The sequence below is a fragment of the Rattus norvegicus genome, chromosome 20 (assembly GCF_036323735.1).
Source record: "Rattus norvegicus strain BN/NHsdMcwi chromosome 20, GRCr8, whole genome shotgun sequence".
Classification (NCBI taxonomy): Eukaryota; Metazoa; Chordata; class Mammalia; order Rodentia; family Muridae; genus Rattus; species Rattus norvegicus.
In genome coordinates this window covers 12,429,013-12,550,226 of record NC_086038.1, presented here as the reverse complement: position 1 = coordinate 12,550,226, position 121,214 = coordinate 12,429,013, and the positions used below count along the sequence as shown (strand labels likewise).

General features: G+C 42.5%; 1 protein-coding gene across 1 annotated transcript; it reads left to right on the top strand.

Moving 5' to 3' along the window:
- The first annotated feature begins 32,040 nt into the window (after positions 1-32,040).
- Positions 32,041-75,131, top strand: Slc5a4 (solute carrier family 5 member 4). Its single transcript, NM_001106383.1, has 15 exons — positions 32,041-32,266; positions 32,943-33,014; positions 34,994-35,098; positions 37,911-37,970; positions 39,203-39,307; positions 46,267-46,372; positions 47,202-47,282; positions 49,402-49,622; positions 54,533-54,668; positions 66,805-66,912; positions 68,017-68,167; positions 70,316-70,484; positions 71,269-71,484; positions 73,557-73,659; positions 74,912-75,131. Exons 1-15 carry the CDS (start codon positions 32,099-32,101, stop codon positions 75,124-75,126), a joined length of 2,016 nt encoding a protein of 671 aa, NP_001099853.1. The 5' UTR covers positions 32,041-32,098; the 3' UTR covers positions 75,127-75,131.
- Positions 75,132-121,214: the final 46,083 nt, after the last annotated feature.

Below are 121,214 nucleotides of genomic sequence, written 5' to 3'. Positions count from 1 at the left end.
TCAAGTATGGATCCAGAGTCTCCTCCTGGCTGCCTTCAGATCAAGATGTAGACTCTGTTCCACCAGCACCATGTCTTTCTGTACCATGCCATGCTTCCCACCATGATGATAATGGACTGACCCTCTGAACCTGTAAGCCATCTCTAACTAAATATTTTCCTTTCTACGAGTTGCCTTAGTCACGTGGTCTCTTCACAGCCATGAAACCCTAACTAAGACAGTTTCGTTACTCCACAGGTAGTTGATGCAGCTTCCAGAGTTTCTAGGGGAAGGATGTGGAAGTCCAGGGTCTTTGTCAGTGAAAGAACTGTTCTTCACATCCACTTTGAGTCCTCCATGACATCTAATGGGTTGAATCTTTCTTTCCCATCATTTGATACCTAGCCATCTGTGGTGGTTTGAATAGCTTGGCCCAGAAAGTAGCACTACGAGGAGGTGTGGCCTTGTTGGAGGAAGTGTGTCACTGTGGGGGTGGGCTTTGAGACCCTCTTTCTAGCTGCCTGAAAACAGTCTACTCCTGGCTTCCTGTGGATGAAGGTGTAGAACTCAGCTCCTCCTGCACCAGGCCTGCCTGGATGCTGCCATGTTCCTGCCTTGATGATGATGGACTGAGGCTCTGAACCTGTAAGCCTGCCCCAATCAAAAGTCCTTTATAATAGTTCTTAGTTGTGGTGTTTCTCCACAGCCATGGAAACCCTAACTAAGACGCCATCCTTGAAGAAGATCTAATCCACAGAAGATTTATAAGCTCTATTCGGAGTTTTTCATTCTCTGTTTACATCCTCACCATCTGGGACCTGAACCTTGTCTTTCTTTCATGACTGTCTCACAAAACTAGAGGTTAGTCTCTGCTAACCATATGAGAAACATTACATACATGTACATTATATATACACATATATTTGCATGTATTTGTGCATGTGTATATATATAATGTATATGATGTGTGTGGTGTATACATATGTGATGGATATGATGTATGTGTGTATGTTGATGTATATGTATATGTGTATATATATATATATATATTGTGTGTGTATATGTACATGCACATATGATAGTCCAAGAAGAGCCCATACCTCCTGAACCTTCCTCTCCCCCTTTACATCAATTAGCCCATAGCGTCCCATTATGAAGTCAAGCTCCCAAGCTCCAACCATTGGATTAAGATACAGTCACCACCTACCCGAGAGAGGAAGACTATCTTAACTGCGCAGATTACTTGCCTGCTTAGGGTTCTGGGACATGCTATTTGCAAAATGAGGTTGCCTTCCGAGTTACTTTTGCTTTGTTTGTGTCACTGAGACACTCTTTTAGGGTTCATCTCAGATTCCTAATCTATCTAGGAGAGCGTTTTGACTTCCTCCCACTTCCCATTGTAGATGGTCCCCTGGGCCCAGGATAGAAAGTTTCTCGACAGTATGGAGAGGGCCCAAGGAAATACCATAGTGTCCAAGATACCTTTTGCCAGAACACCAAAGCATGAAATGCAAAAAAAAAAAAAAAAAAAAAAATTCTCCCTGGGGACTGTGTTATCCTGGAGGTTGGGTGAGAGAGTGTGAATTAGATGTGTAGCTGTTGTGAAATGTGTGTGTAGTCTATGGATTCGTGGGTGTCCTTGATGAGTTCTGAGTGCTAAGAAGTACCTAACACAGAACACTGGTCCAAGAAACTAGTCAGAGAAAGAGGAAGCATTCGAAACCTCCATTATGGGTGGCTGAGATTCTTGTCAGTTACTGGAGTGCGAGAAACTTCTATTACGTGGGGTTAAACTGGTAGGTTACACTTATGAAGCCAGGATGGGAACCGATTATCTAAAAAGACCAAAGAAACGGATCCCTCAGAGGCCTGCCCACTGCCATTTGATGCAGCGGGGCAAATGACACCCTGAGGCCAGTATCAAGAGCCAGTATGATGTGGAAGTCTGTGGTAGAGAGATGGGAGAGAAAGAGAAGCTGAATGGTTTGGGTACTGTGAAGACAGGCAGAACTGGACACATAAAGGTAGATTTGAATATCCTTCCCTACACCTGAGGCAGTGGTGAAGTCCTGGCCTGTGCTGCCACTGGGGGCCACGTCTGGGTCTGTAGCTATTTAGCTGCAGGATGTCTGTGGCTTATATAGCTACCAAAGGCCATGCAGATGTCCCTGCTCTGGAAACATGTTGATGGGCAAGAACTGAGCAGAGCTGGCCCTGCCCCTCGCCACTGCAGCATTCAGGAGAGCTGGCCCCATCCCTCATCAGCTGTAGCACTCAGGAGAGCCCTGCATCTCACCTAGATAGCACAGTACGGCTGGTCCTGGTGGTGGAAGCATGGTGAGTGAGCCATCCCCAAGGAGTATGGGAGAGCTGGCCCGTAACTCATCTCATGTGGGGTGGGATGGGCCCTAGAGAGGTGCACTCCCTCTTCCCTTGCCTGGATGCACAGTAGAGCTGGCCCTGATGTTGAAGGAGGCGGGGAGATGAGAGCAGGAGCTGGCCTGGCCCCTCACCAGCTGCCGCACTTGGGAGAGCATTTTGACACTTCCATGGAGCAGAGCAGTAGAGCCCCATACAGGTAACCTAGCCCCAAGGGCACGAGAGTGGGAGGAGCCTGTTCCTTGCTGGCTGTGGAGTTGGGTGAGCCAGCTGGTGCAGGGCTGGAGAGCTCCCTCTAGTGGCGCGAGTGCAGGAGAGCTGGGGTGAGGACCAACTCAGCTACCAGCAGGCAGCTGATGTAGACCCAGGGTTTTGAGTTGGCCCAGCCCAATGTCTACCTCCTCTATGAACTGCTGGAGCGCATGAAAGTCCTGCAGATTCAAAGCTGCAGCGTCTCTATGACACACGGTAAACAACAGAATTGTCTGTGAAGAGTCCTGGTGGGGATCCAGTATTGATAGTGTGGCAGATGCCAGAGGCCTCAAACCAGACCAATGACTCATCGCAATGACGATTTGCAAGCAAAACTGTGCAGACAAAAGGGTATCCTGAGCGACATAGTATAGTTTCCATGACAATTTTTTTTATGTTTTGTTTTATTTTTTTTTAACTTTATGTCTTTAGGGGTTGGGGATTTAGCTCAGAGGTAGAGCAAGGTCCTGGGTTCGGTCCCCAGCTCTCTGGAAAAGAAAAAAAAAAAGAAAAAAAAAAGAAAATTTATGTCTTTAAATTTTCTTTTGGGAGGAGGATAGAGGCGTGGGTTTGGAGTGCATGATGTGAAGCTCACAATAAAAAACAATTAAAAGTTTTTTCTTTTAAAAGAAGAGATGTGGAAAGATATTCTGTACTCATCAATGGAGAAATACACATAGAGGGTGTTGTGATTCTAAACATGTATGCACCAGACAAGGGCACCCAGCTTCATAAAAGAAACACCACTGCCGCTAAATTCACATTTTGGACCTCACACCATTCTGACAGGTAACATCAGTCTGTTATGTCCACACACAGGAAGGCCACACAGTCAAAAGCTAAATCACAAGGGCATTTTTTTTTTGGTTCTTTTTTTCGGAGCTGGGGACCGAACCCAGGGCCTTGCGCTTCCTAGGTAAGCGCTCTACCACTGAGCTAAATCCCCAGCCCCTACAAGGGCATTTTTAAAAAGCCCGTATTCGACCAAATTTCAAAATCTGAAAGAAAAGGATAGTTTGCGTCAGTCCAGTTACCACCATTAAATCAAGATCAGATAAACAGTTTAAGCAGACCTCTCACCCCTAGTGAAATAGAAGCAGAGATTAAGTCTCTCAGAATGACAGCAACCAAAAATCCCAGAGCCAGATGATTTTAGTATAGATTTCTACTAGATTTTCAAAGAAGAGCTGATGCCAATACTCCTCAAATTATTGCACCACATAGAAACCAAAGGAACATTGTTTAATTCTTTGTATGAGATCACAATTACTCTGATACACCTCACAAAGACCCAACAAAGAAAAAGAATCACAGACCAATTTCCTTTATGAACTTAGATGCATAAACTGTTAATAAAATATTTGTGAACTGTATTCATCAAGATTAAGTACATTTTGTCCCAGAGATGTAAGAAATATATATGAAATGAGGAGACTGAAAAGACCTCCCAGCAAAACAAAACAAAACACTCAGTACCAGATGGATTCACAGCAGAATTCTACCAGATTACAATTCCAGATCTTAAGATATGGAGGAAAAAACAGTTCATTTATATGTAGGCATAACTTTTTTCCAACCTACTTTAATAAGCGTTCAACCTCCCCTCTAGCCCACTACCTACCAGAGGTGGTTAAAAGAAAAAAGTTATCAGGACATGGGGGAAGTGGACTTGTTTAGAAATAGTTCTTTGGGGGGCGAGTCCAGTCTTTGTTGTCAGGATATCAGCAGTTCAGTCCAGCAGGAAACACCCTCAGGAATCAGCAACTTCAGTCCAGTCCTCTTGGCATTCGCCACACACGAACCAGCAAGGGCAGTTCAATCCAGAAGAAACCACAGGCTTGCTCACTGACCCGAGGTCACGGAAGCAGCAAGAAGCCACGGGAACCTCACAAGAAGCTCTCTGATGAGTTTCTCTCAATGGTGTCACCACAAGCAGCACTCAGCAGCCCAGTGTAAGGCGAACCAATACATTCGCGTCGAAGACGACGGAGGCGGGCAAAGCCAGCCAGTGTGCGAGCTCCGCTGTTTGTGGGGTCATGTTTATATCCCTTCTGAATATCATGCATCTTTTACATATTTGCTATAGAAAAACATCCTTTCACCTGTGTCTTTGTCAGGAAAGCATGCTTTCAGGTGTCGGCTTTAGCCAGACTTCCTCTCACCTGTGTGCCCCAGCAGAACATCATGTGATACAACCGACTTGCCAGAGAAACCAGAAGTTTCCACTTTTTTTTTTTTACATCTTTAGATAGAATAAAATTATGCCATGGGTATTTAGAGTGAAGCCACATCCTTCTGCTGTCTTTAAAAACCAAAGACAAAAATATATTACAGAGCCGGAGCAATGAAAGCACAATAAGACACTGGCAAAAACCAGACAGGGAGGGGGCCTGGAGAGATGGCTCAGCAGTTAAGAGCACTGACTGCTCTTCCAGAGGTCCTGAGTTCAATTCCCCAGCAACTGCACGGTGGCTCACAGCCATCTGTAATGGGATATGAGGCCCTCTTGTTGTCCTCAGTGATGGTGTACTCACATTCATAAAATAAATGAATGAATAAATAAATAAATCTTTAAAAAACCAGACATGCAAACTGATGGAACAAAATCAAAGAGCCCCAAAACGAGTAAACGTAACTTCACCCATTTAATGATGGAAAGAAAGCATCTTCAACAACTGGTGCTGTGAATACTAAATGTCTACATGCGGATGAATGAAATGAGACCTGTATCTAGCACCTTGTACAGAAACGTAACTCCAAATGGACCAGAGACCTAAGCATGATCTCTGAAACCCTGATGCATCTAGAAGACACAGGCGGTGCCTACCTGACATAGGTGTAGGAACAGACTTTCTGAATAGAGCTCCAACAGCCCATTAAGGTCAACCATTGGCCAGCAGGACTTCAGGAAACTAAAAAGCCTCTGCACAGCTAAAGAAACAATTATCTGGGTGAAGAGGAAGCCCATAGGATAGGAGAGAATCTTTGCCAGTTATATATCTGCCAGAGGACTAGCATACAGAATTTTTAAAGAACTGAAAAAGACCAGGAGTCAACACGGCAGATGATCCTTTCAGAAAATGGATCAGGGACCTGAACAGAGAGAGTTTTCCAATGAAGAGAAAAAAAATGGATAAGAAACATCTCAAAGAATGTCCCCTGTCCCTCCTCATTAAAAAGATGTAAATCAAAGAACTTTGAATTTTCATCTTAACTCCAGCCAGAATGGCAAAAAATCAAGACAACAGACAGCAAGTGCTGGAGGAGACACAGGGAAAAAGAATTCTCCGTTACCACTGGTGGGACTGAAAACTGGAGAATCCTTCAGAGGGTAAAACTGAATCTACTGTGTGACCCAGCTATATCGTTCCTCAGCCTATGCCTGAGGGACTCGGTCAGTCTCCTACTCTCCTTGGTCAGCCCTGTTCATTCATGTTTTATTTACAGTGCGTGGGAAATGGAAACAACCTGGATATCCTACATACAGCTCATGACTGGATACTGAAAACATGGTGCATGGGCACTACGGGATACTCTTCAGCTGTAAACAAACGAAAACTTTTCAGGTAAATGGATAGAACTGGAAGATATATAGGATGTATATTGAGTGATGGAACCCAGATCCCGAAGGACAAATGTCACATCTTCTCTCTCACTAGAGGCTCCTAGCTCCAAATCTTCAGATGTGAGGACTTGGCGTGGAATGAATGCAGACACCAGGAAAATAAGATAGGACCATTTCTGGGATGGGGGCTGGGGAGCAATAGAATGGGAGAGTAATAGGGTGAAAGACCCCCTTCCAGAAAGGGAATTATACAACCCCAGCCCTAGGCCCTCAAACATAGAAATGAAAGATAAGTTTTAAATACACAGGCTTGGAACTAAAATAAGCCTTATGAGAAAGTTTAAGAAGTTCAAATATGTCCCAAGGCTTGTGGGACAAGCTGACCCAACATATTAGACAAAATACCCCAGAAAAGAAAACAAAATGCAGAAACCAGACTAAATTATGGGCATTGCTCCATGGGCCACCTGGCAGGGAAAAGGAAAAAGTCCCTGACCCCCCGGGAGACCCGACCACCATGTACTTTTTGCTAACTCACTGTTATGATTATAGCCAAAATAGGTAATGTACACGTATGCCTCATTTACTCCACCAATCACATCCCTGTAACCATGCATCTGCTTCTGTAAGCCTGCTTCTGCTCTCCAATACACTATAAAAACCTGTCCCTGGTTCTGCTAGGCGCGCCAGTCTTCCGAATTGACTGGGACGCCCACAGATACCTGTGCTTCCTGATCAATAAAAATCCTCTTGCAGATTGCAGCCTGTGGACTCGGACTGGTCATTGGGGCTTGAGGATCTCCCTCCTGAGGGAAGATTCTCTCTGAGAGTCTTACAAGGGTACCAGGGAAACTGAAAAGGGTGGGTTTTTAGAGAGGAGGAAGTTGGCAAATAGAGAAGAAGGTGGAAACTGCTTAAAATAACAATAAAGGTGAGGTAAGGAACAATACTATTAACATTTACCTTAAGAAACCTATAACACACATAATTCTGTGTAATATATATATATATATTAAATGAAATTTTCTCCTATTTTCTGATAATGCCACTCTCTCCAAGAGCCAAAGACCACCTATCAAAAGCCTCAACACCAGACAGGAAAGACCAATGAACTTCAATTAGAATTGATTCTGAAGGGGTTGGGGATTTAGCTCAGAGGTAGAGAGCTTGCCTAGCAAGCACAAGGCCCTGGGTTCGGTCCCCAGCTCCGAAAAAAAGAAAAGAAAAAAAAAAGAATTGATTCTGAAATATCTTTTCTAACTCATACTCAAAAGGACCAAACAAATAGAGAGTTAGAAAAAGACCCGGAAAAAAGCTCCAATCACTCTAAGGGAGCCTCGTTTGTTCATTAGTGGATTTCTCAGCAGAAACCACACAGACCAGAATACCACCTGAGGAGACGTTCAAAGACCCAAAGGCAGAAACAGATATAATACTATATACAGTAGAGGTATTCTTTAGAAGCGAGTGAGAAATCAAGACTTTCCAAATAAGCAAAAACCGAGGAACATCATCACCAACAGTCTAGTCTTAAAAGAAATGCTTAAAGAAGCATTGCATCTTTTAGAAGTGAAAAAGTAACAAACACCATCATAAAAACACAAAAAAGTTTAAAAGGTGCCTGTTTATATTGATTTATGTTTACTGTTGGCGGGTATATTTGGTCTATTTTGTTGAGAGAGAAAGAGGAAGAGGGAGAGGGAGAGAGAAAGTGAGGAGAAGGAGAAAGGGAGAAAGAGCAGGAGGGAGAAAGGGGGAGGGAGAAAAGCACAAACCCAAATTAAAACAAAACAAAGAAAAAGGATGCGGCCTATGACTTCAGTTCTTGCCAATGCTTAATCCTCACCTATCTATGTGCATATATATCTACCTCTATCTATCTATCTATCTATCTACCTACCTATCTATCTATCTATCTATCTATCTATCTATCTATCTGTATATATATCTACCTCTATCTATCTATATATATATGTGTCTACATCTATCTATCTATCTATCTATCTATCTATCTATCTATCTATCTATCTATCTATGGGTTATATATTTACCTCTATCTATCTATCTATCTATCTATCTATCTATCTATCTGTATATATATCTACATCTATCTGTCTATCTGTATCTATCTATGGGTATATATATTTACCTCTATCTATCTATCTATCTATCTGTATATATATCTACATCTATCTATCTATCTATCTGTATCTATCTATGGGTATATATATTTACCTCTATCTATCTCTCTATCTGTATATATATCTACATCTATCTATCTATCTATCTATCTATGGATATATATATATATTTACATCTATCTATCTATCTGTATCTATCTATGGGTATATATATTTACCTCTATCTATCTATCTATCTATCTATCTATCTATCTATCTATCTATCTATCTGTATATATATCTACATCTATCTATCTGTATCTATCTATGGGTATATATATTTACCTCTATCTATCTATCTATCTGTATATATCTACATCTATCTATCTATCTATCTGTATCTATCTATGGATATATATTTACATCTATCTATCTATCTATCTATCTATCTATCTATCTATCTACCTCTATCTATCTATGTGCATATATACCTACCTCTATCTATCTATCTATCTATCTATCTATCTATCTATCTATCTATCTATCTATATGTATATATATTTACCTCTATCCATCTATCCCCTGGGCCTCAGACTCTTGTAATCTTTCCTCTGTCTTTTCCACAATCTTCCCTGAGCCTGTAGTGTAGGAGTTGTGTTTTCTATGTTCTATGTGAGGTGGGACATCCCACAGTGGCTTTCTTTACATTGTGACCAGTTATGAACCTCTAATAATCTGTTTACCCCAAAATGGAGCTTCTTTACTGAGGGTTCTGAGCCGTGTTTATCTCTAACATAAAGGGAAGTACTTAAAGGCAGTCTTGGACTGGAGAGATGGCTCAGCGGTTAAAAGCACTGACTGCTCTTCCAGAGGTCCTGAGTTCAATTCCCAGCAACTAAATGGTGGCTCACAACCTTCTGTAGTGAGATCTCGTGCCCTCTTCTGGTGTGTCTGAAGACAGCTACGGTGTACTTAAAATAAATAAATAAAATCTTAAAAAAAAAATAAAGGCAGTTGAAACATCTATTCCTTTAGTAACAACATACCAATAAAGTGTGGACCTGTGGGACATGTGAGCTCTCCAGCTATGGGTTCATGGCTAGGTTTACAGCACAAGGCACGAGTTCTCCACAGCTGAATGGGCATTGGGTCCAATTAAACCACTAATTGATTACACCCAAGATGAAAGTTCCACTAATGTACTCTTGAGGGATATTATGACGATCTGTCGGACCCTCCTGGTCCTGTCAGTGTTTGACCCCTGCTGAACCTTGCTGATGCAGGTAGAAGCCTTTTGTTCCTAACAAAGGAGCGCCCTGAACTTTCTTTTTTCCTTGAGTGGCATGCCTGGGTGGTACACCTGGGCATTAACACTGCTAATTGGTTCCTGTTTTTTGTTCGTCTTTGTTCATTTCTGAGGGCATAAGCCGGTTTTTCCACTGTGCTTCCTGGATTTCTCTACCCAGTGAACTTGGGTTATATATTCGGTGAATCAAATAAAAGATTTGGCACTCTCATAACACGAATGACCCAAGTATGTGTTTTTTCTTAAACCTCACAGGCCTACATCTAGCTCTTGGTACTGTGTCAAGAGCTACATTGTCAGGCGCTGACAAATGGAGGTTCCACTGAGATGGGGAAAGTGAGGTTGACCCAGGAGCCGGCCGGCCAAGTGAAGGGACGTATTGGGTAAAATGGCAGCACGAAGTTGGAGCCCAGTAAGCGGGAGACAGTGAAGGACACCGCGGGAATTAAAAGCACATGCAAAGAAAAATAAAGATTTGGGATAGCGGTGGGTAAAACTTGTAAAAAAAAAAAGGGGGGGGTGACAAGGAAATGGTAAAGTGTTTCTGTGTATGTGTTCTTTTAGACTTATGTTAAAATCTAGAGAGGCAAAGTCAATTCTCATAGATGCTTTTAGCCTTTGGACCCTGACTAGAGATAGTTTACACCCTTGACATGAGAGAGAATGGGTTTGAGAAAAACAGTCCACTTGATTCTCCACGGACGCTTTGGAGAAAGAGAAGGAACATGAGCTTAAGCTTTTTCAGAGTTCTCCTAGGGAGAGAAGGAAGGCGGAAAACGTTCTGTCTCCTTGCTGGCTCCTATTGGACAAATGCTTATTTCTGGTTCTGGGTCCTTTAGGTGTAGGATATCTGGGTTCCTTTGGTGGGACACCATCTAGTTCTTTCCCTCTATGTCTATTGTCTGTCCTTGGTGCACCAAGCTGTCCACGTCTGTCACTATGTTTTTTGTTTTGGTGCTTGAATGTTGTTCTGTGTTTCATGTTAAAAAGAAAAAAATGATTAAAACTTTCTCTGCTGGTCGTTAACCCCTTGATTTAGTTTTAACTCGTTTCAAAAAAGGAATAAATAAAAAGCAGTTTCAATCGGCCTTTGGAGCCCTGCACCTGTGCTCGGAGCCTAGGTCAGCTAGAGAAGCTCCCCGGGGGCCGAGCGTCTACACAAGCCAATCTGAAAGGAGCCCGCAGCTTCTCAGCTTCTATGGTAAGGGAACTGATGGCTGTTTCTCTTAGAAAAATCCCTGGCTGTGATTATTGGATTTAGCAGGTGACAAGGTGCTTCTCTTAAAAATTACAGGTAGAAAAAGTAAAAATGGTGTTTGGTCTAAATATTAAAGATATGTGTAGCCACTTCATTTTTTGTTTCCGATTGGTTTTAAATGTATAAATATGCTTTATAGACTATTGGCTTTTAAGTTATTGGGTATAGTTAAAAGATTGTAACATTGGTAACAAAGTTGGCTTAAAACTGGTAATTCAGATGGAGTCATTCTAGACGACAGGTGGCATGAGCCAACCCAGGGAAACAGGTCTAAATTGGGATAATATCTTTATGTAATTCTTATCCTAGAAACCAGACTTATAAAAGAATTTAGGGCAATATCTCTTTGTTGAGGTGTTGGAGACCGCACCATCATGCATTCGTATGTAGGAATTGGCAGTCAAACTTTATAACATGAGGGGTGGACTTGGTGTTTTGGAGAGACTGGATTGTTTGTTGGAGGTTGAGTTTAATTTTCCAAAGTTGCGGTTGTGCTCTGGTGTTGCAAGAAAAATTTAAAAGATTGTGGTTAAAGATTGCCAGTGTTCCATTGGCTACAGCTTGCAGTTCGATCACAGGCTCAGTGTTCTAACTCACAAATATTTATAATTAAGAAAAAAAAAATCAACCAGGTGGAGACTGTTACAGGATTTACGAAGGTTCGATGAGGCTTTGGAACTTGTAAGAGCATTACAGCCTGTTTGCTTACTCCAACCACCATTTCAAGATATAAATATAAAATTATAGATTTAGAGGATTGCTTTTATGCTGTTTCTTTACATCCTGGTGATTGTGAAAGGTCTACGTTTAGTGAGCTTGCTTGCTTATAATTTTGGAGAGCCCATGAAGTGATATCATTGGAAAGTTTTGCCTCAAGGAATCACTTATGGCCCTACACTATGTAAAAATTTTGACAATGCTTCGATTCAAGAAGGTAGGACTTTGGATCTTTCAGTGTGTATTATTCATTATATAGACATTTTATTAGCTGATCCCCCAAAAAGAGTTTCACTACCAGTCTTTGCTTTTACAGTGAGCTTTAAAATTGTAAAGTAGTTTTTGTTCCAGAAAAGATTCAAAGACAATATCCTTTTCAATATTTGAGACCGGTTATATCCTAAACTCTGTAATATTGCTTGAGTTCAGGGATAGTGATTCCCCTGGAAGTCCTTTTATTGTTGAGGATAGTTTTAGCTATCCTGGGGTTTTGTTATTCTAGATGAATTTGCAAATTGTTCTGTCTAACTCTATGAAGAATTGGGTTGGAATTTTGATGGGGATTGCATTGAATCTGTAGATCACTTTTGGTAAAATGGCCATTTTTACTATATTAATCCTGCCAATCCATGAGCATGTGAGATCTCTCCCTCTTCTGAGATCTTCTTCAATTTCTTTCTTCAGAGTCTTGAAGTTCTTATTGTACAGATCTTTCACTTGCTTGGTTAAAGTCACACCGAGGTATTTTATATTATTTGGGACTATTATAAAGGGTGTCGTTTCCCTAATTTCTTTCTCAGCCTGTTTCTCTTTTGTGTAGAGGAAGGCTACTGATTTATTTGAGTTAATTTTATACCCAGCCACTTTGCTGAAGCTGTTTATCAGCTTTAGTAGTTCTCTGGTGGAACTTTTGGGATCACTTAAATATACTATCATATCATCTGCAAATAGTGATATTTTGAGTTCTTCCCTTCCAATCTGTATCCCTTTGATCTCCCTTTGTTGTCTGATTGCTCTGGCTAGGTCTTTGAGAACTATATTGAATAGGTAGGGAGAGAGTGGGCAGCCTTGTCTAGTCCCTGATTTTAGTGGGATTACTTCAAGTTTCTCTCCATTTAGTTTAATATTAGCTACTGGTTTGCTGTACATGGCTTTTACTATGTTTAGGTATGGGCCTTGAATTCCTGTTCTTTCCAGAACTTTTATCATGAAGAAGGGGTGTTGAATTTTGTCAAATGCTTTCTCAGCATCTAATGAAATGATCATGTCGTTTTTGTCTTTCAGTTTGTTTATATAGTGGATCACGTTGATGGTTTTCCGTATATTAAACCATCTCTGCACACCTGGGATGAAGCCTACTTGATCATGGTGGATGATTGTTTTGATGTGTTCTTGGATTCTGTTTGCAAGAATTTTATTGAGTATTTTTGCGTTGATATTCTGAAGTCCTCTTTCTTTGTGTGGTTTAGGTATAAGAGTAATTCTGGCTTCATAGAAGGAATTTGGTAGCACTCTGCCTGTTTCAATTTTGTGGAATAGTTTGGACAGTATTGGTATGAGGTCTTCCATGAAGGTCCGACAGAATTCTGCACTAAACATGTCTGGACCTGGGCTTTTTTTGGTTGGGAGACCTTTAATGACTGCTTCTATTTCTTTAGGAGTTATGGGGTTGTTTAAATGGTTTATCTGTTCCTGATTTACCTTTGGTACCTGGAATCTGTCTAGGAAATTGTCCATTTCCTGCAGATTTTCAAGTTTTATTGAATATAGGCTTTTGTAGTAGGATCTGATGATTTTTTGAATTTCCTCTGATTCTGTTGTTATGTCTCCCTTTTCATTTCTGATTTTGTTAATTTGGACACACTCTCTGTGTCCTCTCGTTAGTCTGGCTAAGGGTTTATCTATCTTGTTGATTTTCTCAAAGAACCAACTTTTGGTTCTGTTGATTCTTTGTATAGTCCTTTTTGTTTCTACTTGGTTGATTTCAGCTCTGAGTTTGATTATTTCCTGCCTTCTACTCCTCCTGTGTGTATTTGCTTCTTTTTGTTCTAGAGCTTTTAGGTGTGTTGTCAAGCTGGTCAAGCTCTTTCCTGTTTCTTTCTGCAGGCACTCAGCGCTATGAGTTTTCCTCTTAGCACAGCTTTCATTGTGTCCCATAAGTTTGGTTATGTTGTACCTTCATTTTCATTAAATTCTAAGAAGTCTTTAATTTCTTTCTTTATTTCTTCCTTGACCAGGTTATCACTGAGTAGAGCATTGTTCAACTTCCAGGTATATGTGGGTTTTCTTCCCTTATTGTTATTGAAGACCAGCTTTAGCCCCTGGTGGTCTCATAGGACGCATGGGATTATTTCTATCTTTCTGTATTTGTTGAGGCCTGTTTTATGACCGATTATATGGTCAATTTTGGAGAAAGTACCATGAGGTGGTGAGAAGAAGATATATACTTTTGTTTTAGGATAGAATGTTCTATAAATATCTGTTAAATCCATTTGGTTCATGACTTCTCTTGGTCTATGTCTCTGCTTAATTTCTGTTTTTATGATCTGTCCATTGATGGAAATCTCCTACTATTATTGTGTAAGGTGCAATGTGTGCTTTGAGCTTTAGTAAGGTTTCTTTTATGTATGTTGGTGCCTTTATATTTGGAGCATAGAGATTTAGGATTGAGAGTTCATCTTGGTAGATTTTTCCTTTGATGAATATGAAGTATCCTTCCTTATCTTTTTTGATGACTTTTGGTTGAAGATCAATTTTATTTGATATTAGAATGGCTACCAGCTTGCTTCTTTAGACCATTTGCTTGGAAAGTTGTTTTCTAGCCTTTTAATCTCAGGTAGTGTCTGTCTTTGTCTCTGAGGTGTGTTTCCTGTAGGCAGCAAAATGTTGAGTCCTCATTATATATACAGTTTGTTAATCTGTTGTCTTTTTATTGGGGAATTGAGTCCATTGATTTGAGAGATATTAAGGAATAGTGATTGTTGCTTCCTGTTATCTTCATATTTGGAGTTGAGATTATGTTTGTATGCTTGTCTTCTCTTTGTTTTGTTGCAAAACAATTAGTTTCTTTTTCTAGGGGGTACCTTGCCTCCTTGTGTTGGGCTTTACCATTTATTATCCTTCGTAGGGCTGGATTTGTAGAAAGATATTGTGTAAGTTTGGTTTTGTCATGGAATATCTTGGTTTCTCCATCTATGTTAATTGAGAGTTTTGCTGGATATAGTAACCTTGGCTGGCATTTGTGTTCACTTAGGGTCTGTATGACATCTGTCCAGGATCTTCTGGCTTTCATAGTCTCTGGTGGGAAGTCTGGTGTAATTCTGATAGGTCTGCCTTTATATGTTACTTGGCCTTTCCCCTTTACTGCTTTTAATATTCTTTCTTTGTTTTGTGCATTTGGTGTTTTGGCTATTATGTGATAGGAGGAGCTTCTTTTCTGGTCCAATCTATTTGGAGTTCTGTAGGCTTCTTGTATGTTTATGGGCATCTCTTTCTTTAGGTTAGGGAAGTTTTCTTCTATGATTTTGTTGAAGATATTTACTGGTCCTTTGCGTTGGGAATCTTCACTCTCTTCTATGCCTATTATCCTTAGGTTTGATCTTCTCATTGAGTCCTGGATTTCCTGTATGTTTTGGGCCAGTAGCTTTTTCCGTTTTCCATTATCTTTGACAGTTGAGTCAATGATTTCTATGGAATCTTCTGCTCCTGAGATTCTCTCTTCCATCTCTTGTATTCTGTTGGTGAAGCTTTTATCCTTGTCTTTTCCTTTGGTTTTCTATATCCAGGGTTGTCTCCCTTTGTGCTTTCTTTATTGTTTCTATTTCCATTTTCAATTCCTTCACCTGTTTGATTATGTTTTCCTGTAATTCTTTCAGGGATTTCTGTGTTTCCTCTCTAAGGGCTTCTACTTGTTTACTTGTGATTTCCTGCATTTCTCTAAGGGAGTTCTTTATGTCTTTCTTAAAGTCCTCCATCATCATGATCAAATGTGATTTTAAATCTAGATCTTGGTTTTCTAGTGTGTTTGGATATTCAGTATTTGCTTTGGTTGGAGCATTGGGCTCTGATGGTGCCATGTAGTCTTGGTTTCTGTTGCTTGGGTTCCTGTACTTGCCCCTCACCAGGTTGTCTCTGGTGTTACCTTGTTCTGCTATTTCTGACAGTGGCTTGACTGTCCTATAGGCCTGTGTGTCAGGAGTGCTGTAGACCTGTTTTCCTGTTTTCTTTCATCCAGTTATGGGAACAGAGTGTTTGCTTTCAGGCGTGTAGTCTTTCCTGTCTACTGGTCTTCAGCCGTTCCTGTGGGTGTGTGTCCTGAGTCCACCAGGCAGGTCACTTGGAGCAGAAAAGTTGGTCTTACCTCTGGTTCAGGCCTGAAGTTGCTCCTTGGAGCTTGGTTTCAGCTCTCTGTGAGGGCAGCAACCAGAAGGGCCTACCCCTCCTTCTCTGGGGTCCTGTGCACAGGGGACCCAGATGGCACTAGGCGTTTTCCTCTAGAGTCAGAAATGTGGGCAGAGAGTAGTCTCCTCTGGTTTCCCAGGCGTGTCTGCCCCTTTTTAGGTCTAGTTCTCCTTCCCACGTGATTTGGGTACAGGGAGCTGTTTGACCGGGTCCCTTCAGATCCGGGCGCTGTCTCTTAACACCCTATTATAAAGCCATTATTGTGTTAATACAGAATTGTAGGATAGAGTCATAGAAATATTTTGAAAAAGAACCTGATGAAACATTCCTTATTCCAGACAGCAATTAAATTGGTTATTACAGAATACTGTATTTTGCCTATTACATAGACAAACTTTTCAGACAAACTTGATAGTTTTCCTCTATACATGCTTTTGTATTTCCTGCAAATTTGTGCATGCAGCCCATAGAAAATGTACTTACTGTATTTATAGATGGTTCATGTAATGAGAAGGCAGCATATAATTGGATCACATGTTCATTCTCTTGAGTTCCCCCTCACTTCAGCACACATTATTGAATTACATGCTGTAGTCACTGTTTTTGAAATGTTGAAAAATCAAGCTTTCAATTCATATACTGATAGCCAATGTGTGGCTTATGGTTTACAATTGATTAAAATTTTTCCCTTTTCAGATACTGCTAACCCTCAGAACTTATAATTATTTATGCTGTTTGATTTAAGAGAATGTACTGTTTTTTTATAGGTCATTTAAGAACTCAGACTGGATTGCCTGGACCCCGTAGTGAGGGCAATGCCACCATAGATTTATACACCAGGCAGATTATATAGCAGGTGCAGGCTCTGACAACGCTCCAGTCATTGTTCTCAGACTTTACAGCTAAATCGAATGGTTGATAATGTTTCTCCAACACTGAGGGCTGCTAAGGAGGAGGCTTCCAGGTCCTTGATTTCTTCAAGTGCTGAAGCTGACGTGTGTGGCGTCTTCTGCAATCGAGAATTAACTTCATGTTCTGGCAGGCGGCCAAGGGCAACAATAATAGTGTAAATGGCTTTGGTGATCTGTTAGACACAGCAACAACAGCTCAAAGGGAGGGGTCCCCTGCTGGTGCTGGTGTTTGTTTTTTTTTTTAATTTGTTTGTTTTTTGGGTTTTTTTGGGAGGGTTTTTTTTGTTGTTGTTTTGTTCTGTTTTGTTACTCTATGGCTTTTGGGACCAAGTAGCATTATCTCATCAAAGGGAGGAAAATCCATTAATGCTTACACACTCACACATATACACACTCACACACATACACACGTCAAACAGATATCACACACATACATCACACAATATACACCTCAAACACATATCACACATATACATTTACATACATACATACACACATACACATATTATACATACATGCACACATACATACATATCACACACATACATACAGACATACACAGACATCACACACATACACACATATCACACATACTTATTTATACACACATATACACACATACAAACATATCACACATACTTATATATACACACATATATACACATACACATACATCATATACACATCACACACATATCACATACATATACACATAAGCACACATCACCCACACATATACAAATAAGACACATCACACACATATACACACATACACATCACACACTCATACACTCAGATACCACACACACTTGTCTATACACAAACATACATACACAACACATACACACACACACACACACACACACACACACACACACTGTAAATGAGCTTATGAAGTATGGGTATCCCTACGGCTTCTCCAAACATCCTTAATTGCTCACCGGCTCAGTCCTCTTCCCCCATATTAGCCTCCCCAGCTGAGGGCCCTCCCTCCCTTTTCCTCTTTACCCTGTGTTTGTACCTATCCCTTCTCCAGAAATCTTTCCACACACACACACCCTCCCCCAGTGGTCCCTTTCTACTTTCCTGGCTTCTAAGGTTATTCCAAATATTCCTACAGAGTCAGACCTAAATATCCTTGGATGTAGGGTTGGAACGACAGCTCAGCAGATAAGAAAGCTTATCAGAGGACCTGGGCTTGGCTCCCAGCACCCACATAGTGTCTCACAAACGTCACTCCATACAGGTTCTGATGTCTTAGGCTCTGATGTCCCTGCCAGACTCTACAGGCGCTGGCGTGGTGTGGTGCACATAAACTCATGCACACTCACATGCGTACACACACATGAAAACTGTTTAAAAATAAGATTCATATTTAAGACCTACAAAGAAGAGAGTATGTAGAATATAAAACTATGGGTCTGAGGACTTCACTCAGAATGTACTCCATTTCCATCGCTGTACCTACAGATATTGTGATTTCCATTCTCTCTGTAGACGAACAGAATTCCCTTGTGTCTGCCAAGGCATTTTCACAATCGGTTGTTGGACGTCTGGCTGCTTCTATTCCGTAGCTTTTGTGACTAGGGTACAACGAATGTGGTCAATGTCACGCAAGTATCTTGGTGGCAGGAACCTCAGTCTTACACACTCAGCCTATATTAAGTATTTCATTATCCTAATGAAAAAAAACTGCCAAATACACAATATAAATAACCATCAATAGATAAGATGGTCAATGAAATATGACATATGGATTGCTGGGGTCCAGCCTCGACACAGGACCAGGGTTCTCAACTGGAAGCAGGGATATCTGGAAGGCACATAATAAATATACACAGACTACTCTTTGGGTACAAACTGACAGGCAATGTCAAGGCTTAAAGTCTCTCTCTCTCTCTCTCTCTCTCTCTCTCTCTCTCTCTCTCTCTCTCTCACAGCTTGAGGCTGCACACACTCTGCATTCTCTTGTGCACTCTGCTTTTTTTTAATTGTGGTTTTCTTTTCTCAAACTGCCACATTCATGCACACTTCTGTTCATTACCCTTTCTTTCTCACACACAATCTTCATACACACCTCACACATATCTCACACACGCCACATGCACTCTCCTTTCACTCATACACACAATCTTCATACACACCTCACATTCTCTCACTCACTCTTCACATTCTCTCTCTCATTCTCTCCAGCCTTTCTCTTGCCCCAGTCTTTTATTGATAATTCAAAAGCAGTTAGAAAAAAAGACATTGTATAATCATTGCCAAATCAAATTCAAAAAAATAACCACATCCCACAAAGAATTAAGAATTAACAATTAACAATTGTTCCCCAAAGTTTCAAGCTTCCCCTATTCCCAGGCCTGTGACCAAAATAATAATAATTATAAACTTATCATTATGTAAACTTTAACTTTTAACTCATTATACTTCAGAGCTCAGGGCCCTGAGGTCAGCTACTTGCATTTTCCTGGGAAGCTCTAATGATAAATGACATGGGCAAAGCTGCCAGGCAGTGACCAGAAAGAATCAAGTTAACCCTTAACTCAGTGGTTCCGCTAGTTTTCTGTTCCTTGCACACAATGACTCTCATAAGAGTCCCAGTATTTTGACTTAGATTTACTAGTATATAATTTTATATATTCTATGCTTCCTTATCCAGGAACCACTCTCAAATGTTATGTAAAACTTATTTCCTAACTTCAAAAACTTTTCCCTTTCTTAGGGTCCCGATGTTGGCTCTAATTCATTTCCCTTAAAGTTTCTTTGCAAGTCAAGCATTAATCTGGAGTTACCATTGTGCAGTTATTACATTGTTTCCAAGATGAGATCACACAGCATGCACCTGGGCCATTAGGGCTGTGCTGTGCTGTGCCCTTATGGCCCAATTTCCAATTGTTTAAGAATCATAACATCAAGGAACGTCTAGTTTCACAGAATTCACCAGAGCAGAAGGAGAAAGAAATAGGAAAGTCAGATATAATAGAATAATTATGCACACCAAGGCCAACTGAAAGGCAGTCATACACAAATGAAATCTATGCAGCCATTGTCCAGGGCTAAGGTTAGGAGAAATGGGAACAACAAATTTTTACAAAGAGCTGCTGCGGGCTACTGAGATGTCTCCATCCCGGCCTACTGCTGGCAGTCCCTGTCATCATATGTTGTCCCCAGCAATGGATCACTTTTCATTATTCAGCCTTGAAAACAAATACAGTTACTCGGCCCATGCCAAAGTATTTGAAAACATTTTCCTAAGTGATCTAAGGCAGGCCCCACCCTCAGCCCCAGCAAAGGGCAGGTATCATATATTCTCTCTGGGTGACGTTCTTAAAATGAATTCATTTTAGCAGGGTGTAGACTTGACGGTATCAGAGGCTGGAGAGAGTGGGAGGCGGGGTGCTGGAAAGTGATAACATTCTGGTGTATAACTTCATTTGGAAGAAGTAAGACTTCTAGAAACGGGAGGCGGCCATGGCTTTCTAATGTTATGAATGTACTCCGTGTTATTAAATAGTATACTTTGAATGGTTGAAATAGCCAAGTCTTGTGCCTTGAACTTTGTCCCTTTTCTGCCTGAGCTGGGAGTCCCCGGGAGCCCTGCAAATAAAAAGCCCCACACAACAGTAGTGGTTAAGCAACATCCTTGAATATACATAAGCCTGACCACATCTTTTCTTCAACCTCCTCCTTGCTTACTAAGCCTTCCCAGAGACCTTGGAAGGACAAAGTGGCCAGCACGAGGGTCAATCTCCGACAGAATCCTCATGTGAGTCCTTGCTACATCACCAAAGCACACCCTTCCCTTCCGCACAACTGGGTGGTCTTTGGAATGCCACCGTGGGACTTTCAAATAATGAGTGGAATTATAAACTGTCCTGTATGGGAGACAAAGGAACGTGGTATTAGAAAGTCCCGTTTTGCTTTACTAATATTCAGTTCATTCCAGCAGAAGTTTGGACTGATCTAGTGTCATCAAAAGCTGTTTTCCTGGAAGAAGCCTGGGTATCCTGAATCTCCCTTATCAGAATCCCACATTTCTTGTGAGGTCTGCCAGGAGACATGGTGATGGTGATCCCACCTGTGCCATCGTCACAGGGGTGCCAGACTTCGCCACACTCTGGAAGTGCTTACTACTGGCACTAGTTATCCACAGGAGATGAACCCTCCTGGTGCCCCTGATGCCAGGACTCCCAAGAGCACAACAGAACCCAGTAAGGACCAGGGACCTGTTCAGGAATACAGCCCATCAAATTGGGAAGAACTAGATTCATTTTGATTCACTTTAGAAATAGCTCCCGAGAGCAGAAGGGAGCCTCATCAATTCCTGGAACCCCAGAATTTACAAGAGTAATCCCACATAGGGTGGAGAAGAAAACACCATTCTACGGATGCTCAGGGTACTGAGGTATGGGATGGAGATGACATACGAGTGGTTGCTCATGAGATGATGTCGAGCCTTGAACTGTGATTTGGCAGTTACCTTCATGTGGAGTGAGCTGGTCCTATGAGGGTGACACTATTGGATTTCTAGCTCTGAACTACGGAGGCTAAGAGGCACAGGAAAGATTCCCATTAAGGAAGAGACCAGGAGCCAGCAACATGAAAAGCCTTTTCTTAGCCTGTTTCCTCATCCTTCTTAGGTGGCTGTCTTTTTTTTTTTTTTTAGATTTATTTATTTTTTTACTTATATGAGAACACTGAACACTGTAGCTGTCTTCCAACATACCAGACCCCATTACAGATGGTTGTGAGCCACCATGTGGTCGCTGGGAATTGAACTCGGGACCTCTGGAAGAGCAGTCAGTGCTCTTAACTGCTGAGCCATTTCTCCAGTCCAGGTGGCTGTCTTTTAGCGGCAGAAAATGGTAGATGATCAGAATAAGGTTATGCATTTAGAATGCATAGCAGCAGCAACAACAAAAACCTTCAAAAGATATTCAGGAAATTATAGTGTTAAGCTAACTCTAGACTTTCTGTGAAATAGATTGGCCCCCCGTTTGGCATCGGCTGACCCTCTGAGGGGGCATTAGGGGCCTTTAATGCACAACACACACAAAAGGACCTATGCTTCTTGAAAGGTTAAAGACTCAGTGAACAGGGTACTTGGTATTAGACATAAAAGGGCCTTGAGTCAACGGATGCAAGTAGACACTTGGCGACTAACTTTTGACTAGATGCAGTTAAAATGTTACAAAAGACTAAGGGCCTGAAGCACAGAGACTTAGAGGTTATTGGGAATGGCCAGGGACAAAGGAAACAGACGTCAGAAAAGACTGAGACAGCACCAACATTACATTAGACCGAGGCAGGCAAGGGTCCAGGAACACCAAGTCCAAATCATCAAACAGAGAAAGCTTAGGAACCTGTAGGTGAAGGACTCTGGGGGTTAATAGTAGGAACGTAGAAAAGGAGTATGTCAGTGGTGACTGTTCCTTCTTTCCAAAGAAGGCAAGCAGTAGCACTAACAACCCTCCACGATGCTTAAAAAGGCATCAGTAAATTTGTTTCGTCGTCTAAAACTGCAGTTACAGGGTTAATCGTAGAGATTTCTGGCTGGCACAGTACTTTTCTGCCTGCTTTTTCTTGCTTACAAAGATAGTTTCCACGCAGTCGAGGTCATTGGTATCTCCAAGGCTCTTGAAATGTAAACTTTCTCAGGATCCGTGAGACCACAGAGTGGAGAAGATTACAAGATTGCAAATTTCTAAGTGGTGCACGGTTTGCTGAAAGACTTGTAACAGTTTTTTTTTTTTTAAAAATGTGTGTGTGCAAGTAATCTTAATTTGCTACGATGTTAATGCATGGCATTTGAATCCAATTTTCGTTTAGGAAGATAAAAAACAGCAAATGAGGTGACCTCTGAAGGTATCCAGGCAGGGGAGGGAGCCCCACAAAGAGATAAGAATGAAAACCGGGTGCAGATTGACTTGTGGACCTGGAAGAGGCTGGCATAACCATTTTGGGGAATCTGGGTGAGGTCTGCCTCCACCGATAGCAAAAAGGTCACCAGGCATTAGTGACCTCCACCCTCAGCTTTCTGGATGGAACACAGGTATTTGATTTTATCTTCCGCATTGAGGAGAGACCTCTGCATGGTTAACATTCCTGATTCTCCTAGGGCTTCTCTGTGAGTACAGGGACCTCTGTGCCCCCAACAAGTAAATCTGTGTGAGAAGATTGAGAAGGAGAACTTTTTGGAAACAAATGGATTTTGTATAATAAAATAAGATTTTTTTGTGTTAAAAAAAAACAATGAGAATAAAACCAAGCTTTGAAAGCTAAGTCATGGAAGGTAGAAGTCAGCTGTACAAGGCTTGTGGAGAGTGGGACTTAAAGTTTATTAAAAATCCTAAAGCTAGAGTAAAAAAAAAGTCTGTCGGAGCCGCGGGATGGGGTGTGGTGAGCCAATCCACGACTGTAAGGGTAGGTACGTGAGGACCCAAAAAAGGAGGTGTGGACCGGAAGTGTGCAGCTCCAACAGAGTGGGGCAGAGCCCACAACTATGGAGTCATAGCAGAACCGAGATTTACTTAAAACCATTTTGTGTAGCTTTATCTAAATGTCGCACAGAGTTAAAATCATAGGACTGGTAAGGCTTTCTTTTTCAGTGTTCAGCAAAGCCATGTTGGAATCCTACAGCCATGATAAGAGGGACAGAGAATTTTCAATAGTTCAGCTCTTGCCCTTCCTCTGGGAACAGACAGGACCCGGGAGAGAGACCTCTCTGATAAGTCACCTGTCCTTTCGATCAGAGAGGCGATGGAGTCTCCAGGGAGTAGGCTGTAACCATCGTGCACCCTATAAAAAGGGGAGTCACTGCGACCCCCAGGCCACGTGAGAAATAATGCAAAATTTATAGTTGTATAGAGGTCTACACCATTACTAAATAGTTATGTAAAGGACATGTGACTTGTCATGGGAAGAAGAGGAGAGACGAGAATTCAAACAAACAAACAAACAAAGAGGTTGGAGAGATGGCTCAGGAGTTAAGAACACTTGATGATCTTGCAGAAGACCTGGATTTAGTTCCCAGCACCCACACGGTGGCTCAAAACCATCTACAACTTCAGTTCCAGGGGCGATCAAACCCCATGTTCTAAACTCTGTGGTCACCAGGCATGCACCTGGTGCACAGACATACATGCAGGCAAAACACACAATCTAAAATCAAACCACTAAAATACATACTGACAAAAATACACCGCCTCTTCAGGGGATACTGGTGATGATGATTGGGGGGAGGGGCGGTGTCTGTGACCACCACGGATACCAGAGTAATGACATCCGACATCTTCCGTAAAGAAGGGTTCTATAGACTGACCACATGTGACTTCTTCCAAAAAAGACTGATTCCAAAGATTAGCAAAGTCACAGTAAGGGTCCAGAGGAGGATCTGTTGTGGTCTCAGCCACACAGACAGTACAAAGGTCACCAGGCTACTAACCTCATCTGTTCCCAACCTTTTGAGCAGAAAGCAGGTTACATAGACCTCCCCTTGAAGAACTACCTTGTGTGGTTAACATAGCATGATCCCTAAAGCTTGTCTGTGAGCACAGAGGCCTTCAAACATCCCACATCACCCTCTCTCTACCTTTTAAAAAGGAAATGGTGGCTGTCATAGAGGCCAAGGTCGAATGTACTGCCTGCCTGAATGGCTAACAAATATGGGCAAACAAACATAATTCGAAGAACAGCTAGCAAAAGACCAACAAAATGATGGCCGTTCAAAGGTCACCTGAGAGTTTTGATCTCTTTACTCGTGTCATTAACTTGACCATTGGTCGGATGAGAGAAATGTGACACATTAAAATAATTCACGCCAGGAAACTGTTAGCAATCGCGCTTAAGCAGCCAATAACAATGGCTCTGTTTATAAAGCTGTGCTGCTCAATTTGCTCATCCACTGACTGATTTCTGTTGTCATGTGAGTGGTTTTGCTAATCGTGCAAGTCATTTTTGAGACCTCTCTTTGTCATCCAGTAATAATTTTTAAAAGGTATTTATGTATATAAGCACACTGTTGCTGTCTTCAGACGCACCAGAAGAGGGCATCAGATCCCATCACAGATGGTTGTGAGCCACCATGTGGTTGCTGGAAATTGAACTCCTCTGGAAGAGCTGTCAGTGCTCTTAACCACGGAGCCATCTCTCCAGCCCCGGTAATAATTTCTAGGACTGTTAATAAGGCAGCCATTATGGCTGCAGCCATTACAGGATCCAATATATGAAAGGAATCATCACAATTTGAAAGGAGTGTGTGTGTGTGTGTGTGTGTGTGTGTGTGTGTGTGTGTGTGTGTGTGTTTGGTTGTTATTGTTTGATTGTGTTTGTTTTGTTTTGTTTTTTCAAGACAGGTTTTCTTTGTGTAGTCTTGACTGCCCTGGAACTCACTCTGTAGACCAGGCTGGCCTCGAACTCAGAGATCTGCCTGCCTCAATCTCTCAAGGGGTATGGGAGCTCTCTTAATTTCGTTGATTGATTGATTGAAAAGATTTATTGAGCAAAATGGGTGTACTATGGGCTATCCCATATAAACCTTTATAACCTGCAAAAAGGCAGTATAAGTACCATTTTACATGCATGAACACATACACATACACACACACCCCTGCACACGCGCACACACACACACACACACACACACACACACATACACACACGCACATACAAGCACACAGTTTCAGACCGTGAACTGCAGTTGCAGGAATCTGTTTCTAAGAAGTGAGCAAAACAAGGCACAGTTGTGGTTGCCCTGGTGCCCTTTGTATTCTGATGTTAATTCTGCTTCCTCAAGTGGGGTACCCTGACTAGGAGACTAGGAGTGGATCAAGGACTCAGGTGATTCCATGGGAGTCTTCTCCCCATTTTAACTCATCCGATAAAGGCTAGAGCTGTGATTGGGCAGTGGAAGAGACAGGTGATCTGGAGGTCTTAGAGAGTTGGGGGAAAGTAGGGAACAGGGAAGAAGAAAATGGAGAAAGAGGAGGTCGAAGGATGATGGAGCAGAACCATGAGGCCTGGAGAAGCCATAAGTGGCAAGCGATCTCACAGCTGTGGAATAGTGTAGTGTCATGGTAAATCTGTCCAATCTAGGCGTGCAGCTTATAAATCTTGTAACTGAGTTGTGTGTTTTTGCACGGGCTTCTTGGGTTGGAGATTTACTGCAACATGTTATCACCTGTTATCGATAACGCTACTTTGGGTCTTTTAATCCCAATCGCACTCCCTGGAATTTCAGATGGGCGCCTCCGCTCCGCCTATAATGTCAGCAGCAACCACTCTGTGGGCGTGGCCAACTCAGAAGCGGCTTCAGGGATCCTATTGCAGCCATGGAAAGGAAGGTAAGCGGTGTCAAAGGTTTTCCACTTTCACTTCTCCATGGATCGAACGGACTCTAACTTTTCTCTCTCCTTCTGGATCCTGTATTTCTAGAAAGCAGTCATATAACACGCATAGGCAGTGGTCCCCCTTTGAGAAGCTTACATTCTGATAGAAGGAAGCAATGAACTTTGTAGTACAGAATACACCAGGAGAAGATCGTGTGCTGTGGACTGAGGGATCCTTGGGGAGTCATCCCTCATAGATAACGGAGAGGACTTGGCACACGCTACCGGAACATGATCTTATCCCCCTTCCGCAATGTTCTCACGTACTGAGTGCATACAGGTGATAGGAAGACACTAGTGTAGGAGAAAGTCAGACCATCCCTTGGAGGGCTTAGAAATGACTAAGAATCATCACAAATACCTTTGCTCTTCCCTTGTTACATATTTCGTCTCATTTTACAGTAGTAGCACGAGAGCCTCCCGTGTATACCCAGCCTGCAGATGTGCCCTTCAGACTGAGTTTGATTCTGATAGCGCCACAGACTTTGCCTCTAGAGTCACGTTCAGATGGCCCCTTGGGTATGACTTGTGACTCCGTGCTTGCCTAATCTCTGTGAGGTGTGGTTTCCACTTCTATAAGATAAGGACAACTGCCTAAAGTAGCCGCCCCACTTGCTGTTGAAGCAACAGGGCCACACCTGTCAAGAACGTGCAAACACACGTGTTAATGTTTGGTCGTGTCTTTGCTAATGCTTTGTCTGAGGAGTTAGGATTAACCTCCCCATCAAGAATGTTCATAGAGCTTGACATTTCCTTTTGATCGCTTTATCCATTCCAGAATATCGTGCTCACTGCCTGCCCTCCAAGGGCAATGTTTTGTGATAGCTTTTCAGTGGCCCACGTGGGCTCAGTCTGCCATGTTGTCTGACTCTTTTGTCTCACGTCTTGGGTCTCATCCTATGTCTGAGAAAGTGTTGGCCTGTGAGTCACAAGCACAGAGGAAAGGACATGATAGCTGTCTGAAGACCTCAACTGTTTCAGTGGGACAAGATTTAACAAAATGGGTTCTTACTGCTGCTTTTCCACTCCATGGTCCACATCTCTTTCTTTTAGCTGACCTCCAGATAATCCAAGGTCTCTCATGTTGCTTAGCTTCTGTGTGGTTTCAAAAGAACCCAACACGCTCATGTGAGGCACCAAAGCTAAAACCTTTGGGAGGCAAATCAAGTCATTGAATTCTGTCTGTGGTCTCAAAAGTGTGTGCCTTTATCATAGTACAAAAGATGCTCATTCTATGGCAGTATTTCTAAAGTCTGAGGTCATTTTAGAAGTAGCTCAAGGTGAGACTATAAAGTTAGAAAGAGAAGGAAAAAATGTATCCGTTGTCAATATAAAATACTGATTCAGGCGTATAATAAATGTGTGTATTTCAAGATGGAAAAAGAGGACCACCAAAAAATGTTGACACTTTCCATCAATAAAACATCCTGTCAGAACATTAAGTCTTTCTTTTCTAGGTAGATTAATAGACTTTTAGTGTATTTCATTTATTTCATTGTATATTTCTTTAATTTTTTATTTAAAAATCTTTTCATACAATATATTATTCTTTCCCCTCTTCCAACGACTACCAGATTCTCTATCAGTACACATCCTTCATGATTTTTATCTTTTTAAGAAGAAAAAGGAAGGAAAAAATACAAAAGTAAACCAAAACAACAACAAAACTCAAACAAACAAAAATGATGGAATTAATATTGTATTTACCAGCTACCTCTGAGCTTGAAGCCTGCCCTGAAGTGTGGTTGACAATACCCAGTGATACTCAGTTAGAAAAAAAAATGATTTTCTTTTTCTTAGCAGTTATCTGTCACCAATAACTTCTTGGTTAGGGGAGGGACTCTGTGCCCTCTTTGATTCTCTATTCTGGGATGGTGTTGTGGATTGAATGTATACAAGTCATCCACATATTTTCACAATCTCTGTGAATTCACATGTAACTCAGCCATTTCTGGATGGATAATGCCGTTTCTTTAGACTGGTTCACCACTTCTGGCACTTTCTATATTTCTGTGTAGATCTGTATAGACAACTGTCTTAGCTGGTATGCCATTGCTCTGAAGAGACACCATGACCAAGGTAATTCTTATAAAAGAAAGCCGGTTTCAGAGGTTTAATCTATTACCATAATGGCAGGGAGTATGGCGACAGAAGCACGGGGGAAGACCAAGGTGGTGCTGGAGAAGTAGCTAAGAGAACACTCTGATCTATAGTCTGGAAGAGATTCTGGATGTGGTATAAGCTTTAGGACCTTAAAGCCCACCCACAGTGACACACTTCCTCCCACAAGGCCACACCACCTAATCCTTTCAAATTACATCACTCCCTCGTGACTGATCATTCGAATTTATGACTGTGTGGCGGCCATTTTTATTCCAATCACTACAATCCCCGACCTTTGAAGGGAGGGATAAGATAAAGACATCCCACTTAGTGCTAAGTGTTCCAAGTCCGATTCTCTGAATGCGAATCAACTGTGGATCTATGTGCCAATTACCATCTATTGCAAAAAGAAGATTATCTGAGGAGGACTGAGTGGTTCAGTCAGCTATGGTTATAGCATATGTTACTAGGAGACATTTTATTGCTTTGTTCATTCAGTAGACTTATAGTAAAGGTTTACCAGCATGGCTCCTGAGCTATCTTGTTTCAGGTTCTTGGTGTCATTGACCATGTCAGGTATGGGTCCCATCTCTTGGAGCAGCTCTTAAAGCCAGTCCAACATCCGCAGGTTACTCTCAGGACATTCGCTCCACTATGTCAGTGGGTATATCTTGCAGGAAGGTCACTATTGTAGATCATGGGATTGTAGGTGAGCGAAATTGGAGAGTGATTTTCTTCTCTACTCTTTTTTTTTTAGATTTATTTTTATTTATATGAGTACACTGAAGCTGTCTTCAGACACACCAGAAGAGGGCATCGGATCCCATTACAGATGGTTGTGAGCCACCATGTGGTTGTTGGGAATTGAACTCAGGACCTCTGGAAAAGCATTCAGTGCTCTAAACCACTGAACCACCTCTCTATCCCCCCCCTTTTTTAAAGCACAATAATTACTTCCCAGTAGGGGTGAAGCTTCTTGTTGAACACCAACTCTATTTCTTTTCGTTAATGACATAAGTATAAGGTAACGTCTAAAATAAGATCTTACCATTAGGTTGTGGAAGGTAACTAGTAGCCTTGAAAATAACCTGTAATGTTTGGAGTTGGGTTTGGGACCCTATTGGCCAAAAACTAAAAAAAGAAACTACCCAGGCCTGATACTATAGGTTTTTGTTGGTGGGATATCATGTCTAGTTAGGACTTTGGTACATAAGGAAGGCAGTTCTAAGAGAAACGCTCATAGGTTTAAAGCTTCTGTCTTATGAGTTGGTGATGTAAGGGTATATTAATAGGTCATTAGGAGTCATTTTATTACCATGTTCTTTTAGCTGGATAATAGTATTATTTTATCCCCTATGCCTGTTTAGTAGATAGTCAGGTCCTTAGTCCCTTTATCACTGTCAGGTACAGATTCCATTTCATGGAGTTGGCCTTAAATTCCATCACAAAGAATGGAATGGGCTGGTTGGTTACGCCCATCACCTTTGTGCCACTATTGCATAGCTATATCTTGCAAGCGGGTCACCGTTGTAGGCCACACGGTTTGTAGCTAGGTGATTGTGGTAATCATCTTTCTTCTCCACTAGCACGCAGAGCATTCTGCAGCATCAGGAAGGCTAGTCAGTAGGGGCGAAGCTTCTCGCTAGGCACCGGCTTGACGTCTCCACGTTCAAGGACATAAATAAATGTTGTCTTCAGCAACAGAGCATACCATCAGGTTATGGAGGATAACCGATAGCCTTGGCAATGCCCTGTGGTATTGGGGGTTTACATGGGGTTCCTTGCCAGTGATTCAGCAAGATGTAGCCCAATCCTGGCACTGGGGGATTTTACTTGGTGGCATAAGATATCTCATTAGACCTTGTCTCCTCATTAGGCGTTGAGTCCACTTTGATTACATTCACATATGTGCATATTCTAGAAGCTTCTACAGTAGGCTTCCATGTCTTCAAATGGCCTTTCTGTGTTATTTTTTTCTCCTCACATTCCCTCCTTTCCCTTCATTTCCATATCTCTTCCTAGTTAACCCCCAATTCTAGCTTCCCCTTTGAATCTCCATAACAGTGTATTCTATTTTCCCCTTCTTTAAGAAATTCTCCTTCCTCAGGCAAAGTTTAGAACAGAGGCAGAAGGAACACCCATTCAGAGCCTGCCCCACATGTGGCCCATAGATATACAGCCACCCAATTAGATAAGATGGATGAAGCAAAGACGTGCAGGCTGACAGGAACCGGATGTAGATCTCTCCTGAGAGAGACAGCCAGAATACAGCAAACACAGAGGCGTATGCCATCATTAAACCACTGAACCGAGAACGGGATCCTCGTTGAAGGAATCAGAGAAAGGACTGAAAGAGCTTGAAGGGGCTCGAGACCCCATATGAACAACAATGCCAAGCAACCAGAGCTTCCAGGGACTAAGCCACTACCCAAAGACTATACATGGACTGACCCTGGGCTCCAACCTCATAGGTAGCAATGAATATTCTAGTAAGAGCACCAGTGGAAGGGGAAGCCCTTGGTCCTGCCAAGACTGAACCCCCAGTGAACATGACTGTTGGGGGGGGGGACAGTAATGGGGGGGAGGATGGGTAGGGGACCACCCATATATAGAAGGGGAGGGTGAGGGGTTAGGGGGATGTTGGCCTGGAAAGGGAATAACAGTTGAAATGTAAATAAGAAATACCAAGTTAATAAAGATGGAGAAAAAAAAAAAAGAAATTCTCCCTCCTCAAATCCTTTACTAGGATCCTTAACCTCCGCAATCATTTGGATTCGTGATGCACATTTCAAACGCTTAACAAGCTAGCATCCATATATAAGAAAAACATACTCGTCCTCTTTGGCCTAGGTTCCCTTACTCAGAATGACTTTTTCCCCCCAGCTCCATTCATTTATCTCAAAAAAAAAATTAAAGATCATCTGCATGTCAAAAGGAACTGAATTAAAGGGGAAGCCTATAGAACGGGGTGGGGGGAGGAGGCGGGAGCAGTGTTGGTGGGAGCAGCGTTGATGGGGAGGGTCATTGTCAGCTTTTGTGGGAGGTTAGTTTTAAGTCACGTATTTAACTAGAAAGCTGAGGGGAGGACACTCTGGAGGTTTACTTCTAAGGCCAACCAGGTGTCTTCCGAGTAGCCCGGATCCTGAGTCATGAGGTTCACCAGCACGTGCTTGAGGTTTCATTCAGTCTTCGAAGCATCTGACTCAGCCACCTCAAGCCCCGCCCACATCCTTCTGGGTGTGGTACAGCGGAGCCCTTGCCCTTTCTGCACAGCTTACTGAGGTCTTGGTGTAGCCTACGACTTAGACAACGTGCTCTGGGCAACCTCAGTTTCAGTGGACAAGTTTCCCCAGGAATTTCATCTGTCTGATAAGGAACCTCTGTCGTCTATGCCGCCTGACTTTGTCCGGTCCTTGCCTGTCACCTCCCGTATTTTTCTTTATCTCCCCTTTGCGTGTCTTTATACTGGCGGCCAATTGTCGTCTGTCTACTACCTCCAGTGCTTGTCCCCAGCTCTGGCTTCTCTCCTTGATTTTCCAATTCCACTGAAGCTGGCACTCGTCACCTTAGAGAGAGAGAGCGCGCCTGAACACACAGGAGCAAACGGTTTAAAGGTCTCTGGTGCACAGAAGCCGCCTCTGCTCTCTTTCCCCACCTACCGGAGGCTGATCATTAACTTAGGACTTATATATATATATATATATATGAAGAAGTGTCAATGCCTGCCATGGGAACAGCACTGCCTAGAGCCATGGCCAGCACAGCGAGTGTCAGCACCAGCACCGGAAGCTCAGAGCTGTCTTCACTGTCAGACAACATCAATAATCCTGCTGATATCTCTGTCATTGTCATCTACTTTGTGGTGGTGATGGCTGTTGGAGTGTGGGTATGTGGGAGCCCAGTGAGATTTCCGGGTGGGCCCTAAGGTCACAGGGGAGAACATGTCAGAGTAGAGCAGTGGAATGTTGGCCGGAGACAGTGTCTGTCCAAGGATCACTGTCTTTCTGCCTGGAGAATTTGCCCGTGTGTGGCATGAATGATATTTGCACTGAAGGAATTTGTTCTCCAAGCAAGACCATACTCTGAGCACAGCCAGGGCTGGCTGCACTCACTGTGCTTGGCACGCCTAGCACCCGGTATCAAAACCACAAAGGCCGTTTCTCTTATCTCAATTGCTTCTCTTCATTACTTATTCATTCATGTTCTTGCTAACCGAGTGGGAGGTTTAAACTGTGTATATTGTTTATTCCTTCTAGTATTGACTTTGAGGCTCAAACTTTTCTCTCAAAGACAGCTCTCCACATGTGAAATTCTGCTTTCGTGAGCTAAATTAAATCTTGGGTTTTCGAGCATAATTTCTTGAGGTGCTTCTTCTGAGTCATGATAAAACCGTGACTCGTACGTCCATTAAAAACTGATGGCTGCATCATTCGACCTGCAAAGTCACGTCTCTCAATGGCGGTGCGGGGAGGTGAAGCTGTGTGGAGCAGCTGCAAGGGGTTCCCTTGATCTTGGGCATACTTGGAGTTGATAACCTTCCCATTGTTTCCTTTTTCGCTCAGGCAATGGTGAAGACAAACCGAAGCACTGTTGGAGGATTCTTTCTGGCTGGTCGATCTATGACTTGGTGGCCAGTAAGTGGGTCAGGGGTTTCTGAGGATACACATTGATTGATAAGTCATCGTGGTAGCAGGAGTACCTGACAGCTTTCTTCTTTCTTTCCTTCTCTCTTTCTTTCTTTCTTTCTTTCTTTCTTTCTTTCTTTCGTTCTTTCATTCATTCATCCGTCCGTCTGTCCTTCCTTCCTTCCTTCCCTCCCTCCTTCTCTCTTGCCCTCCACTCCCCCCACCCCTCCTATTCTGCCTCCTTCCCCCTCTCCCTCCCTTCCCCATCCCTTTACCTCCCCTCCTCCTTCCCCTCTCTCTCCCCTTCTTTCTCTTCCTCCCCTGCTCCCCAACCTTACATCCTCCACTTTAAGACTGCTATCTGGGATTCCAGAATGATCATACCATATAATCAATTAAAAACACCTTTAGCCTGGCTTCTGCAGACCTATCGATTCAGTTCCATTTTGTGTGCCTCTCCTCGGTTCTTATGAGAACCCTTCTTAACATTGATTACATCCCCGAATCCCTTTTCTACTCCCTCTCCTGAGCTAATCCGGCTCCTGCCTGGGAGATTATCTCCTCTCTGATCACAGTCACCCACTTCAGAGTCAGCTTAACTTCCTGATCACTCCAGTGCCGCCTTGCACATCCTGTTCTGTTCTGCACACTAACAGATTGCAGGCTCAGTTCACTGAGGTAACGTTCACAGGGATTCTCTTGGATGGTTGCCCGCCAGATTTTTTTGTTCTTCTGAGTTTTGGTATATATCTTCCTCAGCCCATGTTTCATTGTGGTAGAGTCAGCTTATGCCTACATGAACCTAGAAAGTATCTGGGTTAGATTCGGTATACAGGGGGTGCTCAGAAAATGCTCCCTTCAACAGATGCTTTGCCCTGTCTAGATACCATAAAGGGAGATGGAATTAACAATCTGGTGACGGTGATAGAAGCAGATATAAGCATTGGCTTCCTGCTATTCTTTTTTGGGGGAAACAAGGGATCCTCAACTAATCCTAGAGTGGCAAACCAGCTCCCTCCTTGACCCACTCTCACATCTTCACACAAAGAATGATGTAAAGAGGGGTGTAAAACAGATAAAGACAGCACTGCAGGGTCTCATGGTCTAGTTCTGCCATCATGACCAGAGCTAGTCTCTGCCCACTGAGGAGCACTCTCCTTGCCTTAAGGACAGAAAGCCAGGGCTGTGGCTGTGAGAAGGAAGAGAAATCCCTCTGATGAACCTTTGAGTCTGTCCCCATCCAGTGCTGGTAGGAGATCTGGAATCTGAGGCTCCACGCAGAACCCATGGAGATACACTGATGTTCTCTTAAAGTAGGCTCTTCAGGTTTTTCAGTAAAAAGCCCTAAATGCAAGCCTCTTGGGCCTCAGAGGTCCGAGTCTATCATGGACACGCAATGATACCACTGCTACCCGAGGCACCTGTAATCAGTGTGCTGTGGCCTAGGAAACCAGGCACTGTGTTCCAGTGCAAGACCGATGGATGCTGAATTTTAACGTCCACCTTGTTGCAAATTTGTACATGTCACTTTTCAGATAAAACGAACCAATAGACAGAAAGGCTTTTAACTATACTCGGTGTGAATCCTGTTCTTGGCTCATGAGCCACAGAATAACCGGTAACAGACTAGATTTTGGAATGCTCAGATGTTCATTGCTTTTGCTGCAGGAAGCAGGACCTATACTTTTCAACGCCTACCTGAATCCAAGGACTCTTATTTCAGTGTTTTAAAGCTAACCTTTTGTCTAATGGTTCTCAACCTGTGGGTCCCAACCCCTTCGCTGGTGGTGGGGCGTATATTAGATACATTGCATTTCCGATATTCACATTACAACTCGTAACAGTAGCAAAAAAAAAAAAATCACAGTTCCAGATGCAGCTATGAAATAATTTTATGGGGCTCATCACAGCCTGAGGAAGTGTATTGCAGGGTGGTAGCCTTAGGAAGGTTGAGAACCATGTCCTTAGTCTGATGGCTTTCCTTGCAGATGGGCGCCTCTCTGTTCGCCAGCAACATTGGCAGTGGTCACTTCGTGGGCCTGGCTGGGACAGGTGCAGCTACAGGAATCGCAGTCACAGCGTTTGAGTCACACGTGAGTGACAGAAACTCTCTTTGTTCTTTTCAGTCAAATCCACCTCTGGGTATTTTCAACAAAATGTATCCACGTTTTCAACAAAATGTATCCAGGAGTCCTTATCCGATATCCTCCGTTTTTGTTCTGGTTTTTATTTTCCCCTCCCCCAGTGTGCTCTTTGTTTGTCCTTGAGTGCTTCTGTGGCCTCCTTTTCCTGGGTAGTCATTCCCACCAGGATGTCACTTTTGTATAGTTCAAGCCCCACTTTCACTTGGTCCCTGTGATTGTTTGAGCTCACAGGTCTCCTTTCTGAGATGTCACCATGTGTGTCCATTCTTGAACCAGAAGGGAGGATTCAAAGCAAACAGAAGCATGCCAAGGAGAAGGCTCCAAGGTGGCTACACGTTTGCCAGAGCAGCACGGGGACTGGAGTTCAGATCCACAGAGGCCATGTGAACACTGAGGAGACAAGGGATCTGGCAAATTGGCTAGTCAGACTAGCCTGTGCCTGTGAGATTTCAGGTTGAATGAGAGCCCCTGCCTCAAAGAATAAGGTGTGATTAAATGAGGAAGATTCTCGTCATTAGCCTGGGACCTCCACACGTGTTGGTGCACACCATAGACTCAAGGAAAGAGAAATATGTATGTCAGGCATTTGGGACTTTCACCCCAGCACTGGAAGGGTAGGGGCAGGGGTGAGTTGGGGGTGGGGCAAGGGCAAGGGCAAGGACAAGGACAAGGGGAGAAATGCAGGATTGAAGAGGCAGGGATGCAGACAAACGGAAAGGCAGAGAGAAAGGCCAAGAGGAAAGGGACAGAGGGGGCGAGGCAGACGCAGACAAATTTCTGTGAGTTCAGGATAATCTGGTTTACTTAGTAACTTCCAGTCCAGCCCGGCTACTTAATGACACCCTGCCTCAAAATGAATAGATATTTAAATGACAGGAACAACGTTATCTCCTATTTTCACGGCTTATGATCAAGTGGGAAAAACAAATGCACACCAACTGTGGTATGGAGAGGACAGAGACAGAAGCATTTGACACATTGAAGGATCACTCTGTGTAAATTATGTTTCCCTGTGGCTTTTTTTTTTCTTGGTAGGTTAAACAATACCAGGTGGTCAGCCTTAAACACATAGACATTTGAGCAGCATTAAATGGACTGGGCCAGTAGTGCATGTCCGAGCGCGCGCACACACACACACACACACACACACACACACACACACAAACATACACACAAGCATACACACACATACACACATACACACACACAAACACACACTACATACACAAACATACACATGCACCCACACATACATAAACACACATACACACACATACACACATAAGCACACACACACACACACACAAACATACACACAAGCATACACACACATACACACACATACACGCACACACAAAAACACACACATACATACACAAACATACACACGCGCGCACACACATACACACATACATACACACACATATACACACACATACACACATGCATACACATACACACACATACATACACATACACACACAAACATACACACACACAGGCACACACAGGCACACACATATACACACACATACACACACGCACACACACACACACACACACACACACACACACACACCAGTAAGATAACTGAATATACGACAAACTGAAATAGATCATGAGACAGTGAGAGACACAGGAGGACTTGGGGATTAGGACTTCATTATGCTTGCAGCAATTCTCAAAAAAATCATTTTTAAAAGAGAGATCACACCGGAAGCATACCCACCATAGGTAACAGTAGGGGTTGTTGGCACACACCATGAGGGCTTGTCGATGCTTGTGTTACATTTCAGGAGTCTGTTCTTTTATTATTTTTTTCCACTGTATGCTCTGGGGTTTAAACTCTGGCTTGTATGGACAGTGCTTCTATCAACTAAGCTACCACACAGGCCCCTTTTAGACCCTTTCTAACGTTTGTTTTGTAAATGTGTGGGTACTGGTAGGATAGACAGAGTTGGACTACGGTGTGGCTTTAAACAAATCACCCTAGGTATGGACTCAGGAAGTGACGTCACTTGGGCCCCTTACAAATGCCTCTGACTTTCCAAAGCTGAAAGTTGTTCTGTTGCTTTTGCCTATTTTTTACCTCAAAAATATCAGGGCATACCCAGACTTGGCCACATAAGCCTTGTGGCCTGGGATTTGATTTGATAATGCCATAAACTGTACAGTGAAGACCACCTCCATCAGTGTGGAAAAAACAACCTATAACCCATCGCACATAGCTCATAGGTTGCAGACATCTAGGGTTTTTTTTTTTTTTATAGCTTTTGACCTTGAATTTCTCTAACCTTGAAGCCACATCCTTTATATTTACGATAATAATGACTGCTGGTTATACCCACCTCACTAGTTGTGAAAGAACATGGCGGGCGCTGGGTGCAGAGATGTCCTAGAATCTGCATTTTAATGCCAGACTGTATCGACAGCATGGATATATTTAGCAAGACTTAAAGGGACCTGGGGATGTTCGTCCTCTTCCAGAAGCTGCTTTTCTCAATGCTTTGACACTCACGTATAATTGCCTCTTGCTCTTGACAAAGGTTGTGCGATCTTTTCTTAGTCCAGGGAACTCAAAACTCTATTAACATCTCGCCTGTCAAATATCAGACATTATATTATTATAAATATCGTATTAGACCGGAGCTAAGAAAAGTGGTTAAGTTGTTTGTTGGTTGGTTTGTCTTGAGATTCAGAGCTGAGCGTTCATAAGGCCACAAGCCAAACCCCCTTTAATCGTTGTCCTTGGTTTTTACAGTCATTTGCCTTGCTGCTGGTGTTGGGGTGGTTTTTTGTTCCCATTTACATCAAGGCTGGGGTGAGTATCTGACGTATCTGTCACGTGTTTTTTTCTCTACTCGCTCTTCAGGTTAAATCTTGAAACCTGGGTTCTTGCGATTGTTGGTCCTATTGCTAATAATATACGGAAGAAGAAAAAACATCACATTGCTTGCCCATAGGGTCCCCCAGGATCGAATGTGACTGTCAGTAGGTGAAGTCAGGGGTGGTCCTGCCTGATCGTCACTGTGGTAGACGTAAACCTGACTAGAGAGCATCCTCAAAGCTGTACGAGGCATTTGAGCAATGTTTCCAGAAAGCAGGATGCCCATATTGGTTCTCACATAGCTCTCCCTCCAGGGTAGAGAGCAGAGCTGGAATCAGGGGCATGTCTTAAGAGAAGTGCTTCAGTGGTGATCTGGCTTAACGCCGGATCTTTCTGGCCATGCCTCCTAAATTCTGGTATTACAAGGCATGTGCTACCATTCCTAGCCAAGATTTCATGAACATTGGTGTGTGTATGTGTGTGTGTGCGTGTGTGCACGTACACACACATGCATGCATGCATATATGGAGGTCAGAGGACAACCTGTGTCTGCTTCGGCAGTGCTGGCTTACAAGCCCACACTAGCATGGCCAGCATTTTTACACAGGTGCTGGGTATCAAACTGACAGTCTCGTGTCTGCAGGGCAAGCACTTCACTGCCTATTGTTCCAGCCCCAGAGTTCATGGACTTTTGTTCAAGTCCATTGTCCGCTTGGATGCCCAAGTGCAACTTCATAAAATGGGTATCTGATCGTGACCCTTGAACCCTTGAAAGCCCTGGACCTCCCATTTCCAAAACCATATAGAACACTTTGAATTTTTAAAATCAATTTTATGTGTGTATGCATATATGTCTCTACATAAAGTCTATATAGAGAGAATATAGACATATAGACAATATAGACAATATATAACCTATATCACAGTGCACTATATATTTTTATAAATATTAATTTTGCTGTGCTGCTGCATTACTCAATAAAGTGACTATCATTTGGCAAAATTCGTAATACATAGTGAACATCGGAGCCTGGAGGACATTGTGACTTTGTCTCCGATGCCTGGGCTCAATCCAGAATTGTCGCTCTGCCAAGGAATTATGTCTCTCCCCTTTGTACCCCCAAGATGCCCTGCATAGTGCTTAACTACCCATAGTCATTTAGTAGATGTCAAACTGTCTGCATGCATTAGGCTCCGAGCTGAACTCTGGCTGTCTGTCTTTGCAGGTGATGACCATGCCAGAATACCTCAGGAAGCGCTTTGGTGGCAAGAGACTGCAGATCTACCTCTCCGTCCTCTCCCTCTTCATTTGCGTGATACTGACGATCTCAGTGAGTTCCCTGCCTCCTGGCACTGGAGAGTCCACAGTTTGCTTCTTTGGGCCGTCTCCTAAAATCAGGGTCTGGCGTGTCCAGACTGCAGCCAATAAGCATAGCAGGTTCAAAACTTCCCGATGCCTTAAACTTCCTGGAATGGAAAATGCCCAGGGTAGCCACATGCCTAGGGATTTTCACATCGGAAGACCCACAAGAGTGTGGACCCATCCCTGGAGAACCTTCTACATATAAAAAAGCAAATTGCGGCCAAAGAGCAAATGTCAGTCACACAAGTAGTAATGGTTTCTTGCTACAGATGCCTCTTGCTTGTCCGGCCTTTATTTTCTCTGAACCAGCTTTGATTTACATCTTTCTTTCCAGTTTAACTATCAAATAACTGATCAAGGAGGGAAGTACTTTATATCATTAATTCAATTTGAGTTCGCCTTATCAAAGACTACCCTTGTAAAACCCGTGTCATAAATGGTCCTGCTAAAACAATTGTCTCCTAGAAATTACCTCTGATGAAAGATAACTGAAGTTTGAGCAGCACAGGAGGAAAGAAAGTGCAACATATTTATCCTTATGTAGCAGTGTTTAAGAAAACATCTGGGCTTATAGCTGGACACCCGAGTCAGTATTAGAGAACAGCTGCCTTCCCTGTTCTGCTGGGCTGTTACTGTTACACGTAATCCAGCTGCTGCATCAGGATGCTACAAGCTTTCCTAACACCATGTGAGCACTTTTACCCTTTATGGAGCTCTGATGCCCAAGCAACAGGAGTTGCCCCACACCAAGACCATGAGGATTTCCACATTCATACTTGGCTACTTATGAAGACGTAAGGACAAGAAATCTGCACAACCAGGAACAGTGTTAGTATCTGCCAGGTAGAATGGGAAATAGCTCTTGCATTAAACCTGAGGTGGCAAGGTTAGAAGAAGCAGAAGAGTCCCCCCTGCCCCAACCCCAGGTGCCAGAGACTTTGTTCTCTGTGTTCTCCAAGTGCCTAGGACTTGTTAATCACCCAGGTCCTCTCTGACATCTACAGCTTTATGGTTCCAAAGATCATGAGTGTGTGTCAAAACAGAAGGCAGCGGTTAAAGGAACCCTAGAGGGATAGGGCCTTTCAGAGTGCATGGTTCTGGGTTGGAACTGAGGAAGGGAGACTAGGAAAGCTGGGCGGGGTCCAAGAGTCCGTGCACGTGCTTTCCCTGTGATTAGCTGATGGCATGGCAGCAGGCCCAATGCTTACAAGATTATGCCCTGAGTGATATTAATGATGATTAACCTTAGACTCCTTTGTTTATACACACATATACCCTGATAGCCAATGCTATCCTGGCTACTTATTAAACAAACCTTTACAAGAACCTAAGATAGAGGAGTTTTCAGAGTCTTGCCTGCTACGATTGAGAAAAGATGGACAGAGGTTCTCAACCTTCAGTAACATATATGTGGAGCATCATTAGCGGACAAGATGTCCTGTGGTCCTCAAGTATTTCAGTTCATAATTCCTAGGAAACCTGCCCATCTCCTGGGAAACCACAGAACTGGGAAATTGACATAGCTAAAAGGTACAATTTTACCAAGATTATTAGCAATTGTTACAAAATGGTCTCTTTTAGCAAAAGAAAATCCCGAGTCCTTAAAATTCCTCTTTATTAGAAATGGTTTTCTTTTGTTTGTCCTTTTTCTGATGATTTTTCCTTACTTTATCTTAATGAGTTAATTTTCCCACTTGTAAATTTATTATTTTTATCAAAAATACATTTTTTCCCACACAGTATGTTTTACTATGGTTCCCCTCCCTCCAATTCCTCCTAGATGCTCCCACTTTCCCATCTACCCAAATCCACACCCTTTATTTTCTCTGTCATTAGATTTAAAAAGGCATTAATAATAATGATAATAATAATAATAATAATAATAATAGGACAAAACAAACAGAAAAGAGCAAAAATATACAAGAAACATACAGATGCTGTCACACATATTTGCACACACAGAAAACCTATAAAAAGAAAACCAGGAACTATATTATATAAGGAAAAGGTCTGTACAGTTAAATAAATAAATAAATAAATAAATAAATAAATAAATAAAAAACTCAGATGAAGCATAGTAAGACAGAAAAAAAAAAGTTCTTCCCAAAAAAATTTCCACTGAGTTTGTGTCCGTTTTGGCCGTCTACTGCTGGGCATCGGTGAAGACTAATTTTCCTTTGTGATGGTTACCAATTGGAAGTAGCTTATGGGTTAGGGGTGGGTCATTCGTCCACTTCCCCTGACAGCACTGGGACCATCTCTGGCCAAGGCATGCGCAGGTCTCCTGCATGCATCCAGTGTCTGTGAGTTCATGTGTCAGTCCTGTTGTGTCTAGAAGTCCCTGCTTCCTTAGTGTTCTCCATCCCCTCCGGCTCTTACAATATCTTCTCCTCTTCCTTCTCTTCCTCCTCTTCTTCCTCCTCTTCCTCCTCCTTCTCTTCCTTCTCCTTCTCTTCCAACTCCTCTTCCTCCTCCTCTTCCTTCTCCTTTTCTTCCAACTCCTCTTCTTCCTCCTCGTCCTCCTCCTCCTCTTCCTTCTCCTTCTCTTCCAACTCCTCTTCTTCCTCCTCTTCTTCCTCCTCTTCCTTCTCCTTCTCTCCACCTCTCCCTCCTCCTCTTCCTTCTCCTTTTCTTCCAACTCCTCTTCCTCCTCCTCTTCCTTCTCCTTTTCTTCCAACTCCTCTTCCTTCTCTTCCTCTTCCAATTCCTCCTCTTCCTTCTTATCTTCTTTCTCCTCCACTTCCTCTCTTCTTCCTCCTCTTCTTCCTCTTCCTCCTCCTCTTCCTTCTCTTCCTCTTCCAATTCATCCTCTTCCTTCTCCAATTCCTCCTCTTCCTTCTCTTCCTCTTCCAACTCCTCCTCTTCCTCCTCCTCTTCCTCCTCTCCCTTCTCTTCCTCTTCCAATTCCTCCTCTTCCTTCTCCAATTCCTCCTCTTCCTTCTCTTCCTCTTCCAATTCCTCCTCTTCCTCTTCCAATTCCTCCTCTTCCTTCTCCAATTCCTCCTCTTCCTCCTCCAATTCCTCCTCTTCCTTCTCTTCCTCCTCCACTTCCTCTCCTCTTCCTCCTCTTCTTCTTCCTCTTCTGGTTCAGAGTTCCCTGAGGCCTGAAGGGAGGGATTTGATGGAGACATCCCACTTAGGATGGACGGTTGCAAGCTCTTACGTTCTCTGAAGCTTGTTCAGTTGTGGGTCTCTGTATGTGTTCCCATCTGCTGCGATAGGAAGCCTCTCTGAGGATGGCTGGAGAGACACTGACGTATGAGTACAGCAGAATGTTACTACAAGTCATTTAATTGGTGTGTTCCTTTAGGAGTATATTGGATTTCCCATACGACCATGGACTATCTTGGGTTCTTCAACACCCAAGCACCAAGGGTCAGGCATGGGTTCCACCTCATGGAGTAGCTCGTAATTCCAATCAGACGGTGGTTGGTTACTACCCCACCTTTTGTGCCACCATTGCACCGGCATATCTGACAAGCAGGTTGTAGATCACTGGGTTTGTAGCTGGGTAGGTGTTTACACTTCTTCTCTGGTAGCATACAGAGCATTTCCCAGTAGTGCACACACTAATCAGTGGGAGTCAGGGCTCAGGGTAGGCACCAGCTCAACTTCTCCCCGTTCGGTGAATTGTAGGGAGGTTGTCTTCAGTAGCAGGGCCTTACCATCAGTTTGTGGAGAACAACCAATACCTTGTCAATAGCCTGGGTTGCTTAGGGGTTTCCATGGCTAACAAGACAATGGGATGTAACCCAATCCTGGAACTAGAGGTTTTGTTTGCTAACAAGAGATATCTAAATGGGGATTTTTCTTTCTTCCCCATTACTTGGCAAATCCAATCTAGATTTCTTTCAAAATCTGTATATATTTTACCAAGCTTCTATAGTATTAGGTTTCCATATGACCCACCCCAAAGGGCTCTTACTTTTACCCATCTCCCCTATTTTCCTTCCCTTACTCCCCTCTTTCCTCCACTCGCAATTCGATTTCCCATTCCAGTCTTTTCTAGAAATCTATTCTACTTCCCCTTTCTAGGGATGCTCGCCCTTCCTTCCCTTACCCTGTATCTAACCTCAGTGATTATATAGCACTTAGCCTGCTCATTGAAGACTTAACACGTATAAGTAATACACACCTTATTTGTCTTTTTGGGTCTGGGTTACCCCATCCAGGATGATCTTTTTTTCCTAGTTCCATCCATTTACCTGCAAATTTCATGATTTTTTTTTAAACAGCTGAGGTATACTCCATTGTGTGAATGGACCACAATTCCTTTATCCGTTCGTCGGCTGATGGTCATCTAGCTTGTTTCCAATTTCCAGCCTACTATGAATAGAGTTACAGCAAACGTGGTTGAATAAATGTCTGTGTAGGACGATGCAGGGTCCTTTGAGTATTTGCTCCTTCCCTACCCCACCGCAAAAGGAGAAAGAATTATAACTTAAGAATATATGTTGAGGGGCTGGGGATTTAGCTCAGTGGTAGAGCGCTTACCTAGGAAGCGCAAGGCCCTGGGTTCGGTCCCCAGCTCCGAAAAAAAAAAACCAAAAAAAAAAAAAAAAAAAGAATATATGTTGAGAGTTGGGGAAGTGGCTCCCTTGGTGACAATGCTTCCTATGTCAGCATGAGGACCTGAGTCTCGACATCTCCCACCCAAGCAACAATCCAGTCACGGTCACGTGCTCACTTATAACTCCAGAACTACAGGACAAGGCAGAGGGAACACAGGGGGATCAGTGTGCTTACAGGCCATAGTAGGAATATTTTTGTTGTTGCTGTTGTTTTTTTTTTCTTTCTTTCTTTCTTTTTTTTTTTTATTAACTTGAGTATTTCTTATTTACATTTCGAATGTTATTCCCTTTCCCGGTTTCCGGGCCAACATCCCCCTAACCCCTCCACCTCCCCTTCTCTATATGGGTTTTCCCCTCCCCATCCTCTCCCCATTACCGCCCTCCCCCCAACAATCACGTTCACTGGGGTTCAGTCTTAGCAGGACCAAGGGCTTCCCCTTCCACTGGTGCTCTTACTAGGCTATTCATTGCTACCTATGAGGTTAGAGTCCAGGGTCAGTCCATGTATAGTCTTTGGGTAGTGGCTTAGTCCTGGAAGCTCTGGTTGCTTGGTAGTGTTGTTCATAAGGGGTCTTGAGCCCCTTCAAGCTCTTCCAGTCCTTTCTCTGATTCCTTCAACAGGGGTCCCATTCTCAGTTCAGTGGTTTGCTGCTGGCATTCGCCTCTGTATTTGCTGTATTCTGGCTGTGTCTCTCAGGAGAGATCTACATCCGGCTCCTGTCGGCCTGCACTTCTTTGCTTCATCCATCTTGTCTAATTGGGTGGCTGTATATGTATGGGCCACATGTGGGGCAGGCTCTGAATGGGTGTTCCTTCTGCCTCTGTTTTAATCTTTGCCTCCCTATTCCCTGCCAAGGGTATTTCCCTTTTAAAGAAGGAGTGAAGCATTTGCATTTTGATCATCCGTCTTGAGTTTCATGTGTTCTGTGCATCTAGGGTAATTCAAGCATTTGGGCTAATAGCCACTTATTAGTATGAATATTTTAATAAATCTTGGCGCAGGGTTCCTTCATGCCTCAGACCGTTTATGTTCTCAGATGAAAGATACAAACACAGCCTTTATATGTTAATTCGCCTTAAACAGCACAATAGCTGGGCAGTGGCTGACCTTCCGTGCTGTGACAACCTACCTTCTACTGATAACCCTGAGTTATTACTTACTAATCTCTATGTCCCATCTTAGCTGCTATTAACTCCACTTAGTCAGCCCTCTGGACCACATTCTCTTGGCCCAGAGTCCAGGGAGCTTTCCATGCTTCTCTACCCCACGTCATCTCTTGTCTCTCCCCTGCATCCTCTTCTAAGGCACAGCAGCTCATAATCCCAAGTCCTGACAACCCAAACCCCACCTATGACTCTTCTTCCCAGCTATTGGCTGCTGGCATCTTTATTTACCAATCAGAATTAATTGGGGTCAGGGTCCCTTAGTGTGTCAAGTGCTAACAGTTTTGGAGGACCCAAATGAACATTAGAATACAAGCATCATTAGGCCAAACCATTTACTGAGTGCCATGCCACTGCCTAGCTGTAGTTCTCTCAAAGATCCTCTCATAGGAACAAGATGGAGAATGGTAGAGCAGAATATCTGACCTCCTCCTCTACCCTCTACACACACGCAGGTGCATGCACACACAGAAACTCTCACACACACTCACAGACACACACACAAGTGCACACGTGCATGTGCACACACAGAAGTGCACATATGCACACACAAATGCACACATGCACACACAGAGAAATGCACACATGCATGTGTACACACAGAAGTGCACACATGCACACACACAAATGCACAAATGCATACACACAAATGCACACATGCATGTGCACACACAGGAGTGCACATATGCACATACATAAATGTACACATGCACACACACACAGAAATGCACACATGCATGTGCACACACAAATGCACACATGTGGGTGTACACACACAAATGCACACATACACATGCACACACATAAATGCACACATGTGAGTGTGCACACATGTGAGTGTGCACACACATCGCATCACTCATATGCACTACACTCATTTATCAAAAGAATATATATTTATATCCATCATAATCAGAGATTCTCATAGGAAATTAATGAGCATCCCCAAACCTCATAGCAGAGAGAAGTCTTAGGCCTTGGCACCTTATTTAATAAGTACCTGAATGGCTTTGAAGGTAAGCAGTGAGTGACACTGCTGTGTGAATGTCTTCCTGGGGGATATTTATGTAGTGTCTTCAGGGATGAATAGGAGTTCACCAGAAAGAGGAGGGCGGGGCCTGTGAGCCTTGAAAAAAGAAACCAGAGGACTGGAAATACCTGCTTTTCCCCATCCGTGCTGTTCCCTTTCTAGGCAGACATATTTTCTGGAGCCATCTTCATAAAGCTGGCTTTGGGGCTGGACCTCTACCTGGCGATCTTCATCCTCTTGGCTATCACAGCCGTCTTCACCATCACCGGTGAGTCGTCTGGGTCCTTGTCCTCTGTTGAGTTCTGCCACCCCTGTTGATCTGTGTGTGCACATGTGTTTGTGCCTAGATCGTATCACAGAAAAACAGTCACTCTATAAGGTATTTAATGAAGGGAACGATGATTTATTCCCACGCTAGAGCGAAAATGGTTTTGCTAGACGGCATAGTACAAAGACCTGCGAAATGGGGGAAGTTTTGTGATAGCAAATGTTTGCCCTATGTCCTCCTTGATATTTATAAGTGAATGGAGCAGTAAAACTACACTGTAAGAGAAACTTTCGGCCAGACAGATGAAAGATAAAGCCATGTGTGGTGTCATCTCCCATAATCCCAGAGCCAAGGGAGCTGAGGCCAGGAGGATTGAGAGTTCAAAGCCAACCCGGGCTACAGAGCAAGGCACTGCAAAGAGAGAGGCAAAGGGCAGATGGAGAAGGCTGGGGGGAGGGGAAGGGAGGGAAGGGGAAAGGAAGAGAAAACAGAACAAGATAGAGAACAAGGCAAGAGAAAGGATAAACTGAGCTTGTGACCCAGCCAGGAGATTTCTCAGTTTCTTGCTTTGCTTTTGGTTACAAAACCAACATCACCCTGTCTGTCCCTGAGCTGACTCTGGGCCTAAAATGACCTTGAGGCTCACAATTATCTGCCTCGACCTCCCAGGTAGCTGAAGTAAGAGGCTTGCTCCTAGCAGCCGGGAGCTTGGATGTATCTTCCTACGATTAAGAAAATGCTTCTTGATACATTCAGGCTGGAGGAGAGGGCAGTTATGAGGGCAAATCCACAAGCGTGTGTGGATAAATCACTGGCTTTCTCTCCTCAGGGGGCTTGGCCTCTGTGATTTACACTGACACCCTCCAGGCCATCATCATGTTGGTTGGATCCTTCATTCTCATGATATACGGTAAGCTAGGACTGAGTGCACAGGTCCCTAGATTCCTGCCTCTCTCTCTCTCTGCCTTCTCATGATGCTTCCTTCAGATTCCCCATTTTCCTGTCATTTTATATAATCCCCATCATGGACCTATTTGCCTACCTTGCTTTATTGTATCAGACAGCAGGCGTGTGCCTAGTCTCCTTGTGTCTTGTTGTGCCCCAGGGTATCAGTTGATATCCCTGGGAAGCCTTCTCTCTTCTGAAGGGAAACAGAAGAGCAGCAGATCTGGGGGAGGGGGCTGGGTTGGAATGTCTGTTATGAGAGGGAAAAAACCCACTTTATTCAGTACGCCATTAGGGTGCACAACACACGGCTTGGCGTTTTCTCTGTGATTCCCACTGTTCCGTTCTCCTATCTTGGTGGTAAGGAGCATTAATGAATTCAGTGTGTGAATCTTAATTTCTTTCTACATTCTTCTGCATTGAAGTGGCCAAGGCAAGGGCAGGTAATCTTGACCCCGCCTTCTCCCCACTGGAGCCTCATCTGGCATGTAAATAATTGCTATCTCCTGTCTACAAAAAATAAAAGATAAATGTGTGTGTGTGTGGGGGGGATTCCTTTTTCCATGCTGGGAGAGATTCTGGATGTAGACTAAAGGTTCCTCCCAAGACAGGACCTTGTGTGTTATATGATGTTTTAACAAATTAAAGGGTTTCCCCTCTTTTCCTCCTGAGGAAAGGTACTTTGTAAACAAACACAAAACAAAACCAAAAAAAAAAAAAAAAGCCTTAGCCTGCGTGTGGTGGGAGATGTGCTCATAGCCTTTCCACTTTGAAAGCCCTCCCTGCCCTATTTTAGCTCCCAAGAGCTCTTCTGAGGTCCAAACCGCTCCTTGTCAGCAAGATAAGTAAAGGGTGTGCTATCCTCTTAATTGGCTTAGTAAGCTTTGTATTGTTAACTGTCCTGCATAGATTATCTTAAAATGGTACCCTGCCTAGATAATCTACAAATGTAACCACAAAAAAAAAAAAAAAAAAAAAAAAAAGACCAGGTGAGAGTAAATGTCTCTCCCCAGTTCTCAAGTCCCCAGGCTCCATCCAATAAGATACACTTAAAGCCATCTTGAATGTGCACGGGTCCATTCACAGAGCTTGAAGTCTATGAAGCAGAAACTGAAAAAAACAAAAAACAAACACTACCACCACCACCACCAACTCCACACTGGTATGGAGACCTCAACATAATCTGGATATCATTAACCATGTGGCTATCAAATTAAATTCAGTTCATTTACCCAGCTCCTCCCCATCTTGGGCAACAGGTATTCAAACAACCCCATCCTACATGAGAAAGATTTTCTGTCCCATGGTGCACTCTGGAAAGCAGGTGCTAGACACCATTCTTTGTATGCATTACATGCAGTTATCCAAAATTCCTATGCCCTTCTTGTTCCCTGGTCCCTGCTGTTTGAACTTAGTGATGGGATGCCAGGTTAATCTCTCCAGCCCCCACTATTCTGATGAATTCTGCATCATCGGAACTTCATACTCGGTAGCTGCAGAATTATTGGCTCATTTTTCTCACGTCGACTATTACTGACTGCTGACCAGCCATGCCAGACCTGTAGTCGTCTCTCTCACCATCTCCCCTCATCATCTAGCTTGCTGCCAAGGTTTCCCCTTTTTCTCTTCTTTCCCAGTGTTCTATCATACCGTAATCAAACATAGCACCAAAAAGGTATGCGTAAGGTTTGAAGGCCTTTGCTTTCTGCTCCTTACCAAAGAGTTGAGATTCCTGGTGGCTAATTTCACGGGGGATCGCTCTGTGAATTTACCGTCAGGTTTGTCTCTGCCCCGGGTGCTTGTGAGGCACCCGGGTCAGCCTATTGCTTGGCACTTCTAATTTTTTACCATGATGCTAGATACTCAGAGAAATACGGGAGAGTGCGGTAAGGAAAACCTGTAATAATCATTTGCTTTCGAGCTTTCTGAATTTGACCTGTTGCCAGGGGAGACACTAGGAAGGTGTGTGGGTCAGGAGAGAAGGTCCCGGAAGGTTTGCGTGACCTCCACTTGAGGGGATAATCATCTGACAGCAGCTCTCTGCGATGTGCAGGAGGTATTTTATTCCTCTGGGGCTTTTGCAGCATTTGTTGAAGTCGGAGGCTACGAGAGCTTTACAGAGAAGTACATGAATGCCATCCCCTCTGTGGTGGAGGGGGACAACCTGACGATCAGCCCCAAGTGCTACACCCCTCAGCCGGACTCCTTCCACATCTTCCGAGACGCTGTCACTGGAGACATCCCGTGGCCGGGAACGGCATTTGGAATGCCTATTACAGCGTTGTGGTACTGGTGCATAAACCAAGTAAGTGATTAAGTGGGCATGCGTGTACGCATGCCAGAGAGAGAGAGAGAGAGAGAGAGAGAGAGAGACAGACAGACAAACAGACAGAGACAGAGAGAGAGACAGAGAGAGACAGAGAGAGACAGAGAGAGACAGAGAGAGAGGTGGGAGGAGGGAGAGAGGACTTCTGTCCTTCCTTATTTTATTTTTTATTTATTTATTTATTTATCTTTATTTATTTATTTATTTTTCATCTTTATTAACTTGAATATTTCTTTTTTTTTTTTTTTCTTTTTTTCGGAGCTGGGGACTGAACCCAGGGCCTTGCGCTTGCTAGGCAAGCGCTCTACCACTGAGCTAAATCCCCAACCCGAATATTTCTTATTTACATTTCTTCTCCCCCCCCTTCTTATTTACATTTCAATTGTTATTCCCCTTCCGGGTTTCCAGTTTCTGGGCCAACAACCCCCTAACCCCTCCCCCTCCCCTTCTTTATGGGTGTTCCCCTCCCCAACCTCCCCCCATTGCCGCCCTCCCCACAACAATCACGTTCACTGGGGGTTCAATCTTGGCAGGACCAAGGGCTTCCCCTTCCACTGGTGCTCTTACTAGGATATTCATTGCTACCTATGAGGTCAGAGTCCAGGGTCAGTCCATGTATAGTCTTTAGGTAGTGGCTTAGTCCCTGGAAGCTCTGGTTGGTTGGCGTTGTTGTTCATATGGGGTCTCGAGCCCCTTCAAGCTCTTTCAGTCCTTTCTCTGATTCCTTCAATGAGGGTCCTGTTCTCGGTTCAGTGGTTTAATGATGGCATTCGCCTCTGTATTTGCTGTATTCTGGCTGTGTCTCTCAGGAGAGATCTACATTCGGTTCCTGTCTGCCTGCACTTTGTGCTCTTCCTTTTCATCCCACAGAAAAGCGCTAGTGTAGGCTCCGGTGCTGGGGTGCTCTTCACAGCGATCTCTCACCCAGCTCAGTGCTCAGGTTTGAGCGAGGCAGAGAGAGCTCCGGCTGGGAGGGGGAACAGCTTCCGCCACCCCCAGCTGCCTGTCCTTCTTTCCACCACTGCCTGCCGATTTGGTTTCTCGGGCTGGGCTGAGCCAGCAGGAGACTGACTAGCCAGCGATGGGTGCAGGAGAGCTTCCGGCCGGTGATTTCGGGAGAGCAGATCTCTTCCCCAAGCAGTGATATTATAGCTCTTATGACAAAAGCTCTCAGATGATGGGATAATTCCTGCACACCTTTAATTCTGAACAGGACCTTTAAATAGAGTTTTTCAGATTGGGTCAGTGTCTGACAGCAGGTACTTCCTATTGGTTTGGCCTGAGAGCTTGGGAAGACCTCATCTACATATTTGGGGGCGTGGTCCTGTCTCTAGGACTGATCTGTCTTGAGCCTATGTGTCCTGGGGTCCTGTCCTCACCTGTGGAGGAGGGGCTCGGGGCATTCCTCGACATGATTGGTCTGCAGCTAGCGAGGACTTGAGACTGGGAATGCACCTGCCATCCCTTTTAGGGTCTCCTGGGGATTCGACCTGTCTTGACCAGGAATCAGTGGACCTTTCACTGCCCTCTGCCCCACACACTAGGATCTAGTTTCTGCACACAAACATAATTTTCAAATCCAAATGCCTTTACAAGATTTATGAAGAACAGCTGTTCTATGCCATACCCTGCCCTGAATCATATCCCTTAGAAGCAAACACGGTAGGCTCCTTCAACCAATTATTTCCTATTTATGACATTTCTTGGTCCATGAACCATAAACAGAGACATGACCTTAGGCCTCATTAGAAATGAATGCTCTCAGAACCCACCCTTTGTTCTGTCCACTTTCAAATATCTAATGGTGTCCTTAAGGGACTCTCAGACTTCCCTCTGAAACTTCATAAGGCAAGCCTCCACTGTCTTTGCTTCATTAGAGCAATGGCTGCCGGCCAACAGGGGCTGAGAAATTATCTATGATTAAGAATCAATTAGTATCAATGAGGCGAAATCTTCCAGGAAGTCTGTCCTAAGTGTCAACATACAGAAACTGTGGTCCAGAGGCAATTAAGAATGTACCAAGTGCTGGCAGCCAAACTTAGTAAAATTTGTAATAGTTTTCCAGGTAGAACTGGTTTTGGAGTCATGAAAAAGTCGTGGAGAGCCACTCAGCCTGTGCTATGTGAGGAACAAGGCGGAGCGGTTGATAAAAGTGCAGCCTTAGTTACAGTAGAAACCTCAGGATTGAGAGAGTCCTGGGAAGAAGTAGAGAACAGGTATGATGTGGTAAAATCTGCGTGCCCCAAGAGAGAGCAGAACATGCTAGCGGTGTGGGTGCAACTCAGTTTCGTCGGAGCCTCCAGCACTTTGGAGATGCAGGATCAAGAGATGACCAAGGACGGAAATAGGAATGGGGTGGAAACTGCCTGGGAGAGAAGCTGTGTGTGCTTCAGAGAGCAGGTCCCATGAAGGGCTATTGCCAAAGCCATTAGCAACTCAGAAGACGAGGAGTGGGTCCCAGGCATCAAGCCCTGAATGTAACACTCTTGACCCTTAGTGTTGCTTTGGTCTGACTGTGACTGATTATTCCCAGTTCTGTTAAGAACTACATATGTATTTTCAGTAAAAAAAAAAAAAAAAAAAAAAAGGAGGGGAGATATTAGATTTAAAAAAAAAAAAGAAACCACACTTTTTAAAATTTTAAAGGCTGTGGGAACTTTTATAAGTTGGAATATTTAAGAGCGTGATATTAATATTAATATGAGATCTTGGGGACAAACAAGAAAAATGATTGTAGTTGAATAGCAATGTGTTTGTGGGTCAAGTTGCAAAGGGTCAATTTTGCTGGCGTAGTCTTACACTGACTTGACACAAGCCGGAACCATATTAGAAGAGGGAACCTCAGTTAGGGAAAAAAAAAAAAAAACCCAGACTGGCTCGTGGAAAAACCTGCTATAAAATGAAATTTTCCTCCTAACCTCGAGTTCCCGGAACAATGACTCTGAGACTGAAATATATTTACAAATACCTTGGCCATAAGCTTCACATGTCCCACAGCTAACTCATAACTTAATATTCCATTTGTTTGAGTCTAAGTCCTGTCATGTGGCTGGTTACCTCTGCTAAGCTTTCATGTGTCTATTTTCCTTCATGTCTGGGGGCAAATCCTCCCACACCTGGCTCTATCCCAGAATTCCTTCTCCTTCTTCGGATGTCCCACCTTCTTAGTCTACCCTTTCCTATAAGCCATAGGATTTTATTGACAGGTGAAGTAGCCATACACTATACAAGAGATTCCTTCTACAGCCTGTGGTACATTTTCTTGAGGGAGTTCTAGCAGGGGAGCGCAGCTACTTATATACCCTTGACCGAAGATCAATCCTCCTCTGTTCGGGGAAGGTCCTCTTCTACCTTCCGAAGGTGCTCAGCTTTGGGAGGGACATATGGAGCTGTGAGGGAGGAAGCAGACACCAGCCTAGCCAGCCAGATCAGCCAGATCAACCCTGGCGATCAATGTGATGACAGATGTCACAGCCAGCTCACCCTCACGTTTTGTGGTACACTTTCTTGATTGAGGATTGATGTGGAAAATTCCAGTTCATTGTGGGCAGTGCTGCCTCTAGGATGCTGGACCTGGGCGAGCTAAGAAAGCAGGTTGGGCAAGGCATGAGGATCAAGCCAGTAAGCAGCATTTCTTCATGGCCTCTGCTCCAGTTCCTCCCTCCAGGTTCTTGAATTCCTTCCCTGGCTTCCCTCAGTGGTGAACCTTATAAGTTAGTTGTAAAGTGAAAGAAATAATTTCCTTTCCAAATTGCTTTTGGTTGTATTGTTTTATCGTAGCAACAGACACCCTAACTAAGGGCAATTAATCTGAAGAAACTAACCCTATTTTTAGGCAATTATGTAGAAGGAAAATTTCAAGAGGTCAGGATTTTGTGAGGAGCTTGGGATAGAGATTGTCAGTAGAGCCTGGAGTACATAACGCCCTGGCTTTGAACCCCCAACACTGAAAAACGGGGGGAGGGAAGAGAAGCACATAAAACATTCTGGAGCTATTTTATAGATTCTGCTTCTCTACATAACTCTCAATAGATTTGCATAATTTAGGTAGGAATTTTAAATCACGTGCATTCTTCTTTGAGGAACACCATCACTACATATGGTTCATAGCTAGGCAGTCTCAGAACATCATGGAAACAGTCTACATGAGCATCTCGGTGATCTACTCGCTGCCCGACTCTTGCGTTTTTCACAGCAGCAGGTAAGACAGGTCAAAGAGCAATTACCTTAGCAACAGTAGGAAGATCCCGATGATGCCTACAGTATTAAATCCAGAGCCTAAAGCATGACACAGGGCAGGCAGCATTTCCACCTATAGGGATTGACGTTGTTATTTGCGGCCCGGACATGGATAGCATTCCTGTGAATAGATGGCTAGAACCTGTCACCATGTACCTGTGGAGGTCAGAGGACAACTATAGGTGCCGGTCCTCATGTTCCACCTCGTTTGAAGGTGACCAAGAAGCACCTTGGTCACTGCTTCCTATGTCAGGCTAGCGGGCCAGCAAGTTTCCAAGGATTTCCCCATCTCTCTCCCCCATTAGCTGTAAGAGCCCTGGGGTTGCCAACCCATGCCAACCTGTCCAGATTTCCATCTCTGCAGCAGCTTCTAAAAATATTTTAGAAGCTAATGGCTAATATGTGTTGACATCCATAGACCAAGACTCTCGCATACATTAGTCATATGCAGGATATCATAAGAGGGATAACCCTGCTCGGGGAATGTAGCCTCATAGTATACAATTTAAATAATTCTTTAAATCAATGCATTCCTCCAGAGCCCAAGCTCCCCCCAACGCCATCTTTTCTTACTGCAGTTTCAAACCTCAGAAGACGTAGCAGACATCAGTTTCCGGTTGTCTCACTTCCATCTCGCGTTTCCCTGGCAGGTCATTGTACAGCGCTGCTTGTGTGGCAAGAACATGTCCCACGTGAAGGCCGCCTGCATCGTGTGTGGGTACCTGAAGCTGCTGCCCATATTCTTCATGGTGATGCCGGGGATGATCAGCCGCATCCTGTACACAGGCAAGCCGCACTCTTTAATCTCCATTTTACGCTCGAATTCGCATACGTCCATTAAGGAATTCTTATTTCTTTTAAATTTAGATTTATTTTCCGGGTTCGGGTGTCTTGCCTGTATGTGGGTCATTGTATCGCATGCATGCAGTACCCACGCGGGCCAGGAGATGGCGTCAGGTCCTCCAGAACTTGAGTTGTACAGGGTAATGGGTGGCCATGTGAATAGTGGGAAGCAAACCCGCGTCTCCTGCAAGAGCAAATAGCAAGTGCTCCTTCCTGACGGTTGAGCCAGTCCCGAGTATTTTTAAGATGTAGCAAAACCTTACTAAAATAGGAAACGGATTCTAGGTAGAAACAGAAGGAGAAATTCAGATCGAGGAAACAGCTTCGACAGAGGTGCCAGGGGTATTAAAATCAGTTTGCCTTACTTCATTCACACTGTTTCCTTTGTCCTTTATACTCTGCCTATATCCTTGGAGGCATTTGAAACACCGAGTCCTGTTTCCAGAAGTTTAGAGAATATGGTAGAAGGGCACCGCGGGCAGTGGTAGAATTTGTCAGGGATAGATTGCTGAGCTGCTGGTGTGTGGGGGGAGGTACATGTCTTAGTTAGGGTTTCATCGCTACAGAGAGACACCATGACCATGGCAACTCTTAATTTAGGGCTGGCTTAGAGTTTCACAGATTTAGTCCATGATCATCGTGGCAAGAACCATGGCAGTGTGCAGGCAGGCATGGTGCTAGAGGAGCAGAGAGCTCTACATCTTGATCCAAAGGTATCCAGGAGATTCTCGTTCCACACTGGGAGAAGCAGGAGCACGGGAGACATCAATGCCCACCACTGCGGTGGCAAACTTCCTCCCACAAGGCCACACCTACTTGAACAAGGCCACACCTCCATGTGGGCCAAGCATTCAAATGCATGTGTATATGGGGGTAAAACTTATTCAAACACCACCACATTCCACTCTCTGGCCCCCATAGGCTTATAGCATTTAGTCCCCCCACCCAGGCTTATAGCATTTAGTCCAACTTCAAATGTCTCCATAGTCTATCGACATCTCAACAATGCTTAAAAGTCAAAAGTTCAATGTCTCTTCTGCTGGTCCTGCAACCTCTTATCTGTAACTCCCTATAAAATCAAAAGCAAAATGCCAATCAAATACCTGTAATATCAAAGGATATCTATTAACATCCCAAGATCCCATAGTAAGGAAATACTGGTCCAAAGCAAGACCAAAAATCCAGCTAGGCAAACTCCAAACTCTTCATCTGCATGGTTTTTGTCCGACTCCTTTCAGCTCTGTTGCCTGTAACACACTCACTTCCATTCCCTGAAATCGGCTTTCCTCAGTGGGTAACCCACAGCTCTGGCCCACAGCTTGGTGTCTCCAAGGCAACGATAGCGTCTTGGCTTCTTGTTCCAGTGTCTGGGAGCTACACATGATCTTCCGGGTTCCTCCAAAGGGTTTGAGTCACATCTCAGGCCCCGCCCTCTGTAGCACTCTAGGCTCTGGTTGACTCCGCCCCGCTGCTGCTGCCCTTCTTGCTGGTCATCCCATGGTACTGACATCTCTAAGTCGCTGGGGTCTTCTGCTATAACTAGGCTGCACTTTCACTGATAGCCTCTAGTAGGCTCTCTATTCCTGGTGTCAAGCCTCAACTGCCAAGGCCACTGCACCTTCACCCATGGCCTCTCCTGGCCTCTCCCAGTGCAGAGCCTCAGATGCTCTCCCTGACCCCTTCGTGCTTCAGGACCATTATTACCATCTGGGTGACTCTTAGTCATTACCAAATCCAGATGCCAGCACGAGGTACGACCCTGGCTATTTCTGGAACAGCTTCTTCCTGCTCTCAGAAAATACGTCCCAGAAGATTTCACCTCAGTAACTTGTTTGTCCGCTGAAAACTGTGTTGACATTTTGGCGGAAACCGTATTGAACCTATAGGCTGCTCCTGGTAGGTTGGCTGTTTTTACTATATTAATCCTACCCATCCGTACTCATGGGAGATCTTTGCAACTTCTGGTAGCTTCTTCAATTAATTTCTTCAGCATCTAAATGTTTCAATTTGTATCACGCATGTCTTTCATGTGCTTGGTTAGAGTTATCCCAAGATATTTTAGATACCTTTAGAGTCTATCGTTAGAAGGTATTTTTCCTTGATTTCCTGCTCAGTCCACTTATCACTTGTAAATAGGAAGGCTGCAGATTTTTGAGGGTTAATTTTGTATTCAACTGCTTTGCTGGAAGTGTTCAGCAGTTAATGGCGTTTCCTGATGGAATTTTTAGGCTCACTTACGTATATATTTATTTTACCATCTGTAAATAAAGATACTTTGACTTCCTCCCTTCTGATGTACAGCCCCGTGAGCCCCTTCATTTGCCTTGTTTGTCTAGACAAAACTTCAAGTATTATACTGCATAGGCATGGGGAGAGTACATAACCTTGCTTATTTCTGATTTTAGTGGAAATGCTTTATCTCCATTGAAGTTGATATAGGCTATGGGCTTGCTGTAAGCTGGCATTATGTTGGCGTCCGCCCTTTGTCTTCTGCTCTCTCTCTCTCTCTCTCTCTCTTTTTTTAAAGATTTATTTATTTATTATATATAGGTACACTGTAGCTGTCTTCAGACACACCAGAAGAGGGCATCAGATCTCATTACAGATGGTTGTGAGCCTCTAGTAGGCTCTCTATTCCTGGTGTCAAGCCTCAACTGGTGAGCTACCATGTGGCTGCTGGGATTTGAACTCAGGACCTCTGGAAGAGCAGTCAGTGCTCTTAACTGCTGAGCCATCTCTCCAGCCCTTCCTGCTCTCTTTAGTGATTATCGGGCAAGGGTGTTGGATTTTGTCAAGTCTTGTACCTCGTCCAATGAGATTGTCATGTGGTTTTTGTCTTTCAGAATGATTATATGATGGCTAATTTTTTTTAATTTATATGTGTTAAACCATCTGTGCAACTCTGGGATGAAACCTGCTTCATTCTGGTGGGGGATAATTTTGTGTGTTCTTGTATTCGGTTTGCAAATGTTCCACTGAGAATGGTTTACATTTATGTTCATAAGGGAAATTGGCCTGTACTCACTTTTGTTTGCTGGGTCTTAATGTGGGTTGGGAATCAGGGTACCTGCAGCCTCTTCAAAGAACTGGGCAGTGGTCCTTCTGTTTCTATTTTGTAGAATAGTTTGAGGAGTATTTGTGTTAATTCTTCTTCGAAGGTCGGGTAGAATTCTAAGCTAAAACCATCTGTTCCTGGATTTTTTTTTAATTAAACTTGAGAAACGTAATTACTGCTTCTACTGCAGAAGGAATTACACATCTTCTTAAACTGCTTATCTGATCATAATTTAACGTCGGTAGGTGCTATTTGGAAACATTGTCCATTTCTTTTATATTTTCCAATTTGATGGAATATGGTATTTTTTTTAAGTATGTCCTTATGGTTGTCTGGATTTCCTCACTGTTTATTGTTTTGTCCCCCTTGTCATCTCTAGACTTGTTAATTTCCATCTTCTCTCTCTGCCTTTTTAGTTAATTTGGCTAAGGAGTTGTCAATCTTACTGATTTTCTCAAACAACCAACTCTTTGTTTCATTGAGTTGGATAAAAAGCTCTTTGCGTTTTTTGTTTCTATTTTATCAATTTCGTCCCTGAGTTTGATTATTTCTTGCAGTCCGTTCTTTTGGGGGCGCTATTTCTTCTTTCTGTTCTAGAGCTTTCAAGTGTGTAATTTAGTTACTAAGGTCTCTCCAAGTTTTTAATGTAGGCATTTAGTGAGCTTGCTTCTAAGAACTCTCTTCTCTATGTCCCATGGGTGTGGTTACGTTGTGTTTTCATTTTACTCTATCGTTAAAAGATTTGAACTTATTTCTTAATTTCTGCCTTCACACATTTTTACGTTCAGCAGTGAGCAGTTCGGCTCCCATGATTTCGGAAGCTTTCTGTCATTCTTCTTGTCATTGGTATCCAGCTCTAATCTCTGACGCTCGGGTAAGATGCAGGGTGTTATTTCAAATTCCTTGTGTTTGTTGGGGTTTGCTTTGTGTTTGAGTATGTGGCCAATTTTGCAGAAAGTTCCCTGAGCTGCTGAGAAGACGGTACGTTCCCTCGCATTTAGTGAAATGTTCTGTAAATATCTGTTGGCTCCGTTTGACTTTTGATATTGTTTAGCTCCAGCATTCTCCATTTACCTTTTCGTTTGAATGACTGTCTATTGGTCAGAGTGGAGTATTGAAGTCACCCACTATCGGTGTGTGAGGATCAATATGTAATTTAAGTTGTGGTACACACATATATGTGTGTGTGTGTGTGTGTATATATATATATAACATATCATTATATGTATATTACATATCATTATATGTATATTACATATCATTATATGTTACATGTACCATATAATTACATATATTATATAATTATAATGTTTTTGTACTGTATGCACACACACACACACATATACTTCGGTGCTCGTTTGTTCAGTTCATATATGGTAAGAATTGCGATATTCTCTCAGATGTTTCCTTTAATGAGTATGTAGTGCCTCCCCCCTCTCCTGACCACCAACAATCTCCCCTGATTAGCTTTTCTTTGAAGTCGGTTTCATCAGATATTAAAATGGTTACACCAGCTTGCTTCTTGGGTCCCTGAGCTTGGAGTACATTTTTCCATCCTTTTACCCCGAGGTTGTGTCTGTCCTTGATGTTGAGGTGTTTTTCTCAAATACAGCAGAAGGATGGATCCTGTTTTTAAGTCCATTCTGTGAGTCTGTGTCTTTTCACTGGGGAGTTGAGACTTTTGACATTGAGAGTTATCAATGAGAGCAGTGTTTGTTGGTTCCCAGTATTTGGTTGTGGTGGTGTGGGTGTGTCCCACTCTTTTGATTGGCTGTTCTGATATTGTTTATTCCTTGTGTTTTCTTCAGTGTGCTTAGGCCTTCAGATTGAAGTTTTCTTCTAGTACCTTCTTGTAGAGCTGAATTTTTAGATAGATACTACATTTTATTGTGAAATCTCTTTCTTTCTCCAGTTATTGTCATTGAAAGTTTTGCTGGGTAGGGAGTGTAGTCTGGGCTGGCATCTGTGATCTCTTAGAATTTGTAGACGATTTGTCCAGGCCCTTCTGGCTTTTAGAGTCTCCATTGAAAATTCAGGTGTTTAACTCTGTCTTTAGATGTTATTTGATCTTTTTCCCTTGCTGCTTTTAACATTCTTTGCTTACTCTCTACATTTACTGTTTTGATTATTGTGTGGCCCAGAGAATTACTTTTCTGGTCCAGTCTCTGCATTGGTACTCTGAATCTTTGTTTCTTGACAGCACCTCCTTCTTTAGGTTGGGAAATTTTCCTCTATGACTTTGTCGAGAGGTATTTTTTATGCTTTTGTCCTGGATGATTTTTCCTTTCTCTTATTTCTATTAGTAGTAGATTTGGTCTTTTCATAGTGTCTTAGAGTTACTATGGCTGTGTGAAACACCATGACCAAAAGCAACTTGGGAGGAAAGGGTTTCTTCAGCTCATGTTTCTACACCACAGTTTATCATCAAAAGGAAGTCAGGGCAGGATCTCAAATAGGGCAGGAACCTGGAGGCAGGAGCTGACGCAGAGGCCATGGAGGGCTGCTGCTTACTGGCTTGCTTCCCCTGGCTTGCTCAGCCTGCTTTCTTATAGAACCCAGGACCTCCAGACCAGGGATGGCTCCGTGGTCTAGGACCATTGATCACTAATTGAGAAAATACCCCACAGCTGGATCTCAGGGGAGTATTTCCTCAACTAAGGCTCCTTCCTCTCTGATGACTCTAGTCTGTGTCAAGTTGACATAAAACCAACCAGTGCACATAATTCTGCAGATTTCTAGGATGTTCTATGCCTGAGTTTCTTTTTAAAGATTTAATGTTTTCTCTTACTGACATATCCATTTCTTCTGACTTGTCTTCAGTGCCTCAGCCTCTCTTCCATCACTTGTATTCTGTGGGTGAGGCTTTCCTGTGGGCTTCCTATTTAGTTTGGGTTTCCTTATTAATTCTATTTCTACTATAAGATCTTGAACTGTTTCCTTCCACTGTGTGTGTGTGTGTGTGTGTGTGTGTGTGTGTGTGTGTGTGTGTTGATTTCATACTTATTTGTATCCTTTTAAAGGGTCTTTAACATATTCATAAAGACTATTTTGAGGGTTGGGGATTTAGCTCAGTGGTAGAGCGCTTGCCTAGCAAGCACAAGGCCCTGGGTTCGGTCCCCAGCTCCGGAAAAAAAAAAAAGGGTTGTTTTGATTTGTATTTCCCTGATGACTAAGGATGTTGGACATTTCTTTAGGTGCTATTATGAAGGGTGTTGTTTCCCCAACTTCTTTCTCAGCCTCTTTATCCTTTGAGTAGAGGAAGGCTACTGATTTGTTTGAGTTAATTTTATATCCAGCCACTTTGCTAAAGTTGTTTATCAGATTTAGTAGTTCTCTGGTGGAATTTTTGGGGTGACTTAAGTATACTATCATATCATCTACAAAGAGATATTTTGACTTCTTCCCTTCCAATTTATATCCCTTTCACTTCCTTTTGTTGTCTGATTGCTCTGGCTAGAACTTCAATACTATATTGAGTAAGTAGGGAGAGAGTAGGCAGCCTTGTTTAGTCCTTCTTTTTAGTAGGATTGTATCAAGTTTCTCTCCATTTAGTTTGATGTTGGCTACTGGTTTGATATATATTGTGTTTACTATGTTTAGATATGGGCCTTGAATTACTGATCTTTCAAGACTTTTAACATGAAGATGTGTTGAATTTTGTCAAATGCTTTCTCAGCATCTAATGGGATGATCATGTATTTTTTTCTTTGAGTTTGTTTATATAGTGGATTACATTGATGGATTTCCATATATTGAACCATCCCTGCATTCCTGGGATAAAGCAAACTTGATCATGATGGCTTTGATGTGTTCTTGGAATCCATTTGGGAGAATTTTATTAAGTATTTTTGCATCGATATCTATAAGGGAAATTGGTCTGAAGTTCTCCTTCTTCCTTGGGTCTTTGTGTGGTTTAGGTATAAGCACAATTGTGGCTTCATAGAAGGAATTGGGTAGTGTTTCTTCTGTTTCTATTGTGTGGAATAGTTTGGACAGTATTGGTATTAGGTCTTCTTTGTAGGTCTGATAGAATTCTACACCGAACCCATCTAGTCCTGGGCTTTTTGTGGTTGGGAGACTTTTAATGACTGCTTCTATTTCTTTAGGAGTTATGGGACTGTTTTGATGGTTTATCTGACCCTGATTTAACTTTGGTACCTGGTATCTATCTAGAAAATTGTCCATTTCATCTAGATTTTCCAGTTTTGTTGAGTATAGGCTTTTGTAGTAGGATCTGATTTTTTTTATTTCCTCAGTTTCTGTTATGTCTTCCTTTTCATTTCTGATTTTGTTAATTTGGATACACTCTCTGTACCCTCTGGTTAGTTTGGCTAAGGGTTTCTCTATCTTGCAATTTTCTCAAAGAACCAGCTCCTGATTTTGTTGATCCTTTGTATAGTTCTTTTTGTTTCTACTTGGTTGATTTCAGCCCTGAGTTTGATTATTTCCTGCCATCTACTCCTCTTGGGTGTATTTGCTTCTTTTTGTTCTAGAGCTTTCAGGTGTGCTGTCAAGCTGTTAGTGTCTGCTCTCTCAAGTTTCTGTTTGGAGGCACTCAGAGCTATGAGTTTTCCTCTTAGCACTGCTTTCATTGTGTCCCATAAGTTTGGGTATGTTGTGCCTTCATTTTCATTAAATTCTAAAAAGTCTTTAATTTCTTTATTTCTTCCTTGATCAAGTTGTCATTGAGTAGAGCATTGTTCAGCTTCCATGTGTATGTGGGCTTTCTGTTGTTTCTGCTGTTATTGAAGACCAGCCTTAGTCCGTGGTGATCTGACAGGATGCATGGGATTATGTCAATCTTCTTGTATCTGTTGAAGCCTGTTTTGTGTCTGATTATATGGTCAGTTTTGGAGAAGGTACCACGAGGTGCTGAGAAGGAGGTGTATTCTTTTTGTTTTAGGGTGAAATGTTCTACAGATATATGTTAAATCCATTTCGTTCATAACTTGTTAGTTTCTCTTGTCTCTATTTAATTTCTGTTTCCATGATCTGTTCATTGATAAGAGTGGGGTGTTGAAGTCTCTCACTATTATTGTGTGAAGTGCAATTATGCTTTGAACTTTAGTAAGGTTTCTTTTATGAATGTAGGTGCCCTTGCATTTGGAGCATAGATATTAAGAATTGGGAGTTCATCTTGGTGAGTTTTTCCTTTGATAAATATGAAGTGTCCTTCCTTATCTTGTTTGATAACTTTTGGTTGAAAGTCTATTTTATTCAATATTAGAATGGCTACTCCAGCTTGTTTCTTGGAACCATTTGCTTGGAAAATTGTTTTCTAGCCTTTTACTCTGAGGAGTGTTTGTTTTTGTCACTGAGGTATGTTTCCTCTATGCAACAAAATGCTGGATCCTCTTTACCTATTCAGTCTGTTAGTCTATGTTCTTTATTGGGGAACTGAGTCCATTGATGGTGAGAGATATTAGGGACCAATGATTGTTGTTTCCTGTTATTTTTGTTGTTAGAGGTGAGATTATGTTTGTGTGTCTCTCTTCTTTTGGGTTAGTTGACATTAGATTACTTTCTTGCTCTTTCTAGGGTGTAGTTTCCTTTCTTGTGTTGGAGGGGTTTTTTTATATTATCCTTTGTAGGGCTGGATTTGTGGAAAAATATTGTGTAAGTTTGGTTTTGTCATGGAATATCTTGGTTTCTCCATCTATGTTAGTTGAGAGTTTCGTTGTATATAATACTTGGGCTGGCATTTGTGTTGTCTTAGGGTCTGTATGACCTCTACCCAGGATCTTCTGGCTTTCTGATGTAATTCTGATAGGTCTGCCTTTATATGTTACTTGACCTTTTTCCTTTACTGCTTTTAATATTCTTTCTTTGTTTTGTGCATTTGTTGGTTTGACTATTATGTGATGGGAGGAATTTCTCTTCTGGTCTAATCTATTTGGAGTTCTATAGGTTCTTGTATGTTCATGGGTATCTCTTTCTTTAGGTTAGGGAAGTTTCCTTCTATAATTTCGTTGAAGATATTTACTGGCCCTTTAAGTTGGGAATCTTCACTCTCTTCTATACCTATTATCCTTAGGTTTGATCTTCTCATTGTGTCCTGGATTTCTTAGATGTTTTGGGTTAGGAGCTTTTTACATTTTGCATCTTCTTTGACTATTGTGTCAATGTTTTCTATGGTATCTTCTGCCCTTGAGATTCTCTTTTCTATCTCTAGTATCCTGTTGGTGATGCTTACATCTATGACTCCTGATCTCTTTTCTAGGTTTTCTATCTCCAGTGTTGTCTCCCTTTGTGGTTTCTTTATTGTTTCTATTTCCATTTTTAGATCCTGGATGGTTTTGTTTAATTCCTTCACCTGCTTGGTTGATTTTTTTGTGTTTCCTTTTTAAGGGCCTCTACCTGTTTACCTGTGTTGTCCTGTGTTTCTTTAAGGCAGCATCATCAGTTATAGTCCTCTAACATCATTATGCATTTTGATTTTCTGGTGTGTTGGGGGTATCCAGGGCTTGCTGTGGTGGGGAACTGGGTTCTGATGATGCCAAGTGGCCTTGGTTTCTGTTGCTTAGTTTCTTGCACTTTCCTCTCACCATCTGCTGATCTCTAGTGTTAGCTGTTCTTGCTGTGTCTGACAGTGGCTTGACCTTCCTGTAAACTGTGTGTCAGCACTACTGGGAGACCAGCTCTCGAGCAGGAGATCTGGGTACAGAAAGCTGTGGCAAAGGGGGTCAGCTCAGGGCACAGACAGAAACTGGAAGAATCATGTCCCTGACTGCTCCCCAGTTCCTGTGTCCTGAGGGCTCCAGGCAGGTTGATCTTATGCCAGGATAAGAGCAGAAATGGTAGTCTCCTTTCTCCCAGCGGGATCTGGGTACAGAGAGCTGTGGCACGGGGTCAGGTCTGGGTGCAGGCTGAAACCACTGAATCCTTTATTGTATATCATGTTTCAGGGCCTACTGTAGTAGTTTCTGATCTCTAGTGGAGACAAATTGCCCTGGCTTTTATTATATTTTTACACTGCTATGTAGACATCAGAGTTTGAGATGATTGTGATTCTTGGTTGAATTAACAGACATTAACATCTGTTAGCATCTGTTCTTGTCTTTGTTGGGGGTTTTGTTCCTTGGTTTCTGTTGCCCTCTCAGCTCCTTAGGAAAATGTGGTGGTTGTGGGTTACCTGGGATGTGATAGGCTATTTCTCCACAGTGTGTGAAATTAGCTAATGTGTTGCAGTAAAAATAAGAAAGAAAGAAAAAAAACCAACCTGGTAACCTTTTTATCCTGTGCTAGTGCTGGCACTGTATGTAGGACCATGTGGCATCTGCGGGGTATTTTCATCTCAGTCAGCAAAGCGTCTCACCTGCTCAGCACCATCCCATCTGACACTATGGCTACTCTGTGAGCCTGGCAGCAGTCTCTCTACCCATCTAGGTCCCAGGGAGGGTTGTTAACACACCAATTCCGTGGTGGGCCCTGTGTGTCCCGCTACCACACACTCTCTTGAACTCAATTAAGTCACCACATGAAAGAACCCATCACACGATACCCTCTGATCCAATTGATAAGATATAATTTGCCCATCTAGACAGCACAAAATCCTATATACACATCAGTCCCTTAAAAATAGTCATAATTTTAAGTTAACCTGTAACTATGCACAGAGAAGAATCGTAACATCAGCTGCCATGTTCTCCCAGTTCCTCTTCATTCCCTCTGGCTTCTCCCTCTCCTTCTAAAACCTCTGTTCCCACCTCCCTTCCTTCTTGTCCAATGACAGGCCTCATTTTATGTTGTCTGCCTTCCCCTGTATAATGACATCCACTTACAGTAACGTAAGCCATATTGCATTACATTACAGGCAGGTTTATTGGGAAGCTGTACTCTCGGGCAAGTTCACTAGCTCCAAGGTCAGGGATGTTACCATGGGAGGGGGAGGAGGAGGGGAGAGAAAAAGAGAGGAAGGGTGCAGGCTCAGAGAGAGAAGAGGGAGGAGAGGAAAAGGAGGAGCAAGGAGCAGGAGGAGGAGAAGGGAGAGAGAGAGAGAGAGAGAGAGAGAGAGAGAGAGAGAGAGAGAGAGAGAGAGTGTTGTCTTGTTATATACGGAAGAACCCCTTGGTGAAGGGCAGCCCAGTCCCTGGGCTAGAAAGTTCAGGGTTGGGGGCAGGGTATGTCAGGTAGGAACTGAGGGATGCTGGGAGAACCTAGAAGCCAGATCTACTTTCATATCTAAAAGATTCACCTCAACCCCTTGTCCCAGGTATGAAACCAAGCACAAAACCAAACAGAAGGGAGTGTTTCTGAGATCCTGTCAGGTGCGGCCACTGGGGTTCTGGATAAAAATGTATTTCTAGGGTTGGGCGAATGACAGAGAATGGGAATTCACTAGAAGGGGAGGCTGAGAAGGTCTACCTGAGGGAGGAAAGTAGAGTGCTACTCGTGTCTCTCTAGTTCCCTGAGAATGAGGGTAGAGCGAGCAGGAGGGTAGAATGAGGGAGAAGAGTGGAGTTGGTCTGCCACAGAGATGGGTATGGGAGTGGGGATTAGATTTGGAGCGGAAGAGGGAGCTCAGAGATTGTCGAGCTGATTCACCGGCCATCAGATCTGGTGGCTGAGACAAAGGGATGGGATAACGAGAAAGACTGCAAGATCCACTAGAGACGAGGGCAGCAAAGGGGAAGGGGAGACCATGGCAGGTAGTACACTACAGAGCTGAGGTGAGACTAGGAGGCTGGACTGGGAGGAGAGAGAGTGAAGATCATCAGATGCGTCCCTGACAGTGCATTTCCATGGAATGCTAGAGGGCGATCGTCTCTGAAGCTCCATCTGGGCCATAGCTAAGGGACAGTCTTGCCTGATGAGTCAGTCCAATGGATCTGTCAAAATAAGACAATGACAATGTCATACATGGGACAAAGAGGTACCAGATCTCTGAGATACATTTGGGAATTTTACGTCAATTTCCAGACAAGTGTCTTTCCTCTCACCCATGAGCTTGCCTCTTTCTCCAGTGGTAGCAAACTGCCTGCTTGAGTCTTACTCACTGATCTCGCCCCTGGACTATTTCCCCAGATATGGTAGCCTGCGTTGTGCCTTCCGAGTGTGTGAAGCAGTGTGGTGTTGATGTTGGCTGCACAAACTATGCCTACCCGATGCTGGTGCTGAAACTGATGCCCATGGGTAAGTAAAGGCCGGGGCTCACAGGGCCTCAGATGCTTGGTCTGTGGATGAGCACAGAAAGGGTTGTGATATAACCCTCAGCAATTATTACTTTACTTCCATTAACTCAGCTGTTGATAGACATTTCTTGGGCACCATTTGCATTTTGCCATGAGCCTAGACATTCAAGAGATGGACCAGGAGTTTTCTGTCAGAAGCAGCTTGACTCTTTCAGCGCAAGATTCATTGTCTTTCGACTGAAGATTCTTTGAAGAAAAGTAGGAATATTTACATTGTCTCTTTCTAATAAAAAGCACTATTTAACCATAAACCTACATAGAGGTTAATTGTGGGCCAGGGACACTCAGCCGTTTGATCTCAAGTCGTTCAATATTCAAGTTTTTGCTGAGTGTCTTATGTCCCAGACTCTGGCTTCGTTGCCCAGGAACATTGATGGAGTAGCAAATATAAATCCCCCTACCATTTAGAATTCACATTTCATTTCCTGAGATATGAGGTATATTGTATGTGTGAGGTGAGCAAAGGTGATGCTCAAGAGGGACTGTGGTGAATTGAAGCCGAGAGAATCATAGAGAGCTCAGGTGTGAGCATTGAAAACTTCCATTAACACTTTCAAAGCCTTTCTTCACCCTGACACACAGGAACATTTCTCAGAATGAAGGGAACATATTACCACAGATCCGACACCACATTCCTGCTTTCTCTCTTCTAGCAGAGGGAACAAGGACATCGGGTTTTCATAAGGATTTGAAAACTCTTGGTTTTCCTCTCCTAAAGCAGCAGAACCACTAGATTTTTCTACTAAATCTTTGTGTGGTCACAAGACTACCACAGGGAGAGACATCATGACACAGTTTACTCTATTCTAAAACCAGGTTCCAGAGGCTATCATCTACATCTATATTTCAGACTAACTTCCCCATTGTGTGACTTTTGTGATCACTAGAATTTACACAGGAAGCCCTACCTGCATTTCTACTATGTGTGTATTATTGGAATCTGCTCCAGAGAGATCCACTGTCTTGGAGCAACTCCCCATTTTTAGCCTGACACTCATAGACTAGGATATCCAGTTTAACCAGAGCTTGCTCCCTCTCACCCCAGGACTGCGAGGCCTGATGCTGTCGGTCATGTTGGCTTCTCTCATGAGCTCCCTGACCTCCATCTTCAACAGCGCCAGCACCCTGTTCACCATGGACCTCTACACCAAGATAAGGAAGAAGGCATCAGAGAGAGAGCTTCTCATAGCTGGACGGTGAGGAAACCTGTCTCTGCCTAGAACTGCTCTGAGGAAGGGAAGGTGGAGACCCGGACTAGGGTTTACATATTTTTTACTTCAGTGAAAGTAATCACCGGTCTACAGGGGAAGAGAGGACACTGGGAACAGTTTAACTTGACATCTCTTTACACATCCAAAAATTGAGGCCATTTAAGTGTAATAGTTGTTTGTTTTCATTTTGTTTTGTTTTGTTCGGATTTTAAGTGTTTTCAGGTGGTTCATGTGGTTTTTCTTGTCTTGACCTTTTCCTCCCATGACCCCTTCCAATGCCGTCTTCACAAATTACCACCTACTCTTGGGGCTTCATCTCTTAATGTTTCTAAGTATGTCACATGCAAGGGACGATAAATTACCTTAATAACCACAGATGAGATGATCAGCGGGGCACCCATTAAGGATTAGCTCTTAGACAGGGGCAGTCTCAGGTAGGGGACTAGTTCAAGAAGTTGCCTAGAGGGTTATGTCATCTAAAGACCCCCTCAGTGGTCTGGGAGTCCTGAAGACGAATGAGGGGGAAAATAATCAGGAAGCAACAGAGAACCCCCCTTTTCCTCTTCATTGTTTTCAAGTAGACCCAACAACATTGTCATAGCATTCTGTAACAGGAGTTAAAGTATGACATTGTGTGCAGAAGACATGGGGAACGTAATTATACAGTTCAGTGATGCATCTCGAAAGGAGCACACATGTAGTTCCCGCACACGATAAAAGTGGAAACTATGATCACTCCATTCCTATGACCGTTTCTATCTTTGCAAAGTCAACCACTGTCACTTGCAGTTCTACGAGCTGAGCTGTTGCGTCAGATAATCATAAACACAGTATGTCAACACCGACCTTGATATGCGGCTTCTCTGGCTCACGTTGTCTTGTGGGCTCCAGCCATGGTTTCACGGACAGTGTGCTCCACGCTGCATGGCTTGCCACGATCTTGATGTCTTTCCATGTGTTGGCGCTGCCCGTTCGTGGCCATATTGCGGTGGTTCATCTCTCTCAGCTCATGTGATCTTCTATCGCTGCTGATTATATTACTACACAGTGGCTTTTCATTCTTGGCCTTTTCAGATTTTCTGTGGGGGAGAGCCTTAAAGAGAAAAACATGGACTATAATTTAGAAAAAAAAGAATAGATTGCTGATATTAACTCTAAATGTGGATATAGTGGTAAGGTGGTGGACCAATCACTTTCTTTTTATTGTTATAAATTCTGAGTGATACATTTAGAGTACATTTTCTTTTTTTTTTTTTTCGGAGCTGGGGACCGAACCCAGGGCCTTGCGGTTGCTAGGCAAGTGCTCTACTGCTGAGCTAAATCCCCAACCCCTTAGAGTACATTTTCAATAATGAAAACAAGCTATCACTCCCCTGTGGAGTATCATGTCAAAGTCATTCCATGCCTTCTCAGCTCATTAGAGGAGAAACTGTGTTCCTTTTCTCCTCCTCTATTGCAGCCTGCCCTTCCCCTGTGGCTTTCTCACTGTGGTTGGGGACAGACGAACTCTCAGCACTGACAAGTGCAGTGTTTATAGACACCAGTCTTGAAGGGCACTGCCTGCTTTCTTTGGGAAGATGTTATCAAGAGGAACTAAACACCATTTACCCACTTTTTCTTTTGGCTTTACAATAGTTTAAACACTTAGAGATGGAAAGTAAATTCAACACTTAGAGATGGAAACCTGATGGGCCTCACTAGGTCCAGATCTCGACTAGGTAAAGGCTATATGAGAAGAGAATTGAAAGGCATTGTTCCTTTTTTTTTTTTTTTTGTGGTTTGTTTTCTCTTCCTGGGCTGGTGTTCAAGATATACCGAGCCCACCAGTCAAGACATAATCTTGGACACAAATCTCTTTTAAGCCTCAACGGCAGAGTAATATCTGTTTCTTCTTTGCTACCAAATATCTGTCTCCCAAGAAGGAAACATAGAAAGCTACACACACCAAAAATACTTGCTTCAAGTAAGCAAGCCATGCCTCTGTGGAGAGGGTAGAAAACATGGCGACAGCGGGTTCATGTCAGGTCAAGAAACGTAGTTTTGTTTGAACAAGTGAACGGCATGTGGATATAGTCAAGAACTCAACAGATATGCCTACGGTATTGTCGCTTACTGTCTGAATTATCTCTTCAGGCTGTTTGTCTCCGTGCTAATTGTTACCAGCATCTTGTGGGTCCCCATCGTAGAAGTATCTCAAGGTGGACAGCTGATCCACTATACAGAAGCAATTTCCAGCTACCTTGGGCCCCCCATTGCAGCCGTCTTCCTGGTCGCCATCTTCTGTAAAAGAGTCAATGAACAAGTACGTGAAAAACCGGGAGGTCTCTCCCGCCAGTGTAAGAAATCGTGGTCCCTCTCACTGGTCTCACACGATACTCCCTTGCATTTCCACGTGTACACGCTAGTGCGTACACTCCAGGCCCGTCTCAGTTTCTACTGTGGTCATCGTAATGTCTGATCCTTACTAAGGGGGGAAGATACTTGACCTAATGGCCCCTGTTAAGAGTACAGACGTCACATGTATTATAAAATGTCACATGCACAGCACAGTTCAGGAGATAAGACTGTCGGTATCCCATCAGGATACCCTAATATTGTGATCTGAAGTAAATCCCACTCTGTCCAGTGAAGATGAGAATAGAACCCATTTTATAGTAATTGTTGAGTAGATTAAATGAGATAGTCTAGTAAACACTTTTTGAAACAGTCCAAAGTTAAAGAATGGTCATCACTATTGTGGTGGGAATGGTTAACCTTTTTTACTTTTGTGATTCTCAGGCAAGTTAATAGTCCTTAGCATTTAGTGAACCTTGGCTCTTCAAAACAAAGCACAAGTTTTTCATTCTCCACATAAAAATCGGGAAGATTTTCAGCCTGGGCCAGCGTTGACAGTAGAGCCCTGTGGTTGGACATGCGACAATGTAACGATATTTCAGGGCCACAGTTGGCACCTCCCCCTGATAGCTTAGGTTTGCCACTTTCCCTGTTTGTTGGTCCTCGCCTAAGAAAACAGTGGTAGTTAATTACGACTTACTTGAATGAGCGTCTCCTCTCTCCTAAGCACTCTGTGTTCTTGTTTTGACCAGGGAGCCTTCTGGGGCCTGATGGTTGGACTGGTGCTGGGTCTTATCCGTATGATCGCAGAGTTTTCTTACGGGACAGGGAGTTGCCTGGCTCCCAGCAGCTGTCCCAAGGTCATCTGTGGAGTACACTATCTGTACTATGCCATCATCCTCTTTTTCGTGTCTATACTGGTTATCCTGGGAGTTTCCTACTTAACAAAACCCATTCCCGATGTGCATGTAAGTGACCCACCAACCACGAATCATTCGCTTTCAAAAGTCATGGAACGGCAAGGCCGGCTACTTCTAGGCTAATGACATTGTCGGAACTGTTACACATAGAAGGATCCTAAGAGATGATCAGTTAATCCAACTAAAGAGTTCGATCGTGTATGTGTGAAGCAACAGTATACTGATAAGAAGCTAAGAAATGGGCGTACATTTTTAAGTCCAGGGGGATGCCTGTATGGGTAAAGAGGCTTGCTGAGCAAGCCTGGCATCCTGAGTTCAAACCCTGAGACCCACATAAAGAGGGAAGTAGGGCACTGACTCCACAAAATGTCTGCTTAACTGCCTTGTGTGCCTATGAATGCACACACAAACACACATTGTACAAAAATAGTAAAAAAAGAAAAAGAAAAAACCCACACATTTTGTACATATTTACAGATAGAGTAAAACACACATACCCATCACACAGATATAGCAAACACAAACACACACACACACAGTCACATCACACAGATAGAGTAAACACACACACTCACCTATGGACATTTGGATCAATTCCCTCCAAATAGCCTTGGGGTGTGTCTTACTTATCCATTGTATCCAATCACGCTTCTTGCATGTATGGTAAAAAAAAAAAAGACATAACAACACACATTCCATATATTTTCAAAAGTGTTACTCAATACACAAAGCAGGGAAATCTCGATCATATACATGACTGCAAAAATTCTATAAAACTTAAATTCTTAAAATAACAACAGTGAGCAAAGTTTGCAGGTGGGAAAGAAGGGAGTGTGTGATTATGGTTGGAATTCAAGGATTGAACACACGTAGCTGCGTAAACACAGTAGATCCAGAAATAGAACTTATGGTACGTCAAATGACAAATGGAAACCCCTGGTCACCACAGATTAGGAAGGGAACAAGGAGAGCGGAAGGTCGGATAACAGCTTCCGACATAGACTGTGTCAGGGGAACGGCTTCCTGCATTCTGCAGAACAGTGAGGTGGCGTCTCTAAGGAAAGAGAGGAAAAGGGACTTGAAGGCTTTCACACACTCACAAAGGGAAATGCTTAAGGACATGGAGATGCTAATTCCCTTGATCTGCTCATGACATGTTGCATGTATGTGTCATTATGTGTTGGGTAAAATTTGTAAGCTAGGAATGATGGTGCACCAGCATCTGGGAGGTAGGGGCAAGAAGGTCGGAAAGTGAAAGGTCATCCTAAGCTACATAGAAGTACAAGGTCAATCTGACCCCATGAGACCCTATGTAAAACAAATCGATGGATAGGTAGACAGACACAGACAAATATAGATCGATAATAGATGGGTGATAGCGTAGATGATAGATAGTCAGATAGATAGACATGAGAGATGATAGATAGGTAAAAAGATAGACAGATAGACATAGTAGATAGACAGACAGACATAGTAGATGATAGATTAGATAGATAGATAGATAGATAGATAGATAGATAGATAGATAGATAGATATAGTAGATGATAGATAGGTAAAGAGATAGACAGATAGACATAGTAGATGATAGATTAGATAGACATAGTAGATAGATAGATAGACACACATAATAGATGATAGATTAGATAGATGATAGAGATAGATAGACAAACAGATATAATAGATAGGCAATAGATATGATAGATGCATGATAGGTCTGATGATACGTATGATAGATAAATACAGACAGACAGACAGATGCAATGGGCAATCTCTAACCTGACTGAAAATAACAATGACATCACCACTGACAGTTACACAGCAGGGACAATGAGTAAAGCCAAGGTATAATTTACTAGGTGCATAGTGCTTTTTCTCAAAGTTAAGGGTTTCAGAAATCTTGAGTTTTTAAATGCTTCCCAAAGCATTAAAAGCAGAAATGATTCTAAATGGTTCACACGTTTTGGAGAGCGTGATACGGCAGGTGGACCTTCCATCACAATCTATAATGCTCTTTCTGTGCAGCCTGCCTTTTTAAAAAAGATTATACAGAGATGAGAGTATCGTTCAGCGTTTGCAAACCTGCGTTCCTTTTGCTGATGTTCTCTGTGCCTCTGCTCAGCTGTATCGCCTGTGCTGGAGTCTTCGGAACAGTGAGGAGGAAAGAATCGATTTAGATGCAGAAGACAGGGAGGAGAACGAGGCCGATGCCAGGACTGAAGAAGGTAACATCTCACTTACATACTGGTTTTCACGGCTTACAGAGGATTTTTACCTACACTTTTAATTAAAATATAATGACGTCACTTTCCCCTTGTAATTCCTCCCAGTAGCTCCTCCAATTCCTCTCCCAACTCCTCCCATAAATTATAGCCTCTTTTTTTATTAATATTGTAACATAGGTATGTAGATGTGTTCACAAATACTTCAATACAGCCCGCTGAGTCTGTTTCTGTTCTTTCTGTGAGCGAGTGTTTCCCAGCTCACTTCCTGGTCTGTTGGCTCTTACAGTCTCTGTAACACTTCTTCCAAGATGGTCCCTGAGCCTTAGAGGCAGAAGCTTGGCTTGACCTCTACCCTGTATAGGTTATGGTTTCCTGTAATGACCTCAAGTACAGCAGAGAGAAGTTTCTTTGATGAGGAATGGCACCGGCACTGAATCTGGTTCCTGCCATTATCCAGTTCTCAAGAAGTTGTCATTTTTATTATAAAACACTAGAACATTAAAAGATCAGCAGTCCAATAATGAAGATACCTTGCTAGCTATGAAATCTATGCATCCATTCAGATACACGAGCATCTTTCTGTTACTATATGTCGGGTGCTGAGGTGACATTCAGTTGTTTGTTAATGTCTCCATTTTCGTACCTTGTGATTCAGTATCTAACCCCAACTCCTCTCCAGCCTCATTTCTTACTATTCTTTCTAATACTCCCATAGCCGGAGAGATGCCTCAGCTTTCTTTCCATACACCAAGATTCCAGGATACTGTCACAAAGTCTCCCTAGGATGTTTTCATAAAGCAGGCCATTGGAATCTTTGCCACCAATTGTGACAACTGGGATTGCTATAAAGTTTTAGTTTTTTAAATGGGCTTAAGATCAATTTTCCTTCTTTCGTCTATCAATTCTATAGTATGTTTAAATGGACCTGTAAATGCTTTTCTTATTTGTTTTCTTAAGTTCAGAAACCCATTGGGTGTTGAGGCTAGTAAGGCTCTGCTGTATTGTATGCAAATGCCTCCCATGTTAGCAGTGTTGTATGCAAATGCCTTCCCACATTATCCTGACTTTGTCTCTTATTTTCATTTACCCTTGGCACGATTTTTCTCAGATCTTATATAGTCAAAAGTATAAATACATTCGCATGATTCTTCCGGCTCCTATAAAGATTATAATCATTGTTTACAGACGTCCATACAGCATGGAGGAGACGTTCTATCCATCTTTGATGATAATTTACCTGTCTTTGTTCCAGACCAAACGGAGAAACCTCGTGGATGTCTCAAGAAGACTTATGACCTATGCTGTGGTTTGCAAAGAGCGGAACCCAAGCTGACTAAAGAGGAGGAAGAAGCCCTGAAGAAGAAGCTGACAGACACATCCGAGAAGCCCTTCTGGCGGACGGTCGTGAACGTCAATGTCATTGTCCTCTTGGCCGTGGCGGCTTTTTTCTATGGCTATTTTGCCTGAACTCGAGCTCACCCGCAGCAATATTGGTGAAGAGAAGGATCGTCTTACGCGTTTTCATTTTCTCCTTTATTATCTTCCCAAGGGGCATGAGCAAGTGACAATTCTAATAAGGTAACATCAGACTTGATTTTTGTTTTCGGTCCCCCCTCCATGTAAATAAAATAGAGTTTATAATTTATAAAACCAGCGGAGTGACGTCATGTAAATATGTGAAGTAGGCAAAGAACCCAAAATCCTTTGTTTCTACTTTTAGGAAATAGTGAAACGGTATAGATTTTAAGAAGTATAATGTGATGATTTCATATATGCATGGTGGCAGTATTACCACACCCATGGCAACCAGCACATCTATAACCTGGCACTCACTCTCTCGTACTGCACACGGAGAAAACAGTCAATCCGTTCTCGGCAAGTCTAATACACACAGTACGTCTTCGGTATCCATGGGCACAAGGCTGTGTATTATTAGATCTCCATGCTGTATGCATCGTACAGCGAAACATTTGCATCCTGTCAGCAGCATCCTGTATCCCACTGAGAAGCACAGGTACTGTAATGTATTCTGTGATGCTGTAATAGGTACAAAATGTTAGGAATTCTAATGAGTGGGGAAGTGGGGGGGGGGCTGCTTATTTGTTTCTTTGTTTCGATTTTTGTCCTTCCTCAGAAGAGACAACATTTAGGAGACAGAAGCTGGAGGGGAAATTTTGCAACATCATTCCATGGCAAAAGGTGGTCAAGAGCATCTATGGCAGAAGGGGAAGAAAAGGGACCAAACGTGTCCTTCTGTCAGGAACTTACTCCTGCAATACCGCTAATTCATTCCTGAGGGAAGAACCCTCACGAGCTGGTTACTTTGTAGCGGCCCCTCCTCTTGGCACTGATACTGGGTGTTATAATATATGAATGCTGGGGGATCTATCCAACTGTAGAATTCTACCCCAGCCCCATCCCTTCCATTCAGATTGTATCAATTTCACATCCTGGTGACACCAAAGATCTTAATTCGTTTTCAGAATGACTTAAAGGTAAAAAAAAACAGCTCGTGTAAAGCAGATATAAATGATACCCACAGAATAATCCACTTTAAAACAATCCCCTCCTGTCACCCTGGAAAACCAGACCTGCTACTTCCAAAGCACCATGGTGGGGAAAGCACGGGATAGATACTCTCATGTCAAAAGGGAAACAAGACGAGAAGGAGGGAGTCACTGGTCCTTCGTTGGTCTTAAGCCCACGTGATAATTGCTTTTGACTTTATGCCCTGCTTCTCAGGCACCCTGGAGCAGAGCCTAGGCCTCCAGGGCTTCAGCAACTTTGCCCGGCTGTCTCTGGATCCTCTAGAAATACAACCATTCGTGGGGATCTATGTAGAAAGATGATTTGCGGCAGCACTGTTTGGGGCGTCCTAAGATGCTAGCCATTGCCTTCCCTTGGGAATCAGATTACTTAGTCCAACCCACATTGAGAGAAGGGATTACACTTGGACGGAAAGAAAAAGAACAGACGATTGGGGCCTTAGAGATGGTGAGCCAAAACAGCTACGCTCAAATCAGTATATGATGGAAACAGAATGAACTAAATAGTTCTCAGTAAGCGGTTGAATAAACCAGGTGTGGCATATACACACAGGATGATAAAGTGAACGAGTTCAGATGGATTATAAGCCTTATGCAAACGGGGGGAAAAAACTATACATCTGTTTCAATGATGTTATAGACGGGTCAAAATTAACCTATGACAGTGATCAGGCCTGTCCTTGGGGTCATTGACAAAAAAGCAATGTGAAAATTGGGAGTGGGGGTGGTGTGTGTGCTGTAAATGTTGATGGGGCTGCAGGCTATGGGAGAACATGCCTTTGTAAAAAATTCAAAGCGAACTGTACAGTTAGGGTATTTGAATTCCACTGTATATATTGTTTCAATAAAATTTTTTTAAAAAGTAAAAACTAAAGACACAGAATTGATTTTATTCCTACAAAACAAACAGCCCACCCCAGATATTTTCTATCAGTGTGCTGGCATAAGAAGAATAGTAAAGACTGGCCTTTGAGAAGGTCAAAAAGTTGTCCATCAGTAAGCTATCAGCAAGAGATCCATAGTGAATAGAGAGCTATAGGTAAATAAGTAAATTACCAGATAAAATGAGGAATGTAATAATGATCACCCTATGGTACTGACATCTTCCATTGCAATGAGGCTTCACCAACAGCCCCTCAGAGGCTCTCTTCATAGTGCCAAGCCTCAAATCTTTTGCCTGACTCTTCCAGTCCTGGGCCATCAACTACAACTGTGGCTGCACCTTCACCAGTGGCCTTCTGTGGCCCCTCACAGTGCCCAGCCCCAGCTGCTCTCACAACCCCTTCGTGCCTTTAAAACCAGCGCCACCTGGTGACTCTTACACCTTACCCAGTCCAGCTGCAGCACGAGGTACAACCTTGGCTATCTCTGGAACACAGCTTCTTCGTGCTCTCAGGAAACATTTCCCAGAAGATTGCACCTCAGTGATGCTGGTCTCGTCTTCATCACTGCTAATTTCTTAGCTCCAGATAACAGCATCAACTGTCCCAATAGTTTCCTTCCCCTCTTGATGATAAAGCCAGAGGCTCATGGCCGAGCTGCCGAGTTCAGGAGACCATTCAGCAGCTAGCGTCTTGTTGGTCTTGCAGGTGATCTGAGTTTGGTTCCCAGCTCTGCCTACCATTGCTTACAACTGCAGGTTCAGGGGTTATGACACCCATATATACATACCTTCACACAGTCATGTACACACAGACATATATCTTTAAATAATGTACATATATAGGGTGATATTGTGCGTATGCATGTGAACATGTATGGAACCTCATGTCGATCATTTTGGGCAAATAGTTATAGCTGAAGATAAAGCTGTGAAAGCCTTTGAATGGCTTCACTAGTTCCTTGAGCAGAACAAAGTATGTAGAAAAGATATTAGGGGCCGAGCAGCCTGGGAAAAATCCTTCCAGTTTCCATCTGTGCCCTGGAGCAGACACTGAGCCACAGCTCTCAGTGCCCCAAACCCTCCCAGGAGTGCTAACACACCTAAGATCACAGGTGAGACCGCCATTACTGCTCCAATACCTGACCTAAGTGGGACCTGGCTGGAGCCCATGGGACACAGGAACCACAGAACAGCCTGGAACAGGATCCTTCCGGTTTCCATCTACACTGGAACTGACCCTGAGCCACAGCTCTTTCTACTCAAATCCTGCCTGGAGAGAGCCTGTCTCCCAGGACTGCTGACACACCTAAGATCACAGGCTCACAGGCGGGACAAGCTAGACCAGCTAACACCAGAGATTAACCAGATGGCGAGAGGCAAGTGCAAGAACATAAGCAACAGAAACCAAGGTGACTCGGTATCATCAGAACCCAGTTCTCCCACCACAGCGAGCCCTGGATACCCCAACGCACTGGAAGAGCAAGATTCTGATTAAAAATCACATCTCATGATGATGATAGAGGACTTTAAGTAGTACATAAATAACTCCCTTAAAGAAATACAGGAGAACACAGGTAAGCAGGTAGAAGCCCTTAAAGAGGAAACACAGAAATCCCTGAAAAAATTACAGGAAAACACAACCAAACAGGTGAAGGAATTGAACAAAACTATGCAGGATCTAAAAACAGAAACAATAAAGAAATCACAAAGGGAGACAACCCTGGAGATAAAAAAAACCTAGGAAAGAGATCAAGAGTCATAGATATGAGCATCACCAACAGAATACAAGAGATAGAAGAGAGACTCTCAGGCATAGAAAATGCCACAGAAGACATTGACACAACGGACAAAGAAAATAAAAAAAAAAAAAGTTCCTAACTCAAAACAATCAAGAAATTCAGGACACAATGAAAAGACTGAATCTGAGAATAACAGGTATAGAAGAGAGGGAAGGGGTTCGGGATTTAGCTCAGTGGTAGAGTGCTTGCCTAGAAAGAGCAAGGCCTTGGGTTCGGTCCTCAGCTCCAAAAAAAAGAAAGAAAGAAAAAAAAGAGAGGGAAGATTTCCAACTTAAAGGACCAGCAACAAAATTATAGAAGAAAACTTCCCTGACCTAAAGAAAGAGATGCCAATACACATATAAGAAGCCACAGAACACCAAACAGAGGTAACCAGAAAAGAAATTCCTCCTGTCACATAATAACTAAAACACCAAAGGCACAGATCATAGAATATTGAAAGGGGTAAGGGAAAAAGGTAAAGTAACATATAAAGGCAGACCTATCAGAATTACACCAGAAATCTCAACAGAGACTCTAAAAGCCAGAAGATCTTGGGCAGATGTTATCCAGACCCTAAGGGAATAAAAATGCCAGCCCAGGCTACTATACCCAGAAAAAGTCTCAGTTACCATAGATGGAGAAACCAAGATATTCCATAACAAATCCAAATTTAACAATATCTTTCCACCAATCAAGCCTTAAGAGGATAATAGAAGGAAAACTCCAGCACGAGAAGGGAAACTACACCCAAGAAAAAGCAAGAAACTCATCTCACAGCAAACTCAAAAGAAGAGAACCACACAAGAACAATTCTACCTCTAACAACAAAAATGACAGGAAGCATCAATCATTGGTCCTTAATGTACCCAATGGACCCAATTCCCCAATAAAAAGACATAGACTAACATGCTGGAAACCTAAACAGGACCCAGCATGTTGCTGCATACAGGAAACACACCTCAGTGGCAAAGACAAACACTACCTCAAAGTAAAAGGCTGGAAAAAATTATTCTAGGAAAATGGCCCCAAGAAACAAGCTGGAGTAGCCATTCTACTGTCCAATAAAATAGACTTTCAACTAAAAGTTAGCAAAAAAAAAATGAGGAAGAACACTAAATAAGAAAAAAAAAATCCATCAACAGGAACATCTATGCCCCAAATACAAGGGCACCCACATTTGTAAAAGAAACATTACCAAAGCTCAAAGGACACATTGAACTTCACACAGTAATACTAGGAAATTTTAACACCCCTCTCTCACCAATGGACAGATCATGGAAACAGAAACTAAACACAGACACAGAGAAACTAACAGAAGCTATGAACCAAATGGACTTAACATATCTACAGAACATTTCACCCTAAAACAAAAGAATATACCTTCTTCTCAGCACCTCATGGTACCTTTTCCAAAACTGACCATACAATCAGTCACAAAACAAGCCTCAACAGATACAAGAAGATTGAAATAAACCCATGCATCCTGTGAGATCCCCACAGACTAAAGTTGGTCTTCAATAACAACAAAAACAACAGGAAGCCCTCATATATACTCAACTCTATGATCAAGGAAGAAACAAAGAAAGAAATTAGAGACTTTTTAGAATTTAATGAAAATGAAGGCACAACATACCCAAACTTTTGGGACACAACGAAAGCTGTGCTAAGAGGAAAACTCATAGCTATGAAGGCTTCCATAAAGAAATTGGAGAAAGCATACACTAGCAGCTTAAAAGCACATCTGAAAGCTTTAGAACAAAAAGAAGCAAATACACACAAGAAGAGTAAATGAAAGGAAATAATCAAACTTGGGGCTGAAGTCAACCAAGTAGAAACAAAGAGAACTGTACAAAGAATCAACAGAACCAGGGGCTGGTTCTTTGAGAAAATCAACAAGATAGATAAACCTTTAGCCAGACTAACCAGAGGTCACAGTGTATCCAAATTAACAAAATCAGAAATGAAAAGGAGGACATAACAACAGAATCTGAGGAAACTAAAAAAAAAAAAATCATCAGATCCTACTACAAAAGCCTATACTCAACAAAACCAGAAAATCTGGATGAAATGGACAATTTTCTAGACAGATACCAGGTACCAAAGTTAAATCAGAGTCAGATAAACCATCTAAACCGTCCCATAACCCCATATGGAAATAGAAGAAGTCATTAAAAATCTCCCCCCCCCAAAAAAAAGCCCCAGGCCAGATGGTTTGAGTGTAGAATTCTATCAAACCTTCAATGAAGACCTAGTAGCAATACTTCTCAAACTATTTCATAAATTAGAAAAAGAAAGAACACGACCTAGTACATTCTGTGAAACCACAGTTACACTGATACCTAAACCACACAAAGACCCAATAAAGAAAGAAAACTTCAAATCAATTTCCCTCATGAAGAGTGATGCAAAGATATTCAATAAAATTCTTGCAAACTGAATCCGAGAACACATCAAAGCAAGCATCCACCATCATCAGGTAGGCTTCATCCCAGGGATGCAGGGATGGTTCAATATACATAATCCACCAACATAATCCACTATATAAACAAACTCAAAGGAAAAGAAAAAACACATGATCATCACATTAGATGCTGAGAAAGCCTTTGACAAAATACAACACCCCTTCATCATAAAAGTATTGGAGAGATCAGGAATTCAAGGCCCATACCTAAACATAGTAAAAGCAATATACGGCAAACCAGTAGCCAATATCAAACTAAATGGAGAGAAACTTGAAACAATCCCACTAAAATCAGGGACTAGACAGGGATGACCACTCTCCCCCTATCTATTCAATATAGTACTTGAAGTTGTAGCCAGAGCAATTAGGCAACAAAAGTAGGACAGAGGGATACAAATTGGAAAAAAGGAAGTCAAGATTTCACTATTTGCTGATGATATGATAGTATACATAAGTGACCCCCCCCAAAAAAAACCCATAAGAGAACTCCTACAGCTGATAAACAACTTCAGCAAAGTGGCTGGATACAAAATTAACTCACACAAATCAGTAGCCTTCCTCTACTCAAAGGATAAATGAGCTGAGAAAGAAATCAAGGAAACAACACCATTTACAATAGTCACAAATGATATGAAATACCTCAGTGTGACTCTAACCAAGCAAGTGAAAGATCTGTACAATAAGAACTTCAAGTCCCTGAAGAAAGAAATTGAAGAAGATCTCAGAAGATGGAGAGCTCTCTCATGCTCATGGATCGACAGGATTAACACAGTAAAAATGGCCATCTTACCAAAAGCAATCTACAAATTCAATGCAATCCCCATCAAAATTCCAATGGAATCCTTCACAGAGATAGAAAGAGAAACTCTCAAATTTATCTGGAATAACAAAAACCCAGGATAGCAAAAATCATTCTCAATAAAAGAACTTCTGGGGTAACCGCCATCCCTGACCTCAAACAGTATTACAGGGCAATAGTGATAAAAACTGCACGGTATTGGTACAGAGACAGGCAGATAGATCAATGGAATAGAATTGAAAGACTCAGAAATGAACCCACACACCTGTGGTCACTTGATCTTTCACAAAGGCGCTAAAACCATCCAGTGGAAAAAAGATAGCATTTTCAACAAATGGTGCTGGTTTAACTGGAGGTCAGCATGTAGAAGAATGCAGATCGATCCATTCTTATCACCCTGTACAAAGCTCAAGTCCAAGTGGATCAAGGACCTCTACATCAAACCAGATACACTCAAACTAATAGAAGAAAAAGTGGGGAAGAGTCTCAAACACATAGACACTGGGAACTTTTTCCTGAACAGAACACCAATAGCTTATGCTCTAAGATCAAGAATTGACAAATGGGACCTCATCAAATTGAAAAGCTTTTGTAAAGTGAAGGACAAACTCAATAGGACAAAATGGCAACCCACAGATGGGGAAAAGATCTCTACCAACCTTACATCCGATAGGGGGCTAACATCCAAAATATACAAAGAACTCAAGAAGTTAGACTCCAGAGAACCAAAAACCTATTTAAAAATGGGTACAGAGCTAAACAGAGAATTCTCAACTGAGGAATTTCGAATGGCTGAGAAACACTTAAAGAAAAGTTGTTCCTATTTTTCCTAACCTTAGCCTTAGCCCGGGACAATGGCTGTATAGATTGCATTTGTGCATGACTACTTTTCAGTTGGCCTTGGTGTGCATAATTTTTCTATTATATCTGACATTCCTACTTCTTTCTCCTTCTGCTCTGGTGAATTCTGTGAAACTAGACGTTCCTTGATGTTATGATTCTTAAACAATTGGAAACTGAGGCATAGGGGCACAGCACAGCACAGCCCTAATGGCCCAGGTGCATGCTGTGTGCTCTCATCTTGGAAACAATGTAATAACTGCACAATGGTAGTTCCAGGTTAATGCTTGACTTGCAAAGAAAGTTTGAAGAAATTATTAGAAAAACCATTAGAGCCAACACTGGGACCTCAAAAAAGGAAAAAGTTATCCAGTTAGGAAAAAAGTTTTGCATAACATTTGAGAGTGGTTCCTCGATAAGGAAGTATAGAATATATAAAATTATATACTAGTAAACTAAGTCAAAATACTGGGACTCTTACGAGAGTCATTGTGTGCAAGGAACAGAAAGCTAGCGGAACCACTGAGTTAAGGGTTAACTTGATTCTTTCTGGCCACTGCCTGGCAGCTTTGCCCATGTCATTTATCATTAGAGCCTCCCAGGAAAGTGCAAGTAGCTGACCTCGGGGCTCTGAGCTCTGAAGTAAAATAAATCAAAAGTTAAAGTTTAGATAATGATAAATTTACAATTATTATTATTTTGGCCACAGGCCTGGGGATATGGGAAGCTTGAAACTTTGGGGAACAGTTGTAATTCTTAATTCTTTGTGGGATGTGATTATTCTTCTGAATTTGATTTGGCAATGATTATACAATGTCTTTTTTCTACCTGCTTTTGCATTATCAATAAAAGACTGGGGCAAGAGAAAGGCTGGAGAGAATGTGAAGAGTGAACGAGAGAGCGCATGAGGGAGTAAATGACAGAGCTAATGTAAGAACAAATGTGAGAGCGTGTGAGAGAGCATGAGAGAGAGCATGAGAAGAGCATGTAAAGAGTGAGTGAGAGAATGTGAGGTTGTGTATGAAGATTGTGTGTAAGAGTGAAAGGGTAATGAACAGAGGTGTGCGTGAGTGTGGGAGTTCGAGAAAAGAAAACCACAATTAAGAAAAACAGAGTGCACAAGAGAATGCAGATTGTGTGCAGCCTCAAGCTGAGAGAGAGAGAGAGAGAGAGAGAGAGAGAGAGAGAGAGAGAGAGAGAGAGACTCTGAGACTGACTTTAAGCCTTGAAAATGCCTGTCAGTTTGTACCCAAAGAGTGGTGTGTGTATATTTATTATGCGCCTTCCAGATATCCCTGCTTCCAGTTGAGAACCCTGATCCTGTGTCGAGGCTGGACCCTGGCAATCCATATGTCATATTTTATTGATCATCTTATCTATTGATGGTTATTTGTGTTGTGCATTTGGCACTTTTTTAATTAGGACAATGAAATACTTAATATAGGCTGAGTGTGTAAGACTGAGGTTCCTGCCACCAAGATACTTGCGTGACATTGACCACGTTCATTGTACCCTAGTCACAAAAGCTACGGAATAGAAGCAGCCAGACGTCCAACAACCGATTGTGAAAATGCCTTGGCAGACACAAGGGAATTCTGTTCGTCTACAGAGAGAACGGAAATCACGATATCTGTAGGTACAGCAATGGAAATGGAGTACATTCTGAGTGAAGTCCTCAGACCCATAGTTTTATATTCTACATACTCTCTTCCTTGTAGGTCTTAGATATGAATCTTATTTTTAAACAGTTTTCATGTGTGTGTATGCACATGAGTGTGCATGAGTTTATGTGCACCACACCACGCCAGCGCCTGTAGAGTGTGGCAGGGACAGCAGAGCCTCCAGACATCAGAACCTGTATGGAGTGACGTTTGTGAGACACTATGTGGGTGCTGGGAGCCAAGCCCAGGTCCTCTGCAAGAGTGATAAGCCTTCTTATCTGCTGAGCTGTCGTTCCAACCCTACATCCAAGGATATTTAGGTCTGACTCTGTAGGAATATTTGAAATAACCTTAGAAGCCAGGGAAGTACAAAGGGACCAGTGGGGGAGGGTGTGTGTGTGGAAAGATTTCTAGAGAAGGGGATAGGTACAAAAACAGGGTAAAGAGGAAAAGGGAGGGAGGGCCCTCAGCTGGGGAGGCTAATATGGGTGAAGAGGACTGAGCAGGTGAGCAATTAAGGGTGTTTGGAGAAGCCGTAGGGATACCCATACTTCATAAGCTCATTTACAGTGTGTGTGTGTGTGTGTGTGTGTGTGTGTGTTGTGTATGTATGCTTCTGTATAGACAAGTGTGTGTGGTATGTGTAAGTGTGTGATGTGTATGTGTATATATGTGTGTGATATGTATGTGTGTATATGTGTGTGTGATGTGTGCTTATGTGTATATGTATGTGATATGTGTGTGATGTGTATATGATGTATGTGTATGTGTATATATGTGTGTATAAATAAGTATGTGTGATATGTGTGTATGTGTATATATGTGTGTATAAATAAGTATGTGTGATATGTGTGTATGTGTGTGATGTCTGTGTATGTCTGTATGTATGTGTGTGATATGTATGTGTGCATATATGTGTAATATGTGTATGTGTGTATGTATGTATGTATGTAAATGTATATGTGTGATATGTGTTTGAAGTGTATATTGTGTGATGTATGTGTATGATATCTGTTTGACGTGTGTATGTGTGTGAGTGTGTGTGTGTGTGAGTGTGTAAGCATTAATGGATTTTCCTCCCTTTGATGAGATAATGCTACCTGGTCCCCAAAGCCATAGAGTAACAAAACAGAACAAAACAACAACCCCCCCCAAAAAAACCCCAAAAAACAAACAAATAAAAAAATCCCACCAGCACCCAGCAGGGGACCCCTCCCTTTGAGCTGTTGTTGCTGTGTCTAACAGACCACCAAAGCCATTTACACTATTATTGTTGCTCTTGGCCGCCTGCCAGAACATGAAGTTAATTCTCGATTGCAGAAGACGCCACACACGTCAGCTTCAGCACTTGAAGAAATCAAGGACCTGGAAGCCTCCTCCTTAGCAACCCTCAGTGTTGGAGAAACATTATCAACCATTCGATTTAGCTGTAAAGTCTGAGACAAATGACTGGAGCGTTGTCAGAGCCTGCACCTGCTATATAATCTGCCTGGTGTATAAATCTATGGTGGCATTGCCCTCAACTATGGGGTCCAGGCAATCCAGTCTGAGTTCTTAAATGACCTATAAAGGAACAGTACATTCTTTTCAATCAACTGTACAGCATAAATAATTATAAAAATTTGAGGGTTAGCAGTGTCTAAAAAGGAAAAATTTTAATCAATTGTAAACCATAAGCCACACATTGGCTATCAGTATATAAATTGACAACTTGATTTTTCAACATTTCAAAAACAGTGACTACAGCATGTAATTCAATAATCTGTGCTGAACGGAGGGGAAATTCAAGAGAAAAAACTTGTGATCAAATTATATGCTGCCTTCTCATTACATGAACCATCAATAAATACAGTAAGTGCATTTTCTATGGGCTGCATGCAAAAATTTGCAGGAAATACAAAAGCATGTATAGAGGAAAACTATCAAGTTTGTCTGAAAAGTTTGTCTATGTAATAGGCAAAGTACAGTATTCTGTAATAACCAATTTAATTGCTGTCTGGAATAAGGAATGTTTCATCAGGTTCTTTTTCAAAATATTTCTATGACTCTATCCTACAATTCTGTATTAACAGAATAATGGCTTTATAATAGGGTGTTAAGAGACAGCGCCCGGATCTGAAGGGACCCGGTCAAACAGCTCCCTGTACCCAAATCCTGTGGGAGGGAGAACTAGACCTAAAAAGGGGCAGACACGCCTGGGAAACCAGAGGAGACTACTCTCTGCCCACATTTCTGACTCTAGAGGAAAACGCCTAGTGCCATCAAGGCCCCCTGTGCACAGGAACCCCAGAGAAGGAGGGGCAGGCCCTTCTGGTTGCTGCCCTCACAGAGAGCTGAAACCAAGCTCCAAGGAGCGACTTCAGGCCTGAGACCAGAGGTAAGACCAACTTTTCTGCTCCAAGTGACCTGCCTGGTGGACTCAGGACACACACCCACAGGAACGGCTGAAGACCAGTAGACAGGAAAGACTACACGCCTGAAAGCAGAACACTCTGTTCCCATAACTGGATGAAAGAAAACAGGAAAACAGGGTCTATAGCACTCCTGACACACAGGCCTATAGGACAGTCAAGCCACGGTCAGAAATAGCAGAACAAGGTAACACCAGAGACAACCTGGTGAGAGGCAAGTACAGGAACCCAAGCAACAGAAACCAAGACTACATGGCATCATCAGAGCCCAATGCTCCAACCAAAGCAAATACTGAATATCCAAACACACTAGAAAACCAAGATCTAGATTTAAAATCACATTTGATCATGATGATGGAGGACTTTAAGAAAGACATAAAGAACTCCCTTAGAGAAATGCAGGAAATCACAAGTAAACAAGTAGAAGCCCTTAGAGAGGAAACACAGAAATCCCTGAAAGAATTACAGGAAAACATAATCAAACAGGTGAAGGAATTGAAAATGGAAATAGAAACAATAAAGAAAGCACAAAGGGAGACAACCCTGGATATAGAAAACCAAAGGAAAAGACAAGGATAAAAGCATCACCAACAGAATACAAGAGATGGAAGAGAGAATCTCAGGAGCAGAAGATTCCATAGAAATCATTGACTCAACTGTCAAAGATAATGTAAAACGGAAAAAGCTACTGGCCCAAAACATACAGGAAATCCAGGACTCAATGAGAAGATCAACCCTAAGGATAATAGGTATAGAAGAGAGTGAAGACTCCCAGCTCAAAGGACCAGTAAATATCTTCAACAAAATCATAGAAGAAAACTTCCCTAACCTAAAGAAAGAGATGCCCATAAACATACAAGAAGCCTACAGAACTCCAAATAGATTGGACCAGAAAAGAACCTCCTCCCATCACATAATAGCCAAAACACCAAATGCACAAAACAAAGAAAGAATATTAAAAGCAGTAAGGGGAAAAGGCCAAGTAACATATAAAGGCAGACCTATCAGAATTACACCAGACTTCCCATCAGAGACTATGAAAGCAAGAAGATCCTGGACAGATGTCATACAGACCCTAAGTGAACACAAATGCCAGCCCAGGTTACTGTATACAGCAAAACTCTCAATTAACATAGATGGAGAAACCAAGATATTCCATGACAAAACCAAATTTACAAAATATCTTTCTACAAACCCAGTCCTACGAAGGATAATAAATGGTAAAGCCCAACACAAGGAGGCAAGCTACCCCCTAGAAAAAAGAAACTAATTGTTTTGCAACAAAAAAAAAAGAGAAGACAAACATACAAACATAATCTCAACTCCAAATACGAAGATAACAGGAAGCAACAATCACTATTCCTTAATATCTCTCAACATCAATGGACTCGACTTCCCAATAAAAAGACAACAGATTAACAAACTGGATATGTAATGAGGACTCAACGTTTTGCTGCCTACAGGAAACACACTCAGATCAAAGACAGACAGACACTACCTGAGAGTAAAAGTCTAAAAAACAACTTTCCAAGCAAATGGTCTGAAGAAGCAAGCTGGTAGCCATTCTAATATCAAATAAAATTGATTTTCAACCAAAAGTCATCAAAAAAGATAAGGGAGGACACTTCATATTCATCAAAGGAAAAATCCACCAAGATGAACTCTCAATCCTAAATATCTATGCTCCAAATATAAAGGCACCAACATACATAAAAGAAACCTTACTAAAGCTCAAAGCACACATTGCACCTTACACAATAATAGTAGGAGATTTCAACACCCAACTCTCATCAATGGACAGATCATAAAAACAGAAATTAAGCAGAGACATAGACTAAGAGAAGTAATGAACCAAATGGACTTAACAGATATTTATAGAACATTCTATCCTAAAACAAAAGGATATACCTTCTTCTCAGCTCCTCATGGTACTTTCTCCAAAATTGACCATATAATCGGTCATAAAACAGGCCTCTACAGATACAGAAAGATAGAAATAATCCCATGCATCCTATGAGACCACCAGGGGCTAAAGCTGGTCTTCAATAACAATAAGGAAAGAACACCCACATATGCATGGAAGTTGGACAGTGCTCTACTCAATGATAACCTGGTCAAGGAAGAAATAAAGAAAGAAATTAAAGACTTCTTAGAATTTAATGAAAATGAAGGTACAACATAACCAAACTTATGGGACACAATGAAAGATGTGCTAAGAGGAAAACTCATAGCTCTGAGTGCCTGCAGAAAGAAACAGGAAAGAGCTTGACCAGCTTGACAGCACACCTAAAAGCTCTAGAACAAAAAGAAGCAAATACACACAGGAGGAGTAGAAGGCAGGAAATAATCAAACTCAGAGCTGAAATCAACCAAGTAGAAACAAAAAGGACTATACAAAGAATCAACAGAACCAAAAGTTGGTTCTTTGAGAAAATCAACAAGATAGATAAACCATTAGCCAGATTAACGAGAGGACACAGAGAGTGTGTCCAAATTAACAAAATCAGAAATGAAAAGGGAGACATAACAACAGAATCAGAGGAAATTAAAAAAAAAATCATCAGATCCTACTACAAAAGCCTATATTCAATAAAACTTGAAAATCTGCAGGAAATGGACAATTTCCTAGACAGATACCAGGTACCAAAGGTAAATCAGGGACAGATAAACCATTTAAACAACCCCATAACTCCTAAAGAAATAGAAGCAGTCATTAAAGGTCTCCCAACCAAAAAGAGCCCAGGTCCAGACATGTTTAGTGCAGAATTTTATCAGACCTTCATGGAAGACCTCATACCAATACTGTCCAAACTATTCCACAAAATTGAAACAGGCAGAGCGCTACCCAATTCCTTCTATGAAGCCAGAATTACTCTTATACCTAAACCACACAAAGAAAGAGGACTTCAGAATATCAACGCAAAAATACTCAATAAAATTCTTGCAAACAGAATCCAAGAACACATCAAAACAATCATCCATCATGATCAAGTAGGCTTCATCCCAGGTGTGCAGAGATGGTTTAATATACGGAAAACCATCCATTATATAAACAAACTGAAAGACAAAAACGACACGATCATTTCATTAGATGCTGAGAAAGCATTTGACAAAACTCAACACCCCTTCTTCATGATAAAAGTTCTGGAAAGAACAGGAATTCAAGGCCCATACCTAAACATAGTAAAAGCCATGTACAGCAAACCAGTTGCTAATATTAAACTAAATGGAGAGAAACTTGAAGCAACCCCACTAAAATCAGGGACTAGACAAGGCTGCCCACTCTCTCCCTACTTATTCAATATAGTTCTTGAAGTTCTAGCCAGAGCAATCAGACAACAAAAGGAGATCAAGGGGATACAGATCGGAAAGGAAGAGGTCAAAATATCACTATTTGCAGATGATATGATAGTATATTTAAGTGATCCCAAAAGTTCCACCAGAGAACTACTAAAGCTGATAAACAACTTCAGCAAAGTGGCTGGGTATAAAATTAACTCAAATAAATCAGTAGCCTTCCTCTACACAAAAGAGAAAGAAATTAGGGAAACGACACCCTTTATAATAGTCCCAAATAATACAAAATACCTCGGTGTGACTTTAACCAAGCAAGTGAAAGATCTGTACAATAAGACCTTCAAGCCTCTAAAGAAAGACATTGAAGAAGATCTCAGAAGAGGGAGAGATCTCACATGCTCATGGATTGGCAGGATTAATATAGTAACACTGGCCATTTTACCAAAAGTGATCTACAGATTCAATGCAATCCCCATCAAAATTCCAACCCAATTCTTCATAGAGTTAGACAGAACAATTTGCAAATTCATCTAGAATAACAAAAAACCCAGGATAGCTAAAACTATCCTCAACAATAAAAGGACTTCCAGGGGAATTGCTATCCCTGAACTCAAGCAATATTACAGAGTTTGGGATATAACCAATGTCTCAGATATTGAAAAGGATATTGTCTTTGAATCTTTTCTGGAGCAAAAACTACTTTACAATTTTAAAGCTCGCTGTAAGAGCAAAGACTGGTAGTGAAACTCTTTTTGGGGAATCAGCTAATAAAATGTCTATATAATGAATAATACACTGAAAGATCCAAAGTCCTACCTTCTTGAAGCATCATCAAAATTTTTACATAGTGTAGGGCCATAAGTGATTCCTTGAGGCAAAACTTTCCAATGATATCACTTCATGGGCTCTCCAAAATTATAAGCAAGCAAGCTCACTAAACATAGACCTTTCACAATCACCAGGATGTAAAGAAACAGCATAAAAACAATCCTCTAAATCTATAATTTTATATTTATATCTTGAAATGGCGGTTGGAGTAAGCAAACAGGCTGTAATGCTCTTACAAGTTCCAAAGCCTCATTGACCCTTCGTAAATCCTGTAACAGTCTCCACCTGGTTGATTTTTTTTTCTTAATTATAAATATGTGTGAGTTAGAACACTGAGCCTGTGATCGAACTGCAAGCTGTAGCCAATGGAACACTGGCAATCTTTAACCACAATCTTTTACGTTTTTCTTGCAACACCAGAGCACAACCGCAACTTTGGAAAATTAAACTCAACCTCCAACAAACCATCCAGTCTCCAAAATCCAGTCTCTCCAAAACACCAAGTCCACCCCTCATGTTATAAAGTATGACTGCCAATTAATTCCTACATACGAACACACAATGGTGCGGTCTCTAATACCTCAAAGAGACATTGCCCTAAATTCTTTTATAAGTCTGGTTTCTAGGATAAGAATTACATAAAGATATTATCCCAATTTAGACCTGTTTCCCTGGGTTGGCTCATGCCACCTGTCGTCTAGAATGACTCCATCTGAATTACCAGTTTTAAGCCAACTTTGTTACCAATGTTACAATCTTTTAACTATACCCAATAACTTAAAAGCCAATAGTCTATAGAGCATATTTATACATTTAAAACCAATCGGAAACAAAAAATGAAGTGGCTACACATATTTTTAATATTTAGACCAAACACCATTTTTACTTTTTCTACCTGTAATTTTTAAGAGAAGCACCTTGTCACCTGCTAAATCCAATAATCACAGCCAGAGATTTTTCTAAGAGAAACAGCCATGAGCTCCCTTACCATAGAAGCTGAGAAGCTGCGGGCTCCTTTCAGATTGGCTTGTGTAGACGCTCAGCCCCCGGAGCTTCTCTAGCTGACCTAGGCTCCTAGCACAGGTGCAGGGCTCCAAAGGCCGATTGAAACTGCTTTTTATCTATTTATTCCTTTTTGGAAACTAGTTAAAACTAAATCAAGGGGTTAATGACTAGCAGAACCCAGTTCTGTTTAACATGAAACACAGAACAACATTCAAGTGCCAAAACAAAAAACATACTGACAGACATGGACAGCTTGGTGCACCAAGGACAGACAATAGACATAGAGGGAAAGAACTAGATGGTGTCCCACCAAAGGAACTCAGATATCCTACACCTAAAGGACCCAGAACCAGAAATAAGCATTTGTCCAATAGGAGCCAGCAAGGAGGCAGAACGTCTTCTGCCTTCCTTCTCTCCCTAGGAGAACTCTGAAAAAGCTTAAGCTCATTTTCCTTCTCTTTCTCCAAAGCGTCCGTGGAGAATCAAGTGGACTGTTTTTCTCAAACCCATTCTCTCTCATGTCTAGGGTGTAAACTATCTCTAGTCAGGGTCCAAAGACTAAAAGCATCTATGAGAATTGACTTTGCCTCTCTAGATTTTAACATAAGTCTAAAAGAACACATACACAGAAACACTTTACCATTTCCTTGTCACCCCCCCCCTTTTTTTTTTACAAGTTTTACCCACCGCTATCCCAAATCTTTATTTTTCTTTGCATGTGCTTTTAATTCCCGCGGTGTCCTTCACTGTCTCCCGCTTACTGGGCTCCAACTTCGTGGTGCCATTTTACCCAATATGTCCCTTCACTTGGCCGGCTGGCTCCTGGGACAACCTCACTTTCCCCATCTCGGTGGGACCTCCATTTGTCAGTGCCTGCACCGACACAGTACCAAGATCCAGATGTAGGCCTGCGAGGTTTAAGAAAAAACACATACTTGGGTCATACATGTTACGAGAGTGCCAAATCTTCTACTTGATTCACTGAATATATACCCCAAGTTCACTGGGTGGAGAAATCTAGGAAGCACAGTAGAAAAACCAGCTTACACCCTCAGAAACAAACAAAGAGGAACAAAAAACAGGAACCAATTAGCAATGTTAACGCTCAGGTGAACCACCCAGGCATGCCACTCAAGGAAAAAAGAAAGTTCAGGGCGCTCCTTTGTTAGGAACAAAAGGCTTCTACCTGCATCAGCAAGGTTCAGCAGGGGTCAAACACTGACAGGACCAGGAGGGTCCGACAGATCGTCATAATATCCCTCAAGAGTACATTAGTGGAACTTTCATCTTGGGTGTTATCAATTAGTGGTTTAATTGGACCCAATGCCCATTCAGCTGTGGAGAACTCGTGCCTTGTGCTGTAAACCTAGCCATGAACCCATAGCTGGAGAGCTCACAGGTCCAACAGGTCCCAGAGGGGGACACATTTTTGGTATGTTGTTACTAAAGGAATCGATATTTCAACTGCCTTTATTTTTTTTTTAAGATTTTTATTTATTTTAAGTACACTGTAGCTGTCTTCAGACACACCAGAAGAGGGCATCGGATCCCATTACAGATGGTTGTGAGCCACCATTTAGTTGCTGGGGATAGAACTCAGGACCTCTGGAAGAGCAATCAGTGCTCTTAACTGGTGAGTCATCTCTCCAGCCCTCGACTGCCTTTAAGTACTTCCCTTTATGTTAGAGATAAACGCGGCTTACAACCCTCAGTAAAGAAGCTCCATTTTGGGGTAAACAGATTATTAGAGGTTCCTCTTTCTCTGACTAGATTCTTGGACCAGTGTTCTGTGTTAGGTACTCCTTAGCACTCAGAACTCATCAAGGACACCCACAAATCCATAGACTACACACATATTTCACAACAGCTAAACATCTAATTCACACTCTATCACCGAACCTCCAGGATAACACAGTCCCCAGGGAGAATATTGTTTTGCCTTTTTTTTTTTTTTTTTTTTTTTTGCATTTCATGCTTTGGTCTTCTGGCAAAAGGTATCCTGGACACTATGGTATTTCCTTGGGCCCTCTCCATACTGTCAAGAAACTTTCTATCCTGGGCCCAGGGGACCATCTACAATGGGAAGTGGGAGGAAGTCTAAACGCTCTCCTAGATAGATTAGGAATCTGAGATGAACCCTAAAAGAGTGTCTCAGTGACACAAACAAAGCAAAAGTAACTCGGAAGGCAACCTCATTTTGCAAATAGCATGTCCCAGAACACTAAGCAGGCAAGTAATCTGCGCAGTTAAGATAGTCTTCCTCTCTCGGGTAGGTGGTGACTGTATCTTAATCCAATGGTTGGAGCTTGGGAGATTGACTTCATAATGGGACGCTATGGGCTAATTGATGTAAAGGGGGAGAGGAAGGTTCAGGAGGTATGGGCTCTTCTTGGACTATCATATGTGCATGTACATATACACACACTCCATATATATACACACACATACATATACATCAACATAAACACATACATCACATATGTATATACCACACACATCAGATACATTATATATATATATACACATGCACAAATACATGCAAATATATATGTATATATACTGTACATGTATGTAATGTTTCTCATACGGTTAGCAGAGACTAACCTCTAGTTTTGTGAGATAGTCATGAAAGAAAGACAAGGTTCAGGTCCCAGATGGTATGGATGTAAACAGAGAATGAAAAACTCTGAATAGAGCTTACAAATCTTCTGTGGATTAGATCTTCTTCAAGGATGGTGTCTTAGTTAGGGTTTCCATGGCTGTGGAGAAACACCACAACTAAGAACTATTATAAAGGACTTTTGATTGGGGCAGGCTTACAGGTTCAGAGGCTCAGTCCATCATCATCAAGGCAGGAACATGGCAGCATCCAGGCAGGCATGGTGCAGGAGGAGCTGAGAGTTCTACATCTTCATCTGAAGGAAGCCAGGAGTAGACTTTTTTCAGGCAGCTAGGAAGAGGGTCTCAAAGCCCACCCCGACAGTGACACACTTCCTCCAACAAGGCCACACCTCCTCGTAGTGCTACTTTCTGGGCCAAGCTATTCAAACCACCACAGATGGCTAGGTATCAAATGATGTTAAAGAAAGATTCAACCCATTAGATGTCCTGGAGGACTCAAAGTGGATGTGAAGAACAGTTCTTTCACTGACAAAGACCCTGGACTTCTATATCCTTCCCCTAGAAACTCTGGAAGCTGCATCAACTCCCTGTGGAATAACGAAACTGTCTTAGTTAGGGTTTCATGGCTGTGAAGAGACCACGTGATTAAGGCAACTCATAGAAAGGAAAATATTTAGTTAGAGATTACAGGTTCAGAGGGTCAGTCCATTATCATCATGGTGGGAAGCATGGCATGGTACAGAAAGACATGGTGCTGGTGGAACAGAGTCTACATCTTGATCTGAAGGCAGCCAGGAGGAGACTCTGGATCCATACTTGATGTGGCATGTGGAGCTTGGGCATGGGACTAAAAAGCTCACCTATGCAGTGACATACTTCCCCCAACAAGGCCACACCTACCCCGAGAAGGCCACACCTCCTAGTAGTGCTACTCCTTATGGTCAAGCATTGACACCCATGATTCTATGGGGATCAAACCTATCCAGACCACCACATGAACAATTTTACTTATTAATCTTTCCATCCCAATGCACTGTCACCCCTTGCCTTTGTCTCTTGCTGTGTCCTTTTCCTAGCTTCCTGCAAACAGTCTTCTCCTGGCTTCCTGTGGATGAAGATATAAAATTCTCAGCTCCGCCATGTCTCCCTGGACGCTGCCTTCCCCATGGCATTGGCAGAGAATGCCCCTTGCTGTTTGAACTTGTGATAAAAGGTTTCCATTGGTATGCTTTTACATTTCTTGGTTATGAAATGTAACTTTTGGATGTCAATACTCATTGGTCCTCTCTTGTGATTTCGCAGGCCATCTGCTTTCACTCAGTTAAGCCAGGATGTCACCACATGTCTTTCTCTAGCTAGGGAAGGGTTTCTATATGTCATATATATGCTTTCTATATATTTATATGTACATGTATGGGTCTCTTCAAGTGCTAGGCCCAACAGAGTAATGATCTGCATGTTGCAAAAAGATCTACCTCAACATGATTAAGTAGCCTGTGTTGGTTCAAATTTCTAGAGTATGACCCAGGGCAGCTGACTTTAGATGTATTTAAGTATAGTAAAACTTGGGAGGAGCTTCCGGTCTTCATCTGCACCCAGAGCTAAGGCTGTCGCACAGCCCTCGGTAGCCAACTCCTCTTAGAGAGAGCTGGACTCCCAGGAGTGCTCTCATTCCCAAGATCACAGGCTCACAGGCTCACAGGCCCACAGGAGGCTCCAGTCAGAATCAGCAAGACCAACTAACATCAGAGATAACCAGATGGCAAGAGGCAAACGCAAGAACCTTAAGCAACAGAAACCAAGGCTACTTGGCATCATCAGAACCCAGTTCTCCCACCACAGCAAGCCCTGGATACCCCATCACACTGGAAGAGCAAGACTTGGATTTAAAATCACATCTCACGATGATGATAGAGGGATTTCAGAAGTACACAAATAACCCCCTTAAAGAAATACAGGAGAACACAGGTAAACAAGTAGAAGCCCTTAAAGAGGAAACACAAAAATCCCTTAAAGGATTTTTAGAGGAAAACACAACCAAACCAGTGAAGGAGTTGAACAAAACCATCCAGGTTCAAAAAACAGGAATAGAAACAATAAAGAAATCACAAAGACAGACAACCCTGGAGATAGAAAACCTAGGAAAGAGACCAAGAGTCATAGGTACAAGCATCACCATAAGAATACAGAGATAGGGGTTGGGGATTTAGCTCAGCGGTAGAGCACTTGCCTAGCAGGCGCAAGGCCCTGGGTTCGATCCCCAGCTCCGGAAAAAAAAAAAAGAATACAGAGATAGAAGAGAGAATCTCAAGGGCAGAAGATACCATAGAAAACATTGATGCAATAGCCAAAGAAAATGCAAAATGCAAAAAGCTCCTAACCCAAAACATCCAGGAAATCCAGGACACAATGAGAAAATCAAAACTAAGGATGATAGGTATAGAAGAGAGTGAAGATTCCCAACTTAAAGGACCAGTAAATGTCTTCAACAAATTTGTAAAAGAAAACTTCCCTAACCTAAAGAAAGAGATGCCCATAAACATACAAGAAGCCTACAGAACTCCAAATGGATTGGACCAGAAAAGAAATTCCTCACATCATATATTAGTCAAAACGTCAAATACACAAAACAAAGAAAGAATATTAAAAACAGTAAGGGGAAAAGGTCAGATCTATCACAATTATCCTAGAATTCTCAATAGAAACTGTGAAAGTCAGAAGATCCTGGGCAGATGTCATACAGACGCTAAGAGAACACAAGTGCCAGCCCAGGCTACTATATCCAGCAATACTCTCAATTAACATAGATGGAGAAACCAAGATATTCCATGAAAAAAATAAATTTACACAATATTTTTCCACAAATAAAGCCCTAAAAAGGAAAAGAGATGGAAAACTCCAACACAAGAAAGGAAACTGTACCCTAGATTTTTATTGAAAAAAAAATCTTCTTTCAATAAACCCAAAAGAAGATAGCCACACAAACATAATTCCACCTCTAACAACAAAAATGCCAGGAAACAGCAATCATTATTCCTTAATATCTCTTAACATCAATGGACTTAATTCCCCCCCAAAAAAAGACATAGACTAACTGACTGGGTATGTAAAGAGGACCCAGCATTTTGCTGCATACAGGAAACTCACTTTAGTGACAAAGGCAGACACTACCTCAGAGTAAAAGGCTGAAAAAAATTTCTAAGCAAATGGTCCCAAGGAACAAGCTAGAGTAGCCATTCTAATGTTGAATAAAATCGACTTTCAACCAATCGTTATCAAAAAAGATAAGGAAGGACACTTCATACTCATCAAAGGAAAAATCTACCAAGATGAACACTCAATTCTGAACATCTAAGCTACAAATGCAAGGGCACCCACACTCATAAAGGAAACTTTACTAAAGCTCAAAACACACATTGCACCACACACAATAATAGTGGGAGACTTAAACACCCCACTTTCATCAGTGGACAGATCATTGAAACAGAAAATAAACAAAGACACAGTAAAACTATCAGAAGTTATGAACGAGATAGACTTAATAGATAACTATAGACCATTTCATCCTCAAACAAAAGAATATACTTTCTACTTAGCACCTCATGGTACCTTCTCCAAAATTGACCATATAATCAGAAACAAAATGGGCCTCAACAGATACAAGAAGATTGAAATAATGCCATGCATCCTATCAGGTCACTATGAACTAAGGCTGGTCTTCATTAACAACAAAAACAACAGAAAGCCCACGTACATATGGAAGCTGAACAATGCTCTACTCAATGATGACTTGGTCAAGGAAGAAATAAAGAAAGAAATTAAAGACTTTTTAGAATTAATGAAAATGAAGGCACAACATACCCAAAGTTAAGGAACACAATGAAAGCAGAGCTGAGAGGAAAACTCATAGCTCTGAGTGCCTCCAAAAGGAAACTTGAGAGAGCACACACTAGCATCTTGACAGCACACCTGAAAGCTCTAGAAGGAAAAGAAGCAAACACACCCAAGAGGAGTAGATGGCCAGAAACAATCAAACTCAGGGCTAAAAATCAATCAAGGACAAGGGATCAACAAAACCAGGGGCTAGTTCATTGAAAAAAATCAACAAGATAGATAAACTCTTAGCCTGACTAATCAGAGAGCACAGAGACAGTATCCACATTAACAAAATCAGAAATGAAAGTGAAGGCATAACAATAGAAACTGAGGAAATTCAAAAAATTATCAGATCCTACTACAAAAGCCTAATGCAACAAAACTGGAAAACCTGGATGAGGTGGACAAATTATTTAGACAGATACCAGGTACCAAAGTTAAATCAGGATCAGCTAAACCATCTAAACCGTCCCATAACCCCTAAGGAAATATAAGCAGTCATCAAAAGTCTCCCACCCCCCCCCCAAAAAAACCAAACAAACCTGGACCAAATGGTTTAATGCAGATTTCTATCAAACCTTCAAAGAAGACCTCATACCAATACTTTTCAAACGATTCCCAAAAATAGAAACAGAAGGATCACTTCCTAATTCATTCTTCAAAGCCACAATTATACTTATGCCTAAACCACACAAAGACCCCACAAAGAAAGAGAACTTCAGACCAACTTCCTCTATGAATATCGATGCAAAAATACTCAATAAAATTCTCACAAACCAAATCCAAGAACACACCAAAACGACCGTCCACCATGATCAAGTAGGCTTCATTCTAGTGATGCAGAGATGGTTTAATATATGGAAATCCATCAACATATTCCACTATATAAACAAACTCAAAGAGAAAAACACACGATCAGTTCATTAGATGTTGAGAAATTATTTGACAAAAATCAACACCCCTTCATGATAAAAGTCTTGAAAGATCAGGAATTCAAGACCCATACCTAAACACAGTAAAAGCAATATACAGCAAACCAGTAGCCAACATCAAACTAGATTGGGAGAAACTTGAAGCAATCCCACTAAAATCAGGGACTAGACAGGGCTGCCCACTCTCTCACTACCTATTCAATATAGTACTTGAAGTCCTAGCCAGAGCAATTAGACAACAAAAATAGGTCAAAGGAATACAAATTGGAAAAGAAGTCAAAATATCACTATTTGCAGATGACTCCAAAATTTCCACCAGAGAGCTCCTAAACCTGATAAACAACTTCAGCAAAGTGACCAGATATAAAATTAACTCAAACAAATCAGTAACCTTCCCTCTACTCAAAGGATAAACAGGCTGAGAAAGAAATTAGGGAAACAACACCCTTCACAATAGTCACAAATAATATAAAATTCCTCAGTGTGACTCTAACCAAGTAAGTGAAAGATCTGTATGACAAGAACTTCAAGTCTCTGAAGAAAGAAATTGAAGATCTCAGAAGATGGAAATAACTCCCATGCTCATGGATTGGCAAGATTAATATAGTAAAAATGGCCATCTTGCCAAAAGCAATCTACAGATTCAATACAATAACCATCAAAGTTCCAACTCAATTCTTCATAGAGTTAGAAAGAGCCATTTGCAAACTTATTCTGAATAACAAAAAAACTAGGATATCAAAAACTATTCTCAGAATAAAAGAACTTCTGGGGTAATCACCATCCCTGACCTCAGGCAGTATTACAGAGCAATGGTGATAAAAACTGCATGGTATTGGTACAGAAACAGGCAGGTAGATCAATGGAATAGAATTTAAGACCCAGAAATGAACCCACACACCTATGGTCACTTGATCTTTGACAAAAGAGATAAAATCATCCATTGGGAAAAAAGACAGCATTTTCAGTGAATGGTGCTGGTTCAACTGGCGATCAGCATGTAGAAGAATGCTAATCGATCCATTCTTATCTCCTAGTACAAAGCTCAAGTCCAAATGGATCAAGGGCCTCCACATAAAACCAGATACACTGAAACTAATAGAAGAGAAAGTGGGGAAGAGCCTCGAACACAAAGGCACAGGGTAAAATTTCCTGAACAGAACCCCAATGTCTTATGCTCTAAAATCAAAAATTGAGAAATGGCACCTCATAAAATTGCACTGTCAATAGGACAAAACAGCAACCAACAGATTGGGAAAGATCTTTACCAATCCTACATCCAATAGAGGACTAATATCCAATATATACAAAGAACTCAAGAAGTTAGACTCCAGAGAGTCAAATAACCCTATTAAAAATGGAGTACAGAGCTAAACAAAGAATTCTCAACTGAGGAATATCAAATGGCTGAGAAGTACCTAAAAATGTTCAAAATTCTTAGTCATTAGAGAAATGCAAATCAAAACAACCCTGAGATTCCACCTCACACTAATCAGAACGGCTAAGATCAAAAACTCAGGTGACAGCAGATGTTGGTGAGAATGTGGAAAAAGAGAAACACTCCTCCATTGTCAGTGGGATTGCAAGCTAGGACAACTACTTTGGAAATCAGCCTGGTGGATCATCAGAAAATTGGACATAGTACTACCTGAGGACCCAGCTATACCACTCTTGGGCATATACCCAACAGATGCTCCAACACATAACAAGGACACATGCTCCACTATGTTCAAAGCAACCTTATTTATTATAGCCAGAAGCTGGAAAGAACCCAGATGTCCTTTAACAGAGGAATGGATACAGAAAATGTGGTGCATCTACACAATGGAGTACCACTTAGCTATTAAAAACAATGACTTTGTGAAATTCATAGGCAAAGGGATGGACCTGGAAAATATCATCCTGAGTGAGGTAACCCAATCACAAAAGAACACACATGGTTTGTACTCACTGATGAGTGGATATTAGCTCAAAAGTACAAAATACCCAAGATACAATTCATAGACCACATGAAGCTCAAGAAGAAGGAAAGTCAAAATGTGGATGCTTCAGTCCTTCTTAGAAGGGGAAACAAAATACTCACAGGAGGAAATACAGGGACAAAGAGTGGAGCAGAGACTGAAGGAAAGACCATCCAGAGACTTCCCTACCTGGGGATCCATCCCATATGCAGCCACCAAACTCAATCACTATTGCTGGTGCCAAGAAGTCCTTGCTGACAGGAGCCTGTTATAGCTGTCTCCTGAGAGAGTTGTCATCCTTATCAGTACAGATGAGGATGCTTGCAGCTAACCATTAGACTGAGCACGGGGACCCCAAGGAAATTAGAGAAAGGACTAAAGGAGCTGAAGGGGGTTGAAACCTCATAGGAAGAACAATATCAATCAGCTAGAGCCCCCTAGAGCTCCCAGGGACTAAACCACCAACCAAAGAGTACACATGGGGGACCCATGGCCCTAGCTGCATATGTAACAGAGGATGGAATTTTCTGGCATCAATAGGAGGAGACGCCCTTGGTCCTGTGAAGGCTCATTTCCCCAGTGTAGGGGAATGCCAGGGTGGTGAGATGGGGGTGGGTGAGTAGGAGGGGAACATTCTCATAGAAGGAAGAAAGGGGGTAGGAAAGGGGGAACTGTGAAAGGGGATAACACTTGAAATGTAAATACATAAAATATCCAATAAAAATGCAAAAATACTTGGGGTAGAGGGGAGGTTTCCTGATGTAACACAATCCCCCTTAAACAAGGAGGCATAGTTATAATAAACATGTATGCTTCTCAAAGTACATGCTGCCTCTTTGATGAGGATGTGTTGTAGAGATAAGCTACATGCATTTCTTAAGGGCTTAGGGGATGATCTGGTGTGGTGTCACCCGCACTGACAGTGGAGAGGGGATTCGGGATATCAGCCACCTCTGTACTGGTTTGGTTACTTGGGAGGAGCCCCTGGCTGCACAGATAATGAAAAAGGCCATCTCCAGTCCTACCATCTCCAGTCCTGTGTGTGAGAGTTTGTTATGGCCTGGCCCTGTAGACAGCACAGATCACCAGGGTGTTAACCACCTCCATTCCCAGCCTTATGGGCAGGAAAGCAGGTTATACATCTTGTGGAAGAGATGATCCTGTGTGTACAACATTCTTGATTTTCCTCGTGCTTATCTGTGAGTTCAAGGACATTTGTGCTCCGGACATATGTGTGCTATGTATGTATGTTTGTTTGTATGTATGTGTGTGATTTGTGTGTATATGCTTTGAATATATGTATATGCATGTGTATATATATACATATATGTATATATATGTATATATATACAACCACATATGTTCAATGAACATAGTCAACTACAAACACACAAATCTGTTTTGAAATTTGAACCAAAGTCCTGAGCTCTCTCACAAGAGAGGATTCTTGTTTCCTCGGCCCATATCATTAACCCAGACAGCCAATATCCTCTTTGGATTCCTGCCTATCCATAAATTAAACTTGAGCAACAGCTGCTCGCAATAATTAAGAATAAGTCATAGACCAAGAAAGTTTTGGATGCCCCCATTCAGGCTTGGAATGGTTAGAGCCCAGTTAGATCATCTGGAGGGGTGATTTTCAACTTGTGAAAGATTCGAGATTCTGAAAAGTGTCCAGATATTAATATTAGGGACTTCTTCAATTCTTCCCTGTGCGGTTCCCTTGGTCAAGCAGTCTGTTTCATCCTTTGATTTTCTTTCTGCTTCGCTTTATGTTAGTCCCTCTTTCCCCTTAAGCATCCCTAGAACATTGACCACATCATGACTGACCCTGTGACCATCCTTCTGAAGTAACATGCTAAGACTCAACGGTCATTATCATTTCCCCATTGACCAATTGTAATCTCAGTTTTCTCTCTCCGTCCTAGAACCTGTATTTCTAGCCATCGACAACATAAAATACAAAAGCAGTGGTTACCCCCTGTGTGGAGCTTCCAAATGAACTCTGTAGTGTAGAATCCACTGGGAGAACATTGTACATATTGTGCATAGGGATCCTTTGGGAGGACAATCACAGATAGTGTAGAGGACTTGACATATGCTATTAGGAGCTTGATCATATCTCTTCACCCTCCCCCAATATTTTCTCATGTAATGTGTGTGCATAAGCTGAGAAGAGGACATCAGTGTAGGAGAAAGTCAGACCATGGTCAGAGTTTAGACAGACCATCCCTGGGTGGACTTAGGAATGACTAAGATTCATCACGAATACCGTTGCTCTGCCCTTGTTATGTATTTATTCTCATTTTACATTAGTAGCACGAGAGCCTCCTGTGAATAACCAGCCTCCAAGTGTGCCCTTTGGCCAGAGTTTGATTCTGATAGCGCCACAGACTTTACCTCTAGAGTCACGTTCAGATGGCCCCTTGGGTATTGCCTAATCTCTGTGAGGTGTGGTTTCCACTTCTATAAGATAAGGACAACTGCCTAAAGTAGCCGCCCCACTTGCTGTTGAAGCAACAGGGCCACACCTGTCAAGAACGTGCAAACACACGTGTTAATGTTTGGTCGTGTCTTTCCTAATGCTTTGTCTGAGGAGTTAGGATTAACCTCCCCATCAAGAATGTTCATAGAGCTTGAAATGTCCTTTTGGCTGCTTTATCCATTCCAGAATCTTGTGCTCACTGCCTGCCCTCCAAGGGCAATGTTTTGTGATAGCTTTCCAGTGGCCCACGTGGGCCCAGTCTGCCATGTTGTCTAACTCTTTTGTCTCACGTCTTGGGTCTCATCCTATGTCTGAGAAAGTGTTGGCCTGTGAGTCACAAGCACAGAGGAAAGGACATGATAGCTGTCTGAAGCCCTCAACTGTTTCAGTGGGACAAGACTTAACAAAATGGCTTCTTACTGCTGGTTTTCCACCCCATGGTCCATGGCTCACGAGCAGGGCCTCTTGAACCTTACGTTCTCTCCTCCGTCTCTTGCAGGCCCTGCTTATGGTGCTGGTTCTTGGGTGGGTGTTTGTCCCCATCTACATCAGGGCAGGGGTGAGTATTCATAGACCTACAATTGAGCCTTCCAGAAGGAATCTGCGGGTGCTTTTCTTCACCAATGTCTTTGAAGTAAAACTCAATACTCAACCTTCTCATGGCCTACTTCTGCTAAAGATATGCAGGTGACAAAGCCCCCGTCCCCCCCCTGGAAGGACTCGGTGCGAGAGGTGACCACAGACGAGCAAGAAACCTGTAAGGCTCTGTGTAATGGCCGCTGTGCTTGTCTACCTGGTGCAGGAACCTGAGTCCAGGATCTCCCATGTGCTTTAAGGGAAGCCCATCAGAAGGAATCAAAAATGACTTGGCATTGAACCGAGGGCATCACCCTTGAAGGCAGGGAAAAAATCAGACCCGAGAGTGCTAAAGGAACCACACAGAGGCTAAACATGGGCAGAGACCTTGCATTACCTGGAGGTCAGCTGGAAGATAAAAGCATATGCAGGAAGTGTAGGAGACAGAGGTGGGTGTGCATGTGTGGGGGAGGGGAGGAGGTGTCAATCATAATAGACACGTCTCCTCTCACCCCTGGGAAGTGAGCAGCCCAGCCTTCTGGAAACTCAAACTTCGTGGCCAGCTTGTTATTTTAGGAAGCCCCAGTCAAATCAGCTGAGAGGACAACTCACACAAGCGATGGGCCGATGGTAGACATTTTACGAAAGACATCATATTTCACAATTTTATAGGAAAGATAGATTCTCCTGGGATAAAGGTGACATGCTTGATACCAGGTCCAAAGAGTAGGGGGGTGAAGAGAGAAGCGTGGGAATAATTTGAAGACTTGAGGCTTCATGGTCAGGCAGTGTGCAACCCCCATTGGTGGGGCTAGAAATCACAGAAAGGGTGCATGTGATGGATTAAGACTTAGTTTAGAAATGGATGTTCGGTGCCTATTAGAGTGCATATTAGTAAGTTTTGTGCATCTATCAAAAGGCCAGGAGGAGAGTCCTTTATAAAGAAAACAGGTTTACTCAGCTCACAGTCATGGAGGTTCATCAACATGGTACCCAAAATACTTTAGCCACTGCTGCATCAAAACATGGTGACGAAGTAGAGAAGGAAATGGTTACCTGGGGGGAGAAGTCAAGCATGGGCCTCATCCTTGCTCTGTGACCACCCACCTCTAAAGACCTTAGTGACTCTTGTGAGCATAGCATCCCCCACCCGTGGTGGTAGAGCTCCTGTTACCTGTCTTCCCACTAAGCGCTGCCTCATACAGATTGCCCAGTCCCAATGGCATCATGTGAGGCACCAAAGCTGAACCTCCTGAAAACTTGAGGAGAAAAACCAAGTCATAGAAATCCGTCCCTGGTCTCCAAAGAGGGTGCCTTTCTCATAGTTTAAAACACTCTCATTCTGTAACAAGAGTTCTAAAGGCTGAGGTCATTTTAGAAGTGACTCAAAAGTCCAAAATCTTATTGGAGACTCTGGAGAAACTCTGGTAAGGTTGTTGTGATAACACCATGACCATAAACAATATGGGGAGGAAAGGGTTAATTTCACTCACCTCAGGCAGGGGCAGGAACCTGAAGACAGGAACCCAAGGGCAGAAACCTGAAGGCAAGAACGGAAGCAGAGGCTGTGGAGGAGTGCTGCTTACTTGCTTGCTCACCACGATTTTCTTCAGCCTTCTTTCTGCTATTTTCCAGTGCCATGGTCCCAGCAGTGGCACTGCCCATCGTGGGGGTGACAGACCACATCAATAATCAATTAAGAATATGTATCAGGCCAATCTGATGGCTTGTTCCTCGTGGCTTGCTCAGCTTGCTTTCTTATAGACCCAAGACAACCAGCCTAGGAATAGCACCACCCACCATGGGCCCTCCCACCCTTGATCACTAATTGAGAAAATGCCTTACAGCTGGGTCTCATGGAGGCATTTCCTCAAGGGAGGCTCCTTTCTCTGTGTAACTCCAGCTTGTGTCAAGTTGGCACACAAAACCAGCCAGTACACTGTCCCTCTTCCCAAATGACTCTAACTTGTATCAAGTTAACATAAAACTAGCCAGCACAACACATAATTGTGGTTGCTTAATTACAAGTAATGTTGCTATTAAATGTTGCAGCATTATTAGTCAAAACAATATAAATTTATATCTATATGTCATTTGGAGTTGTAGGTACTTACTGTCTACATGGACGATAAACCTATACTAGAGATGAGCAGGGTAATATATACCTCTAATCCTAGAACTGAGTAATTACAAGCCAGAAGTTTGTGAGTTCAAGATCACCTAGACTACACTGTTAGATTGTCTTAAGGAAGGGAGAAAGACAGGCTCCCTTGGTGGGCAAGAGAAAGAGATATAAAACTATTGGTCCATCCCGGCCCACAGCAGCTCTCTGCTCCCAGACCCCGTGGGAAAGAGACCTCACCGCCTGGTCAGGTGGGCACTCCTGAGGCTGCAGAGCGGAAGAGACCACCAACACTGCCCACCCCTGCCCACATCCCTGGCCCAAGAGGAAACTGTATAAGGCCTATGGGCTCCCGTGGGGGAGGGCCCAGGAGCGGCAGGACCCCTGCCTGAGACACCGCCGGAACCTGACGGAAACAGACCGGATAAACAGTTCTCTGCACCCAAATCCCATGGGAGGGAGAGCTAAACCTTCAGAGAGGCAGACAAGCCTGGGAAACCAGAAGAGACTGCTCTCTGCACACACATCTCGGACGCCAGAGGAAAACACCAAAGGCCATCTGGAACCCTGGTGCACTGAAGCTCCCGGAAGGGGCGGCACAGGTCTTCCTGGTTGCTGCCGCCGCAAAGAGCCCATGGGCAGCACCCCGCAAGCGAACTTGAGCCTCGAGACCACAGGTAAGACCAACTTGTATGCTGCAAGTGACCTGCCTGGTGAACTCAAGACACAGGCCCACAGGAACAGCTGAAGACCTGTACAGAGGAAAAACTACACGCACAAAAGCAGAACACTCTGTCCCCATAACTGACTGAAAGAAAACAGTAAAACAGGTCTACAGCACTCCTGACACACAGGCTTATAGGGATAGTCTAGCCACTGTCAGAAATAGCAGAACAAAGTAACACTAGAGGTAATCTGATGGCGAGAGGCAAGCGCAGGAACCCAAGCAACAGAAACCAAGACTACATGGCATCATCGGAGCCCAATTCTCCCACCAAAACAAACATGGAATGTCCAAACACACCAGAAAAGCAAGATCTAGTTTCAAAATCATATTTGATCATGATGCTGGAGGATTTCAAGAAAGATGTGAAGAACTCCCTTAGAGAAACACAGGAAAACATTAATAAACAAGTAGAAGCCTACAGAGAGGAATCGCAAAAATGCCTGAAAGAATTCCAGGAAAACATAAATAAACAAGTAGAAGCCCATAGAGAGGAGTCACAAACATCCCTGAAAGAATTCCAGGAAAACACAATCAAACAGTTGAAGGAATTAAAAATGGAAATAGAAGCAATCAAGAAAGAACACATGGAAACAACCCTGGACATAGAAAATCAAAAGAAAAGACAAGGAGCTGTAGATACAAGCCTCACCAACAGAATACAAGAGATGGAAGAGAGAATCTCAGGAGCAGAAGATTCCATAGAAATCATTGACTCAACTGTCAAAGATAATGTAAAGCGGAAAAAGCTACTGGTCCAAAACATACAGGAAATCCAGGACTCAATGAGAAGATCAAACCTAAGGATAATAGGTATAGAAGAGAGTGAAGACTCCCAGCTCAAAGGACCAGTAAATATCTTCAACAAAATCATAGAAGAAAACTTCCCTAACCTAAAAAAAGACATACCCATAGGCATACAAGAAGCCTACAGAACTCCAAATAGATTGGACCAGAAAAGAAACACCTCCCGTCACATAATAGTCAAAACACCAAACGCACAAAATAAAGAAAGAATATTAAAAGCAGTAAGGGAAGAAGGTCAAGTAACATATAAAGGCAGACCTATCAGAATCACACCAGACTTCTCGCCAGAAACTATGAAGGCCAGAAGATCCTGGACTGATGTCATACAGACCCTAAGAGAACACAAATGCCAGCCCAGGTTACTGTATCCTGCAAAACTCTCAATTAACATAGATGGAGAAACCAAGATATTCCATGACAAAACCAAATTTACACAATATCTTTCTACAAATCCAGCACTACAAAGGATAATAAATGGTAAAGCCCAACATAAGGAGGCAAGCTATACCCTAGAAGAAGCAAGAAACTAATCATCTTGGCAACAAAACAAAGAGAATGAAAGCACACAAACATAACCTCACATCCAAATATGAATATAACGGGAAGCAATAATCACTATTCCTTAATATCTCTCAACATCAATGGCCTCAACTCCCCAATAAAAAGACATAGATTAACAAACTGGATACGCAACGAGGACCCTGCATTCTGCTGCCTACAGGAAACACACCTCAGAGACAAAGACAGACATTACCTCAGAGTGAAAGGCTGGAAAACAATTTTCCAAGCAAATGGTCAGAAGAAGCAAGCTGGAGTAGCCATTCTAATATCAAATAAAATCAATTTTCAACTAAAAGTCATCAAAAAAGATAAGGAAGGACACTTCATATTCATCAAAGGAAAAATCCACCAAGATGAACTCTCAATCCTAAATATCTATGCCCCAAATACAAGGGCACGTACATATGTAAAAGAAACCTTACTAAAGCTCAAAACACACATTGCACCTCACACAATAATAGTGGGAGATTTCAACACCCCACTCTCATCAATGGGCAGATCATGGAAACAGAAATTAAACAGTGATGTAGACAGACTAAGAGAAGTCATGAGCCAAATAGACTTAACGGATATTTATAGAACATTCTATCCTAAAGCAAAAGGATATACCTTCTTCTCAGCTCCTCATGGTACTTTCTCCAAAATTGACCATATAATTGGTCAAAAAATGGGCCTCAACAGGTACAGAAAGATAGAAATAATCCCATGCGTGCTATCGGACCACCACGGCCTAAAACTGGTCTTCAATAACAATAAGGGAAGAATGCCCACATATACGTGGAAATTGAACAATGCTCTACTCAATGATAACCTGGTCAAGGAAGAAATAAAGAAAGAAATTAAAAACTTTTTAGAATTTAATGAAAATGAAGGTACAACATACCCAAACTTATGGGACACAATGAAAGCTGTGCTAAGAGGAAAACTCATAGCGCTGAGTGCCTGCAGAAAGAAACAGGAAAGAGCATATGTCAGCAGCTTGACAGCACACCTAAAAGCTCTAGAACAAAAAGAAGCAAATACACCCAGGAGGAGTAGAAGGCAGGAAATAATCAAACTCAGAGCTGAAATCAACCAAGTAGAAACAAAAAGGACCATAGAAAGAATCAACAGAACCAAAAGTTGGTTCTTTGAGAAAATCAACAAGATAGATAAACCCTTAGCCAGACTAATGAGAGGACACAGAGAGTGCGTCCAAATTAACAAAATCAGAAATGAAAAGGGAGACATAACAACAGATTCAGAGGAAATTCAAAAAATCATCAGATCTTACTATAAAAACCTATATTCAACAAAACTTGAAAATCTTCAGGAAATGGACAATTTCCTAGACAGATACCAGGTAATGAAGTTAAATCAGGAACAGATAAACCAGTTAAACAACCCCATAACTCCTAAGGAAATAGAAGCAGTCATTAAAGGTCTCCCAACCAAAAAGAGCCCAGGTCCAGACGGGTTTAGTGCAGAATTCTATCAAACCTTCATAGAAGACCTCATACCAATATTATCCAAACTATTCCACAAAATTGAAACAGATGGATCACTACCGAATACCTTCTACGAAGCCACAATTACTCTTATACCTAAACCACACAAAGACACAACAAAGAAAGAGAACTTCAGACCAATTTCCCTTATGAATATCGACGCAAAAATACTCAACAAAATTCTGGCATACCGAATCCAAGAGCACATCAGAACAATCATCCACCATGACCAAGTAGGCTTCATCCCAGGCATGCAGGGATGGTTTAATATACGGAAAACCATCAACGTGATCCATTATATAAACAAACTAAAAGAACAAAACCACATGATCATTTCATTAGACGCTGAGAAAGCATTTGACAAAATTCAACACCCCTTCATAATAAAAGTCCTGGAAAGAATAGGAATTCAAGGCCCATACCTGAACATAGTAAAAGCCATATACAGCAAACCAGTTGCTAACATTAAACTAAATGGAGAGAAACTTGAAGCAATCCCACTAAAATCAGGGACTAGACAAGGCTGCCCACTCTCTCCCTACTTATTCAATATAGTTCTTGAAGTTCTAGCCAGAGCAATCAGACAACAAAAGGAGGTCAAGGGGATACAGATCAGAAAAAAAGAAGTCAAAATATCACTATTTGCAGATGATATGATAGTATATTTAAGTGATCCCAAAAGTTCCACCAGAGAACTACTAAAGCTGATAAACAACTTCAGCAAAGTGGCTGGGTATAAAATTAACTCAAATAAATCAGTTGCCTTCCTCTATACAAAAGAGAAACAAGCTGAGAAAGAAATTAGGGAAACAACACCCTTCATAATAGACCCAAATAATATAAAGTACCTCGGTGTGACTTTAACCAAGCAAGTAAAAGATCTGTACAATAAGAACTTCAAGACACTGAAGAAGGAAATTGAAGAAGACCTCAGAAGATGGAAAGATCTCCCATGTTCATGGATTGGCAGGATTAATATAGTAAAAATGGCCATTTTACCAAAAGCGATCTACAGATTCAATGCAATCCCCATCAAAATACCAATCCAATTCTTCAAAGAGTTAGACAGAACAATTTGCAAATTCATCTGGAATAACAAAAAACCCAGGATAGCTAAAGCTATCCTCAACAATAAAAGGACTTCAGGGGGAATCACTATCCCTGAACTCAAGCAGTATTACAGAGCAATAGTGATAAAAACTGCATGGTATTGGTACAGAGACAGGCAGATAGACCAATGGAATAGAATTGAAGACCCAGAAATGAACCCACACACCTATGGTCACTTGATTTTTGACAAAGGAGCCAAAACCATCCAATGGAAAAAAGATAGCATTTTCAACAAATGGTGCTGGTTCAACTGGAGGTCAACATGTAGAAGAATGCAGATCGATCCATGCTTATCACCCTGTACAAAGCTTAAGTCCAAGTGGATCAAGGACCTCCACATCAAACCAGACACACTCAAACTAATAGAAGAAAAACTAGGGAAGCATCTGGAACACATGGGCACTGGAAAAAATTTCCAAAACAAAACACCAATGGCTTACGCTCTAAGATCAAGAATCGACAAATGGGATCTCATAAAACTGCAAAGCTTCTGTAAGGCAAAGGACACTGTGGTTAGGACAAAACGGCAACCAACAGATTGGGAAAAGATCTTTACCAATCCTACAACAGATAGAGGCCTTATATCCAAAATATACAAAGAACTCAAGAAGTTAGACCGCAGGGAAGCAAATAACCCTATTAAAAAATGGGGTTCAGAGCTAAACAAAGAATTCACAGCTGAGGAATGCCGAATGGCTGAGAAACACCTAAAGAAATGTTCAACATCTTTAGTCATAAGGGAAATGCAAATCAAAACAACCCTGAGATTTCACCTCACACCAGTGAGAATGGCTAAGATCAAAAACTCAGGGGACAACAGATGCTGGCGAGGATGTGGAGAAAGAGGAACACTCCTCCATTGTTGGTGGGATTGCATACTGGCAAAACCATTCTGGAAATCAGTCTGGAGGTTCTTCAGAAAATTGGACATTGAACTGCCTGAGGATCCAGCTATACCTCTCTTGGGCATATACCCAAAAGATGCCTCAACATATAAAAGAGACACGTTCTCCACTTTGTTCATTGCAGCCTTCTTTATAATAGCCAGAAGCTAGAAAGAACCCAGATGCCCTTCAACAGAGGAATGGATACAGAAAATGTGGTACATCTACACAATGGAATATTACTCAGCTATCAAAAACAACGACTTTATGAAATTCGTAGGCGAATGGTTGGAATTGGAAAATATCATCCTGAGTGAGCTAACCCAATCACAGAAAGACATACATGGTATGCACTCATTGATAAGTGGCTATTAGCCCAAATGCTTGAATTACCCTAGATCCTAGAACAAATGAAACTCAAGACGGATGATCAAAATGTGAATGCTTCACTCCTTCTTTAAAAGGGGAACAAGAATACCCTTGGCAGGGAAGAGAGAGGCAAAGATTAAAACAGAGACTGAAGGAACACCCATTCAGAGCCTGCCCCACATGTGGCCCATACATATACAGCCACCCAATTAGACAAGATGGATGAAGCAAAGAAGTGCAGACCGACAGGAGCCGGATGTAGATCGCTCCTGAGAGACACAGCCAGAATACAGCAAATACAGAGGCGAATGCCAGCAGCAAACCACTGAACTGAGAATAGGACCCCCGGTGAAGGAATCAGAGAAAGAACTGGAAGAGCTTGAAGGGGCTCGAGACCCCTTATGAACAACAATGCCAAGCAACCAGAGCTTCCAGGGACTAAGCCACTACCTAAAGACTATACATGGACTGACCCTGGACTCTGACCCCATAGGTAGCAATGAATATCCTAGTAAGAGCACCAGTGGAAGGGGAAGCCCTGGGTCCTGCTAAGACTGAACCCCCAGTGAACTAGTCTATGGGGGGGAGGGTGGCAATGGGGGGAGGGTTGGGAGGGGAACACCCATAAGGAAGGGGAGAGGGAGGGGGATGTTTGCCCGGATACCGGGAAAGGGAATAACACTCGAAATGTATATAAGAAATACTCAAGTTAATAAAAAAAAAAAAAAACTATTGGTCCAAGGTCACAGCTTGTAGTAAATGTTAGGAAGGAATCGTAAGATGGTCTGTGTCAAGTCTCCATGATCGTTTCAGCCTACGGACCTACACATTTGGAAATACACGTTTCTCACCTGTCTATTCCAACTTAACTGTCCGTAGGCGTTTATTGTACCTAGAGGTAGCCTCTGAGGAAAATTCCTGTTCATGTCTGTCTCTGCAGGTGACGACCATGCCAGAGTACCTCAGGAAGCGCTTCGGTGGGAAGCGACTGCAAATCTACCTTTCTGTCCTCTCCCTCTTCATCATGGTGGCTATTCAGACTTCCGTGAGTTCAGTGCCTCCTGACAGTTTAGCTGTCAGAGGTTGCTTGATTGAAGGACAAAATTATAAAATGGGATGTGGTGTTTCAGCAGCCTGGAGCCGTGTAGATGCCTTAACCTCCTTCGGTTCTTTCCACCACACATTAATGAGATAAAGGAGAATTTCAGAGACTATTAATCCTACTGGCCTTCAGCTATGAAGACTAGATATATGCAAAGGAAATATTTTCTCTTTAAGTGACAGCTAGCTATTCAGGGATGTAGAGGACCTGTTTCACCTTCTACTTCTATTGTATAATATGAACTGGAAAATAAAAATGGGTTTAAAAACAGAGACACCCTTATTTAGGTGCCCAGTAGAAATCAGTAGAGATGGGTTTGGTTTGGAACTGATCAAATGCCCCACAAAGACAAATGCGGCTAATAAGGACAGTGAAGTGGGGGTGACTCATCATTCTTTGGGGATAAGCAAGGACTGACCAGAATCAGAACGGTCTCATTGGCTGATCTATTGAGATATCTGTGCCAGTGAAAGACGGCTCACTGTGGGATCTTTCTGCGTTATTTGTATATAAAGCATCGAAAGGTTTCCTCCCGTACCGCATAAGAGGCAAACGCTTCCATGAGACTTTTTACATTCTCTTTAGCCATTGTGCAGCCATTTTGAGCTCTGTGTTCTCAATGGTAACCCTTTCATTCTCTCTCACGCTCATATTTTGATCTAGGCTAATAGTTTCCTTTTCACTTGAACCAGAAGGGAATATACTTATTTTTCTTAATTGACTTTATCTGTGTCCTAAAACTTCCTCTTTAAAATAGAAACCACAATTAAGTGTTGAGATAATGTAAAAGGTTCTTATAAGTTGTGTCTTTGAAGATAATTGGAAAGAAAGAAGAAAAAAATTGAAGATTCAGCACCCGGCATAGAATATATGGAAAGAGTAGTTTGGTCCATGTGCATTTGTGTCTAAAGATAAATTATCAGCTTTATGGCCCATTGGGTGTCATAGTTTTTATGAGAGAAAGGCTGGCCTTAACCTTTGTCTTTTGGCTGAGCAGAATCATTGTTACAAGCAAACCAGCTGCCACGTTTGGGTGACATAAACGTTTGCTTGCTGATGAATGACATTGTAAGTTATCCTTGGGAAGACGGCACTGAAATAGCTTACAGAGAAAGACAATCTGAAGAGAAAGAGGGAAGCTGGTGGGACCAGGGATGTCAAGGAGCCATGTGCTTCTGTGTTATAGAATAAAAGTACCCAGTTCCCCTCCAAGTCTGACATCTAGAGCTTAGTCTCCAAAGAGCATTGTCTCAAGAATAGCAACTTCAGAGGTCCTCTCAGGATGAGCATCCCAAAATGAAGGATTCTTGGTGACGGAAGGAGATGGGGGTGTGTGTGAACTAACTGGAGCTACAAAGAAACCAAGAACCTATGTGTTGGGCTGTGAAGGATCTGCTGGTCCTCCACAATGACAGAACACCAGCTTGCCTGCAAGAGTGTGTCTTAAGTGATATCAGTGACGATCATTTAGACATAGGTATTTGTGTCCTTGTCCTTTTTGCGCCTCTGTTGCTGTAATGAAGACCATGATTGTTTTAGTTAGGGTTTTACTGATGTGAACAGACGCCATGACCAAGGCAACTCTCATAAGGACAACATTTTAATTGGGACGGGCTTACAAGCTCAGAGGTTCAGTTTATTATCATCAAGGTGGGATCATGGCAGCATCCAGGCAGGCATGGTGCAGGAGGAGCCAATGGTTCTACATCTTGTTCCAAAGGCAAACAGGAAAAGACTGGCTCCCATGTGGTTAGGAGAAGGGCCTCAAAGCCCACCCCCACAGTGACACACTTCCTCCAACAAAGCCAAACTCCTAACAGTGCCACTCCCTGGGCCAGGCATATTCAATCCACCACAATGACCAAAAGCTGCTTGGAGAGGAAAGGCTTTGCTTTATCTCACAGTTTACAGGATGTCATGAAGAGAAGCCTGGGCAGGAACTCCAGAGGTCGGAACCGAAGCAGACATTGTGGAAGAATGCTGCTCCCTTGCTTGCCCTCCTAACGCCTGCTCCGTTTAGTTTGTTTCTTTGTTTATTGTTCTGGGGTTTGTGCTTTTGGTTTGTTTTGGTATTGGTTCTGGATTTCTGAGACAGGGTTTCTCTGGTTGTCCTGGGACTTGCTCTGTAGGCCAGGCTGGCCTCAGACTCAGAGGTTCAACAACCTTTGCTTCGAAAGTGCTGGAACTGAAGGCATGTGTCGTCACCACCTGGTTCAGTTTAATTCCTTATACCACCCAGGTTGGCCTGCCCAGGAGTGGCACTGTCCATGAGCGGGCTGGACCCTCCCACATTAACCATTTGTTTGCAGGGAGGCATGTCTGGGAAGGAAAGCTTATTGGCTAAGCCTCTAGGTACCTCTTTAGCATGGAGATCCCTGTCTTGAGCCTATGTGAGCCACAGGTCACATCTCTTTTCCTACCGTCTTGGTCTGAGATGTTAGGGATGCCTCATCCATAAATGGAGGGACTTAGGTACATTGCCCTTAGGTGACTGATGGCCACACGTCTATGGGGGGCTGGGGCCAGTGACAGGAGTCTTGTGTCTGGGAGCAGATGAAGCTTCTACCGTCCCTTCAGGGTCTCCTGGGCTTCAAAGCCTTTAGCTTAACCGAGGACCAGGCTACTTCTAATGGTCCACTGCCCCGCAACCATTGATCAAAAGATTTCTCTCCACGGACTTTGTGATGTCAACTGGTGGAGATGATCTCTCAGTGAAGCTTCCTTCTTCCCAGATTACACACAACAACAGAATCTAGCCAGCACAGTACTTTGACACAGTGATAACAGATTCGCACTGGGTGGTTGTTACTCTGTATAGAAGAGATGACATTATTTTGTGAGATTTTTTTTCCCCTTTCTTGGATTGAAAAAGAAAGTCACTTGTTTTCAACCCCCCAATAATATACATAGAGCTAGTTGTAGCTTGTGCCTTAATTCCTCAACGTTTTAGTTTGTATTTACTAACAACTGCTTGTAGCCCCAATAACCAATAGTTGCTCCCAAAGAATCATGTGGAGCAAGAAAGATTTTTTTTCATCTCTGGAGTTAATCTTCCTCCCAGGGAGCGTTTTCTGATCGTTTTATGATACCATCTGCGCCTTGCATCTTGTACCTAAAATTGTTCAAATATGAATTTTTATGCTGGGCATATTTAATAACAGGAAAAGTTATTGGTACATAAATTGGCTATGTGTGATTTCAGGATCATAGATGCAATGCTTCAATTGTACTACACCACAGGAAAAAACGATACACTAGTAACATGATTCTCCTGTTTTAAACCTCTTAATTGTTATGCAAATACTACACTGGGTGTCATTTCCATGCCATATAAAACCACAATGGTAAAATGGGGGTCCTTGATGTGTATTGTCAGCATCTGAAGATATACCATTTCGATGTATTGAAAAGGTTTCACTTCCACTTCTCTAACAGCTTTGATGTGCACAATGAAGAACAGTTCACTATGCAATCCCGCCATAACGCAGACCACTACGACCTAGCGTTTTCGTGCCTGGTCCGCATCTCTCTATTGTTTCCACCCAACTATACCTTCTAGCCTTTGTTAACTTCTATTCTAATCTCCTCTCCTGGGAGATCAACTAATTTAATACCCACATGTGGGTAAGAACACTTTCTGCTTGTTTTCTGTGCACAGTACAATATCGTATCGGTTACCTTATGTGCTTCAAGATGTTTTTTGTGGCTGGTTATATACAATACATTATCTATATGGCCCACATTCTCTTTTCCTATTTCCCTAGATGTGGACATCTAGGTTTGTCCTGTGTGTTTCTTGTTGTGCATACGGCAAAAGTAAACAGGGTCCAGATTTCTCTTCAGTTCACTAATTTAGATGTATGCATATATAAAATTATAGGCTTGCTATTCTGTGGTGGAGTACTAGATTCAATGACCAGGTTTCCGCATAGTTTTCGTACATACCCCACCCATGTCAAGTGACTCTCTCCCGATAAGCTCTCCTCTTATCTCCTGGGCCCTCTTTTCCCACTGCTTAACCATTTGCCTTTCTAAATTCTTCCCTCTTCTTGCTCAGATGCCCGTCTTAAAGAAATCTCTTTATCCACAGTCACGAAGCCTCTGTTTAGTCTCCCAGCCTTTACCCAGATAGGCATCTTTAACAGTCACATTGACCAATCAGCATCTGAGATCGGATATGTGGTATTTGTCTTCCGTGGGCAGGGTTTACCTGCTTCAAATAATATTTTCTAGTTCTGTCCATGCTCCTGGAAATTTCACAGTTCTCTTTGCTTTAGTTTCATTTTTCAGTCGTCTGTGGATACGCGTGTAGGCTCACCCACATCCTACGGTTGTGAACTGAGCAAATACCTGTGGAGTCCTGGAAAGATACGCCCGGTTGTCGTGTAGTGTGGTCATACAGGAGGTCTGTTCTCCGTTCTGTGAGAAGCCTCCATAGTGGTTGTCCTGGATTACACTCCAGCAACAGGAAATAAAGATTCCTCCTCCCATGGCCTTCCCACGCATCTGTCGCCTTCTGTGATTGGCTGATGAAAATCCCTCTGAGGTGGGATTTCAGACTAGCTCTAATTTGCACTTCTCTGATGATAGAGACCTCGAACGCCTCAAAAATACTCACTAGCCCTTTGCGTGTCTTCTTTTGAGATCGCTCTGTTGTATTATTGGCCCAGTTATTGATTGGAATTTCTTTTTTTGTTGGTATTTAATTCTTTCCGTTCTTATGTGGTGTGAAGCCCTTGTCTGAAGAAGGCCTGTTAAAGGTTCCCTCCCGTTCCTCGAGCTGTCTCTTCTGTGGATAGTTTCTCGCAGTACAGACGCTTTTTAATTTTATGTAACCCCGTTTGTCAATTCTTGTACTGTTTCCTCTGTGACTGGCATTCAAATTTGCAGCCTATGTTTACATCCTGAAATGATGTATTTATTAATTCCTTGAAAACTTCAGACACACAATGTCCTTCTAACTCCTTCCAGATGCATTTTCGGTTTTAAATCAAGGTCTTTGATCCTATTTGAGTTGACGTTTGTATAGTATGACGGACACAGGTGTATTTTCATTCTTCTGAAGATGCATTTCCAATTTTGCCAGTACCATTTGTTGTTTTTTTTTTTCTTTTTTTCGGAACTGGGGATCGAACCCAGGGCCTTGCGAGTGCTAGGCAAGCACTCTACCACTGAGCTAAATCCCCAACCCCTCTAGCTGCAATCTTTATGCTTAAAACTGCTTTGACTACTCAAAGATATGTGTGTGTGTGTGTGTGTGTGTGTGTGTGTGTGTGAGAGAGAGAGAGAGAGAGAGAGAGAGAGAGAGAGAGGGAGGGAGAGGGAGAGAGAGAGAGAGAGGGAGGGAGAGAGGGAGAGAGGGAGAGAGGGAGAGAGGGAGAGAGGGAGAGAGAGAGAGAGAGAGAGAGAGAGAGAGAGAGAGAGAGAGAGAGCGCTCCTGTACATGCTTCTACACAAGCCCAGGGACTGTGTTCTAGTTCTGTGAGAAACGTCATTGTATTTTGATCGGTATCTCACTATAGATTCTATAGATTGCTCTTGAGAGTGTAGCCATTTCCACCACAGTAATTCTACCTGTCGAGGAGCCCGGAAGGTCTTTTTATTACCAATGTTTCCCCTCACTCATTTCATTCAATGTCTTAAAGTTTCCACTGTAGAAAGAAGCCTTTCACCTCCTTTGTAAGGTCTAGTCCCAGGCCTTTTTTGAAGCTATGATAAATGAGGTCTTTCCCAGTCTCTGTTCCCTGTTGGTGACTCTAAAGCTACCGGATTTTCTATGTTGGCTTTGTATCTTGCTATTTGCTGAAAGTATTGATCACATCCAGTTTTTTTTTCTTTATTTTTACACTCCAGATCTTATTCCCTTCCCAGTCCACCCCCTACCCCCCACATACCCCACACACACCCATCTCCACAAGGATGATCCTACACCACCAGACCTCTAAACTTCCTGGGGCCTCCATTCTCTTGAGGGTTAGGTGCATCTTCTCTGACTGAACCCAGACCCGGGAGTCCTCTGCTGTCTATGTGTTGGAGGCCTCATCTCAGCTGGTGTATGCTGCCTGGTGAGTGGTCCAGTGTCTGAGAGATCTCGGGGGTCCAGGTTAATTGAGTGCGATTGCAAACTGGTACAACCACTCTGGAAATCAATTTGGAGGTTGCTCAGAAAATTGGAAATAGTCTTACCTAGACCCAGAAATACCACTCTTGGGATTACACCCCAAAGATGATTTACCATGCAACAGTGGCCCACTATGTCCATAGCAGCCTTATTTGTGATCGCCAGAAGTTGGAAACAACCCAGATGTCCCTCAACCGAGGAATGGATACAGAAAATGGTTCATTTACACAATGGAGTACCACTCAGCTATTAGGAACAAGGACATCCTGAGTTTTGCAGGCAAATGGATGGAACTCGAAAATGTCCTCCTGAGTGAGGTAACTCAGACCCAAAAGGACATGCATGGTATGGTATGTTCTCACTAATAAGTGGATATTCGCTTTAAAAAAATCTTTTTTTTTTTTTGAGGTGAATCTTTTCACTAACAGACCACATCCTCTGCAGATAAAAACCAATGATTTTCTCCTGTGTCATCTTCGTCCCTTTCAGCTGTTCAAGCCAATTGATCTATGCTGTAATCTAGCTCTGCGGTTCCTTTTCTGGTTTTGATTTCAAGGATCTTCAGATGTACTGAAGTCCCCCATGATTGTTGAGTTTGGGCGTCTGTGGTCCTTCATGCCTTAGAGGCTCGTCTATGACACGGAGCGCAGCAAGAGTTGGGATATAAATATTTACAGTGGCTACGTGCATGTGTGCGCATGTGAGAGCTTGTGAGAGCATGTGTGAACATGTGTGAGCATGTAAAGAACAAGTGGAGAGCGAGTGAAGAGAGAGTGAGGTGTACATGAGATTTTGTGTTTTGTGTGTGTGTGTGTGTGTGTGAGAGAGAGAGAGAGAGAGAAACTTTAAGCCTTGAAATTGCCTGTCAGTTTGTACCCAAAAAGTAGTCAGTGTATATTTATTATTTGCCTTCCAGATATCCCTGCTTCCAGTTGAGAACCCCGATCCTGTGTCGAGGCTGGACCCGTGCAGTAAGGGAAATGCAAATTAAAAAGACCCTGGTCCACCTCATATCAGTCAGAATGGCTAAGATCAAAAACTCAGGTGACAGCAGATGCTGGCGAAGATGTGGAGAAAGAGGAACACTCCTCCATTGTTGGTGGGATTGCAAACTGGTACGGCTTGCACTCTGGAAATCAGTCTGGAGGTTCCTCGGAAAATAGTAAATAGTTCTACCTGGGGACCCGACTCTACCACTCCTGGGCATATCCCTAAAAGATGCTCCAGCATATAACAAGGACACGTGCTCCACTATGTTCATAGCAGCCTTATTTATAATAGCCAGAAGCTGGAAAGAACCCGGA

Coding starts and splice junctions, on each gene's coding strand:
- Slc5a4 (NM_001106383.1), top strand. CDS start 32,099: ATGCCTGCCATGGGAACAGCACTGCCTAGAGCCATGGCCAGCACAGCG. Junction 49,623..54,532: donor GGTACTGGTGCATAAACCAA/GTAAGTGATTAA, acceptor TTTCCCTGGCAG/GTCATTGTACAGCGCTGCTT. Junction 54,669..66,804: donor CAGCCGCATCCTGTACACAG/GCAAGCCGCACT, acceptor CTATTTCCCCAG/ATATGGTAGCCTGCGTTGTG.